Raw genomic sequence first — 128,949 nt, forward strand, 5'->3', positions numbered from 1 at the left:
CCCCCAATAGTTTGCACTGTCTTGGAATCTGGTTACCTGATCTTTTTGAAAATGATGGAGAATGTAGCGCATGTGGACAGCTGTACCCATTATCCTCCATCCTTTATACTTTATCTGTAAATTGTGGGTGGCTTCATTGTAATCATGTAGACTTTTTTCTTTGACGATAGTATGCAACAAACGGGATAAAGGAACAAAAGGTTGTGGCATTCTCCATGATCCTGTTTGCCAAGGCCCATTCACATCCTCTAATCGCCCTCCTGATTTCTTTCTTGTTTTCTCCTACATCCCCCATAAATGTCAATGGATTCTTTTGATACCAAATGCCAATGCCTGATATACTTATTTGCGATCAAACCTTTAATATTGTTTGTTAACCAAAGTTCCCTAATCACACAGAGAGTGGTGAATCTCTGGAATTCTCTCCCGCAGAAGGTAGTTGAGGCCAGTTCATTGGCTATATTTAAGAGGGAGTTACTGTAGATGTGGCCCTTGTGGCTAAAGGGATCAGGGGGTATGGAGAGAAGGCAGGTACAGGATACTGAGTTGGATGATCAGCCATGATCATATTGAATGGCGGTGCAGGCTCGAAGGGCCGAATGGCCTACTCCTGCACCTATTTTCTATGTTTCTATGTTTCTATACCATCTTTGCTTCTTATCCTTACAGGGACATGGTGACTCCGAATTCTTACTATCTTGCCTTTGAACACCATCCACTTATCAGGTAGAAACAAGGAACTGCAGATGCTGGTTGACAAAGATAAGGCACAAAGTGCTGAAATAACTCAGCGGGTCAAGCAGCATCCCTGGAGAACATGGGTAGGTGACGTTTTGGGTCGGGACGCTTCTTCAGTCTGAAGAAGTGTCTCGATCCGAAACTTCACCTATCCTTGTTCTCCAGGGATGCTGCCTGACACGCTGAGTTAGTTATACTTTGTGTCTTTTTTTTACCCACTTATCAGGTGTTGTTTTTCACTCTTGCAGCAGATCCTTATCTCAATCTTCAGGTTCTGCTGGATCTTATCCTTCACCCAATTTAAGACGTTAACTTTAGGACCAATCTTAACTTTCTCCACGACCACCCTGAAACCTACCGTACTATGATCACTGTTTCCAAAGGGTCTCTTACAGTCCACTTACTTTGGTTTTCAATCTAACTTGTTCTAATTGAATGACAGTGGACAAAAGCAATCGAACGGACTCATGCTGTCCTGTCCCTGTACATAGTGAGCAGAATATGCACATCTCTAAATATAACACACAAACCTCTGGAAGTAGCAGAGTTTTATCAAGAGAATTTCTAAAGGGAGGCCATAGATTTGTTACAGTAGCCTCAGTAGCAGTTCAGCAAATTACATCTTTAAACCTTAATTAAAAATCTCATGAAATGCATCTTTAAACTTCTTTGTTACACCCTTGTGAGAATTTTTTGATCAACTCATTTTTGTTATGTAAATTGCCTTCATACTTTTTTGGCACATTCTGATTGCTGCAGTTAATTGGATGGTCATTGTTAATTGGGTAAATGAATATATCTGAAAAGATACCGTTGCTGAATCCAGTTATAGGACATGTCTGTGAAGGTCAAGTGTGTGAAGATGGTTCCGAGACTTGGGGACATTATGAACTGTACACATTGAATCTGATTCATCAGTATTGCTGGCAACGGGCTGCATGATACAGTGTTGACTCTACCTAAGTAATCGTTTCCAGGAGTTAGTTAGCTGAATCTCAGAGGGACCATGCTAAAGCAAATTGAGCCCAAAATCAAATAGTGTGGGTGCTAAATATCGACAGGACAAAACCAAACAAAAAAAGGAGATCATGTGGTGAGTGTCAAATGAAACCTGCTGAACAATGATTAAAACTAATCCAAAGTAATCCATATGTAAAAGCTGGCCAAGGCTTATTTAAACAATTTAGTGATTGTCTTTGTGAGTAGAGTATTTGTAGGCAGGGTACAGTCATGCTGTAACATGCTCTGAGATATGGCTTAAAATACATCCTTGGAACTAGGCATTGCCCTTCAGGGTCTGTACTCTGTACGGGATTAAAAGTATGAGGACAAACTTGGTTCTAATGGTTTCTGCCATGTGCAGTTGCTCTAAAACAGCGATAGATGTTCAGACATGTTTGAAGTCCATTCTGATCAAGCTGAACTTGACCTAATAAAGAACTTGAAAGGCTTGAATGTAACCCCAATGGTACCAGTTAGATTAGGGAAGTTCCTGTGTGTGCCTTGCGCTAGCGAGTCACGAGTCTCATTTTATATTACTGGTTGCAATCTTTACATTTGTTATTATGAGTATTGAGGGCTTGCTATGATGCTGAAGGGTGACACACAGATGAGGTTAAATTATGACCCATTTATAAATGGCCTTCAGCTTTATTTCATTGAGGATGACTCCTCCAGTATCCTGGGCAATATTTATCTCTCCATTTCCAAAACAAATTTAGTGCACTTTTAATGTGATTCTACATTAAAGAAACCAAACTCGAATTAGGTGACCACCTCGCATAACATCTCTGTTCAGTCTACAGGGGTGACCTGTCATTTTAACTCTCCACCTGCTCCCACTGTGAACTTCATCTTGGGTCTCCTACACCATTCCAACGGAACAAGAGGAACAGCACTTCAACTTCCCACTGGGTTGTTTACAGCCTTGGGGACACAGTAGATATCGGATGGCAGCCTTCCTAAATTGTTCAGAACTGGTCAGTTGAAAGTCATCAACCTGCATTTTTAGACAAAAATGCTGGAGAAACTCAGCGGGTGAGGCAGCATCTATGGAGCCAAGGAAATTGGCAACGTTTCAGGTCAAAGTCTGAAGAAGGGGATCGACCCGGAACGTTGCCTATTTCCTTCGCTCCATAGATGCTGCCTCACCCGCTGAGTTTCTCCAGCATTTTTGTCTACCTTCGATTTTCCAGCATCTGCAGTTCCTTCTTAAACAACCTGCATTTTAAAATCAGTTTATCTCTCTCCCCAGATGCTGCCTGACCTGCAGGGTATTAGCAACATTCTGTTTTAATTCAGATTCCCAGTTGTATTCTGTATCTCATGGTTCCAGCATTGTTTCACTCGCTCCTCTGTGTTCATCTCCTTTTATTTACACACCCTACTGTTGGATTATCTGTTATTAATGACTAATGAGCCTTTCCAGCCCTTTCTCAGCTGGCTCCAACATCATCTGTCTCAGCTCTTCTTCTTCTTATCGAGTCCACACACAAGATTAGAAGTTGTTCAGCCAGAGCTGAACACACGTCTTGGCATCTGCCCAATGGTGTCTGTCTTGCGCTTCTTGTGCTTCTTGTGCGTGGTGGTGGAAAGATTGGTTGAAACAGGGCCGCGACGTGAACGCTCTTTCCTTGGCCCCTGTCTCAGCTGAAGAGTGCAGAGAACATTTTTGAGGGTGTTGCCAGGACCTGAGTGGCTGAGCTATAGGGAGAGGCTAGGATTATATTTCTTAGAGCACAGGAGGATGAGGGGTGATCTTGTAGGGGTGTATAAGATAATAATGGGAATAGATAGGGTGGATGCGCAGTGTATTTTACCCAGAGTAGAGGAATCAAGAACCAGAGGGCTAGGTTTAAGGTGAGAGGGGAAAAAATGTATAAGAACCTGAGGGGCAAATTTTTCACTGAAGGTGGTGGTTATATGGAATGAGCTGCAGAGGAGGTAGTTGAGGCAGGTACTATTACAGCATTTGAAAGACATTTGGACAGATACATGGATAGGAAAGGTTTAGAGGGATGTGGGCCAAATGCAGGCAGATGGGCAACTTGGTAAACATGGGCAAATTGTGCTGAGGGACCAGTTTCCGTGCTGTGTGACTCTGACTCTATCAGCTATTTTCTCTTCCTCGTCACCATTATAAACATTCACTTTGTTCTTTGCAAATGATAGCATGCTGATTTTCTAATTTTTGCTAATTGTTATGAAAGATAGAAACATAGAAACATAGAAAATAGGTGCAGGAGTAGGCCGTTCGGCCCTTCGAGCCTGCACCGCCATTCAATATGATCATGGCTGATCATCCAACTCAGTATCCTGTACCTGCCTTCTCTCCAAACCCCCTGATCCCTTTAGCCACAAGGGCCACATCTACCTCCCTCTTAAATATAGCCAATGAACTGGCCTCAACTACCTTCTGCGGGAGAGAATTCCACAGATTCACCACTCTCTGTGTGAAAAAAGTTTTTCTCATCTCGGTCCTAAAAGATTTCCCCTTTATCCTTAAACTGTGAACCCTTGTTCTGGACATCGGGAACAATCTTCCTGCATCTAGCCTGTCCAACCCCTTAAGAATTTTGTACGTTTCTATAAGATCCCCCCTCAATCTTCTAAATTCTAGCGAGTACAAACCGAGTCTATCCAGTCTTTCTTCATATGAAAGTCCTGACATCCCAGGAATCAGTCTGGTGAACCTTCTCTGTACTCCCTCTATGGCAAGAATGTCTTTCCTCAGATTAGGGGACCAAAACTGTACGCAATACTCCAGGTGTGGTCTCACCAAGACCCTGTACAACTGCAGTAGAACCTCCCTGCTCCTATACTCAAATCCTTTTGCTATGAATGCTAACATACCATTCGCCTTCTTCACTGCCTGCTGCACCTGCATGCCTACTTTTAATGACTGGTGTACCATGACACCTAGGCCTCATTGCATCTCCCCCTTTCCTAATCGGCCACCATTCAGATAATAATCTACTTTCCTGTTTTTGCCACCAAAGTGGATAACCTCACATTTATCCACATTATACTGCATCTGCCATGCATTTGCCCACTCACCCAGCCTATCCAAGTCACCTTGCAGCCTCCTAGCATCCTCCTCACAGCTAACACTGCCCCCCAGCTTCGTGTCATCCACAAACTTGGAGATATTGCATTCAATTCCCTCGTCCAAATCATTAATATATATCGTGAATAGCTGGGGTCCCAGAACTGAGCCTTGTGGTACCCCACTAGTCACTGCCTGCCATTGTGAAAAGGACCCGTTTACTCCTACTCTTTGCTTCCTGTCTGCCAGCCAGTTCTCTATCCACATCAATACTGAACCCCCAATACCGTATGCTTTAAGTTTGTATACTAATCTCTTATGTGGGACCTTGTCGAAAGCCTTCTGAAAGTCCAGATATAACACATCCACTGGTTCTCCCTTATCCACTCTACTAGTTACATCCTCGAAAAATTCTATAAGATTCGTCAGACATGATTTACCTTTCATAAATCCATGCTGACTTTGTCCAATGATTTCACCACTTTCCAAATGTGCTGCTATCCCATCTTTAATAACTGATTCTAGCAGTTTCCCCACTACCGATGTTAGACTAACTGGTCTGTAATTCCCCGTTTTCTCTCTCCCTCCCTTTTTAAAAAGTGGTGTTACATTAGCTACCCTCCAATCCCCAGGAACTACTCCAGAATCTAAAGAGTTTTGAAAAATTATCACTAATGCATCCACTATTTCTGGGATACTTCCTTAAGTACTCTGGGATGCAGCCTATCTGGCCCTGGGGATTTATCGGCCTTTAATCCATTCAATTTACCTAACACCACTTCCCGGCTAACCTGGATTTCACTCAGTTCCTCCATCTCATTTGACCCCCGGTCCCCTGCTATTTCCGGCAGATTATTTATGTCTTCCTTAGTGAAGACAGAACCAAAGTAGTTATTCAATTGGTCTGCCATGTCCTTGTTCCCCATGATCAATTCACCCGTTTCTGACTGCAAGGGACCTACATTTGTTTTAACTAATCTTTTTCTCTTCACATATCTATAATTTTTCCTTTCCTAATTAAGCCCTTTGTCCTCCTCTGCTGGTCTCTGAATTTCTCCCAGTCCTCTGGTAGGCTGCTTTTTCTGGCTAATTTGTACGCTTCATATTTTGTTTTGATACTATCCCTGATTTCCCTTGTTTTCCACGGGTGCACTACCTTCCCTGATTTATTTTTTTGCCAAACTGGGATGAACAATTGTTGTAGTTCATCCATGCAGTCTTTAAATGCCTTCCATTGCATATCCACCGTCAACCCATTAAGAATCAATCGCCAGTCTATCTTGGCCAATTCACGTCTCATACCCTCAAAGTTACCTTTCTTTAAGTTCAGGACCCTTGTTTCTGAATTAACGATGTCACTCTCCATTCTAATGAAGAACTCAACCATATTATGGTCACTCTTGCCCAAGGGGCCACGCACAACAAGACTGCTAACTAACCCTTCCTCATTACTCAATACCCAGTCTAGAATAGCCTGCTCTCTCGTTGGTTCCTCTACATGTTGGTTTAGAAAACTATCCCGCATACATTCCAAGAAATCCTCTTCCTCAGCACCCTTGCCAATTTGATTCACCCAATCTATATGTAGATTGAAGTCACCCATTATAACTGTTTTACCTTTGTTGCACGCATTTCTAATTTCCTGTTTGATGCCATCCCCAACTCCACTACTACTGTTAGGTGACCTGTAAACAACTCCCACTAGCGTTTTCTGCCCCTTAGTGTTTCGCAGCTCTACCCATATCGATTCCACATCCTCAAAGCTAATGTCCTTCCTTTCTATTGCGTTAATCTGCTCTCCAAACAGCAACGCTACCCCACCTCCTTTCCCTTTCTGTCTATCCCTCCTGAATATTGAATATCCCTGGATGTTGAGCTCCCAGCCTTGGTCACCCTGGAGCCATGTCTCCGTGATCCCAACTATATCATAGTCGTTAATAGCTATCTGCACATTCAACTCATCCACCTTATTACGAATGCTCCTTGCATTGAGACACAAAGCCTTCAGGCTTGTTTTTACAACACTCTTACCCCTTATACTATTATGCTGAAAAGTGGCCCTTTTTTATTTTTGCCCTGGATTTTCCGGCCTGCCACTTTTACTTTTCACCTTGCTACCTATTGCTTCTACCCTCATTTTACACCCCTCTGTCTCTATGCTCACACATTTAAGAAACCCTTTCCCTTTAACTCCATCCTCCACTATCCCATTCGACACCCCACCCCCCCCCCCTTATTCAGTTTAAAACCACCCGTGTAGCAGTGGCAAACCTGCCTGCCAGAATGCTGGTCCCACACCTGTTAAGATGCAATCCGTCCCTTTTGTACAGTTCCCCCTTACCCCAAAACAGATCCCAGTGATCTAAGAATCTAAATCCCTGCCCCGTGCACCAGTTCCTCAGCCACACGTTCAGGCCCTGTATCTCCCTGTTCCTGCTCTCGCCAGCACGAGGAACTGGAAGCAAACCGGAGATAACAACCCTGGAGGTCCTGCTTTTCAGCATTTTTCCGAGCTCTCTAAAGTCACGCTGCAGAATATTCATCCCCTTCTTTCCGACATCGTTTGTGCCGACATGCACTACCACTTCCGGATGTTCACCTTCGCCCTTGAGGATTTTCTGCACTCTGTCCGTGACATCCTGGATCCTGGCACCAGGAAGGCAGCACACCATCCTCGCATCCCGTCTGTTGCCGCAGAAACCCCTGTCCGTACCTCTCACAATGGAGTCTCCCACTACAATGGCGTTGCCTGCCTTAGGCCTTTTTGGTTCTGGCTCAACAGCCCTATTCGCATCGATGATTTCAAATGATTCTCATCAGTCCAAAGAAGGCTCCTGAACTGAAGCGTCATCTGTCCATTTTCCTCCATAATGTGGCCTGGCCTGCTGAGTTCCTCCAGCAGTTTGGTACATTGACTATAAAGACTCCAGCATCTGCAGTGTCTTGTGTCTCCTTCTCTCTTCCCACAGATGTTGCCTGAACTAAGTTTATCCAGCACATTTTGTTTTTATTTCAAATTTACAGCATCTGCAGTTTATTTTTATTTTTAATTATCTCGTTTATGTTTGTGGGGTTCATCGAATTAGAATGTTGCTGCACTTTGTCCTGTAGAACAATAATTATGCAATCGGTTATTGTCTTTTTTGTCTTTAGAAGGATGAGAGGGATTCTTATAGAAACATGTAAAATTCAAAGGATTGGACAGGCTAGATGCAGGAAAAATGTTCCCGATGATGGGGGAGTCCAGAACCAGGGGTCACAGTTTAAGAATAAGAGGTAGGCCAGTTAGGCCAGAGTGTTGTGAATCTGTGGAATTCTCTTCCACAGAAGGCAGTGGAGGCCAATTCACTGGATGTTTTCAAGAGAGAGTTAGATTTGGCTCTTAGGGCTAAAGGAATCAAGGGATATGGGAAAAAAATCAGGAACGGGGTACTGATTTTAGATGATCAGCCATGATCATATTGAATGGCGGTGCTGGCTCCAAGGGCCGAATGGCCTACTCCTGCACCTATTTTAATATGTTTTTTTGTCTTATGAATATTTTCATGAAATGGTTGAATTAAACCAAATGTGTTACTGTGCACCCAGTGGCCACCTGAATAATAATAAAATGATGCTTATGTTTGCTAACTCCTTACAGACTTCCTCACCCTATTTCTCTGCTCACAAAGACCTCCGTACCCCATTAACCCCTCGGCTGAATTCAGACTGTTTCTTTTATATCTTTATTCTAAACCGCATTTGATGCATTCTGCACAAGGCTCTGGTTCTGAAATCCGTTTGTTTTTGGGAGGTGTCTTTTAACTCTGCTGTGACTGGATGGCTGAGAGCCTGCTTTCTCCAGGAACGTTCTCTCTGTAATTTTTTTTAATCTAATGCTATCTCACCATCTACTGCTGAACACCTCAGTGCCCACACTATTAAGGAGCTAAATGGTCACCCTTTGTCTGACATGACCTTCATTTTATATGTCAGGGCACTCAAAAGTAGTTTTTATCTTCACAAGGACACATTTTCCATTTTTTCGGCCTCTCGCTGTTACAAAGGGCAAAAGTCACAACACATAAAACAGTTTATTTCATCCAATTCACTGCATTTTATTTTCTCCCAGGACTCTTGAAACAATGCACAAAATGTTTTAGTGTGAAACTGCTTACATGTGTTGCAAGAGCTGAGTAACTCGCAGCAGACGCCAGGATAAGTGTGCTGGAGTTGTTTGAGGAAGTAAATCAGTGTACTGCTGAAAGAAAGAATGTTAACGTTTTTGCAGAGAGATCTCCATAAACTCTTTGTTGCAATGCTGCGTAGAAGGCTTGCTGCTGAATTGAAGGAAGTATGGCTGTTCAGCTGGAAATCAGGTTCAAGCTAATATTCATTATTCAGTATTCAGTATTTATTTAATATCATTTTCACTGAGTACTTGCATACACAGAGGAAATGAAAAAACATTACTCGATCAGTTTCCATTCAGTGTAGTTCGTAAAAAAGGGATAAATACATAGAGCTTTAAAAACAAATTAAAATTACCATGTCTAAAAACAGAAAGTAGGCCTAAAATTTACAATAGAATAAAAACAGACATTCCGACCGACAGTGGCTTTACTTTGACAGGTGCCTAGCCCCTCCTCTTTTCCAGCTTTCTTCCTCACCTTGCTGCAATCAGTCTGAAGTACCTCCCGACCTGAAATGTCACCCATCCATGTTCTCCAGAGATGCTGCCTGACCCACCGAGTTACTCCACCACTTTGTGTCTTTCTTTGATATCACCAGCATCTGCAGTTCCTTGTTATTACATTAGTCTTTGTTAGAGTTAGAAGAGTTGATACAGGGAGGCAATGCTTGAAGTTGATTCTATAAAATAACTCCCACTTTATTTTGGTTAAGAGCTTTGAGCTGGTTGTCTGTTTGAAAGTTGTGTGAACAATCAGCTGGCCCTCTTGTGTGTTCTTTAGTAATCCAGTTGGCCAAACTAAATCTGAATCTTTACATGGTGTCTTTGCATCAGGTTATGTTAGATGGGCCGAATGGCCTACTCCTGCACCTATTGTCTATTGTCTATAAAATGGGGGTCAGATGTTGGAAACAGTAGCAATCTTCCATTTGAATTTCTTCTTGGTTAAGAGCCTGCAGCCTACACCAACCCGAAGCCACGCTCTCCAGTGGGGAGGCACCGATTCAGGACTTACCTGGACTTTTTACCTTGTCTGTACATCTGGACGCCCGCAGCGATGGCTGCGGAGGGTTGAGGTCCCGACCACGGGGGAAAATGGAGGAGGACTGGCCAAATGTTGTGCCTTCCACCACAGTGATGAATGCTGTTGTGGATGTTTGTGTTACATTTTTAGTGTATTTTTGTGTGTTCTTTTTCATTGTACCGCTGCTGGCAAATTCATTTCACTTGCACTTTACGTGCAAGTGACGAGTAAAACTGATTGTATTGTATTGATTAAGCCAACTTCAATATAACGGGACAGGTTTCATTTGCTTTTATAGTCCGTCCACATTCCCTATGCATATATTTCAATGTTTGGTCCCTTTGGGAAGTGATTTATCACCATGACATGCTCTTAAAATAGAAAATGAAAATATTCCGAGAATATTACAGAAATGGAGGATATTGGAGCTACAAATAGAATTCTGGAAAAGTGCCACAGGTCAGACGACATCTGTAGAGGCGGTGGGATGGTCCACATTTCAGGTTGAGTACCTGCGTCACTGATTTGAGTGTGTGTGTGTGAGGGGGGGGGGGGGGTTGTAGGTAGATAATATAAATGCAAGGGAGGACTGGCAGGTGTGAGGTGGAACCAGGCAAGGAGAGGATGATGGAGGAGGAGTGGAGTTGGGAGACAGGAGATGGTGGGTGATAGGTTGAAACAGATAAGGTGAGGACAAAAGGTTGCACATGGAGCCAGGTGGTGGGAGTGGAGGGAGGCTGGCAAATGATAGCTGGAGACAGATGAAGCTGTAATGCTGGGATCTTATAAATAACACTGCAAAAAGAAAGGAAGCACTGGAGGTTTAAACTGCATTTATTTAACACTAGAGGCTGTGACAGCACCCGCTCTGATCCCTAGCTGCTGAAACAAGCCAGTGATCGGTCGCATCACTGCCCACGTGTCCTAATGGGGAGGGGCAGAGCCCCCCATGAGCTCCTGGAATTTATTGTCTCTGTAAATAAAACATATCACGTGAGTTCACTCTACTGCGAGTGTCAGTGTGGTCACTGTCAATCCCGGCATTATTCCCGATCAGACTGGTGGAGAATGCAGACAAGACCACACTGGGTGACCACATGAAGGGAGAAGAAATTCAAATGGAAGATTGCTACTGTTTCCAACATCTGACCCCATTTTATAGACAATAGACAATAGGTGCAGGAGTAGGCCATTCGGCCCATGGAGCCGGCACCGCCATTCAATGTGATCATGGCTGATCATCCACAATCAGTACCCCGTTCCTGCCTTCTCCCCATATCCCTTGACTCCGCTATCTTTAAGAGCTCTATCTAACTCTCTCTTGAAAGCATCTAGAGAACCAGCCTGTACCGCCCTCTGCGACAGAGAATTCCACAGACACACAACTCTCTGTGTGAAAAAATATTTCCTCATCTCTATTCTAAATGGCTTACCCCTTATTCTTAAACTGTGGCCCCTGGTTCTGGACTCCCCCCGGGAACATGTTTCCTGCCTCTAGTGGGTCCAAACCCTTAATAATCTTATATGTTTCAATAGATTCCCTCTCATCCTTCTAAATTCCAAAGTATACAAGCCCAGCCGCTCCATTTTATCAACATACGTCAGTCCTGCCATCCCGGGAATAAACCTTGTGAACCTACGCTGCACTCCCTCAATAGCAAGATTGTCCTTCCTCAAATTTGGAGACCAAAACTGCACATAACACTCCAGGTAGACCAAAACTGCACACAATAGCGGAGTATCATTCAGAAGGACTTTGCTTGAAAAGGACATTAAATTACTTTGACGCTGAAAGGTGTCACAGTCTCTGCTGCTGAGCACGTTTACAGCCATTCCTGTTCACTGTAGAACTCTGCACCTTCAGAGGTTTCCAAATATTGTTTTTCCCTTCAGAGATGGTTAACTAACTAACTAAATAATTGCTGCTGGAAATATGAACAGAAAAAGATGATAAACTGACAAAAGTAGAACTCTCTAGTACAGAATTTATTTATCTCGCTCTCAAGTCCCGGGGTTGTCGCGAAGGGGTGGGGGAGGTGGGAATGTGACTGCGCTCCCTCCCTCGGATGCTACTTGGATCTGCATCACTGGTGGACAGGCTGGGAGTGGACAAGCTGCAGCACTATTGGTAACAGCTGGGTCCAATTAGCTTATATTGGGTGGCCCACCTGAAGCTCGTCAGCCTACTCCTTCTAAACCCAGGCATTCCAGCCAGAGGATAGGCGATAAGAGAAGAAGCAGAAGAAAGAGGGGACTGCAAGGGAGAGAAAGCTCAATGCCTCTCTACTAGCCGTGGTTCCCTGTCGCAGATTCTAGGAAGACTGAGCCACTTGGACAAACCCAAGACCACCAGCGCCACCGTGTGGTCAAGACTAAGCTGCTGGGAAGAAGCCCGAGACAGCCAGTGCCTCTGATCTTTGCTCCACCAGGACGTCTCCCTCCTCCAATCCTCCAATCACCGCGCTCTATCCTCAGTCCCACCCCCCTGCTTCTGCCTCTGACGGACAACTCCCTCCTCAAATCATCGCGCTGAATCATCACTCCCCCCCCCCATTGCCTGCTGACGGATGTGTCTCTCTCGATGATCAGTCCCACTCCCACTGTCTCACGGAAAGCGGACATTTCACCAAGTTTTAAAATCCGGATTACAAAAAATGTGGGGGGGGGCGTGTCCCCCCTGCCTCCCCCCCCGGGATTTCCGCCCCTTGGCAAGCCTGAGTCGCCAGTGCGTCTTCATGCCCATGGACAATGAGGAATTGCGCCCACACACAGAGGCAAATACAGCCACCAGGATGACACGGGGGTCGGCAGCAACACCTCATCAAGCCCCAAAACTGAGCCCATAGGATAAGCCTGGGGGCTGCCAGTTCCTTTTCTTGAGGCAAGGGTGAACTGCAGGGAGAAGCCTGAGATCACAGGTGTCACAGTTCATGCACCCTGACAATGAGGGACGGTGCCCCCATGCAATCCTGGACTTTCTTGTCTCTGTAAATAAAGCATATCACGTGAGTTCACCCTACTGTGAGTTTTGGTATGGTCACTGGCAAACCTAGTGTCATCGCCACGCCACAAGGTTTATCAGGTAAGGCAGGGGAACTCGGGGGGCATGGATTGGCTTGGAGGAATGGGATATTATAGCCATAACAGGAACATGGCTGAGACAAGTTCAACGTTCCAGGCTATAGATGCTACAATGTAGTGAATGTAAATCTCTTCATTCTCTTGATGCAGAGATGCAGGCAAGAAAAAAGGGGCAAGGAAGGAGATGGGGCAAGGGAGGTGGCCTTTCTGTATCGGGGAAGGTACAACTAGTGTTCAGAGAGGAAATTCTTGAGGGATCATCCAGTGAGAATCTATATGGGTCAAACTTTGAAACAGGTAAGAAATGATCACTGATGGGGACTGTATTATAGGCCTCCCAATAGTCAGCATGAATTAGAGGAGCAGATGTGTGGAGGGAATGCAGATAGCTGCAAAAATAATAAGGTGGTATTCATGGGAGATTGGCTAGGTCTCCCAAAGTGTAAAGGACTTGGTTGGGATAGAACTTTTTAAATGTATCCAAGAAAGATTCCTTAATCAACATATAGAAGGTCCAACTAGAGAGGACAGAACATTGGACCTCTTCTTTAGGGTAAAAGTCTGAAGGGTGACCTTGTAGAAGTGTTCATGACCATGCAGAGCATGGATAAAGTGAATGCTCACAGTCATTTTCTCAGGATTCTTTAACTCAAGGGCATAGGCTTACAGTGATAGGGGAAAGATTTAAAGGGTCCTAAGGAGCATATTTTTCCCTCAGAGGGTAGATCATGCGCAATGAGCTATAGAAGTGAATACCATTTGGACAGATATATGAATAGGAATGATATAGGGATATGGGCCAAATACAGGCAAAAGCACTTACCATAGTGCGCCAACTAGCTTAGCATGGTCAAGATGGGCTGAAGGACGTGTTTCCGTGTTGTATAGCTCCATGACTATGGTGGAAGATAATGCTGAAAATGTTGTTGGCTCTGGAAGCTGAGGATTGATTTCCTTGTAATGTGTTGAAAGCTGCTTCCCATTAATGAATGTGCAGAGTTCTTTAAGGTGGCAAGTATTGTGGAATCTTTCTAAAACAGGGATTTTCCTCAAATTATGCATATTCTACTGTATGTAAGCATATTTAAATAGGCCGTGCTGAAAGATTTGTAAGAGTGGTGAAAAGTAGTTTTTAACAAACTGTTAGAAAATGTCAGGGAGAAGGTCATTTGTCAGCCAGACTGATGAAATCGCAGTCTGGTATGCATGGACATGCTCAATGATTAGCATGAGAGCCGGATAAAGTCATCATCATCTGCCTGTTGATTTAGCTGCTGTACCCACACAATGAGGTGGAAGAATTTCATTGAATGTTACAGCACATTCAGTCCATTGTGCCAATGCTTGCCCTTTGCTAGACTATTCTGATTAGTCGCACTGCCTCAGCTTTTAAAATTTCTACCTGTGAAATTCTATCCAATTTCCTTTGCTAAGTTAATATTAAATCATGCAATGTAAACAGAAATTTCTGGAGATGCTGAACAAGTCAAGCAGCATTGGTGAAGAGAGACACTAAGTTAATGTTTCAGATCAATGACCTGAAGGCCTGAGGAACTTTAACAAAGCATTTGACAAGGTTCCTCAAGATTCAGAAGATGAAGCTGCATGTAATCCACGGTCTTAATAGCTTGGATTCAGAACTGGCTTACCTATAGATGGCAAGTTCAAGTTCAAGTGAGTTTATTGTCATGTGTCCCTGTATAGGACAATGAAATTCTTGCTTTGCTTCAGCACACAGAACATAGTAGGCATTTACTACAAAACAGATAAGTGTGTCCATATACCATAATATAAATATATACACACATGAATAAATAAACTGATAAAGTGCAAATAACAGAAAATGGGTTATTAATAATCAGAGTTTTGTCCGAGCCAGGTTTAATAGCTTGATGGCTGTGGGGAAGTAGCTATTCCTGAACCTAGTTGTTGCAGTCTTCAGGCTCCTGTACCTTCTACCTGAAGGTAGCAGGGGGATGAGTGTGTGGCCAGGATGGTGTGGGTCTTTGATGATACTGCCAGCCTTTTTGAGGCAGCGACTGCGATAAATCCCCTCGATGGAAGGAAGGTCAGAGCCGATGATGGACTGGGCAGTGTTTATTACTTTTTGTAGTCTTTTCCTCTCCAGGGCGCTCAAATTGCCGAACCAAGCCACGATGCAACCGGTCAGCATGCTCTCTACTGTGCACCTGTAGAAGTTAGAGAGGGTCTTCCTTGACAAACCGACTCTCCGTAATCTTCTCAGGAAGTAGAGGCGCTGATGAGCTTTCATGATAATTGCATTAGTGTTCTCGGACCAGGAAAGATCTTCAGAGATGTGCACACCCAGGAATTTGAAGCTCTTGACCCTTTCAACCATCGACCCGTTGATATAAATGGGGCTGTGGGTCCCCCTCCTCCTCCTTCCAAAGTCCACAATCAGTTCCTTGGTTTTGCTCGTGTTGAGGGCCAGGTTATTGCGCTGGCACCATATGGACAGTTGCTCGATCTCTCTTCTATACTCTGACTCATCTCCATCAGTGATACGTCCCACTACAGTGGTGTCATCAGCGAACTTGATGATGGAGTTCGCACTGTGACTGGCTACGCAGTCATGAGTATAGAGTGAGAACAGCAGGGGGCTGAGCACTGGCAAAGGATATACTGGCAGATGGAGTTTAATCTGAGCAAGTCTGAGGTGCTGGACTTCGGGAGGTCAAATGTAAGTGGAGTGTATACAATTAATGGCAACAATTAAATAAACAATCAAAACTAAGATTAACGTGAGGTTTTCCTGCAATAATTACTTATAAACGGTACTTATAAATATCTTAGAAGACAATTTCCTGAACATAGGCTAAAAATTCTGCTCAACTATTAATGGCGTCCCTTAACAGACAAAGGACAAAGGACATTTATTGTCACATACACCAAATGGTGTAGTGAAATTTGTCTTGCCATGCAGCACACAGATAAAGATTGAACATTAAAGAAATTTAACAATAAACATAAAAACATCCCCCCACAATGGTTCCCACTGTGGGGGAAGGGACAATGTCCAGTCCACATCCCCAGTTCACCCATAGTCGGGCCTATTGTGGCCTCCGCAGTCGCCTCTATGGAGGCCCGATGTTCCAGGCCGTTCTCGCCGGGTGATGTAGCTCCGGCGTCGGGAGAATCCTCACAGCGGCTTGGGACACCTGGAACAGCCGCTTCCGTACAGGAGGCCGCGGCTTCCGAAGCCAACAAGGCTGCGCTGGATGGAGCTTCACAACTGGCGATCTCGGCGAGAGATCCCAGGCTCCCGATGAAAAGTTCAGCGCCGCCGCCCGCGGCTGGCCACTCCACAGACCCGCAGCTCCGCGATGTTTTACTCGGCGGTCTTCAGCTCACTGGAGCTCCAGCGCGGCGACCCGGGCAAGGCATCGCCCGCTCCGCTCCGCGATAGCGCTCCAGCCGAGGTTCTGGGCGGTCCCCTCAGGAAACGCCACTCCTGGCCCGCTGGTAGGCCGTGAGGACGGGTCGACGGTGCAGCCCGGAGAAAAGCTGCCTCTCCGACCAGGTAGGGACCCTGAAAATTAGTTTCTTCCTTCCCCCCTCCTCCACCCCCCACATAAAAAAGGCTAGAACTCCTAAAAAACAAAACACTCAACTAACTAAAATTTTTTTTAAATGATGAAAAACAGACAGCTGCAGACTGGGCAGCCATACCACACAGGACGGCGTCCCCCTAAACAGCATTGGTGTTCAGAGGGATTTTGGGGTCCGGTTAATAGGTCCCTGAATGTAGCACACAAGTGAATAAAGTGGTAATGAAGGAGTATGGTTTGCTTATTGGTTGGTACATTGAGTACAATAGTCAGAAAGCCATGTTGCAGCTTTACAGGATTTTGGCTAGACACATTTGCAGTGCTGGTCGCCCCAGAGTAAGGATGTGGTTCATAGAAACATAGAAAATAGGTGCAGCAGTAAGCCATTCAGCCCTTCGAGCCAGCACTGCCATTCAATATGATCGTGGCTGATCATCCCGAATCCTGCTTTCTCCACATATCCCTTGATTCCGTTAGCCCTAATAGTTACTGTGTATCCAACTCTCTTGAATACATTCAGTAAATTGGCCTGCACTGCCTTCTGTGGAAGAGAATTCAACAGATTCACAACTCTCTGGGTGAAAAGGTTTTTTCTCATCTCAGTCCTAAATGGCCTACCCCTTATTCTTAAACTGTGACCCCTAGTTTTGGACCCGCAACATCAGGAAATGTTTTCCTGCATCTAGTCTGTCCAATCCTTTAAGAATGTTATGTGTTTCTATAAGATCCTCTCTCATCCTTCTAAATTCCAGTGAATACTAGTCGACCCATTCTTTCATCATGTCAGGCCCGCCATCCCGCGAATTAATCTGGTGAACCAAAACTGCACACAATACACCAGGTGCGGTCTCACCAGGTCCCTGTGGATGTATTGGTGATAATATTTCAATGTTCTATAGATTCAGGATCAGTTCCTGTGGATTGGAGGGTAGCAAATGTTATCCCACTTTTTAAGAAAGGCGGGAGAGAGAAAACAGGGAATTATAGACCAGTTCGCCTGACATCAGTGGTGGGGAAGCTGCCGGAGTCAATTATAAAAGATGAAATGGCGGCACATTTGAATAGCAGTAACATGAGTCAGCATGGATTTACGAAGGGGAAATCATGCTTGACTAATCTTCTGGAATTTTTTGAGGATGTAACTAGGAAAATGCACAAGGGAGAGCCAGTGGATGTAATGTACCTGGACTTTCAGAAAACATTTGATCAGGTCCCACATAGGAGATTAGTGGGCAAAATTAGGGCACATGGTATTGGGGGTAGAGTGCTGACATGGATTGAAAATTGGTTGGCAGACAGGAAACAACGAGTAGGGATTAACGGGTCCCTTTCAGAATGGCAGGCAGTGACTAGTGGGGTGCCGCAAGGCTCGGTGCTGGGACTGCAGCTATTTACAATATATATCAATAATTTAGATAAAGGGATTCAAAGTAACATTAGCAAATTTGCTGACGACACAAAGCTGGGTGGCAGTGTGAACTGTGAGGAGGATGCTTTGAGAATGCAGGGTGACTTGGAAAGGTTGGGTGAATGGGCAGATGCATGGCAGATGCAGTCTAATATGGATAAATGTGAGGTTATCCACTTTGGCAGCAAAAACAGGAAGGCAGATGACTATCTAAATGGTGTCAAGTTGGAAAAAGGGGAAGTACAACAGGATCTGGGGGTCCGTGTTCATCAGTCAATGAAAGTAAGCATGCAGGTACAGCAGGCAGTGAAGAAAGCGAATGGCATGGTGACCTTTATAACAAGAGGAGTCGAGTATAGGAGCAAAGAGGTCCTTCTGCAGTTGTACAGGGCCCTAGTGAGATCACACCTGGAGTACTGGGTGCAGTTTTGGTTCCCTAATTTGAGGAAGGACTTTCTTGCTATTGAGGGAGTGCAGCGTAGGTTTACAAGGTTAATTCCCGGGATGGTGGGACTGTCATATGCTGAGAGAATGGAGTGGCTGGGCTTGTATACTCTGGAGTTTAGAAGGATGATAGGGGATCTTATTGAAGCATATAAGATTATTGAGGGTTTGGACATGGTAGAGGCAGGAAACATGTTCCCGATGTTGGGGGAGTCCAGAACTAGGGGACCACAGTTTAAGAATAAGGGGTAAGCAATTTAGAACGGAGACGAGGAAACACTTTTTCACACAGAGAGTTGTGAGTCTTTGGAATTCTCTGCCTCAGAGGGCAGTGGAGGCCGGTTCTCTGGATACTTTCAAGAGAGAGCTAGATAGGGTTCTTAAAGATAGCGGAATCAGGGGATATGGGGAGAAGGCAGGAACGGAGTACTGATTGGGGATGATCAGCCATGATCACATTGAATGGTGGTGCTGGCTCGTAGGGCCGAATGGCCTACTCCTGCACCTATTGTCTGTACAATGCAGTAGGACCTCCTTGGTCCTATACTCAAATCCTCTTGCTATGAAGGCCAACATGCCATTTGCTTTCTTCACTGCCTGCTGTACCTGCATACTTACTTTCAGTGACTGATGTACAAGGACATCCAGGTCTTGTTGCATCTCTCCTTTTCCTAATCTGACACCATTCAGATAATAATCTGCCTTCTTGTTCTTGTGACCAAATTGGATAACCTCACATTTATCCACATTATACTGTATCTGCCATGCATCTGGCCACTCTCCCAACCTATCCAAGTGACCCTGTAACCTCATTGTATGCTTCTCGCAGTTCATACTGCCACCCAGCTTTGTGCTATCTGTAAACTTGGAGATGTTACATTTAAGGTTCAGAAGAGGTTTACCAGGATGCTGGCAGTTTTAGAAGGTTTAAGTTTGTAGCTTCCAGGAGGGGTTGGACACCTCAAATTATTTTCTCTGGATCGGCAGAGATTGAGAGGCAACCTGATAGAAGTTTATTAAATTATGAGAGGTATAGACAGAATCTTTTCCTAAGGTGGAGCGGTCAAATACTAAAGTGTACAGCTATAAGATCAAAAGGGAGAATGTGTAAAGGAGATTCCCACCACAATCAGTCTGAAGTAAGGTCTTGACCTGAAGTATCGCCTATTCATGTTCTCCTGAGATGCTGCCTGACCCACTGAGCTACTCCAGCACTCTGGGTCTTCTCTTGAATTTAGTCATATCGTGGGAGCTTGTTCATGTTTGCAGGTGTCCATAAGAGCTGGACGTTTATAACTTGGGCACGGCCTGTAGTTTCTTTCTCTTGCTCTCCCTCCCTTTTTGAAAGGAGTTGCATTTGTTATTTTCTAATCTATTAGAATCTAGAGAATTTTGGAAAATTAACACCAGTGCATCAAAAATCTTATCCAATCCTGAATATTTCTCCACCCAGCTCCAACAGTTTGCTCAACACCACTGACTGAGTGACTACCAGTTGCAGTCGTCCTGTGATTTTCTGGCACAGCTGGGGAGACTGGGGACCTTATTTTGGAAGTGGTGGGAATGCTTTGTAAATCCAGAATGTGCTCTGAAGTTGTTGTGAATTTTGGAATATTTTTAATTAGACCTTAAAGTAATGCATCCTCTGAAGGCACAGATGAACGTGTTTGTTCTTACCTGTACGTCACCATCAAGAAAACAAAAGTGGTGCTGCTGGGCATAAATGGGATGGAGCTTCAATTTATTCCCCTCAACAACATGTGAACAGCAACAATCTCGATACTGTAACCCATTTGCTGCAAACCATCCATAAAATATTGCAATTATTTCTGTGCAGTATTGTAGACTGGTAACGTCTTTCCATAAATCTTCAGCCGAGGAGTCCACATGACAGAACACATCCTGCAATAATGGAGTGTGGTTTCCGAATGTACGGCCAGCCGGTGCTCATTTTTCAGGGTAATGTGGTTTTTATTAGTATCCAATTTCATTCAGTGCAAGTGTTGCAAGGAAACTGCTGGAGCAGTCCCCTGCCGGCCAGCTGCAGCAAGGTAGTGGAGAACAGTAATGGTGTCTGGTAAAAAGCTCTTCAATATCGCAGTTTCATTATTGCAGTGGGCGCCTTTCCTTTCTTCATTTAGCAGGAAGGCATTCATTTTGTATACCAGTGTACTCCTCACCGTCATCTGTATATTGTTGGGCTGCCTTTGGTTTAGTTCCTTCTCCCCTCTGTCTGTCTCTAGCTTGTTCATTTGTTCTTTCATGTCTCCCCATCTCCCCCAAAGTCCCAGACCCTCTTGTTATTTTTATATTTCTTACACCCGTTGGGGTGCAAGCTGCCCTAGCGAAATATGACATGTGGTTCCTCCAATTTGCACTGGGCCTCACTCTGTCAAACTTTAGTACAATAGACAGAGCAAATAGGAAGATCGCAAATAGGAAGAGTGCTAAATAGTTCTCAGCATCGTGACACAATACAATGTAGTCACGACTGTGGGGCAGCATATTGGTAGAGTTGTTCCCTTACAGCGAAGATAGACACAAAATCCTGGAGTAACTCAGTGGGACAGGCAGCCTAAACCTATCTGATCTCCTGGTTGCTAAACACTAACTCCCCCTCCCATTCTGACCTCTCTGTCCTGGGCCTCCTCCATTGTCAGAGAGAGGCCCAGCGCAAATTGGAGGAACAGCACATATTTTGCTTGGTCAGCTTGCATCTCAGCGGTATCAACATTAACTTCTCGAACTTCAAGTAACCCTTGCTTTCCTTCTCTCTCTATCCCACCCCCTTCTCAGTTCTCGGACCAGTCCTACTGTCTCCAGGTACAGTTTATCTCTGCTTGCTTTGTTGTTACCTTCACCCAGCTAACAATGATCTTTTCTAGATTTTCCTTAATCTCAATTTCCTTTCTCCTGTTTTCACACCTTACACTTCCTTGTCTATGTATCTTCTTCAGGCTGATGTCAGTGGAGAGGAAGGGTCTCCTCCTGAAATGTCACCCAATCCTTCTCTCCAGAGATGCTGCCTGTCCCGCAGTGTTACTCCAGGATTTTGTGTCTATCTTCGCTGTTGGGGAACAACTCTACCACTATGCTGCCCCACAGTCGTGACTACATTGTATTGTGTGACGATGCTGAGAACTATTTTGCACTCTGTATCTTCCCATTTGCTCTGTCTATTGTACATAAGTTTGACTTGTTTGCATACAAAGCAAAGCTTTTCATTGCACCTCAGTCCATGTGACAATGATAAAACTAAACTTAAGCCTAAAACTAAACCTATGTTTTAAGGAGGTTATTCTTGATCCTTAGCAACATTAGGTTTCATTCCTTGCAATGTTGGACAAGGTTATAGTGTTATGCTTTCCAATATGTTCTGTCGAATTTGGATGTTAATTGGGTAACTGTATAATGAGCAGCAGGTTGTCACATATATTCATAAAAGTGAGAGATGACAGCGGTGAGAGCAATATATTTCCTACTACAAATCGGTCGATAACTGCCATTGATTGTGTTGCTGTTATCATATTTATGATCTGTGAAAGTTGATGGAATAACTGAATGACATTGCTTGCGTAACCTGAGGCAGACTCTGGTCTGTAACGATGTTTCAGCCACACTAATTATTATTTGGTAACTCAGGAGAATTGTATAAATAATAGGTTTGGGGTTTTGTTCCAATGTTTCTGCTGCCGATCCTTTGGTCTTCCTGTTTGTCTGAAATTCTGAAAGGTCAGGTTAGCTGTTCCTTATCGCAAGTAACGAGATCCTGATGTTCGGTCAGTCCCTTTAAGTTGGAAGATAATTGGGTGAGACGTGTAGCTTCCCCATCATTTATGTGCTCCGTTGTAAAGGGGGTGCACCACCTGGGCTGACCAACTCAGCTAAGATCCCACCTGGGCTCCAGAGAGAGCAATACCTCTAATTACAGCTGAAACATCGGGTTTGTTGCCTTTTTTTCCCCAAATGGCCATCTGGGAGAATAACAAAATTAATGAGTAGTGGAATAAATTATTTTCACAGCCTCGGAATATCCCAGAGCATTTCACAGACACTGAAATACATTGTGGGCTGTGGACAATGTTGAAAGGAAAACACTGTGCTCATTTTGTACAAACCACACTGAGAAAATGAGCTTCTTGTTGTTTGAGGAATGTTGGTCAGGTCATCGAGGAGGATTTCATTGCTCTATGAATAATGCAGGAGTCAGCGATAACCTCTGGGGAGGTCCAGGGGATAACTGGGCCTTCGCTCTACCGAAGCCGCGCTGACCATCAAGCTCCTATTTACAATGCCCCCCCCTGTTCTTTCCACATTCCTCTCATTTCCCCCAAGATCCCACCTCTCACCTACACATTAGGGGCAATTTATGGCAGCCAATTAACTCTCCTACACCCTGTCTTTGGGACATTGTTGGTGTTTTCAGTCGTATCATCGAGCGCAGGTGATTGTAGCTGTGTCAGAATGCTGGAGCTGGACTTCCAGCAGAAGGCTGAACTGGGGACTGCATCGGAGCAAACTACTAGGCCTGGGGCTGCTGGTGGTCCAATCCAGTTCATTGTCATATGCGCAGGTACGGTGAAGTACAGGTGCAATGCTAATCTTCTTGGCAGCAGCATCATAGGCACACTGATTTTGGCCATTGGTGATTTGACCTGTCCTGGGCCCTACACATGGGTGCAATCATAAAGTAGCCATGCCAGCACCTCTTCTTTCTTGGAAGATTCAGCTAATACCTAATACTCTACAAACTATGATTGTAAAATGTATCCTGACTGCATCATTATCTGGTACGGCAATTCGAATGCACAAGAATGCATGAAGCTGCAGAGAGTTTTGGACTCGGCCTAGTCTATCAAGGCCACAGGCCTCCCCACCATTGAAAGCATCTATGTGAGGTGCTGCCACAAAAAATTGTCATATATCGTCAATGATCCCCATCATTGGGGTCATGTCCTCTTCCCTTTGGTACCATATGACAGGAGGTAAAGAAGCCTGAAGTTCCACACTGCCAGGTTCAGGATAACTTTCCTAAAGCTATTGGGTTCTTGAACCAACATGAACAATCTTAATCCTACCTTCTCATAGAAACATAGATGGAACACTATGGACCACCTCTGCTCTACTGTGGATTTGTATTTTTTTTTTCTAATTATGATTTTGCACTAATATCTTGTTTTTTTGCACAATCTTCTTTCTTAAAGAAATGTTACGAATAATTGATGTATCATTTGTATTTGTGTGTTTGCCTGAATCTATGCGTCTAATGCTGTTGTGAGTAAGGTTTCTCATTGTACCTGTACCTCACCGTATTTGTGCAAAGAACAATAAACATGACTTGACTTAATTTTACAGGTATGGAGATTTCCTGACTGCAATTTTGTCGCAGCTCACTTTGTTTCTTTTTAATTACATAAGTAATGTTAAACTCTGTATGCGTTGCAGTGTTAAGTGGATAATTGACAATGCCTACAAAACACAATAAAGCTCGGGCACCAATTTGATAACTTTACTTAAATTTGTGTCATAAGCAATTGTTTTCTTTGATAGAGGCAACTATTCTCAATAGACATGAGCAGTTTGCATTAATTATGTACAAGTAGCACCAGGAAATGTTGGCTCCAACCGCACCCCATTCAAGCTGCTTTCTTTCCGTCTCACATGTTATACAAAACTCCCCCAACCTCATGTACACGGACTTAAGTCATTTAGGAAACAGGGCCATTGGTCACACGTACTGATGGCTGCTTTTTCCATTGCAGTTACAGCAGTTGGAATTCACATACTGATGCTGAATGTTTGTAAAGGTCTGATTTTTCTTCAGTTCCACCACAGGAGGAGCATCGATCATTTCTGACAGAATGGCTTGTGAAGTGTAGGCAGTTGTGAGCTGCTGACTACCAAGCTCTCCATTCAACAAGGTAGGGCCACAGCAGCTCAATCGATGTTGTTTTAAATTGTTATCATATTTTTCTATTAAAATCTGCAATCACCAAATACAGACTTTACTTTATGGGCTTTAGATTTTGTTCTGGTTGGAACCATGACAGGTGAACTTATTGCAGGATAATCCCATTTTTTTAACCCTTCAACAGATTGAAAAATATAAGAGGGGACTAATATGTCAGGGGATAATCTTTCTTATTTCTAAAATATTTATTTTGAACCATCATGTTAATCTGACACTAAAAGCCCATGGGCAAAGATGTGAGTGCAAATCATGAAAATGGCTTATTTTCTGTGTAACTCGTAAAGTAAGCAAAACATTTTTCTTAAACATTGCACCTTACAACTTTTCCCATGGTCTCTCATAACCTCCAGGATAGAAGAGTCCTGTCTGAAACGTAACCTCGTGAGAAATGTTCACCAGAAATGCTGCCTAACCTGCTGAGTAACTCCAGCACTTTGTATCCGTTTTTTAAATTTATATCCAATCTTTGTGCTTCAACCTCATTGTCCTGGTTCTTCCATTCCATTGTTGGACCGGGCTGAGGGCACTTGTGCCTTTTCAAACCAGAATTCATATGGTTGTTGAACTATTGGTTTATTATACAAAACTTTCACCCTTTCTCAAATTGTAGGAATCCTGATGCTAACACTCCCAACATTGTAAATAAATCCCATATCTACATATATATTTAATAATTTATATAGTTTTTGCTCTGCACGACAATTTCTAGCAACTTTAAATTCATCTTTCTGTAATGAAATCAATGCCAAAGACGTAACTTGTGGAAGCATAGTCCTAAAAACCAAGTTGGAATAATATTAAAAATGTATCTGTATTATGATACACGACACATGTGGCGTAGCAGTAGAGTTGCTGCTTTCCTCCCACACTGCAAAGGTGTACAGGTTTGTAGGTGAATTAGCTTTGGTAAAAATTGTAAATAGCCCCTGGTGTGTAGGATAATGTTAATATACGGACTGATTGCTGGTTGGCTCGGTGGGAGGAAGGGCCTGTTTCCCACTGTATCTCTAAAGTAATGCTTTCTGTTCCAAAAATCTAACCCCAACTGCTCCTAACTCTGACTATGCATTTTTCTACCCACCTTCCTTTCCACCAAAGCATAACTCTGTTCGTTCTTTAATATTAGATCTGTGTTTTGTTTTCATTATTGCTCCAAATTTAAGAAAAAAAATACTCTAGAGATATTTAAATAGTCAGTAACCAAGAATATTATGTAGCAATTAACAGTGACATTGATGAATTGTCTATTTGGAATTATCAGAAACAATTTGTTTGTCATGTTTTTAAGTGAGAATCATAATCAGCATGTCAAAAATATATAATTTCCATGAAAAGATTCTATAAAAGGTACAAGACATGACTGAGAGATCAGAAACCCTAAACCCAAAGTGCTTATAAAATGTTATATTGGCTTTGTTGTTGATCCATTAATTGTGTGTGAATATACTCTTGCAATTTCTTCTTTCATGTATGTCCTAGATATACTGGAGGCACTTTCCCCTCAGCAATGGAACGTCGATTAGGGTGTACAAAACTGCAAAACCAGGTCTCATTAACACCCATGTAAGGCATCGTTAACCAGATATTTTTCCGGCTTGAAATGGGTTTCCAGTGTTTTCCTCTTTTCTTTACAACTCATTCGGTTTGTGATTTGATAAATGAACCTGGTAACTGCAGGCATGAAACAAGTCAAATTGATTTTGTCAGTCTGCTTAAGAGAAGTACCTCGCCATTCGCACTGTTACCTTTTTAATCGAAGTAATTGTTCTTCTGATTCTGTCTGCTCATGCAGGTTTTAAAGTTTGGAGGCAGTTAATTCAGAAGATCAGAGGGGTTGGGGGTTGGTTGGAGAGGTGGAATTGATGATAATGTGGGGAGAATGGGCTGGGGGGAAAATCCATTGGAATGTGCTCTGAGCTGCTACAGACTCATTGGGTTGAATGACCTCATTCTATGTTATAAGGAAATATTGGTTGCTCTGTCTTTGATATCAGTTATTCATTTGATAGAGAAACTCAAAGCTTTGTCTCATTTGCAGGGTTAAATTCGGTTACGCTTGATTTCCAAAAGAGGGCCAATTTATCATCCTTGAAGCAAGTGAATAGTTTAGTTGGTTGATTAATTCTGATGTAAAATCCATTTGGGGCAGGTAACAAGGGATTGGGTTGGTGATAGTCAATTTCGATCAACCTCTATTAAGAAAACTTGACACAGCTGATACTGGCCACTCTTCAGAGCAAGACGAAAGTTCAAGGAAGGAGCTGTTTAGTGCAGTCTACCGGGTAATACACACATACACTTATTCTTCAGACAGGAGGCATAGTTTGTAATTATACTATGCATTTAAATGATGCAAATTTTAGATATTCTCATTTTATTTTAAATATAAACTATGCCCAGCGAGTCAGAGAGCTTCTGTAGGGAGAAACACTGTTAACAATTTATGATATTACACTGCTCCTTAGTACGGGCTTAGCTGAAAGTGTTACTTAGCCAATTCATTAATTTATACTTATTTACGTTAGTCCTATTTTACTTTAGCCACTTTGGACAGTTTGAATTACACCTTGTGTTGTGACCTGACATAGAATGAGCCCATATAAATTAAGACATCATGTGCTCAGAAGCAAGTACCATTGATATAATATCCTTTGTCTGAATGGCAGAGATTAATAATTACATCTAATGTGATTTTTGCTAAGGGTTGCAAACTGTAAAGCAATGTAAAATGGATAGTGAATTTAGGAGTTTAGTACCTTGAGGTTACATGATGGGTTGATTGAGGGACTACAGCTACATGAAATGAACCAATTTTGCTAAGAGTGATGTGTAGGAAAGAACTGCAGATGCTGGTTTAAATCAAAGATAGACACAAAATGCTGGAGTAATGTAGTGGGACAGGCAGCATCTCTGGAGAGAAGGAATGGGTGACGTTTCGGGTCAAGACCCTTCTTCAGACTGAAGATTCTCCTAGGACAAGAAATGTTATTGCCTACCATCGTAATGTTTATCTGCACTTTGCAATTACATTTTATTAGAAAGCAGATCAGGTATTTGGAGATGCAGAGACTGCGGATGCTGGAATCTTCAATAAAAAAATAAAGTGCTGGACAAATTTAGAATCCTTTCAGAAGATACACACAAAAAGCTGGAGTAACTCAGCAGGACAGGCAGCATCTCTGGAGAGAAGGAATGGGTGACGTTTCAAGTCGAGACCCTTCTTCAGACTGGTTAGGGATAAGGGAAATGAGTGATATAGATGATGATGTGGAAAGATAAAGAACAATGAATGAAAGATATGCAAAAAAGTAACGATGATGAAGGAAACAGGCCATTGTAAGCTGTTTGTTGGGTGAAAATGAGAAGCAAGTGTGACTTGGGTGGGAATGGGATAGAGAGAGAGAGGGAATGCCGGGGCTACCTGAAGTGAGAGAAATCAATATTCATACCACTGGGCTGTAAGCTGCCCAAGCGAAATATGAGATGCAGTTCCTCCAATTTGCATTTAGCCTCACTCTGACAATGGAGGAGACCGAGGACCGAAAGGTCTGTGCAGTGGCGGACTGGCCAGGGTGTCAACTTGCCCGATGGCAAGTGGGCCCCTAATGAAGTGGGCCCCCTATATCAAGTGGGCCCCTGATGAAGTGGGCCCCCTTTGTATCCTGGCAACCAATATTTTTAGACCCAGTCCGCTACTGGGTCTGTGTAAGAATGGGAAGGAGAATTAAAGTGTCCAGCAACCGGGAGATCAGGTTGATTCAGGCAGGCTGTGCGAAGGTGTTCCGCGAAATGATCGGCCAGTCTGCGTTTGGTCTCGCTGATGTATAAGAGTCCACATCTTGAACAAGGGATGAGGTTGGAGGAGGTGCAAGTGAACCTCTGCCTAACCTGAGATGACTAGAATCCTTTCTATCCTTAGGCTCCTCCTTTGCCAGTGAGACCGCATGAAAACTGCTGGGCAGCCTACAACTCAATGGTATGAACATTGATTCCTCTAATTTAAATAAAATCCCCTCTACACCCCCCCCCCCCCCCTCCCAGTGCGCACACATTGCTCCCACCCCTCTGTGATCATGTTCATGCCTCCTCCGCCTTCTGCTCATCTACCATCCCTTCCAACACTGAGTTTCCCATTTCCCTTTTATTCACCCCTCCACTCATTTCGCTCCCTCTGATTTTACATTTCACACCTCTTATCTGACTCTTTATGTTCCCTATATTCCTTATCTGACCCCTTTGTTTCTCCACCATTTGTCACTATCTCCAGCCATCTGCCAATTACCCCACTTTCTTGTATCCACCTACCACTTTCCAGGCTTTGTCCCACCCTCACCTCCCTCCTCTACTCCATCAGTCTGAACTGGTGTGTATACTTTCAGAGACACCCGGATATATGCAGATTTGCCCATCCAGGAACAAGAATTTTTTGGCTGGAACATCTGCACAATAAGAGTATGGGATGGGTGGCCTGTGAATGGTGTGGGCTAGTTGGGCATGAACAAGCACCCTCAATAGACAAAACCAGTGTCAGCCAGACATCGAGGTGTAAAGCCGATAAGCCTGCAGCTGGGAACTACATATGGGCAGGTTTTCCTCGCTCTGCACTTAACCCACACTACAAGTCTCATTCTCCCGCCACCTGAACTGATTTTTGCGATCCCTCCCCCTCCAATTCTCCCCTTTCTCAATCCTCTCAATGGGGTTAGGTTAGGTAAGGGGGAGGTGCAGCGAGACCTGGGCGTCCTTGTACACCAGTCACTGAAAGTTGGCTTACAGGTACAGCAGGCAATGAAGAAAGCTAATGGAATGTTGGCCTTCATAACAAGAGGATTTCAGTATAGGAGTAAAGAGGTTCTTCTGCAGTTGTATTGGGCTCTGGTGAGACCACATCTGGAGTATTGTGTAGTTTTGGTCTCCTAATTTGAGGAAGGACATCTTTGTGATTGAGGCAGTGCAGAGTAGGTTCACAGGATTGATCCCTGGGATGGCGGGACTGTCTTATGAGGAAAGATTGAAAAGACTAGGCTTGTATTCACTGGAGTTTAGAAGGATGAGGGGGTTTCTTATCGAAACATATAAAATTATAAAAGGACTGGACAAGCTAGATGCAGGAAAAATGTTCCCAATGTTGGGCGAGTCCAGAACCAGGGGCCACAGTCTTAGAATAAAGGGTAGGTCATTTAAGACTGAGGTGAGAAAAAACTTTTTCACCCAGAGAGTTGTGAATTTATGGAATTCCCTGCCACAGAGGGCAGTGGAGGCCAATTCACTGGATGGATTTAAGAGAGAGTTAGATAGAGCTCTAGGGGCTAGTGGAGTCAAGGGATATGGGGAGAAGGCAGGCACGGGTTATTGATGGGGGACGATCAGCCATGATCACAATGAATGGCGGTGCTGGCTCGAAGGGCCGAATGGCCTCCTCCTGCACCTAATTTCTATGTTTCCTCATGGTCCTGATTTTCCCCACCCTGTGCCAAGATTCTGAGACTGCCGACTGCCACTAAACCACCTCCCCCCCCCCCCCCCCCGCCACTCTCCACTGAGACCCTTGTGACGTTCGACTGGTCGCTCCTCAACAAACTTGGTCCTGGACATCGGTATTAAAAACATGCATCATCCCAGCATGTCGCTGCTCTCTCTGCACTTACCAAGGTAAGTTTGGTGAGATATTCCTCCTTATAGATTTGTCCTGCCATTGATTAAGGACACAGAAATACTTTCCATGGTGATCACAGACCAATAATTGTGTTGCAGAAGGGAAATCAATGGTTGACTGTCCCTTTCCTGGAACTGGCTACTTCTGAAACTTGCCCGAATCTTATCTGCTGTTTGTGTTTGTGTATCAACATCTCCACACTTTAATTTGGATTGTACTGAAATCTCCAGTTTCATGGTACTCCCCCGCATATATGTCACTGCTTTGATCTATTTCAATACGAGATCTAACTAGGTCTCTCTTCCTGTAAGTGTGCAAATGCAGTCGGTACGGCTCGTATTTAAATGGGAGGGCAGCAGGAGAAGATAAGTTTGTGACATGCGATATATTTCAACTGTTAAAATGTACAAGCATAGATTCAGATTCAGATTCAACTTTAAGTGTCATTGTCAGTGTACAATACAGAGACAATGAAATGCAGTTAGCAGATATGCAGATAGCGACATAGATATGAGCAATAAATACATCTATTTACATGCATACAGTCATAGTGTTTTCCTGGTGGGAGGAGTGTCCGGGGGGGGGGGTGTGATTGGCAGTCACCGAGGTATATTGTTGAGTAGTGTGACATCCGCAGGGAAGAAGCTGTTCCTGAACCTGCTAGTCCGGCAACGGAGAGAACTGTAGGGCCTCCCGGATGGTAGGAGGGCAAACAGTCTATGGTTGGGGTGAGAGCAGTCCTTGGCGATGCTGAGCGCCCTTCGCAGACAACGCTTGCTTTGGACAGACTCAATGGAGGGGAGTGAGGAACCGGTGATGCGTTGGGCAATTTTCACCACCCTCTGCAGTGCTTTCCGGTCGGAGACAGAGCAGTTGCCATACCATACTGTGATACAGTTGGTAAGGATGCTCTCGATGGTGCAGCGGTAGAAGTTCACCAGAATCTGGGGAGACAGATGGACCTTCTTCAGTCTCCTCAGGAAGAAGAGACGCTGGTGAGCCTTCTTGACGAGAGTTGAGGTATTGTGGGTCCAAGAGAGGTCATCGGAGATGTTGACCCCCAGGAACCTGAAGCTGGAAACACGTTCCACCTCCGTCCCGTTAATGTGGGTGGGGGTGTGCGTGCCGCCCCTAGACTTCCTGAAGTCTACAATGAGCTCCTTGGTCTTCTTGGAGTTAAGGGCCAGGTTGTTGTCAGCGCACCATGCTGCTAGGAGCTGGACCTCCTCCCTATAGGCCGACTCATCGTTGTTGCTGATGAGGCCAATCACCGTTATATCATCTGCATACTTGATGATGGTGTTAGTACCATGTACAGGTGTGCAGTCGTAGGTGAAGAGGGAGTAGAGGAGGGTGCTCAGCACACAGCCCTGTGGAACGCTGGTGTTCAGGGTGAGGGTTGAAGAGGTGTGCTTGTCTAACCTAACAGACTGGGGTCTGTTGGTTAGAAAGTCGAATATCCAGTTGCAGAGGGAGGGGTCGATGCCCAGGTCACCGAGTTTGGTGATCAGTTTAGAGGGTATAATGGTGTTGAATGCTGAGCTGTAATCGATGAACAGCATTCTTACGTAAGTGTCTCTGTTGTCGAGGTGGGAGAGGGCGGAGTGAAGTGCCGTTGAAATGGCATCCTCCATACTCCTGTTCTTGCGGTAGGCAAACTGATAGGGATCCAGTGTAGGGGGTAGGCAGCCTTTGAGGTGTGCCAGGATCAGCCTCTCGAAGCACTTGGTGATGATGGGAGTAAGTGCAACTGGGCGGAAGTCGTTGAGGCTTGCCGCAGTGGAGTGTTTTGGCACCGGCACGATGGAGGTGGTTTTAAGGCACGTGGGGACAACTGCTTGGGCAAGTGACAGGTTGAAGATGTCAGTGCAGACGTCTGTCAGCTGCGCAGCACAGGCCATGAGGACGCGCCCGGGGATGCCGTCAGGGCCAGCAGCTTTACGTGCATTAGTCCTACTCAGTGTCACGTACACGTTGTAGGGGATGAGTGTGAGGGGCTGGTGATCGGCAGGGAGCACAGCCTTGATGGCCATCTCTAGATTGTCCCTGTCGAAGCAGCCATCGAAGTGGTTAAGCTCCTCAAGGAAGGAGGCGTCACTGGATGTGGGGGTGGTGTTGGTGGGTCTATAGTCCGTGATGGCCTGGATGCCTTGCCACATGCGTCGGGGGTCGGAGATGTTGTTGAAGTGCTCCTCAATCCTAAGCTTATGGCAGTGCTTGGCCTTCTTGATGCCCCTCTTCAGGTTAGCCCTGGATGAACTGTAGGCTCGGGCATCGCCTGTCCTGAATGCGGTGTCCCGTGCTTTCAGCAGTAGCCTGACCTCGCTGTTCATCCATGGCTTCTGATTCGGGAATATGGTCACCCGTTTGAGGGAGGTGACACTATTGATGGTGGAGTTTATAAAGTCCAGAACAGAGGATGTATAGGAATCAATGTCCGTGTGGGAGTCAAGGGTGGCCTGGGCTGCAAACGCCTTCCAGTCAGTGTCTCCAAAACACTGCTGAAGTGTGGAGTCCGCCTCCTCTGACTAGTCTAATGAAATTAACGCTTGCTTAGTTTTTAAGGAAATCATAATTTTATAATTTTCTGAAATATTCTGGCAATTACACATGGTGAACAATTACGTGTTTATGCAGACAGATATCTTTTATGGATGTGCCAGTCACGTATCCTCAGCGGGTAGAATGTAAAATTATACAGCAGCCTTCTGTTCCGAGAGCCCCATCCTTTTGAAAGGCTGCCACCTGGTGTCTCAGGTGCTCAGTAACAGGCAATTCAAAGTTCTCATGAGTGGAGACACAAGAGGCTGCAGATACTAAAATCCAGAGCAATGAACAGTGTGCTGGAGGAACAAGTCTGTATCATAATCATAATCATAATATTCATACTTTATTAGCCAAGTATGTTTTGCAACATACGAGGAATTTGATTTGCCATAGTCATACCAATAAAAAGCAACAGAACACACAAAATACATTTTAACATGAACATCCACCAGTGACTCATCCACATTCCTCACTAAGATGGATGCGAAAAAAAATACTACAATCTGAATGAAGGGTCCTGATCCGAAACATCACTTGTTAATTTTCTTCCATTGGTACTGCTTGACCTGCTGAGTTCTTCAAGACGTTTATTTGTGTCACATGAATGAAAATAGCATTGTTTGATTGCAGATCTTCCCTTCTTCAACAAAACTCGATTGTGCCTGTGATAACCACTGAATGCATTTGTCGTGTCCTTGATAGATGGCAGAACAGAACTAGGAGGGTGAACGCTCGGAGAATGTCTGGATCTAATGGTGTACCTAGTCGCATTTTCAAAACCTGCACGCATCAACTGGCTGGCATTTTTGCGGACATCTTCAACCTCTCATTACTGAGGTTTGAGGTTCCCACCTGCTTTAAAAGGACAACATTAATAGCCCAAGAAGTGTAAGGTGACAAGCCTCAATGACTACCAACCGGTGGCACTAATGTCCGTGGTCAGGAATTGCTTTTAGAGATTGGTTGTTGCGCATGTCGACTCCTACCTGAACAAGAACCTGAACCTACTACAATTTGCCTACTGCCACAATACATCCATGGAAGATGCAATCTCGCTGGCTTTCCACTATGCATTGGACTGTGGAAGTGGCTTCTGACAGAGGAAGGGTTAGCCATATATGGTTATATGAGGTTATATTTCTGCAGAACAAGCATTTCAGTTTTTTCTACTTATGACGCATATTATAATCTTATAGTCTGAATTCTCTCTCAATGTTTATATTGTAGAGGAGACATCCATGAAGCTGTGCTTGTTATATCGCTTATGTTATTGGAAAGGGAACATGAACAGTTTGTTAGTTTTGTTACTGAAAGCAAAGGTTAGTGCGTTTTGCTGGCTTTGCCATTTAATAGGAGAAGGTGGCAGCTTCTTAGTTTCAGCTGAATCCATTTTGTAAGTTTAAATCTTTTTTTTAACTTCCACAGGACCATTTGGACAATATAAACATATACTGTAGGTCAGGTTTTTGTTCTCATACTACCGCTCGGCATTGAACACCATCATCTCCTCCAAACTGGTTACCAAGCTCAGAAAACTGGGTCTGTGCACATCCCTCTGCAATTGGATCCATGACTTCCTCATCAACGGAACACAATCAGTACGAACTGACAGCGACACTTATTCCTCGGTAACCATCAGCATAGGAGCACCTCAAGGCTGTGTGGTCAGCCCCATGCTCAACTCACTATGTACTTACGACTCTGCAGCCGGACACAGTTCCAACATCAACTTTAAATTTGCAGACAACAACACCGTTGTTGAACAAATTACGGATGATGATGAGTCAGAGTATCAGAGGGAGATCGATTGTCTGACTGAATGGTGCCAAAACAATAACTTTGCCCTTAATGTCAATAATGTCAATGGTTGGGGGGAGGGACTCAAATTGGGAAAGCTAGCAGTCAGTGTGTGAGGCAGGAGGCAGAGAATGGTAGCACTCTGACCCAAATTGTAGGGGAGAAAGAAGAAAAAGACAATAAACAGAGAATAAGAGAGGGTGGGTTTCTTAAATGTATTTATTTTAATGCTAGGAGCATTGTAAGAAAGGTGGATGAACTTAGAGCCTGGATTGACACCTGGAAGTATGATGTTGTGGCGATCAGTGAAACATGGTTGCAAGAGGGCTGTGATTGGAAACTAAATATTCCAGGATTTCGTTGCTTCAGGTGTGATCGAATTGGAGTGGCAAGAGGTGGAGGTGTTGCATTGCTTATCAGGGAAGATATTACAGCAGTGCTTTGGCAGGATAGATTAGAGGGCTCGTCTAGGGAGGCTATTTGGGTGGAACTGAGAAATGGGAAAGGGGTAGCAACACTTATAGGGGTGTATTATAGACTGCCAAATGGGGAGCGAGAATTGGAAGAGCAAATATGTAAGGAGATTGCAGATATTAGTAGTAAGCACAAGGTAGTGATTGTGGGAGATTTCAATTTTCCACACATAGACTGGGAAACACATTCTGTAAATGGGCTGGATGGGTTGGAGTTTGTAAAATGTGTGCAGGATAGTTTTTTGCAGTAATACATAGAAGTACCTACTAGAGAAGTGCTGGACCTCCTGTTAGGAAATGAGACGGGTCAGGTGGCAGAGGTATGCGTTGGGGAACTGTTCGGGACCAGTGATCACAATACCATTAGTTTCAATATAATTATGGAGAGGGTCAGAACTGGACCTAGGGTTGAGATTTTTGATTGGAGAAAGGCTAACTTTGAGGAGATGCGAAAGGATTTAAAAGGAGTAAATTGGGACAGTTTTATGGGAAAGATGTGGAAGAGAAATGGAGGACATTTAAAGGTGAAATTTTAAGAGTACAGAATCTTTATGTCCCTGTTCGGTTGAAAGGAAATAGTAAAAATTGGAAAGAGCCATGGTTTTCAAGGGAAATTGGACACTTGGTTTGGAAAAAGAGAGAGATCTACAATAATTATAGGCAGCATGGAGTAAATGAGGTGCTTGAGGAGTATAAAGAATGTAAAAAGAATCTTAAGAAAGAAATTAGAAAAGCTAAAAGAAGATATGAGGTTGCTTTGGCAAGTAAGGTGAAAGTAAATCCAAAGGGTTTCTACAGATATATTAATAGCAAAAGGATAACAAGGGATAAAATTGGTCCATTAGAGAGTCAGAGTGGACAGCTATCTGCAGAGCCAAAAGAGACGGGGGAGATATTGAACAATTTATTTTCTTCGGTATTCACCAAGGAGAAGGATATTGAATTATGTGAGGTGAGGGAAACAAGTAGAGTAGCTATGGAAACTATGAGATTCAAAGAAGAGGAAGTACTGACACTTTTGAGAAATATAAAAGTGGATAAGTCTCCAGGTCCGGACAGGATATTCCCTAGGACATTGAGGGAAGTTAGTGTAGAAATAGCAGGGGCTATGACAGAAATATTTCAAATGTCATTAGAAACGGGAATAGTGCCGGAGGATTGGCGTACTGCGCATGTTGTTCCATTGTTTAAAAAGGGGTCTAAGAGTAAACCTAGCAATTATAGACCTGTTAATTTGACGTCAGTGGTGGGCAAATTAATGGAAAGGATACTTAGAGATAATATATATAAGCATCTGTATAAACAGGGTTTGATTAGGAACAGTCAACATGGATTTGTGCCTGGAAGGTCATGTTTGACTAATCTTCTTGAATTTTTTGAAGAGGTTACTCGGGAAATTGATGAGGGTAAAGCAGTGGATGTTGTATATATGGACTTCAGTAAGGCCTTTGACAAGGTTCCTCACGGAAGGTTGGTTAAGAAGGTTCAATTGTTGGGTATTAATGGTGGAGTAGCAAGATGGATTCAACAGTGGCTGAATGGGAGATGCCAGAGAGTAATGGTGGATGGTTGTTTGTCAGGTTGGGGGTCAGTGACTAGTGGGGTGCCACAGGGATCTGTGTTGGGTCCACTGTTGTTTGTCATGTACATCAATGATCTGGATGATGGTGTGGTAAATTGGATTAGTAAGTATGCAATTGATACTAAGATAGGTGGGGTTGTGGATAATGAAGTAGATTTTCAAAGTCTACAGAGATTTATGCCAGTTGGAAGAGTGGGCTGAAAGATGGCAGATGGAGTTTAATGCTGATAAGTGTGAGGTGCTACATCTTGGCAGGACAAATCAAAATAGGACGTACATGGTAAATGGTAGGGAATTGAAGAATGCAGGTGAACAGAGGGATCTGGGAATAACTGTGCACAGTTCCCTCAAAGTGGAATCTCATGTAGATAGGGTGGTAAAGAAAGCTTTTGGTGTGCTGGCCTTTATAAATCAGAGCATTGAGTATAGAAGTTGGGATGTAATGTTAAAATTGTACAAGGCATTGGTGAGGCCAATTCTGGAGTATGGTGTACAATTTTGGTCACCTAATTATAGGAAGGATGTCAACAAAATAGAGAGAGTACAGATGAGATTTACTAGAATGTTGCCTGGGTTTCAGCAACTAAGTTACAGAGAAAGGTTGAACAAGTTAGGGCTATATTCTTTGTAGCGCAGAAGGTTAAGGGGGGACTTGATAGAGGTCTTTAAAATGATGAGAGGGATAGACAGAGTTGGCGTGGATAAGCTTTTCCCACTGAGAGTAGGGAAGATTCAAACAAGGGGACATGACTTGAGAATTAAGGGACAGAAGTTTAGGGGTAACATGAGGGGGAACTTCTTTACTCAGAGAGTGGTGGCTGTGTGGAATGAGCTTCCAGTGAAGGTGGTGGAGGCAGGTTCGTTTTTATCATTTAAAAATAAATTGGATAGTTATATGGACGGGAAAGGAATGGAGGGTTATGGTCTGAGCGCAGGTATATGGGACTAGGGGAGAATACGTGTTCGGCACGGACTAGAAGGGTCGAGATGGCCTGTTTCCGTGCTGTAATTGTTATAAAACCAAGGGCTGATTGTTGTCTTTTGAAGAGGACTGATGATCCTCAAACCTGTCTTCATTGACAGGTTGGTGGTAAAGTGTCAAAAGCTTTAAATTCCTGGGCGTGCATATCTCTGAAGATCTGTCCTGGACCCAGCACATTGATGCAATCATAAAAAAAAGTCCATCAATGCCTCTACTTCCATAGAAGATCGAGGAGATTTGTTATGTTAACGAATACTCTCTTGAACTTCTACAGGTGTACAGTAGAGAGCATATTGACTCGTTGCATCACAACTGGTTCGGCAACTTGAACGCCCAGGAACAAAAAAGATTGCAAAAAGTGAACACTTCCCAGTCCATCACCTGTACTGACCTCACCACCATCAAAGGGATCTATAGGAGGCTGCCTCAAAAGGGCAGCCAGCTTCATCACAGGCTTGCACCACCCAAGCAAGATCTTCATTTCATTACTGTAATTGGGAAGAAGGCATAGGAGCCCGTAAAACTTTAATGTCCAAGTTCAGGAGCAGCTTCTTCCCAACACCCATCAGGCGCTACTAAATTGAGCTCCAAGTAAATTCCAACCAACAGACTACTTAGATTGGGGACTTGGGGCAGTTTTTGTCTTTGCACTATATTGTTTGTTTTTATACATTGAACTTTTTGTTGTTTATAATGGTGTCTACTGAGTACAATGTTTACATATTTGTTGTGCTGCTGCAACTAAGAATTTCATTGTTCCGTTTTAGTACATATGACAATAAAAACTCTTGACTCTTCAGCCTCTCTCTCTTGACAGATGTCTAACCAACCTGACCATAGAGGAGTAAATAAGTGTTGTGATGATGTTGCTTTCAATCTCTGGTGAAGATTAACCCCAGTCCAGATCCAGAACAATGCTTCCACAGGTAAGATAGTTTGAACCGTGCCTCCTGACCTGGTTTGATTTGGAATGGTTAAGAGAGAGGTGCTGGGGGTTAGGGTGATTGGGAAGAATAGTGATGGGGAGGGGCATCAAGTTTGCTCAAGTTTCATAAAACATGGGGGCAGAAGCAAACTATCTTGTCCCTTGGAACTCAGGTGGACCCCATTGTTACCTACCCTTTCTTCCTTGTACTCTAGTACTAATTCAATTAATCCTCCTCATAGTTTTACTCTGTGTCAGGGCCTCACCTGCCAACTCTACAAATCATCAAACTGTGCTGCCTCTGTATACCTACTCAGTTGACTGCTGTCAGATCCCTCCTGCTTGTTCCATGCAATGGAAGTGCTTTAGAACACCCATGGTGTCTTTAATAATATTCCTATAAGTTCCACTCAATGAGTGCAATGTTCTAGTTTGGAACATCGAGGCCTGTCTTGGATTGATATTGTTGTCCAACAGTCTGAATTGAGTTTTCTTCTGTGGGTTAAATACAGATGGGCTTTTACCTGGATAATGAGTTTCCTGAGTGACTGTACTTGTGCCATAATACAGTGTAAATTGTATCTTTGGCAAATGGTTGGAAGACACGCAGGTCAGCTGCCATTTGAGTCATGGTATATGCAGTCTTTGAGCAACTTTGAAACCAATGTTGTGTTTGCAATAATTGGTGGATTTCAGAACAAGCTTTTAAATTAACAAATAAGTATTTTAGTACAGGTGACCCCTGCAATACTGCCGTTCTGGTTGCAGAATTCAGTCACTGCCCAATTGAATCATGACCCAAAAATGTTATGATGTGGAATAAAATTTGCTTTAGTGGTAAAATAGTTAATTTCATGTTTACTGACCTATGCATAGATAATGTGCCTCTGCATTACGGGAAATTGATATGGCCTTTTCTATACGAGGCAACCTCGTAATATGCAGTGATGCTAACATTGTACATTGTGCAAACAGTTCAAATTATGCTTCATCGGCAAGAAAATAATCTAGCAGTCAACCTGAAAGCAAGATCCCTTATGTAAAACTGTTAGTGGGAGGGGAATCCTTCTTTGTTTGACACCACATTTAACTCAGGCGAGTTGATTGTCACAGTCGGCCTGCTGATTGTGGACAAACCACAACCAGACACCATCTGGTGCTCATAACAGGAAGTGCAGGCATGGTCACCTCTAATCCCATGACACTCCACAGGCAAAAAAAACACTAAAGGTGGATGCGATTTCACCCGTTTGATTTTGGGTCAAGGATTGGAAACATATCATTGTGCGTTGCCGAACCATTTCACGGAACAAAGTACGTGCACATCTTTGGCTGATTACAGCATTTTTGTTTGGTCAATTACATAGGTTTTGGGTTCAGTTTCAATATGGGACTTGGTTATCCACCCACCATTCATCTGACTTCAACAATGCACCCTATACTTTTTGTCTATTGCTTATCTAGCTAACTCTTGAATGCACCAACTTGCTTTAAACACCAGCTGTGGTAGCCACTTCCACCTACTGTGTACATTATATCCAGCCCACATTGATCAATAACGGATCACTTCTGCCTCCTCTCCTGAGAAAGCAACCACAGTTTCTTCAATTTTTCCCAAGACATATACATGCACAACTCGAAACTGAATCAAGGATGATTATATGACAAGGATTAGAATATTGCATATGCCATGGAGACACAAGAGACTGCAGCCAATGGAATCTGGAGCAACAAATAATCTGCTGGAGGAACTGTGGGTCCTGACCCACTGAAGGGTCATGAACTGAAACATCTTACATCCATTTCCCGCATGCTGCTCGACCCACTGAGTTCCTCCAGCATTCATCATAGTTGGCCAATTCTGAAGTGGAGGTTGGCATGTTTGTCTATGGTTTCTTGCTGAGTACTCTGAGAATTCTGTTGCAATTGGCAAACCACAATTAGGATGCAGAACTGAAATGATTAGATTGTGCAGGTTTTTATTACAAAAATAATATAGAAACAGGTTTATATATGCTAGATCTGCATTAAACTCAAGCAAGAGTCGTGACATGCTGTCTGCAAACTGCTCATTGTATTGAGAAATTTTATGCTTTTTGTGGATTGGAATTGTTTCTGGGAAAGCTACAGTTCTTGATGTGAACTTTGGCAAGGAGCTGTATGGAAAGCTGTGACCAGATGTGATAAATAAGCAAGAATAGAAATACCAGGTAGAGATGTATTAGAAGAAAATAAGCGAATGAGAGGTCACCAAAATACATTTTAGTATTAGATATGTAATTGACGGTTAAAGCAACACAGTGCAAAGTGAATACTGGCATTTTAGACGCGAGCTCAAAATGTATACACTCTAACACCGCATTTCAATACTGTTTGTATTTACAATATAAAACTTAACATAATGCTTACCCTTATGCATTGCAACCTCAGGCTATGTCAACGGTGACTGGGAACATTTAAAATGTTCCAATACAAATTAGTACAATCCATCTAAATTATAGGTATGAGGGGGCAGGTTTAAAGGAGATGCGTAGGGCATTTTATTTCCCCCAGTGTGGTGAATGGGGCAAAGCCTGGTAAATGATAGGTGAATACAGGTGAGGGGCAGGGAAGTGATTGGCAATTAATGTCTGAGCAGCTGAATTCCTCCAGCATTTTTTGTATTTTCCATCTAAAATAAAACACTAATCAAGGTACTGTAAATTTTATATTCTACAATACAAAGTGGTATATAATATCCTATGAGTTATAGAATGAAAGGATAAAATACTTCACACACTTCACAATTTTACAGGCCAGGTTTTCCCGTTGAGCAGAATTATTCAGAGCTGAATTACAATTCTTTCTGGCATTTGTGTATCTTTTGATCAAACTGTTTGAAGATACCCTTCCTCTATAAGCAAGGCATTAGCTAACTGGCACTGAAACAGCTCATTTCTTCACCTTCTCAATTCAGAATATTAACAACCTATGCTGGCAATGTTTGAAATTAAAAAGAATGACAAGAGCATAAAATGGAATCCATTTTGGATCGGACTAGAAAGGAATTCATGGGGAAATATCTTCCAGCAAATGTGATGCACTCAAAATTGAACAATGGGAACTGTGTTCACCTTGGGACAATGTTGATTAATCAAATATTTACATGTTGTTGATCAATGAATTGTTAAAAATAATTTGGCATAGACTGGTGGGCTCTGATAAACTGAGAGCGGGTATAAGGAGTTTGTATTTCATTCGAAAATGCAGGTGTTTCTTACCAAATTAAATTAGTAGCTACACTCAGGAGGTGATATTGGGGATCTGAATGTAGCCAAGTAAAACATCCCTTTTGTGTCTTTACAATTTACTTGTAAACCATGATTGTAAAAAGTTGCAATAAATACTGAGATGGAATTGGAAAAGAAAGTATTTTCTTACAGAAAAAGTTTACAATGACAGTAATTAATGTTCTATTGCGATTAACACTTTTCCATGACTTGCCGCAAGATCCTAAAAGATGAAGCAACAAACTGCCTCTACATCTGTGAGGAATTTCACTGAACTACAGGAGAAGTACTGATGAAGTTCACTCTTCACAAACTCTCCTGCTTACTTGGTGAATGATTAAAGGCAATGGTCCAACCATCCAGTAGGAACTGCTGAGAGAATACAGCCCAGTTGCTTCCAGGGGAACTGTGCCATTGAGAGTTTGTTTCACAGTACCAAAAATCAGCATGAAAATGATGTGTAAGGCTTCTTGTAAACAATGTGCTCTCATAGCCATCTGGATAATGTAGATGAGTTGAGATAATGCTGTAGCATTGCAACACTGCGCCGTTCAGTATACGATCTTCCAATGTGTTGGCTGTTCACATTCATTTTCGTGGTCACCGCAGAGCCTGTGGTAAGTAGTTTTTGGGTCAAAGCCAATAATCTCCCGCTCCTCATGGATACGGAATGAAAAGGTCGACACTGAGGTTCCAATGAAAAATCTGCACAACATCAAATCAGATGGTGGGGAAGAGGGAGTGGGGAGAAGAGGCAGTTAGGCACAAGGAGAACATACAAACTCCACACAAACAGCACCTGTAGTCAGGAATGAACCCGGTTCTCTGGCTTTGTAAGGCAGCAGCTCTACTACTACGCCACTGTGCCATCCTACTCTTCTTCCCTTTCTCAAGCTCCATGTCCATCTTCTGGGATAGAGCCACTAATTTGTTTGGCAAACCCACACCCATGCACAACTTCAGGTAAATTGCTATAATTTCCCATTATCACATGATGCTCCTTCGAGTACTCGTGCTCCTTACACATAATCTGTTTTATCTTTTGTCTTAAATCTCACATGTCCCCAATGGTGGACCCAAAATGCTGACTGGTTTCTCTTTCCACAGATGCTACTTGACTGGCTTGGTTCCTCCAGCATTTATGTTTTTGTTAACTCTAGTCATCCCTGCTCCTACCTTGCATGAGCGCAGATCCATTGGTCAATGATGGCGACGCCTCCGTCTTTATATAATTGAAGCTCCTCTTGGGTTGGTTCAAATTGAATTATCTTTGAGAGAAAGCTTTTCAGCTCCTTCAAGTCTAAAAAAAAGATTTTACATTTTGTTATGGCAGCTCTAAAATAAAAATCTGGTATTCACACTACCTGTTCCAATTGGAGCGAGTCCATTCCTGACATCTCAAATTTATTTCATTTTTAATCAAATTTAGCCTCTACATACATAGTTGTTACCCTTGTTACATTATTATCTGTCTTCACAGCTTTGTAAATGTTGCGAAATTGCATCATCCAATTGAACAGTTGCAAATTGTATTTTGTTTAAAACGTATCATGTCAACTGTATAAGACTTTGACCAAACTGAGCTCCTAGTCTTAAGTAAACCCTTGGATCAATAGCAACTAGTCTTGACTTTAACTGTCTCTTGGTCATTTCACAACAACAACGAAAAACATCAGCCCACACTTAAAAAAAAAGAAGATTTATAGAGACAGACACAGAAGCTCCTAGGAGCCTGTGTACATACACGTAATAATCACCAACATTAATGGAATCTTGGCCTTTATACTCAAGTGACTGGAATACAAAATTATGGTATAAGAAAATAAATGGAGTATTTTGGGTATTGCATCTCAGGAAGGATAGAAAAGTGAATCCATCAGGTTGTATAAACTAAATATATATATCTCTTAAATATAGTAGAAAAACCTTCTGCGAGTTATGGACACAAGACACTTATGGTATAAATCAATCACAATTGACTAAACGTTTAGCAATGCCATTATTAGTGTTCTCATGCAGCATGAAGGAGGAATAGAGCTCTCCGATCAGGGAGATTCTGGCAGCTGCTGACCAGACTGGATGGCAGTAAGATTATATTACCATCCTCGGCAGCATCTGTGGCTACAAACACTTTCTCCAATTTCAGCTCTTTCATCAGGCTTTGAATCTTCATGGCTGTGCCCTTGATGCTTGGGACATCCTTTCTGTGGCCCCAGATGAAGTCTTTCCTTCTCAGATGCACGGCCAAATACGGGCCTCCTTTGGCTGTGCCTAATTTCACCTGTGGCAAAGGGATAAAAAAAAGTTTCAGGTCGATATGGTAAGGCATATCCCAGCATTCATTATTGTGAATGACAGTAGATTCTTGTCCTCAAAAACATGATGCATGATAAAGATATGCATTATATAATGGCTTTCACAACCAGATTCCAGAACAGCTTCTTCCCTGCTGTTGTCAAACTCTTGAATGGATTTCATAAACTAATTGCCAATCTCCTAATCTAACTTGCCGCAGCTCTTGCACTTTTTAAAATCTGCATTTTCTCTTTAACTGTAATCCTATATTTTGCACTTTCCTTTCTCTTTTTACACCACCAGTTGGAATTGTGTACAATTTGATTGCAGAGTTGTATGTTATCAGTAACTTGGATAGCAAGCAAAACAGATTTTCACTATCTTGACAAATGTAGGAGTATAGAAGTTGGGAGGTTATGTTACAGTTGTACAAGACATTGGCGAGGCCACATTTGGAGTATTGTGTTCAGTTTTAGTTCCTATTACAGGAAAACTGGAAAGGGTACTGCGAAGATTTATGAGGATGTTGCCAGGACTCGAGGGCCTGAGCTATAGAGATGGATTGAGCAGGCTAGGACTTTATTCCTTGGTGTGCAGGAGGGTGATCTTATAGAATGATAAGAGGAATAATAATAATAATAATAATAATACATTTTATTTTTGGGCGCCTTTCAAATCTCAAGGACACCTTACAAAGATTAACAGAAGAGAAAAAAACATATAGTCGGAGAAAAATAAATAATAAGGACATCATCAATACACAAATTAAAGATAGAAATCGCTCCAGACACAAAATCAAAAAATCACAATGTGAAGAGAGAGCAGCGGCAGCTAAAGCGCGCCAGCGTCCACTCTCCCTTCCAACAGCCATCTTGGACACAGACTAACAAAGTAACTTACACACAGAAAAATCATCCCACCACAATGGATACCACTGTGGGGGAAGGCACAATGTCCAGTCCCCAACCCCAGTTCTCCCAAAAGTCAGGCCTATTGAGGCCACCGCTGTTGCCTCTACAGAGGCCCGATGTTCCTGGCCGTTCTGGCCGGGTGGTGTTGCCCCGGCGTCGGGAGAGTCCTCACAGCGGCTGGGCCACCTGGAACGGCCGCTTCCTAGCAGGGGATTGTCGGCTTCCGAAGCCGACAACGACACACCGGGTTGGAGCTCCCAGGCTCCCGATGTTAATGTCGGCGCCGCCCGCTCCACAGACCCGCAGCTGATCACGGCGGTCCAGCTCACCGGAGCTCCAGCGCGGCGACCCAGGCAAGGCATCGCCCGCTCCGCTCCGCGATAGCGCTCCAGCGCTATGCCGCCAACGAAGCTGAGGTGCTGGGCGGTCCCCGCCAGGAAACGGCGCTCCACGCCCGCTGGTAGGCCACAAGGACGGGTCGACGGGCAGCCCGGAGAAAAAGCTGCCTCACCGACCAGGTAGGGATCTAGAAGTAAGATTACCTCCTTCCCCCCACATTAATAAGTCCATTTCTCCGAACAAACGAAGAACAAGACTAACTAACAACTGAAAAAAAAAAATGAATTAAACGGACGGCTGCTGGTTAGCAGCCGTTCCCCAAGATGGCTCCTCTTCAGGAATAGATTGGGTAAATGCACAGAATCTTAGAGGACATAGCTTTAAGGTGTGTGGGGGGGGGGAGCAAAATGGGGAAATATGAGCAAAAATATAATGTAAGAAATAGTGCAAAGACCCACATGTGTAAATTAAATAAAGTACAAGATCATACCTCACTCTAATCCTGTTCACAACTTACCTTCATTTTGGTCCAATCTTCATTGTAAATGGTGTTGTCCAATTCATCTGTTGAGTTTAGGTACTTTGCCCTGAATTCATCCCCAACTACACGTAGATGCTTGGCAAACACCATGCTTCTCCGAGCCTGTGAATGGCAGGAAAAACAGAACTTAGATTTGTGAAGCTCTTTTCACAAGCTTAAAAAGAGCCAAACCACATCTCAGCCAATAGTCTCCTTCTCAGGAGTGGTCACAGTTGAAATACAAGACACCATGGCAACCATTTTGTTCAATAGGGAGTGTTCCCTGGAGAGTGTTGTAGAGCAGAGGGATCTAGGAGTACAGGTACATGGTTTCCTGAAAGTGGTGTCATAGGTAGATAGGGCAGTAAATGCGGCTTTTGGTATATTGGTCTTCATCAGGATATTGAGTATAAAAGTTGGGAGGTTATGTTACCATTGTACAAGATGTTGGTGAGGCCACATTTTGAGTACTGTGCCCAGTTTTGGTCATCCTGCTATAGAAAGGATGTTATGAAGCTAGAAAGAGTGCAGAGAAGATGTACGAGGATACAGCCAGGACTCGAGAACTTGATCTATAGGAAAAGGTTGGATAAGCTAGGGCTTTATTATTTGTTCAGGAGGGAGATCTTGTAGAGGTGTATAAAAACATGAATGGAATAGATAGGATGAATGCACAAAGTGACAGTGTTCTGAAGAAAGTCTTCACAGAGGTCTGAAGGATCCGAACTCGAAACGTCACCTCTCCATGTTTTCCAGAGATGCTGCCTGACCCGCAAAGTTACTTCGGCACTTTGTGTCGTTTTGTGTAAACCAGTATGTGCAGTTCCTTGTTTTTAGATTTTGAATGTACACAAAAATGTGTAGGTGAATCAGGCCATCGGTTTAAGGTGAGAGGGGAAGGATTTAATAGGAATCCAAGGGGCAACTTTTTCCACTCAGAAGGTGGTGGGTATATGGAACAAGCTGCCAGAGGAGATAACTCAGGCAGGGATTATACAGTATTTAAAATACATTTGGACAGGTACATGGATAAGAAAGATTTATGGGGATAAGGGCCAAACATGGGCAAATGGGTCTAGCATAGATGGGGCATCTTGGATGAGTTGGGCTGAAGGGGCTGTATGACGCTATCTGACAATGGGGAACAATTGGAAGGGAGCAGTACAACCTACTTGATCACTCAAAAATATATTTAAAACATTACTCGTGGATTTCTGATAGAAAGAAAAATGTGGAGACACACAAGAACAAAATATTCAACATTTGAGGAGTGGTGGCAGCTTGTTGGGCAAGAAGGATGGATCACATACTTCAAGGAATTATCTAGAAACAACAACAATATTTTTACACATCTTTAAAGCAGTAAAAAAAATCCCAAGACCATTTATATGACTGTGCAGGACAAAGTTATAGACTGAAGGACAGATTAGGAGAGATGAATGGGGACATTTTAAATAATGCATTGAAAAAGAAAAGCAAAGTGTGGGTTAGGGAGCAGATTTAGTTGTACAGATTGATGTGTCTAATGCTACTGGTGAGATTGGGGAGTGATATTTGAGGGTGCAGATGGAAATTGTTAGTGAACATGCATTAGTGTTATACATATTTTCCAAGATTTAAGAGTTTTAGGTGATAGAGGTTTTCTAATCGAGAAATTCTACGGTTGAAGTTAAATCACTGAACATATATAGTACTCACATCCCAGTAACTTTTCCCTGCGTAATGGTCATGAAGGAGGTTCTCTGCTCTATCTAACATTACAGACCTGGAATACAATCAGAAACCTTTTCAGGCTTCCTTGAACAACAAAACATCTAACTTTATACTTAGATGACCCACTTCTAAGTCATCCAACCCCAAATATAACAGAGGTCACAAATAATACGTATAAATTAAAAAAAATAAACTGGAATTCAGATAGCACCTTTCATACCTCAGGCATCCCAAAATCTTGCAGCCAATAGAATTCTCCTGAATTATGGTCCATGCTGCATTATAGAAGTTGTGGCAAACAATATACACAGCAAGATCCCACAAACAGCACCAAAATAAAATGCCCAGTTCATTTGTTGCTAGATGACAAGGGGCAAATGCAAGACAAAAAACAAGACGACAAAAAGAGCATCTTTGAATAATGCCAAAAGATCTTTAACTTCTAATGAAGAACGAGGACCGAGCCTCCATTTAACTCTGCGGAGGAAAACATCTCCCACATTATAACACTGGAGTATCAGAAGAGATGCTGTGTCCATACAGTGGATATTTAAGTCCCTTTTTATCATTTGCTCGAACATGCATGTTGCTCGAACATGAAAGAAAATCCCAATTGCAAACTATTTTAACTCCTCTTCCGATTCTGACCTTTCAGTCCTTAGCCCCTTCCTGTGCCAGAGTGAGGCCATACATAAATTGGAAGAACAGCACCTCATATTACACTTGTGGAGTTTAAAACCAAATGGTATGAACATTGTATTCGCAAATTTCAAGTAATAACCCCCTTCTCTTTCCATTGCCCCTCACCCCGAGGGCGTATGTTCCTCCCACTTTCTCCCATCCCATAATTTTGTTCCTTTCTGCTTCTTCGTACACTCATTTCCCGTCCCCGTCCGATATTTCTTTCATTCTCCCATTTCCCCTCTCCATGTCCCCTTACACCCATAACCTTCCCTCCAGTTTTACATTTCACTCCTCCTTTTTGCTTATCCAACACCCTTTTGTCTCCTGTCTAAGTCTAGCCTATGCCACCTATTCCACCATCTGCCAATCACCGTACCTCACCTGTATTCACCTATCACTTGTCAGGCATTGCCCTGACACCCCCCCCCCCCCCCCCTTTTTCCTGCTTTCTTCCCCTTTCTTCAGTCTGAAGAAGTGGCCTGACCCAAAACAATGTCTATCCATTTCCCTCCACGGATGCTGCCTGATCAGCCGATTTCCTCCAACACTTTATTAGTTCCAAATAAATGCCAGAGTTCTTGCATATAAAACAGAGATGACTAACGTGTATGTGTATCAAGTACCAAAGGTAGCAAATATACTTTGGCATTTTACAGCAAGGAGAATAGAGTATCAGAGTTAAGATGTTTTTGTAACTATTCATGCAACTTTTCAGAACTGGTGTATACTATGTTTGGTCTCCATTCCTGAAGATGGATATGTTTATCTTAAAAGGAAGAGCGAAAACTCCCTTAAGAATCTAATGGCAGGAAAAACCCATGTGATTGAGCCTGCTGCACCACTGAATAAGATCATGGCTAATCTGCCTGCCAGAATGCTGGTCCCCCACCTGTCAAAAGGGACGGATTGCATCTTAACAGGTGTGGGACCAGCATTCTGGCAGGCAGGTTTGCGACTGCTACATGGGTGGTTTTAAACTGAATAAGGGGGGTGGGGTGTCAAATGGGATAGTCGAGGATGGAGTTAAAGGGAAAGGGTTTCTTAAATGCGTGAGCGAAGAAACAGAAGGGTGTAAAATGAGGGTAGAAGCAATAGGTAGCAAGGTGAAAAGTAAAAGTGGCAGGCAGACAAATCCAGGGCAAAAATCAAAAAAGGGCCACTTTTCAACATAATTGTATAAGGGGTAAGAGTGTTGTAAAAACAAGCCTGAAGGCTTTGTGTCTCAATGCAAGGAGCATTCGTAATAAGGTGGATGAGTCGAATGTGCAGATAGCTATTAATGACTATGATATAGTTGGGATCATGGAGACATGGCTCCAGGGTGACCAAGGCTGGAAGCTGAACATCCAGGGATATTCAATATTCAGGAGGGATAGACAGAAAGGAAAAGGAGGTGGGGTGACGTTGCTTAGTTAGAGAGGAGATTAACGCAATAGAAAGGAAGGACATTAGCTTGGAGGATGTGGAATCGATATGGGTAGAGCTGTGAAATACTAAGGGACAGAAAACGCTAGTGGGAGTTGTGTACAGGCCACCTAACAGTAGTAGTGGAGTTGGGGATGGCATCAAACAGGAAATTAGAAATGCGTGCAACAAAGGTAAAACAGTTAAAATGGGTGACTTCAATCTACATATAGATTGGGTGAATCAATTGGCAAGGGTGCTGAGGAAGAGGATTTCTTGGAATGTATGCGGGATAGTTTTCTAAACCAACATGTAGCGGAACCAACGAGAGAGCAGGTTATTCTAGACTGGGTATTGAGTAATGAGGAAGGGTTAGTTAGCAGTCTTGTTGTACGTGGCCCCTTGGGCAAGAGTGACCATAATATGGTTGAGTTCTTCATTAGGATGGAGAGTGACATTATAAATTCATAAACAAGGGTCCTGAACTTAAAGAAAGGTAACTTTGAGGGTATGAGACGTGAATTGACCAAGATAGACTGGCAATTGATTCTTAAAGGGTTGACGGTGGATATGCAATGGAAGGCATTTAAAGACTGCATGGATGAACTACAACAATTGTTCATCCCAGTTTGGCAAAAGAATAAATCAAGGAAGGTAGTGCATCCGTGGATAACAAGGGAAATCAGAGATAGTATCAAAACAAATAATGAAGCATACAAATTAACCAGAAAAAGCAGCCTACCAGAGGACTGGGAGAAATTCAGTCCAGCAGAGGAGGACAAAGGGCTTAATTAGGAAAGGGAAAATAGATTATGAAAGAAAACTGGCAGGGAACATAAAATCTGACTGCAAACGTTTTTATAGATATGTGAAGAGAAAAAGATTAGTTAAAACAAATGTAGGTGCCTTGCAGTCAGAAACAGGTGAATTGATCATGGGGAACAACGACATGGCAGACCAATTGAATAACTACTTTGGTTCTGTCTTCACTAAGGAAGACATAAATAATCTGCCGACAATAGCAGGGGACTGGGGTCAAATGAGATGGAGGAACTGAGTGAAATCCAGGTTAGCCGGGAAGTGGTGTTAGGTAAATTGAATGGATTAAAGGCCGATAAATCCCCAGGGCCAGATAGGCTGCATCCCAGAGTACTTAAGGAAGTAGTCCCAGAAATAGTGGATGCATTAGTGATAATTTTTCAAAATTCTTTAGATTCTGGAGTAGTTCCTGAGAATTGGAGGGTAGCTAATGTAACCCCACTTTTTAAAAAGGGAGAGAGAAAACGGGGAATTACAGACCAGTTAGTCTAACATCGGTAGTGGGGAAACTGCTAGAATCAGTTATTAAAGATGGGATAGCAGCACTTTTGGAAAGTGGTGAAATCATTGGACAAAGTCAGCAAGGTAAATCATGTCTGACGAATCTTATAGAATTTTTCAGGGGATGCAACTAGTACAGTGGATAAGGGAGAACCAGTGGATGTGTTATATCTGGACTTTCAGAAGGCTTTCGACAAGGTCCCACATAAGAGATTAGTATACAAACTTAAAGCACACGGTATTGGGGGTTCAGTATTGATGTGGATAGAGAACTGGCTGACAGACAGGAAGCAAAGAGTAGGAGTAAACGGGTCCTTTTCACAATGGCAGGCAGTGACTAGTGGGGTACCGCAAGGCTCAGTGCTGGAACCCCAGCTATTTACAATATATATTCATGATTTGGACGAGGGAATTGAATGCAACATCTCCAAGTTTGCGGATGACACGAAGCTGGGGGGCAGTGTTAGCTGTGAGGAGGATGCTTGGTGGCTGCAAGGTGACTTGGATAGGCTGGGTGAGTGGGCAAATGCATGGCAGATGCAGTATAATGTGGATAAATGTGAGGTTATCCACTTTGGTGGCAAAAACAGGAAAGTAGACTATTATCTGAATGGTGGCCGATTAGGAAAAGGGGAGATGCAACGAGACCTGGGTGTCATGGTACACCAGTCATTAAAAGTAGGCATGCAGGTGCAGCAGGCAGTGAAGAAAACGAATGGTATGTTAGCATTCATAACAAAAGGATTTGAGTATAGGAGCAGGGAGGTTCTACTGCAGTTGTACAGGGTCTTGGTGAGACCACACCTGGAGTATTGCGTACAGTTTTGGTCTCCTAATCTGAGGAAATACATTCTTGCCATAGAGGGAGTAGAGAGAAGGTTCACCAGACTGATTCCTGGGATGTCAGGACTTTCATATGAAGAAAGACTGGATAGACTCGGCTTATACTTGCTAGAATTTAGAAGATTGAGGGGGAATCTTATAGAAACTTACAAAATTCTTAAGGGGTTGGACAGGCTAGATGCAGGAAGATTGTTCCCGATGTTGGGGAAGTCCAGAACAAGGGGTCACAGTTTAAGGATAAGGGGGAAATCTTTTAGGACCGAGATGAGGAAAACATTTTTCACACAGAGAGTGGTGAATCTCTGGAATTCTCTGCAACAGAAGGTAGTTGAGGCCAGTTCATTGGCTATATTTAAGAGGGAGTTAGATGTGGCCCTTGTGGCTAAAGGGATCAGGGCGTATGGAGAGAAGGCAGGTACAGGATACTGAGTTGGATGATCAGCCATGATCATATTGAATGGCGGTGCAGGCTCGAAGGGCCGAATGGCCTACTCCTGCACCTATTTTCTATGTTTCTATGTCTATGTTTCTAATTGGAATTTGCTCTTGGCTTCACTGTCCCATATCCTTCAACTCTCCTCTCGACCAAAAGTTTCAGACTTCAAATTATCAAAGGAAGTGATATTGTTTAGCAGGCAATTTACTTGGTTATCCTACTCTGTAATGTCCCTGTGGCGATTTGTCAATTTTATTGCATTGTCCAGAGTTGCCAAGTTTTGTCAGAGCATTTCAGTATTCTACTACCTAAAAATCAGTATTATGCTGAGGAAATCAGTATTTGTATGCGGTGCCATTTTGCTGAAAAAAGTGTTATTTTTTATGTGCGGTCATATCCATGTAAGAGTATAAGAATGCATAACTTTGTTACCAATTGACATGTACGCACCTTACTTGACAGTGCAATAATTGTCATCTCTTTGTATACTGCTGTTTGAACGGCTGCTTCCTGCTTTTAACACCAGATGATGATGTCAAAGCCATTTTGGAAGCCTCCCTCTCCCTCCCTCGCTCTCTTTCCCTCCCTCCCACCCTCCCCTCCCTCCCACCCTCTCCTCCCTCTCTCCCTCCACCTCCCTCTTTCCCTCCACCTCCCTCTTTCCCTCCCTCCCTCTCTTCTTCCCTCTCGCCTTCCTTTTTTTTCTCCCTCCCTCCCTCTCTCTTATTCCCTCCCTCCCACTCCCTCTCCTCCTTCTTCTCCCTCTCTCTCTCCCCTAACAGTCTATAACCCATAGTGCTGTGGCCATAGCGCTATGTGTAAAGGCAATAGCGTTTCAGCTGGGAGCGCCATTTTTGGAACCCAGAGCACTGTTCGTTTAAATTCCCACACGTTAAACTGACAGCGCTGTTTAAACCTGGAGCGGGACAGGCAGATCAAAGTTTACAAAAATAATCATCCAGATCTTGAAATTTAAAATACTAATAGATTTAATCTGCTATAATTTTTTAGAGGTACAGTATGACTTTTTATATCCTTGCATTTTTAAGCAGCAAGATGAAACAGGAAGTCGGGTTGATTTTTAAAAATTCGTATTTTACAAAGCAAATCCATACATCCGTATTCTGATCGCATTTCCGCACAAAATACAGAAAATTTGTACTAATTGGCAGCTCTGAATGTCCAACAAAATTTACAAATCATCATAGCACAAGTATAAAAAGATATTTTGGACTTTCTATGTTCAGGTCACTCACTCACTGTGCTGTGGTGTTTTTCAGAAGAACTGGCACTATGATGGATGCTGAACCTTGCACGGACACACAGGCGACACTGAGGCCTCTTGTCTCCTTGTAACCCCAAAACCAACCTCTGTTATAAAAAAAATAAATAGCAGAGTTAGTAACATGCTAACTTCATCTCCTTACAATGGGGCAATCATACTTCCTACATAATAACATGCCTCATCTCACAAGGCTCCCATTCCTTTTCCCCAGTGATGCTGCCTGTCCCACTGAGTTACTCCAGCAATTTGTTTATCTCAATGGATTTAAATCTCAATTACATTTGCATATAAAATTATGAGAAGTATACTTAGGGTAGATAGTAAAGAGTCTGTTTCACATGGTAAGAGTGCGTAAGACTAAAGGGCATAGGATTAAGGTGAGAGGGAGAATTTTTAGAGAGGAAATTATTATCAGAGTTTCGTTGGTAACTGAAATAAGCTGCCAGGGGAGGTGGTGGAGGCAGAAACAGTAACAACAATTCAGAGGCATCCAGACGTTACTTGATAGGCAGGGCCTAAATGGATATGGAATTCGTGCAGGCAAATGAGATTAGTATAGCAAGGCATGATGGCCATCATAGATATGGAGGCCAAAGGGCCTGTTTCTATGTGGTATCACTCTATGACTAACTTCTGCGCTGTGTGACTATCGGTCCTACCAAGGAAAGCTTCCATGACCTACCAGGAAGTCTCCACATTTACTATATTACAAGAAGTTTAAACATGAGTTACAAATAAGCCAAGCAAATACCTATAAAATCCTTGTTTGTCATTCACATATGCATGATCCTCCATGCAAAGTCGCTCATCCACCTTTTCCTCCCAATGGCCCTCTGTCCAACCTTCTGCATATCCTTGCAGAACATAGATTTGCTGTATGAATGGCCCACCAGATTCTGAGAACAGAGATTGATTAGTAGAGATCCAATTTTTAAGTGAAAACATTTGAACCTTTGCATATCATTGCAACAAGAAAATATTGCAGGAGATTTGAGGTTGCTTTGGCAAGTAAGGTAAAAGTAAATCCGAAGGGTTTCTACCGCTATATTAATAGCAAAAGGATAACGAGGGATAAAATTGGTCCATTAGAGAGTCAGAGTGGCCAACTATCTGCAGAGCCAAAAGAGATGGGGGAGATATTGAACAGTTTCTTTTCTTCGGTATTCACCAAGGAGAAGGATATTGAATTATGTGAGGTAAGGGAAACAAGTAGAGTAGCTATGGAAACTATGAGGATCAAAGAAGAGGAAGTACTGACACTTTTGAGAAATATAAAAGTGGATAAGTCTCCGGGTCCGGACAGGATATTCCCTAGGACATTGAGGGAAGTTAGTGTAGAAATAGCAGGGGCTATGGCAGAAATATTTCAAATGTCATTAGTAACGGGAATAGTGCCGGAGGATTGGCGTACTGCGCATGTTGTTCCATTGTTTAAAAATGGTTCTAAGAGTAAACCTAGCAATTATAGACCTATTAGTTTGACGTCAGTGGTGGGCAAATTAATGGAAAGAATACTTAGAGATAATATATATAAGCATCTGGATAAACAGGGTCTGATTAGGAACAGTCAACATGGATTTGTGCCTGGAAGGTCATGTTTAACTAATCTTCTTGAATTTTTTGAAGATGTTACTCGGGAAATTGATGAGGGTAAAGCAGTGGATGTTGTGTATATGGACTTCAGTAAGGCCTTTGACAAGGTTCCTCATGGAAGGTTGGTTAAGAAGGTTCAATGGTTGGGTATTAATGGTGGAGTAGCAAGATGGATTCAACAGTGGCTGAATGGGAGATGCCAGAGAGTAATGGTGGATGGTTGTTTGTCAGGTTGGAGGCCAGTGACGAGTGGGGTGCCACAGGGATCTGTGTTGGGTCCACTGTTGTTTGTCATGTACATCAATGATCTGGACGATGGTGTGGTAAATTGGATTAGTAAGTATGCAGATGATACTAAGATAGGTGGGGTTGCGGGTAATGAAGAAGAGTTTCAAAGTCTACAGAGAGATTTATGCCAGTTGGAAGAGTGGGCTGAAAGATGGCAGATGGAGTTTAATGCTGATAAGTGTGAGGTTCTACATCTTGGCAGGACAAATCAAAATAGGACGTACATGGTAAATGGTAGGGAATTGAAGAATGTAGGTGAACAGAGGGATCTGGGAATAACTGTGCACAGTTCCATGAAAGTGGAATCTCATGTAGATAGGGTGGTAAAGAAAGCTTTTGGTGTGCTGGCCTTTATAAATCAGAGCATTGAGTATAGAAGTTGGGATGTAATGTTAAAATTGTACAAGGCATTGGTGAGGCCAATTCTGGAGTATGGTGTACAATTTTGGTCGCCTAATTATAGGAAGGATGTCAACAAAATAGAGAGAGTACAGAGGAGATTTACTAGAATGTTGCCTGGGTTTCAGCAACTAAGTTACAGAGAAAGGTTGAACAAGTTAGGACTTTATTCTTTGGAGCGCAGAAGGTTAAGGGGGGACTTGATAGAGGTTTTTAAAATGATGAGAGGGATAGACAGAGTTGACGTGGAAAAGCTTTTCCCACTGAGAGTAGGGAAGATTCAAACAAGGGGACATGACTTGAGAATTAAGGGACTGAAGTTTAGGGGTAACATGAGGGGGAACTTCTTTACTCAGAGAGTGGTAGCTGTGTGGAATGAGCTTCCAGTGAAGGTGGTGGAGGCAGGTTCGTTTTTATCATTTAAAAATAAATTGGATAGTTATATGGATGGGAAAGGAATGGAGGGTTATGGTCTGAGCGCAGGTATATGGGACTAGGGGAGATTATGTGTTCGGCACGGACTAGAGGGGTCGAGATGGCCTGTTTCCGTGCTGTAATTGTTATATGGTTATATTTGACAGTAACAAAAATGACCTAATCCTATTTCCTCTGTTCTATCTATACGAATATAGAAGTTGGGAGGTCATGTTGCAGTTGTATAAGATGTTGGCGAGGCCACATTTAAAGTATTGTGTTGAAGACAAATGTAGGTCCCTTACAATCAGAGACAGGTGAATTTATAATGGGAAACAAGAAAATGGCAGAACATTAAAACGAGTACTTTGGTTCTGTCTTCACTAAGGAAGCCACAAACAATCTCCCAGAAATACTAGGGTACCGAGGATCTAGCGGGCAGGAGGAACTGAAGGGAATCCACATTAGTTAGGAAATGGTCTTAGGTAAACTGTTGGGACTGAAAGCAGATAAATCCCCAGGGCCTGATGGTCTGCATCCCAGAGTGCCTAAGGAGGTGGCCCCAGAAATCGTGGATGCATTGGTGATAATTTTCCAATGTTCTCTCAATCTGGATCAGTTCCTGTGGACTGGAGGGTAACTCCACTTTTTAAGAAAGGAGGGAGAGAGAAAACGGGGAATTATAGGCCAGTTAGCCTTACATCGGTAGTGGGAAAGATGCTTAAGTCGATTATTACAGATGTTATAGCAGCGCATTTGGAAAGCAGTGACAGGGTCGATCAAAGTCAGCAAGGATTTATGAAGGGAAAATCATGCTTGACTAATCTTTTAGAATTTTTTGAGGATGTAACAAGTAGAATGGATAAGGGAGAGCCAATGGATGTGGTGTATCTGGACTTTCAAAAAGCCTTTGACAAGGTCCCGTACAAGAGATTAGTGTGCAAAAGCATAGCACATGGCATTGGGGGTAGGGTATTGACATGGATAGAGAACTGGTTGGCAGACAGAAAGCAAAGAGTAGGAATTAACGGGTCATTTTTAGAATGCCAGGCAGTGACTAGTGGGGTGCCACAAGGCTTGGTGCTGGGAGCCCAGTTATTTACAATATATATTAATGATTTAGACAAGGGAATTAAAATGTGACATCTCCAGGTTTGCAGATAACACCAAGCTGAGTGGCAGTGTGAGCTGCGATGAGAATGCAATGAGGCTGCAGGGTGACTTGGATCAGTCGGGTGAGTGGGCAGATAATAAGTGTGAGGTATCCACTTTGGTGGCAAGAACAGGAAGGCAGATTATTATCTGAATGGTGTCATATTAGGAAAAGGGTGGATGCAATGCGACCTGGGTGTGCTTGTACTGAAAGTAAGCATGCAGTCGGCAGTGAAGAAAGCTAATGGGATATTGGCCTTCATTGCGAGAGGATTTGAGTTTAGGAGCAAGGAGGTCCTTGTATTGCAGTTGTACAGGGCCCTGGTGAGACCGCACCTGGAGTATTGTGTGCAATTTTGGTCTCCTAATTTGAGCAAGGACATTATTGCTATTGATGGAGTGCAGCGTAGGTTCACCAGGTTAATTCCCGGGTTGGCGGGAGTGACATATGATGAAAGGATGGGTCGACTGGGCTTGTATACACTTGAATTTAGAAGGATGAGGGGATCTTATAGAAACATATAAAATTCTTAAGGGATTGGACAGGCTAGATGCAGGAAAAATGTTCCCGATGTTGGGGGAGTCCAGAACCAGGGGTTACAGTTTAAGAATAAGGGGTAGGCCATTTTGGGCTGGGATGAGGAAAAACCTTTTCACCCAGAGAGCTGTGAATCTGTGGAATTCTCTGCCACAGAAGGAAGTGGAGGCCAATTCACTGGATGTTTTCAAGAGAGAGTTAGATTTAGCTCTTAGGACTAAAGGAATCAAGGGATATGGGGAAAAAGCAGGTAAGGGGTACTGATTTTAGATGATCAGCCATGATCATATTGAATGGGATGATCATTAATGATTTAGACGACCTTACATTACAAAGAAGTCCTTGCTCCTAAACTCAAATCCTCTTGCAATGAAGGCCAACATCCCATTAGCTCAATAGCAATGGCTCAAAGGGCTAAATGGCCTACTCCTGCGCCTATATTTCTATGTGTTCAGTTCTGGACACCATGTTATAGGCAAGATGTTGTCAAGCTTGAAAGGGTACAGAGAGGATTTAGGAGGATGTTGCCAGGACGAGAGTCTGAGCTATATGCAGAGTTTGAGTAGGCTGGGACTCTATTCCTTCGAGCGCAGGAGAATGAGGGTGATCTTATAGAGGTATATAAGATCATGAGAGGAATAGAACGGGTAGATGCACAGAGTCTCTTGCCCAGAGTTAGTGAATCGAGGACCAGAGGACATAGGTTTAAGGTGAAGGGGAATAAGAATCTGAGGGGTAACTTTTTCACACAAGGCTGGTGGATGTATGGAACAAGCAGCCAGAGGAGGTTGTTGAGGCAGGGACTCTCCCAACATTTAAGAAGCAGTTAGACAGGTACATGGATAGGACAGGTTTGGAGGGATATGGACCAAATGCTTACAGGTGAGACTTGTGTAGCTGGGACATGATGGTCGGTGTGGGCAAATTGGGCTGAAGGGCCTGTTTCCACATTGTATGACTCTATTCAAACAATTTCTTTAATTTTCAAATGATACCAAATTATACCAATATTCTATGCTGAGGTGGAATTAATCAAATTACGAAATATTATTAGATTTAGAGAATGAGCAAATAATTGGCAAATAAACTTTTGCACATGTGCTATTCTATTTTGGCAAGGAAAGGAGATGATTGGAAAAATAATTACAAAGAAAGAATAAGTGGGCAGGATGAAAAGGGTGCACAAATAAATAAGGCACAAATTTGGTTAGGCCATACTTGGGAGAACTGTGTACAATTTTGATTACCATATTATAAAAAGGATTTTGAGGCATCAGAGTAGATAAGACAACGATTTTTAAATATGGATTTAGAGCTGCGAGTTTTAACTCAGACAGGAAAGGATTAAGAGAAAAATTGACAACTGAAGTCTAATCTTAGAAATGTTTCGATAGAAGATCGTGCTTGGTACACCATAATTAAGACTGAATCTGAAAGATATCACAAAATAAAACTTTAAAACCCAAAAATGGATTAGGAAGCGCTCATTAAAATAAAATTGTTTCTTGTTTATGTCTGAACTAAACTAACAGGCAGCTAAAATTTCCAGAGGCACATTAAGATTACTGTTACCTGCAATGAACTCCTCATATTCGATAACGGGGATGTTCTTGTTTAGGTTAGACACGTCAAAGAATGCAGACCAGGGAATGCGAACTTGTTCAAGATCTTTGCTTTGCCAATGGTAGAGACGTCCCCAGGGAGGTAAGACAAGTACCCAAGCTTCATTCTTTAGCAGACTTTTCATCAAAGACGCCATGCGTAGATAGACATCCCGCCTAAGATTAAATCCTTCAGGCGGATTCACATCATATAACAAATACCTAATAACACAACACATTAATAGAACATGCTGCACTCCAATCTTGGTTGTCCATGCTGCTTCCATGAGATTGGCTATCAGGATTTATAAACAATTAAATTGACATAAATAACTTATTTCACTTTGGGACATAACATCAAGGTCCTCTCTGCTACTCGGATGGATAGAAAACATAGAACATAAAACAGTGCAGCATAGGAACAGGCTCTTCGGTTCACAATGTCTGTGCATGATTACAAGTTAAACTAATCCTCTCTGCCTGCACGTGATTAATATCCCTCCATTCCTTGCACATCTGTGCGTATTTAAAAGCATCTTGAACACCACTATCAAATTTGCTTCCACCACCACCACACTGGCACCATGTTCAAGACCTTATAATCCTCAGTGTAAATAAAACCTGCCCCGCACATATTCTTTAAACTTTCCCCCTCATCTTAAATCTATGGGCTCTAGTTTAGGCATTTCCACCCTGAAAAAAAGTTCTGATAATTTACCCTAACTGAGCCCTTCATAATTTTATACACTTCTATCAGGTCACCCCTCAGCTTCTGACACTCGGAGAAAACAATACGTTTGTCCAATCTCTCCTTATTATCTCCTTAAAAGATCCCATGGCATTATTTTGAAGGTGAGTTCTCCCATTACTGTGTAATCTACTGCTCTAACAGATATTCTGATCATGATCACATTGCTTTTTGTGAGACAATCTTGTGGGCAAATTGGTTGCTGCATTTACTTTGTCACAAGCTGTGACCAAACCTCATGAATTCTTCATTGTCTGCAAAACGGGCATCCAAGATAGTGGGAGATGCTACACAAGTCTAAGGTTGTTAGAGATGTAGTGGCCATTTGGCCTGTTTTGCATGTCATTGATAATGGCATGTGCCTTTAAATTTTAGACTGCCACCGGAGAAAACCCACATGGTCACAGGGAGAACGTGAAAACTCCACACAGTCAACACCCAAGGTTAGAATCGAACCGGGGTCTCTGGCGCTGTGAGGCAGCAGCTCTACCACTACACCGCCCTGCACAGCTCTTATTATTTATTTTTACTATTTTCCTTTCCAATACTACAATTGGTATTACTGATGTATCTGAGAGAGGGACTGGTGGTCCTTAGAGAGAGCAGATCCCAGAGGGCTTGGAGCATTAATTTGCAAGGTTGGGCATCTACTAAATTATCACAGCAAAAGCTGGTATGGTCTGAAATTCCAACATAAAATCTTGGTCATCATGATCACACTGATGGATTTAGTTATTTCACTTCAATTTTGTGGTTTAAACATGGAGGCTGTCAAAACCAACTAAATGGCACAAGACTCATAAGAACTGGACACAAAACTGATTTTTTTTTTTTGTTGCAAATGTAGGTGATCGTGAAGCATAACCAAAGGAAAAGGTTGGTGCATCTTAGAGAAAGAAAGTACGTAGAGGGGTTTGAGGATGGAATTTGGAAGGTGGGGGAAATTTGGGGTTTGAAAAGGAATAAACCCAGGCAGTAAACCGGAGGGGGAGGGAGAGAATGGAGACGATGGTCGGAACTAAGTGAAAAGGAAACGATATCTCCGAGTTGCCCGGCATTGCTTCAACGTTCAAGCAGTAAGAAGTTGCAGCTGGGTCTGGGTGGGCCCCTCTCCTCCTTTACCTGCGCTGCTGGGCTGCAGTCACAACCGCGGGGGCTGACTGCCCGGTGTCGAAGGCTCCTCCATTCTCCGCCAGTTGACCATGGCTGAGCGGCACTGAGGCCAGTAAACAAACGAGCCAGAGCCAGAGCCCGTCATGCAAGAGCACCGCCACCATGGCGATGGGTGAGAACCTTTGGTGAGAACCTCAGCCGTGCACCGCTGATCATCTTCCCCAGGCCCTCGGCCGGAAGTGGCTGGCCGCGGTGTGTCGGTATAATCGGTCCCCCATCCCTCTGTGGCGCAGTAACGGACTGGCAGTCGGTGATGGCGGGAACGGCGCTGAAGCGGTTGATGGCTGAGTACAAGCGTGAGTGATGGAGAAGGGAGGGAATGGATAGTGAGTGAGGAAGTGACTCGGACCACCTCCTTGTAAAGGTCGGAGTGGAGGCGAGTCTTTGGTAGTTTGTGGGCCTGATCTCGGTCCCCGGCCCTGTGGTTCAGGTCCTTGCACCACCACCGCCCCATGTTATCCCACCCCCAATGCCCCTCCCCCCTTTTCTTTCTTTCTCTCTGTCACTCTCCTTTCCGTCTTTCTTTCTCTCTGTCACTCTCCTTTCGTTCTCTCCTCTCCTCCACAAGCCACAAGTCAGCTATAAAAACCTGACGCTGGAAGTGTTTTGAATCCCTGGTGATCCAGATAACTGAATCATTGGCTACGGAGTTGGTCCTTGTGATGAAAAGTGTGTTTTAAATCAATGGTCAACGTGTTTGAGAGCTGGAAGACAGAATTGTATTTAGACTCATAAAGCCGCACAGCACAAGAAATAAGCCCTTCAGCCCAGCTTCCCCATGCCGTCCTAGGTGCCCCATCTTCGCTGCAGTCTCACCTGCCGCATTTGGCCCATGTCCCTCTAAACCTCTCCTATCCATGTACCTGTCTGAATTACTTTTAAATAAATGTTGTTTTAGTTTCTATCTTAACGACCTCCTGGCAGCTCATCCCATACACTCACGATCTCCCGTGGAAAAAGTTGCCCCTCAGATTCCTATTAAATCATTCCTTTCTCACCTCAAACCTATGTCCCCTTGTTGATTCCCCTACAATGGGTAAAATACTCTGTATCTAGCCTATCTATTCCCCTCATGATTTCATATACCTCTATAAGGTCACCTCTCATCCTCCTGTGCTGCAAATAATACAGTCCTAGCCTGCCCAACCTCTCCCTATAGCTCTGGCCCTCAAGACCTGGCAACATCCTTGTAAATCCCTGCTCTCTTTCCAACTTCACAACATCTTTCCTATAGAAGAGTGACAAAATCTGAACACAATACTCCAACTGTGGCTTCACCAGCACCTTGTACAGCTGTAACATAACATCCCAACTTGAACTGATTAACCCCCCAATGTGTCAAAAGTCTTCATAATCACTTCTGTACCTGTGATTTCTACAGTGCCTATGGGTCTCAAGTAGGTGTGTACTCTCTGGTCACCAAGTTTACCTGTGGGACATGTATCTGCTGGCTTGAGCCAACACATTCTCTCGGGGAATCAAGTAGCACTTGTTGCTGCACCAGTTTTAAGATGGATGATGAGACTAGCGTGAGACCTGAAGTTTGACAAGTTAGGCAGATGGTGCCTGAATGGATGGGCAAGTGAGTATTTTTGTCAGGTGATGTTTCTAATGGGCTTCCATGTATTTCCAACTCCTGGTTGTGAGGTTTTCAATGCCATCCTAAGTGCAATGTTTGCATTTGTGGGCTAGGAATTCCCAAGTGTCGGAAGGGATGTTATCTTTTTTTTAAGGAAGCTTTGAGAGCTTCCTTGGATCTTTTCCTTTGTGTCTGGTATTCGCTCCCCTTGACATAGCTTGAAATAATGCCTATCTCAGGAGTCTGGTGATGGGTTTATGAACAACGTGTCCTGTACTACAGAGCTCAATGATTTGTGCTGTGGATGGCAGTCTTGAAGACACTGCTGGTGGATTTGGAGGATTTTGTGGAGGCAATGTTGATGATGTCTCTCCAATGCCTTAAGGTGCCTGCAATAAGACTCCCAAGTCTCATAACCTTACATGATGTCAGGGATCATGGCTGTCTTCGAAGTCTTGATTTCAACTGCCCTTTTATTCATTGTCCTGACCCAGGATGCCACCAATCCATATTCTCCAGATATGCTGCCTGACTTCAACACTTTTTTTTTGTCCTTTTACACAGCCATAGACTGTTCTCAGTGAAGGTGATAGTGAATTCCATGAATCTGTATTTGATGGAAGATGGCTCCCAAGATGTGGGAAGTTGGTTACTGTAAGCCTTTATTTTTTTGTGGTCAGTGTAGGTCAGCAGAAGATCTTTATTTTGCAGATGTTGAGTGCAAGGCTCATCCTTTTGTGGGTTTAGTGAGCAAGTTGACAACAGAATGAGCTTTGACTCCGATCGTCTGCAAATATATCTGTCTGCTTCTTTCACCTTGTTCCGTTAACATTCGAGTGGAAGTAATGTGGATTGAAGAGTCTCCCCTTAGTCCTTTCAGATCAGTTATGTGCCAGCAGAAAACTTATTTGAGGTGAGGAGTCGGATTATGTTGGAAAACAAGATTTGGAAAAATGTGTTAAGACATTGGTGCAACCTTGACTGACACCAATATGTACCAAGATTCTCTGTTATCATTCCATTGGTGAGAATTGCAACAGGCATGCCAAATTTCTGTGGCTAGCCAAATTTGAGGAACTTGTTCCTCAATTGAGGGAATTAAAAGCTTTAATAAGATTGAAAAAAAGACTATATGTAGTTGGTGCTGCATCCTACATCTCTGAAGTTGTTGCATGATGAAAATCATGTTTGTTGTGATTTAAGGCACAGCTTGAAGGAGGCAGTTGTGAAGGATCCTGAAGATGACCCCAGATCAGACAGTAAGGTGATTTCTCTCTAGTTACTATCGTATTATTACTGTCAAACTTCTCCTTTCTCGAAGATGGTCATGAATATGGTCCTTTGGCATGTATTTCTCTCAGATGCGAACAAAGAATTTGTGACTCAAGCACCTCGCCATCCACTTTGAGAATTTCAGCAGTCACACCATCTTTTCTCCAGGCCTTGTTTGGCAAGGCTGGATTGAATAAGTTGCTGTAAGATGGAGCCAGGGGTGTTCATGTCAATGACATTATCCAAATGATCTGATTTAGCGTAATGACTGTTGTGGGTGGGATTGTTGATGGTAGTATATATTTCTGGTTATAATGAATACAGACAGAATATATTGTAAGAAAGAACTGCACATGCTGGTTAAGATAGACACAAAATTCTGGAGTAACTCAGCGGGGCAGCCAGCATCTCTTGGAGAGAAGGAATGGGAGACCTTTCGGGTCGAGACCCTTCTTCAGACTGATTGAATTGAATTGAATTGAATTGAATCCTTTATTTGTCATTCAGACCTTTCGGTCTGAACGAAATGCTGTTGCCTGCAGCCATACATGTAATAATAACAACACACAATAAACACAAATTAACATCCACCACAGTGAGTTCACCAAACACCTCCGCACTGTGATGGAGGCAAAAGTCTTAGAGTTACTGTCTCTTCCCTCCTCTTCTCCCTCTGCGCCGAGGCGATACCCCACCGGGCGATGGTAAGTCAGTCCCGCGGTTCAAGCTCCGCGGCCCGGGGGTGGTCGAAGCTGCCGCCCTCCAGTCCAGCGGATGCAGCTGTTGCAACGGGTGCTCCGGAAAACAGGCATCAACCTGTGACCTGCGAGCTCCCGCCATTGTCATCCACTGGCCCGCGGCCGAGCCCCGGATCCAGGTCGCCGCCGCCAGAACGCCGCCTCAGCCACCGGAGCACCGTCTCCGCCCCGCACCGGGCCGCCCACACGGCAACGGCAACGTCTCAGCCCCACGGGAGCATCTTCCAGCCTGGGAGCCGGTCCGCCCTCACCGGAGCGCCTTCCAGCCGCTAGCCAGGCCACCCACACGGCAGCGTCTCAGCCCCGCACCGGGATGCCCCCACGGGAGAGCCTTCCAGCCGGTAGCCGTGCCGCCCGCACGGGAGTGTCTCAGCCCCGCGCCGTCCGCCCTCACCGGAGCGCCGAGTCATGCCGCTGCCCGAATGCCGCCACAGCTCGAAGACGGCCAGCCTCGCGTTGGTGAGTCCTGGCTGGTTCCACCTCCGGACCCTCGAGGTCGGTCGCAGGTTGGAGGCCGCCAGCTCCGCCATTAGGCCTCAGCGCAGACGGGGGAAGAGAAGGGGGATACGACAAAAAAGTCGCATTCCCCCGAAGGAAGAGACAGAAAGCCCTGTTTCACCCTCCCCCCACACACATAACACCACCTAATAACCAAAAAAATTACTAAACTAGACAAAAAAAACAACACAAAAAAGTAAAAACGGACAGACTGCAGGCGAGCCGCAGCCGTATCACAGCGCCGCCACTTCCGGATGTCAGGAGAGTAGGTGGTACAGAGATAAAATGTCAGACAGTAAGACTGGTCGGAGAACTGGGAAGGGGAGGGGATGGAGAGAGAGGGAAAGCAAGGGCTACTTGAAGTTAGAGAAGTCAATGTTCATACCGCTGGGGTGTAAGCTACCCATGCGAAATATGAGGTGCTGTTCCTCCAATTTTCGCTGGGCCTCACTCTGCCAATGGAGGAGGTCCAGGACAGAAAGGTCAGTGTGGGAATGGGAGGGGGAGTTAAAGTGTTGAGCAACCGGGAGATCAGGTAGGTTTAGGCGGAATGAGCAGAGGTGTTCAGCGAAACAATCGCCGAGCCTGCGCTTGGTCTCAAAGGTCAAAGGTTCAAAGGTTGATTTATTGTCACATACACCTAGATGTAGTGAAATTCCTTTTGCCAATGCAGCACATAAGATATATAGGAGTCCACACCCGGAACAGCTGATACTATTAATGAAGTTGGAGGAGGTGCAAGTGAACCTCTGCCTCACCTGAAAAGACTGTCGAGGTCCTTGGACGGAGTCGAGTGGGGAGGTATAGGGACAGGTGTTGCATCTCCTGCGGTTGCAGGGGAAAGTACCTGGGGAAGGGGTGGTTTAGGTGGGAAGGGACGAGTTGACCAGGTAGTTGTGGAGCGAACGGTTTTTGGATGGGAAGGGGCGAGTTGACCAGGGAGTTGCGGAGGGAACGGTTTTTGGGTGGGAATGGACGAGTTATACAACCAGAATATAATTGGGAGAGCTTTCTTTGTGGTAGTAATCATCAATCAAATTATGCATAGTTTATAGAGAAGTTCTCAAAATTGCAAAACGGCCAGTCTTGCTGTTTGTGGAACAAAATGGAAATGTGCAAGACGTATGGAAATAGAATATAGCAGAAAAAGATCATAGAAAGTCCAGGGATGGAAGTAAAAAGATTTGGAAAGCAGAATAAGTGTAAGTAAAAATAGAATTAAAGAATATGCCCAAAAAAAGGTAACAAAGAAATGAATAAATGTATAATATTCGAAAAGGGGATTGATGCAGACATGGTAGTTAAGGAGGATGTGTGAAATATTGGATTAGATAAACATGGTGATGGTGAGGGAGAAACATTAAGGGGTTTAGCAGGTTTGAAAAGAGATTGCAGAGCTTGTAAGTATTCATAAATATTCTGAGGGTCACTGTAAGTAATCGTTTGGAAAGGCTCACTAGGAATGGCCATTGTAGCATTCTAAAAAAAAATATTGTCTAAAGGGCTTGTCTCACAGGCATGTGACTCCATGCAGCAAACGCTACCTAACGTGGTCGCTTGAGCCGTATGGCCTCGCGGGGCCAGTCCCACTTCGATCGCTGGAGCCGTATGGAGTTGTGCGGAGCTGGTCCCGACACCGCGCGGAGCTCCGAAAAACTGACCGTGTTCAAAAATTCCGTGCGGCAACGGCCTGCCGGCCTGCAGTCGCCTCAACGCCGTACGCACCACCTCGACGGGCATACGCAGCGTCTGGACGCCGTACGTCACACACGAACTTCCCGCGGACTTCGCTCGAACTTCACGTCACTCACTCGACCTCCGCGCGGCCCCCGCTTCTGGTTTGGTCGCGCTTGCCGCATGCAGTTTGCATGCTCGTGGGACTGGCCCTTAACTCATGATTTGATTATTTTGAAGTGTGTCCTTGGCCAGTTGATGTAGTCGCTATGCAAATAGTTTGACAAGACTCAGGCTGTTAAATAACAATTCTGAAAGCCCTTGAGATTCAGAGGGAAATAGCAAATTGAGTCCAAAATTGGTTTAATGCAGGAAGGATAATAATCAACAGTGGTATTATTACTTGGATGCCGAATCCTTGTTCAATGTTTCGTCCCTTTTTTTTGGGAACGTGAATGATTTAGATAACAGAACACATGGTTAATATTAGAGAGATAGAAAAAAGTGTGATTCGTAGTTATAGACTAAATTGATTGATTGAAAGATACAGTGTGGAAACGGGGTCCTTCGGTCCACTGAAACCACGTCTACCATTGATCACCTGTTCAAGCTAATTATAGCCTTTCTGTTCTGGGCCTCGTCCATTGTCAGCGTGAGGCCAAACGTAAATTGGAGGAACAGCACCTCATATTTTGCTTGGGTGGCTTACAACCCAGTGGTATGAATATTGATGTCTATAACTTTAAGTAACCCTTGCATCCACTCCCTCTCCTCCACCCCAGCCGTCGTACTAGTTTTACTGTCATCCTGTTGAGGTCCACTGGTTATCACCTATTCCAAAGCCAACGATGGACCATTGAGGGCTCCACATGTCTCTGATTACTGTTGCTTTTTGCATATCTTCCATTCATTTGTCCTAAGTATCATCTATTTATCCCCTTCCCCTTTCCCCTCTCAGTCTGAAGAAGGGTCTCGACTTGAAACGCCACCTACTCTCCAAAGATGCCGCCTGACCTACTGAGTTACTCCAACTTTTTGTGTCTGTCTTTGGTTTAAACTAGCATCTGCAGTTCCTCCCTACACACTAAGGAGAAGGTGCTTGGGACATTGAAGGGTCTGAAGGTAGATAAGTCATCTGGATCAGATGGGCTAAACCCCAGGGTTCAGATATAGGTCGTTTTAAAGACTGGAGGATTTGGTAGTGATCTTTCAAGAATCTCTAGAGTCATGAGAGGTCCCAAAGGACTGGAAAATTGCAAATATTATTCCACTGTTTAAGAAGGGTGCAAGGCAAAAGAAGGGGAAAACTATCGGCCGGCTCGCCTGACTTCAGTGGTTGGTGAGATTTTAGAGTCCATTATTAAGGATGAGGTTTCCGAGTGCTTAGAAGCGTGTAATAAAATAGCCCAAATCAGCATGGTTTTGTGAAGGGGAGATCAAATCTCCTGGAATTCTTTGAGGAAGTGAATAGCAGGATAGACAAAGGAGAGTCATTGGATGTTGCTCACTTGGATTTTCTGAAAGCCTTTTGGGTGCACATGTGAGGCTGCTAAAATAAGATGAGAGCCCATGGTATTAGAGGGAAGATACTAGCATGGATAGAAGATTGGGTAAATGACAGAAGGCAACGAGTGGGAAGAAAGGGGCATTTTCTGGTTGGCTTCTGGTTCCACACGGTTGGTGTTTGGTCCGATATTTTGAACGTTGTATATTAATGATTTCGATAATGCAAGTGATGACTGTGACCAAGTTTGCGGTGATATGAAGATAGGTGGAGCGGTAGGTAGTGTAGTGGGAACAGGGAGCCTGCAGAAGGACTTGGACAGGTTGGGAGAGAGGTCAAATAAGTAGCAAATGGAATACAGCATAGTAAAGTGTGAGGTCATGCACTTTGGTAGCAAGAATAAAATGCATAGACTATTTTCTAAATGGGGAGAAGATTCAAATGGGGAAAAAGTGGAGGTGCAAAGAGATTTGGGAGTACTGATGCAGAATTTCAGCAAATGCAACATTGGCATTCATTTCGAGAGGACTAGAATATTAAAGCAAGGAAGTAATGGTGAGTGTTTAATGGGGCACTGGTCAGACTGCATTTGGAGTATTGTGAGCAGCTTTGGGCTCCATCTCTGAGGAGGGAAGTGCTGGCATTGGAAGGGGTCCAGAGGAGGTTTATGAGAATGATCCTGAGGATGATTGGATTAACTCCAGTTTAAATTCCATTTAGAACATTTTGGAGGACCAAGAAACCAAGAACCAAGAACGTATGATGAACATTTGATGGCTCTGGGTTTGTACTCGCTGGAGTTTAGAAGAATTAGGGGAGATCTCATTGAAACTTATCAATAATGAAAAGCCTAAATAGAGTGGACTTGAAAAGGATGTTTCCATTAGTGGGAGAGTCTAGGACCAGAGGGCGCAGCTCAGAATAAAAGGACGTACCTTTAGAAAGGAGATGAGGAGGAATTTCTTTAGCCAAAGGTTGGTGAATCTGTGGAATTCATTGCCACAGAAGGCTGTTAGGGCAAGTCTTTGGGTATTTTTAAAGTGGAGATTGAGTTCTTGATTAGTTGGGTGTCAGAGGTTATGGGGAAAAGACAGGAGAATGGGGTTATGAGAGAGAGATAGATCAGCCATGATTGAATGGTGGAGTAGATTTGATGGGCAGAATGGCCTAATTCTACTCCTATCACATGATCTTATACTTTCCAACAATTTTCCTACCTCGTATGTCAAGCTTACTGGTCTATAGATCCCAGGTTTTCTTTGCAGCCCTTCTTAAATAGAGGCACAACATTAGCTACCTACCAGTCTTCCAACCCCTCACCAGTGTCTAACGATGATTCAAATATCTCAGCCAGAACTCTTCCAACCTCTCGACTAGCTTCCTCTAGTGCGTGAAAATATCTGATCAGACCCAGGAGATTTATCTAACCTCATGACCTCGTTACCAATGGGAACAGCTTCTCTTTTTAACCACAGCTTACATCTTTTATAATTTTTGTGGTAAGGGCTTTCTATCACCAGAGGGCGCTACTGTACTTGTGTTGTCTTGGGAGCTTATCAGGTCAGACTTGCTATTAAAACAAATCATCTTTGTTTTTCATTTTTTAACAGTCAGGTTTCATCAGTAAAATTGGAAAAACCCAGTATAAGACCACACCTGGGTTATTAATGCCCAATGATGGACACCGCTACATATGAACAAGTTTGCATAATATTATCATATACTTATTAAAAGTCTGATCTTGTTAGTATGTAAATATGTGTGTGTATATGTGATTGTCTTTACATCTTCACAAAAACACGACGCGGTAACGATTACATTTTTACATATTCCGATTGACATTTTTCTGGTTGAGGCCGGGAGCACCTTATCTGAACATTTCATGCTTTATTTCTCGACTTATTCTCGACTTTCCCTTGCAACTGCAGGAAATGCTACACTTGTCGCTTTACCTCCCCCCTTGACTCCATTCAAGGACCCAAGCAGTCTTTACAGGTGCGGCAAAGGTTCACCTGCACCTCCTCCAACCTCATCTATTGTAGCCGCTGCTTTAGGTGTCAGCTGCCCCAATGGCTCAGCACTTCAACTCCCCCTCCCATTCCGAATCTGACCTTTCTGTCCTGGGCCTCCTCCATGGCCAGAGTGAGGCCCACCGTAAATTGGAGGAGCAGCACCACACATTTCGCTTGGGCAGTTTACGCCCCAGCGGTATGAACATTGACCTCCAATTTCAGATAGTCCCTGCTTTCTCCTCCACTTCCCAGCTCTCCCTCAGCCCACTGTCTCCGCCTCTTCCTTTCTTATTCCCTCCCCCCCCGCACCCTCACATCAGTTTGAAGAAGGGTCTCGACCCGAAACGTAGTCTATTTCCTTTGCTCCACAGATGCTGCCTCACCCGCTGAGTTTCTCCAGCATTTTTGTCTACCCATTCACACAAGTTCTGTTATCTAACTTTCCTCACCCACTCCCTACACATTAGGAGCAATTTTACAGAGACAAGTTAACCTACAAAGCCAATGGGTCTTTGGGATGTGGGAGGAAACCCACATGCTTGCAGGGAGAATGTGAAAATTCAACACAGACATTGCTTGATGGCAGGATCGAACACAGATCTCTGGCCTGTGAGGCAGCAAGTGCACCAGCTGTGCCATTATATTTTATTTTCCAACACACAAAAAATTATACGTTGATAACTGGCGGATTTGCAATCAGCGGCCGCTATCGCCCTGATAACGTCCGCTATCGCCCTGATAACGGCCGCTGCTTGTAAATCCACCAACGGCGCTTTCAAAACAACCCCTCTCGCACGCCGAGGTCGGGAGGAGGGAGGGAGAGAGAGAGAGGGAGGTCTCCTTCCGCCGTCTGAAGCAGCTGCACCAAAGATCCTATAAGTATAGGATCTTTGAGCTGCACCACTCGGCCCCGCACCTTCCTGTAGGCTGGCGGAGGAGGGGAGGCGGTGGCGAGGAGATCCAAACCGCCACCCCCTTTGGCGGCGGTACTTTGGCGTTGGACAGGGATGGCCAAGGTAGCGGGTGATGTCCAGATTTTTTTATTTTTAAATTAGAAGCAATGTACAATCGTATAAACCATGGCATTTAACATAATACATTTCGTGTACCACTTCTTGTTTTAAATTTAACAATATAAAAATAATAGACGCAAGAAAAGAAGAAAAAAGAAGAGATTAAAGAAAGTAGTGATGTGTAGGCCCCAGAAGTTGTCAATTGGTAATTTGTGGATCGATAGAGAGAAAGAGCCCATAGATATGTAGAAAAAAAAGAAGACCAGAAAGGAAGAGTAAAAAAAAGAAATAGAAAAAAAGGGGGGAAGAGAAGGAAAAGAAGAAAAAGTGTGTGTGTGTTTGGAAATGCTAAAGCTGTGTTGCCTAATTAAAGTTGACTTGCCTAATCAAAGTTGCCTTGCCTTCTATATAATTAAAAATCTAATCTTGACCACTTCCTGTTTGCGCTTTATATTGATTTTAGAAAAAACGCTACCATATACAGCTGTGATTTTTGGCCATCTTACTCCGGTGCCGAGGATTTTTCCCATCGATGAAAAATAAGAGTTATTAGTATTTTAATAAAATGTTGAGATTCTCTCTCCTGTCAATCACGCCATGAAGGCCATGCCCCTTCTGGTGGGAGGGGGAGAGGGACTATAAAACCCAGAAGTGTGGGCTCAGTCTCTGCAAGATGGAGGAAGGGAGAGGTCACGACTCGCTGTCTTTAGTGGCCTTGCACCCTGCTTGAAATGGTATGAAACTGCACTTGAATTTGGTGGCCTTTTACCCTGCTTGAAATGTTAAGAAAATGCACTTGAATTTGGTGGCCTGGCACCCTGCTTGAAATGGAATTTCAAGGAATAGCCGTGAGTCAACTGCCAGCCCACCAGCCGTGACTGAGTGAGCTGCCAGCACAATAAGCTTGAGTGACTGAGCCGCCAGCCCAAGAATCCATTCGGCCACAATGCCCATACTAGCCTTCTGGAAACTAGTCCGTTCAGCCCACAACACCAATACTAGCGCTACAGAAAGCCCCCCCCTGCCCACTGGCCACCAATATTGGAATTGGTGGAGAGGTGGAATATTGCGTTGGGGGACCAGCCCTCCCGTGTGATGCTGGGACCCAATGGATCCCACTTAGTCTAGTATATAACTAAAAGTCTGATGTTGACCACTTCCTGGTGTTCTGAGGAATTGGATTCTTTTAAGTCAATCTTTAGTTTAATAAAACTCAATACAAGCACTTGTTACAACTTAATAATTCTATTACAGTGCTGCAGAGTTCTTAGTATTCGCCACACAGAGCCAGCAGCTCCGGGGTGCAAGTTCTAAGAACTAACTAACGGTCCAGAAATGCAAAGATTATATAATCATTAAGCATCTGTTAAACTGAGTTATTTTGTCAATCTAAAGTCAACTTGACTCAAACGCTTGTAGCTGTTGAAATCGATTCTTTATTCAGCTGAGACTAGTCTCTGAACCTTCCAACACAGAGCTGATGCTCTGGGGTGGGTCCAGAGAAGAGTAACTTTGATAGAACTCATGGCATTTATATAGGTATTAGACATTTCAGATACAGAGGGCATGACAAGCTAGTAACCAATCATCTGAGTCCTTCTGGTGATTTACAACATCAGTCACATGATTCCTCTTCCCTGGCCTCATCTTACAACCTTTGTTTGCCTGTGGTATATCTCTGCTTAGAATTATTTTATTTCAACACAGCAAAACCCCAGTAGGCTCAATTATCAAAGACCACTCCTCAAAATATAAGATACATGTAATACAATGATCACACAAGTCATACACACTTTCCATACCAAGAAGAAAGATATTTCTATAAATCTAAACAAAGTCTAATGTTTACAGTCCTACTAAGACAATACATTTCATAAATTGTTTCACTACAATTTTATACAGTTTACAATACTATTACCTATGTATTTAAAACATTAATTATTTAAGTTTGCCGAATTTACAGTTTCTAAGTTCAAAACCCATACACATCTCCCAACCAAGCGTACATGGGTCGTAAATCTGTCAACTAAATAAGTGTTTGGTGCAAGGATACAACTTCAGACCATTACATCCGAATTACATCTGCTTCTTCGACTTTCTATAATATAGGACATAGGAAGGTCACATATCCATCAATCTAATTCTCTTCCTCTCCAAGCAACTACTCCCCTTCACACTCATCCTATCCCTTATCCTAAACTCATTATAATTTAACATAGCCAAGGCTAACTACAGAGTCTATTATATTTCAGCCTTGAAGTCGGTCTCGATCTCAGCATAACCCTCACAGCTCAAGAATGTGCCATAGAGAAAGAGCAGATGACCTCTGGCCTAAGGAGAGGCCCCTATTCAGCTATCCATTCTTCAACACAAAGTCATATCAAATACAATTTCCTCCAGTGTTATAATTGCCTCAAAGCAATAAACTAAGCTATACAGGTTCAGATTCAGGTTTCTATGTTTTGATTCATCTGTTCGCTCTGTGTTGCTTCCCTGCACTTCATTTCTCCAGGACACATGTGCTTCTGAAAACCCCAAGCTTTTCTTTTGCAAATTACCTGGCTTATAAAAAAAGTCACTATCCGAGCGGTTCTATTATATAATATTTCCTCATTCCCCCACTCTGGTCATTCCATGATCACTAATAGGATAATAACACAGGCAGAGATTCATCAGCATTGGCTTATTAGTCATCCAAGTTTATTCCTAACCTCGAGATGCTTTATAGCCCCCAAAACCTGGTCCACGTAGGTCGGCAGGCTGGCTTGTTGACATCAATGCTGTTCCCTACTTCTATGCTGTGCTTCACACCCTAGCCCTTAGGGTGCTCAGCTATTCTGGGTTCCATACCTCTGGTCTATCCATTTTATTCATTCTAATACATTCGTCTTCTAACAATTCTTTCTCAACCTGCGCATTTACCATCCTTTCAACTTCCTCATTGTTCAACATTGGAATGTCTTCTTATTCTAGATGTTGCAATAATATCTTCTCACCAGTTTCCACATTACCCAAGGCTGTCATTAGTCTAGCAATAATACATTTAACAATAGCAATTCCCACGAACAAACACAAAACCACTATTGCTGAATATATGGCCATACTAATGATCCAATTATATTATCCCCCAAATCCACCGGTCTCCTCATTCAATGCCCTCCTTCATCCCATCGAGCACGGTAATAATGTCATTTTGATGTTGGTGATGTTACTAGTTCTGTCCTGAATTCGCATCATATATCTGTCTTTCACAATAGTACATGTCCCTCCCTCGGGCCACAGATAGTATAAGGCATATCTATCCTTTAAAAAGAACAGACACATTTCTGATAGTACACCGCATAAGTCTTGTCTTCACAACCCGGGTAAGAATGCCCATTATCACGAGGTAGTGGCAAACAGTTGATGACAGTTTCGACCAGAACTGACTTCTCACCTTGACACCTTACTAACCGTTCAGTCCTCCCACACTCTGTAGACACTGCTAATAGGCTACTAACTGATTTCATAGCAAGGTAAAACAATTTGTCCGTTACCAAATAGTTCATTATGGGCTTGTATAAACATGTTAGAGTCTGTTTCTTCCAATGCCCATTTTTCCCATGTTTTTTCTCGTGTTCTTTCTCCTGTAAACAAGGGTAGACCTCTGTTCAAAAGGGAACTGCAGATGCTGGAATATCGAAGGTACACAAAATTGCTGGGGAAACTCAGCGGGTGCAGCAGCATCTATGGAGCGAAGGAAATAGGCGACGTTTCGGGCCGAAACCCTTCTTCAGACTGATGGGGGGTGGGGGGGGGAAAGAAAGAAGGAAAAGGGGAGGAGGAGGAGGAGCCCGAGGGCGGGCGGATGGGAGGGTGGGAGGAGACAGCTAGAGGGTTAAGGAAGGGGAGGAGACAGCAAGGGCTAGCCAAATTGGGAGAATTCAATGTTAATGCCATAAGGACGCAAGGTCCCCAGACGGAATATGAGGTGCAAAGGGTAGACCTCTAATGCTTCTCGATAGTATAGTCCATCATACAAATGTTCCTTTGCCGAGTTGTCTTCTAAAGAATTCCGTCTGCAGAAAAAGTCAAATTTGCACTCCTGAAACCAACAGGGTAATTCCCACAGGTGTTGGTTATCTAAGTCTGCCTGCCAATCGGGCTGACGCAGTATCCCATTGCAATAGTCAATCTTGGTGACGTTCCAGGATCCAAAGACATCTGGGTCATTGCACTGTACTACATTTATTTTGCAGAGGTGAAAGACTGCTTGTTTGTCCCGGGACACATCGTCAAATTTTTCCTTCATTTCCCTCCATCTGTAGTAGCATCAAGATGCATAACAGGATGAATCGATTCATTTTAATTTATCTGGAATATGCAAAGGCGCACAAAAAGCTCATTTCTTACTTAATTAGCTTAAACAACTATTCACTCAATTTAAACGTCGTTTAGTCAGTCAGTCCAGTAATCAGTCGCATATTCTTAACCATATAGCAAAATAAGGATTCAAAACTAAACTTATTAAGATTCAAACTAAACTTATTAAGATTCAAAACTAAACTTATAAGGATACAACTAAACTTATAAGAATACGAATTCAATTAAACTTATAAGGATACAACTCCCAAGGAAAGCAGAAATGTAAAAACTAATAAAAATTACTCTTCTCCCCCCTTTTGATTGGGCTCCCCAATCAATTTGCAGTGGTGCAGATGAACCCATGCAGCACGACCCTCGACCTTGGCAGCGGGCGGAGTGGTGAGGATGACCTGGAAGGGACCATCCCAATGTGGGTCCAAGTGCTTACGCGTCCAGTTCCTGACCAGCACATAGCAACATGGCTCAATATTAGATGGAACTTTGACTGCTGACTCCTCACCATATGCAGTCCTGACCTGTGAATGAGAAGTTTGCAAAGCGCGGGTTAAAGTTAATACACAGGATGTCATTTCCTCAGTCATCTGGTGGAAATGGACCACTGCGGGGGCATGGTCATTCCACGGCGTCCATAAAGGTCGACCATATATGATTTCCGCAGGCGTTATTCGTGCCATACCAGAAGGTGTAGTGCGTATCTGAAAAAGAGCTACAGGAAGCAGTTTTAACCATGCTAAGCCAGTCTGTGCCATTAATTTTGCTAATTTGGTTTTCAAAGTCTGATTTGCCCATTCTACCAATCCGGTGGCCTGAGGTCGATACGCACAATGGAGCTGTTGACGTATCTGTAATTTTTGGCACATTTATTTGTTTATAGCAGCAATAAAATGAGGACCATTATCTGAACTTAAACGCGCAGGAACACCGAATCGCGGTATGATTTTGCGTAACAATATTTTTACAATGGTAGAGGCCTTATTGTCAGTGGTCGGGCATGCTTCAATCCATGACTTTTGGGTGTTGCTGATAGGTGGCAAGCAATATTTGTGCTACAAAAGTGGCAGGTATTGACCACCTCCAGCAAGAATAAGCCTAACATTCTCTACCTCTATTAGAAAAGCAAAAGAAATTGTAGATGCTTGAAATCTGACTTTTAAACAAAGTTCTGGAACCATTCAACAGGCCAAGCAACATCTGTGGAGAGAGTGTTAATGTTTTGTGATGATGAAGTTTTGAAGAATGTAAAGATCCCGTCAGGGGAACGTGAAGTTAAGGGTTGCTGCTTCTTGTGGTTTGGGAGGATGCTAATGAAATATGTTAAAGTCAAAATCAACCCATTACAGCTCTCACGAGCTGAGGACATCCAAAAAGGCGTTACACCTGAAGGTATCCTTGAGTTGAACTGGAAACTTTCCCCATAGACATTCCTTCTCCATCCAATGTGACAAATTAAAAACTTTCATAAGAAATTGAATCAGAGTGGTTATTATGCAAGTAAATAGTGCCACTCAATGTTGTGAATGAAATAAGTATGTCGTTGCATATACAAGTTCAGTCACTGTCTCCTCCTTTGGTATTGTGTAGCAGTTTTGAAGACCTGTGAATCTGTTTGTAATCCATCTATGTTTCTTTGCAGAATTAACACTAAATCCTCCAGAAGGAATTGTTGCAGGTAAGCAATGCCACATGGTACAACTTCCAATAACTCACTCCACATTTCATTGGTCTGCAAATTGTATTTTAAAATCAATTAACTGTCAAGAGAAATGTATGCTGGGCATCGCAGAGATTATAGATGCATACTGTTATCACGTTGAACTCGGTGCTTTGAATAGTAGCAAAATATTGTAAAATCCTCACATAATTATGGATCTTCTCTGTCAATTGAAATGAGTATTTTGTATCACGTTGTTAAATATTAATATTATTTTGTATGTAATGGCCGGTTCTCACGGTGCGACCTGACGCAAGATGTCACCAGAGTGAAGTGGTCGTGATCCAGCACGAGTTCCGCACGATATAACGGGGGGTAGATAAAGAGTTCCCACGGTACTCGGCAATTCTGTCATTTGTGCGAGTGACTTGTCCGTCTCCCGATCTTTCCCGTTAATCGTGAATGAACATCGTGGACTGTAGTGTAGTTAATCACGTGGCACAAATGATGTCACTTTTTTTCACACACTAAATAAATATCCTCCGTTCGTAGAATTGGCTCATTTGCAGACATGCCTATACAAAGTTGGTTCGAGTACAGGCTGGTTGTTATTTTCATTGACGCGCTGTATGCATTAGCGCAACGTGCATCGAAAACGCTTGCGTGAAGGCAGAAGGGTGAGATTAATTAAAAAGAGAATTAAGAGGAAGTCTCACTGGGTTAAGCCCATGTTTCAACGGAGACCTCAATTTGGACAATATGAGCAACTGCTTAATGTGCTGTGCGGAGGATAAAAGTGCATTCAAAAACTTTGTCAGAATTTCACCCGAGCTCTTTAATGAGTTAAAGAATAATTTGGGACCTCTGCTGAAGAAGACTGACACTGTAATGAGAAAGGCACTGGAACCAGGGTTGCGCATAGCAATCACCCTCCGCTACTTGGCCTCAGGCGATTCTTATAAAAGTCTATCTTACAACTTTCTTGTCGCCACCAACAGCATCTGTGGTATTGTCCGAGAAACCTGTGAGGCGATCATCCAATTTTATTCAGCTGAAGTGATGGAATGCCCCAGTACACCAGATGCGTGGAAGAGAGTTGCACTGGGGTTTGAAAACAGGTGGAACTTTGCTCACACATGTGGTGGTTGATTATAACTACAACCTCCTGTATGTGGATGTGGGCACACCTGGAAGTGTTGGTGATGGCCGGATTTGGAAAGAAACCTGGCTTGGAAAGAAAATGGAAGGTGGAACAGCAGGCATGCCTGATCCAGAACCTCTGTCAGGAGAAGACAGCCCGGACATCCCATATGCGATGGTTGCTGATGAAGCCTTTGCACTACGGCCCTGGATTATGAAGCCATATCCACAGAGGAATCTAACTAGGGAACAGAGGATCTTCAATTACAGGCTGTCAAGGGCCAGGAGGGTAGTAGAAAATTCGTTTGGCATCTTGGCAAACAGATTTAGATGCTTGCTCAAGACAATGGAGCAGAGGCCCAAGAATGTGGAGAGTATAGTATATGCAGCATGTGTTCTGCACAACCTGATCCGAATGAGAGGTGCAGCTGCTGGATCAGCAACATCCATCCAGGACGGTGACATAGTGGACAGTGACACAGGGGAAGTAACACTAGGTGCTTGGAGAAGTGGTGCAAACAAGTTGAAAATGGTCTACAGCGTTTGAAAGGTAACTCGGGCACATCCAGTGTGAAAGAGCAAAGAGACCATCTCTGCGCTTACTACAATTCACAATTGGGGAGTGTGCCGTGGCAGGACAGCTATATTGATGGGTAGCCGACCACAGGAACACTACTGCATGTTATAAGCTGACTTCCTAGTGTTGTCCTCTGAAAAGTGCTTCCTATAAGATGTTCGTCCGCAAAACCTGCCGTTTAGAACATTGCATTGTCCCTTTAAATGCCTGAGTTCACGCTTGTAGCGGAGGTTGATGGATATAATGTGTTTTAAATAATCTCGGGTGCCTCATTTGTTGTATTTCGTGTTTGCGAGGCCCTTTTACAGACAAATGTTTTGTGTGATGCATCTCCTCTCAATATGTGACAGAATTCGTCTTCTTATATTGTCAAATAGAAATAAAGACTTTGTATCACATTTACCGTGCTGATTGTCTTATTTCATTTTCTACCAAGAGGTGAAGAACACGTTTAAATAGCTGAACATTTCAGGGTCCTCGATGGACACATGGTCCGTTGGCGATATTGAGACCACCTTTTTTACTCACCTTGTGTCCCCTCTGTCAAGCTTCCGGGTTTACCGTTCGCAGGAGTTCCCACGGTACCCGCAAGAGTCATTACGGATATCGCACGGATATCGCACTGGCATCTGCGTTCATACAATGTTGCAACGCTCACCAAAAAATGCTCAAGTCACTCTTGGAGAAATTCAAAAATGTTTGAATTTTCTCCCGACCTTACAAAGTTACACGACTACCTGCCGTTAGCGCCACGGAGGTCCTCGGTGGTCCACGAATGCCGTACTGTTATCGCAGGAGGTTCCCACGATGTTAAACTCTTGTTAAGTCTTGCGTCAGGTCGCATCGTGAGAAAGCCCTTTTAATGTTTGTACTTGAACAACCCAATATTTAATGTTTGCCTAGATGTTATGAAACTTTGAAAAAAAACATCCTTTGAACACTGAATCATTTGATTTGTCTTATTGCAAAAGGGAAGGCAGTACTGGAGAAGGTGGAAATGAAATTAGAATTGAATGAAATAAAACAACCAGGTCTCTTCTTTAGCGAAGTGAAGTCTTTATAAAAATCATTTAAAATTGTGAGTGGGAGTGGATGATGAGTTCCATCTACCCATCATGTCCCTCCCCATCTAGTTCACCCACCACCTACTAACCTTTATCGAACCTCAATTCGTACTGATAATCTTTCCTCTTCGCACTCTGTCCTGATGCAGAGTCTTGAATAGAAATGTTCCTCCTCAAATGCTGATGGAGCCACTAAATTCTTCTAGTATGTTATTTGTTGTTCATTAAATTATTAAAAGGTTTGGAAAGGTTGACAAATAGAAAATGGTTTCACCTGTGTTAGGTGAATTCAAGCCCAATGCACTAAATAAATAAGTGGGATAAAGGGAAAACTGTTTAGGAAATGATGAGAATGTAGAACAAGATATTTTTTAACATTTATTTTTAGGATCTGGGTGTTGCTGGTAATGGCAGCATTTATTGCCCATTCCCACTATCTGCGTGCAATTTGGTGGTGAGGCTCATGCTTGACCTGCTGCAGTCTAAAGAAGATAATACATAATAGGTGCAGGAGTAGGCCGTTTGGCCCTTCAAGCCAGCGCGGCCATTCAATGTGATCATGGCTAATCATCCACTATCAGAACCCCGTTCCTGCCTTCTCCCCATATCCCCTGACACCACTATCTTTAAGAGCTTTAACTCTCTCTTGAAAGCATCCAGAGAACCGTCCTCCATCGCTCTCTGAGGCAGAGAATTCCACAGACTCACAACTCTGTGTGAAAAAAGTATTTCCTCATCTCCGTTCTAAATGGCTCACTCCTTATTCTTAAACTGTGGCCCTGATAATATCAGGCATTTTGGGTGCTTGACAAAATGGAGGATTTCTGCTTCTGTAAAACCTGCTTGTCATCTTTTGCAAAAGCTGCAAAGACCATGAGGATCATGGGTCCAGAGAGTCTGTGGTCTGGGAAGGGGTTGAATAGAGGTTGACGTCCAGATGGCCTTTAATTGTTAATATGTATGAGATTTTGAAGAAGGAGCTAGGTCCTGTTGCAAATGCATGCTTGGGATTGGTTGGGGAAATGATGGGTTACAATAATGTTGCAGAGTCTTCCCACCACTAATTATGGTCGGTCCAGGAGAGGGGCCTCACCCAAGATGTTTACTTTACCTGGGAGAATGTTTCTTTACCTAACAGAATTGTTTCCCCCTAAGTGATTTGTGTTGAAACTATGTTATGTGATATTTCATGATTGTGTTAGAGAACTGTCAATCGATGTATTCTGCAGCCCTTAGCGATAATTGGCATGTTGCCCCCCCCCCCCCCCCCCCATGTATTTTCTCGCCAAGGGTCTGTAAAGATATAAAAGAGTGGGGAGCATATTGGGGTGTGCCGATCTTCTGGGGTATGTGTTCTATTTGCGCGAGGCTGTTGGGCTTGAGAAAGTAGAGACAAGGATCAGACCCACGTTATTGGATTAGGTATTGTATTGGTATTGTATAATAAAAGAGTTGGATTTCCAGTGCTCTTATTCGGTGTTTGACTGAACCAGACTAAGAGGGGTAAGTTTAGGATCTGAATTACACTGGGGGCTCCGGGATCTCAATGGATTGCCAACATCAATTTGCGGTCAGGGAGTCGTGTCGGATGGAGGAGGAGAAATCGGCGCCACGGTGCAACTTTCGCATCGGTTTTCCCCGCTCCACTGATCTGATGACGAATCGGTCATTTGCGTGCTTGTGTTTGGATTCCCGACGAGATCGATAGAACATTAGTAGTCTGGCTAGCACTGAGGGCGAGAGTTTGAGTCCCCGCCTGGGGGGGGTTTAAGGCCTGGAGGGTCGGAGTTGGGCTCAAAAGGCTCTTCTCTAGTGGGTTAAAGGCCCCACACCATTGGTAAGGTGACAGCTGTTGCAATCGGGATACCACTGAAACTGGCCCAAGGTTTGAGGCCCCACTCAGACTGGGATATAAATTGCTAGATATCCTCAAAGACAGGACTGAGAAGGTCAGTACTAAGAGGGGAAGTACTGAATAGTTTAAAATAGTGTGATTTACTTTAGAATTGTACTAATCGAATGCTTATATTTTATATTGCAGTGTGACTATGTATCATAGTCTTTAACTATATTTTTTCTTGTTTGAGTGTGATTTTGCGGGTGTGTTGCAACCTTATTTGCTTTTGTTTGGATTCAAGTGTTTTAAGTGCAGGAGATTTGCTGCAGTGTGTTTGATTGTTCCGTTGATAAGGTGGTCCCCACCTTGAGCTGAGAGTGTTTGCCATTTTAATTTACCATTTTAAAAGCTTGTGTGATCTCTGTGATTTCTGTGTGAGATTTGCGTGAAAGATTCTTGGGTACCCGGTTGAAAGGAGATAGATTGTGTGAGAGACTTGTTAGGTGTTAGAAATTTGTGCCCTTATCTTGTGAGAGACTTACTAATGCGTTGGAAAAATGTTGTCATTGTTTTGTGAGCGAACTTGTTAAGTCTTAGGAATTTGGTGATTGAAGTGTGAATAGCTTCAGCTATTGTTTCCATTGTAAGTAACAATGGGAAAGCAGATTGATACAGCAACAACCCAGAAAGTCCATTACAAATGGTTTGCAGTAAATTCCCTAAAGAGGCAGAGAGATTGAAGCATTTCTCTGGAGTTTTGAATAAGAAATTAGGAGATGAGTTGTGGCCCGAGGGAGGGGTTGGAACCCTGGAGGGCGTAAGATATATTGAGAAGATTATTTGGCAATTTAGTCAAAGTGAGACCGCAAAGGAACATTGGGCTGTGTAGACAACATTATGAAGGATTAAGAGAATGTAAAGAGGCTGCAAGGATTGCGAACTGACAGGAGGCAGCTTTGAAACTTGGAATAGAATTAAAAGATGATAAAGGGAATAAACCTCTGGATACCTTGATAAAGGAATATGGATGTGCTTATAAAGAACATAGGGAACGGGACACTAAGAGGACTCCTGAAGTAAAAGTGGCACTTGTAAAATTAGAGTTGAGGGATTTGTTGGTAGGCTTTGGTTTGGAAGGGGGAAGACGAGGAATATTTGGAAGATTGGGAGAGTTCCTCTTGCGCTCCCTATATGTCACCTCCACCTCCAGCACCTTATGTACCTCACGGACCTCCTGTGCCTACAGCACCACCCACACCCACTGCTGATAGTAATCCTGCTCCCCAGACAGCAGCACCAGCACAGAGTTCCTTGACCCCAACAGCTACAGCACCAACAGGTATTCCAGTAGCGCTCAGTACTAGGAGCAAGACAAAGAAAATAGCACCCATATTTTGAGAAAAAGAGCGATCACCAGAACTAGTATACAAATCTAAATTTAGGAGAATAAGACAATCATCCAGAGAAAAAATACATGTTATTAAAAAGTACTGCCTTCCCCCTAGTGATGAGGATGATACATCGGAGGGTGAAGTAGTTTCTGGGGACATTGAGTTTGAGTCCGACATAGGATAAATTATGCAGGCTGAGCAACTATCTCGCCGTCAGTTCCCAGTTAGGGAGATGCCTAACCCAGCCTTTAATCCGACTAATGCAGTTGGTGCCAACAATCCTCGAACTATTGATGTGTACTCCCCATGGAAACCAAATGAAATGATGGCTGTACTGAGGAAAATACCTGACAGAAAGAAATCACCTGCTTCCTTTGTGGATTATCTCCCGACCGCTATGCGTGTGTATCATGCGGATTCAAGAGATTTGTGGGCTGTAATACAACAGATCATAACTCCTACAGAGCATACCAGGTTCCTAGCCACTTTAGGACACCCAACTCACGAGGCACTGGCTAATTTAATCGCCAATAACAATGCAAGAGAAAATGCAGTTTTAACTGCGCTTGCCACTACCCTCCAAAAGCCAATAGAAATCGCTAGGATTCTGGATGTAAGACCAAAGAAAGGAGAGGGAGAAGATGAGTTTCTAGAAAGATACTCGGAACTGTATATGGATCAGTCGGAGATTAAAATTTTCGGAATGGGGTAAATTCTCCCCAATATTGTGCAATTTTGTTAAATTGTCTGCCAACTAATGTATCAGAAGCAATCAAGAAAAACAACATGGATTGGTCAGAGAATAGTGCAAGTCAAATGGCCCGTGCAGTTAGGTATCACCAGCAAGTCGTCAAAAACTGAATACATAATGAAAAAGGAAGCGGCAACATCTAATTTAGACTAATGGAATAGTCCTCAGACAAGAGCAAGGCATGATGCACCAGATTGGGCAAGGGCGCCAGAACCGGATTATCCAGGTTACCCTGATGAACCACCTCCATTAGAACCAATTTCCCCAAGACACCACTGGAAAGGGAATAGAGTAATGTTATACTTGCGGCGGACAAGGTCACTGGAGTAGGGGGAGTGCCCGACATGAAAACGACAGGAAGGAGGGGGCCAACTGAGAGAGCAGAGAGGGGACTGCCAATGAAATCAGGGACAGAGAAGACAAACACCCTTCTCTCAAACTAATCCATTCTCACGGTCCTCATTAGTGAGCATGTCTAGATTTTAGGGACAAATTTGCCAGCATCCTATTCCTGGGCCAATCGAAGTAGTGTACCAAGACAAAGCAGTAAAACATACAGTCGTAGTAACCACTGAAAATGGTGCAAGAAAAGGGACACCGTAAAATACCCCAGAACCATGGAAGAATAACAGCCAGCCCCATGTTTCCCTGAAACCACATTTTAGAGTCAGCAAAGTAGTAAAGCAGGATGGTTGCTTTAACTGTGGTCAGTGAGGCTTTTGGTGCAGGGAATGCCCGTCGTGGAGACAAAGAAGGAACTATTACAGAAGCAAAGTGGAGGCTAACAGAGAAACTAAGGGGAGAAAATCACTGCTGCTAAGATGATTCGTTAAAATGGAATGTGAATATTTTGCCACGGGTAACAGGACAAGAAGGAACTGCAGACTACGTTAAAATACCCCTAGATTTATGGAAACGAGCTTCAGAGGTTGCTCCACGCATAACGAGGAAGGTGAATTTTCCAGCAAGTGCGAAGGACTTGGGAGGAATGGTAAAGAAAGCAATTGATCTGGCAGATCCGAATATATATGAAGAACAGAGCTTGTCTAACCAATGTACTGTTGAGTTTTATCAGACCCCGAGGACAGTTGTTGCCCAGCTACGCCAGCATCTGGGGTGTGAGGTATGTGGACCCGCAAGTGTGGGCAGAAGACGCAACTCAGGTAGGATGTGTTCGCATTGATCTCATCCAGGTCGCTCTCAGGAAAGGGGTAACACTGCCTTCGATACAGCAGTACCTATTGAAACAACAGGCAATTCCGAGTACAGACCAGCTGATTTGGAGATTGCTGGAACAAGACATCTTAGTAAAGTGCCAATCTATTTGCAACACATTAATCCTTGCAGTGCCCAAGGCAGGGAAAGAGGGCCAGTACAGACTGGTTCAGGACTTAAGATCTGTCAGTGCAGTGGTGGAACCGCTCCATGCCTTGGTGCCAAACCCGGCTCATATTTTAGCTTTGATTCCAGCGGAAGCGAAGATTTTTTCAATTGTAGACCTGCAGCATGCCTTCTTCTCGTTACCTCTGCACCAAAACAGCCAGTATTTATTTGCCTTTACTTACAGGGGCAACAATATACGTGGACAAGACTACCTCGGGGATTCATTAATTCACCTACCTTGTTTTCTCGATGTCTTCAAGGACAGTTAAGCACCTTAAGTTTTAAAAGAAAATCCACTCTCGTTCAATATGTGGACAGATGTCAGAGCAATCGTGAGGATACTACTCAATTATTGAATCATTTGGCAACCTTAGGATATGTGGTCTCTCAGTCGAAAGTATTAATGGCTCAACAAAAAGTAACATTTCGTGATAATTTCGGACACGGAATAAAATCTAGAGAGTAGTAGACTTGAAACAATTTGTGAATTTCCTGTACCAAAAGAGGCGAAACAGATGAGACAGTGGCTCGGCATGGTAAACTAATACCGACCATGGATCCCTAATATTGCACAAGACACCAAGGAATTGACTCGTTATACCAGCCTAGAGGGCGAATTTCAGTTGTCCAAAGAAGCTCAGAAGCTTTCGAGAATTTAAAGATATCTTTAATGCAGGCCCCAACACTAGGAAAGCCACTCTTTGAAAGACCCTTCCAACTTTACTGTTCCATCCTTTCCGAGTGTTCAACTGCAGTCCTCACCCAAAAACATGGTGATAAGCACAGACCAGTGGCTTATTATTTTTCAAAGCTTGACCCAGTAGAGAGAGGACACCCAAAATGCACCCAGATATTAACAGCAATCTATAATAGTCTACAGTCTGCTGCAAACCTGACCTTACAGCAGGAGATAGTAGTGTACAGTTCCCATTCGGTGGCAGCCTTGTAGGGACAACTGCAAACTCAGCATCTGACAATGGCTCGACAAAACAAATATGAAATGTATCTATTGAATAATCCAAACCTCTAATTCAGACACTGTACAACTATTAATCCGGCATCTTTCCTCATTTCACCACCAGAGGAACGGTCAGAATCAGGACATGACTGTTTGTTCGTAATACAAGAAGAGACTTCTGTAAGGGACAATCTAAAGGACGCTCCTATAGCAGACCCTGATATGACACTATACGTAGATGGAAGTGCATCCATTGGGCCCCAGGGAGAGAGACTTTCTGGGTACGCTATTGTAGACCAGGATGGGAACAGTGTATCGGCAGCTGCCTTTGAGTCACCCTTTTCAACCCAACAGGCTGAGCTGTTCACATTAATCAGAGCATGTATTGTTGGAAGAGATCTGAAAGTAAACATATATACAGAGTCTGGATATGCATTCAGGGTGGTACATGACTGGACAACTGTGGAATAGAGGATTCCTAACCTCAGCAGGAACTCAAATATCTCACAAGCAATTGGTGACTGATTTATTACAGCCTCTGCTGCTACCTAGGCAAATTTCAGTAATGAAGTGTAGCGCTCACACAAAGGGTCAGACCCCGATAGACATAGGGAATCGTTGTGCTGACCAAGCAACAAAGGAGGTATCCCGGGAACACAAGGTGGTAGTGCTAAAAATGATGAGGCAGATAAGTCTCCCTCGAAAAAGCCAATGCCAACCATCCAGGAAATTATTCAGTTGCAGGAAGAAGCTCCTGAAGGAGATATACGATTATGGAAATGGCTTGTATGTACAATAGGTTGCATGTTAGGATTGTGGGTCACTCCGGCAGGGCAGACATGTATGCCAGATCCTCTTGCAGTTTGGGTTGTGTATTGTAAGCATTTTGCGACTCACTGTGGTGCGAGAGCAATTGGTGGTGCCCTATCGGCTACTTGGTGGCATCCAAGATTACAAACCTTGGCCCAGAATGTGAGTAGCTGCTGTATTATTTGTCAGAAATATAATCCTGGGAAAGGAGTGGGTTGTGAGGATGGAAGAACACCTTTGCCTATGGGTCCCTTTGACAATGGTCCTCATTTCATTGGGCAAATTAACCAAGAATTCTGCGAACAGCTGGGCATCCAGTAACAACTGCACTGTGCTTATCGACCCCAGGCTGCTGGACTTGTCGAAAGGGCAAATCAGACCCTGAAAACTAAATTAGCTAAATTAAAGGCGAAGGAATTAGTTGGATCAAATTACTCCCTATAGCTTTGTTTCAGATGCGCGTCGGCCTGCACGGAAATCGAGACTAGGCCCAGCTGAAATTATTTATGGACGCCCCTTAAGAACCCCGTGGAACCAAAATACCCCAAAAGTTGTCAATTTCCATCACATGACTACGGAGAAGACCAATTACGTTCTGACCTTGACTCGGGCACTAAGTGGTTTGCATTCTAGGGTGCAAGCAGCATATAGTGAATTACTTCCTTTGGTTTCTTCCATTAAGGTCAAGCCTGGTGATTTTGTGATAGTGAAGAATTGGGTAAGGAAACGTTTGGAGGCTCGATGGCAGGGACCTTACCAGGTTCTCCTGAAGATCCCAACTGTTGTTAATGTAGAAGGAAGGAATGCGTGGGTCCATCTTCACCATTGCAAGCGCATTGGTGGAAGAGTTTGAGCTGCTAACTTGTTTTCTTCCAGGAATTTCTTAGGAAAAGGAACATCTTACCCATCGAGAGTCAAGAGTACATCAAGCTGACATGATGGACAAAGAGGATTCATGCCCATGCAAACTCGTGAGATGGAGACTCGTCAGTCAGGAATCATGAAACTATGCCCATGAAAACTCGGGAAGTTACTTAGAGTTCTGACAATTACATCGCCATCATTGTTAAATTGTATAACAAGAACCGTTGTCATCTTCCTTTGTTGTCATATATGATAAAAGAGGGGAATATCGGGCATTTTGGGTGCTTGACAAAATGGAGGATTTCTGCTTCTGTAACACCTGCTTGTCATCTTTTGCAAAAGCTGTAAAGACCACGAGGATCATGGCTCCATAGAGTCTGTGGCCTGGGAAGGCGTTGAATAGAGGTTGATGTCCAGATGGCCTTTAATTGTTAATATGTATGAGATTTTGCCAAAGGAGCTAGGTCCTGTTGCAAATGCATGATTGGGATTGGTTGGGGAAATGATGGGTTACAATAATGTTGCAGCGTCTTCCCACTGCTAATTATGATTGGTCCAGGAGAGGGGCCTCACCCAAGATGTTTACTTTACCTGGGATAATGTGTCTTTACCTAACAGAATTGTTTCCCCCTAAGTGCTTTGTGTTGAAACTATGTTATGTGATAATTTATGATTGGGTTAGGGAACTGTCATTCAATGTATTCTGCAGCCCTTATTGATAATTGGCTTGTAGGTGTTGCCCCCCCCCATATATTTTCGCGCCATGGGTCTGTAAAGGTGTAAATGAGTGGGGAGCATATTGGGGTGTGCCGATCTTCTGGGGTATGTGTTCTATTTGCGCGAGGCTGTTGGGCTCGAGTAATTAGAGACGAGGATCAACCCGCTGCATTGGATTAGGTATTGTATTGGTATTGTGTATTAAAAGATTGGGATTTCCAGTGCTCATATTCGGTGTTTGACTGAACCAGACTAAGGGGGGCAAGTTCAGGACCGGAATTACAGCCCCTGGTTCTGGACCCTCCCAGCATCGGGAACATGTTTCCTGCCTCTAGCGTGTCCAAATCTTATATGTTTCAATATGGTCCACTCTTATCCATCTAAATTCCAGAGTATACAAGCCCAGCCGCTCCATTCAATCAACATATGACATTCTAAACATATGTCCCTCCATCGCAGGAATTAACCTTGTAAACCTAGGCTGCACTCCCTCAATAGCAAAAATGTCCTTCCTCAAATTTGGAGACCAAAACTGCACTCAATACTCCAGGTGTGGTCTCACTAGGGCCCTGTACAACTGCAGAAGGACCTCTTTGCTCCTATACTCAACTCCTCTTGTTATGAAGGCCAACATGCCATTCGCTTTCTTCACTGCCTGCTGTACCTGCATTCTTACTTTCAATGACTGATGAACAAGGACCCCCCAGATCCCGTTGTACTTAGCCTTTTCCCAACTTGACACCATTTAGATAATAATCTGCCTTCCTGTTTTTGCCACCAAAGTTCAAGTTCAAGTTCAAGTGAGTTTATTGTCATGTGTCCCTGTATAGGACAATGAAATTCTTGCTTTGCTTAAGCACACAGAAAATAGTAGGCATTTACTACAAAGTGGATAACCTCACATTTATCCACATTAAACTGCATCTGCCATGCATCTGCCCACTCACCCAATCTGTCCAAGTCACCCTGCATCCTCATAGCAACCTCCTCACAGTTCACACTGCCACCCAGCTTTGTGTCATCTGCAAATTTGCTAATTTTACTTTTAATCCCTTAATCTAAATCATTAATATATATTGTAAATAGCTGCAGTCCCAGCACCGAGCCTTGCGGTACCCCACTAGTCACTGCCTGCCATTCTGAAAGGGACCCGTTAATCCCTACTCTTTATTCCCATGTGCTGCAGGGTAGGGCGATCCCAGATCTAGGCACGGCAATTATGTTCCTCTGAGAACATTCTACAGAGTTCAAAGCTCCTACTTCTCTTGCCCACGTTGGTCATAGAGATAATTGGTTTGGGACCTTAAAGACTTTTACCACGGAGGAGGTGGTAACTGCAGATCATTTTGTAGATGTTGCACAAGGCAGCCACTGTCAGTCAGACTGCAGTGTCAAGCCTCTTGCTGCAGGATATCCAGTCCTTGATTTGTTCTTTTAACTGTTGTTTATGCTGCTGTTCCAGTCAAGCATTGATCAATGGTGGCTACCCTGTAGAATAAGCTACATTAATACATTTAAATCGTCTGATCATCTTGTTTACTTCAATTGGAGCAGCCCTTCAATTTTTGCTCTTTATGCTGTTTACAGGTCCAATCAGCGAGGAGAACTTTTTTGAATGGGAGGCCTTAATCATGTAAGGTTAAAAGTTTATAATATGTTTTGCCCTATCTTTGTGTTGCTCTAATTGACTTGGCCTATTTTGTGGATTTCCATTAATGGCATAAGCAGAATCATGATAAGTATGTGTGAACAATATAGAGCTCCTTTGATGCCTTTCAGGAACTACTTGGCTTACAATCAGCAATAGAAAGCCATTGATAGACACAAAAAGCTGAAGTAACTCGGTGAGTCAGATAACGGCCTGTCCCACCAGCATGCGATTGCATGCGTCTAGCGCGATCAAACGTGGTGGCTAGAGGCATACGGCCTCGCGGGGCCGGTCCCACACCCAACCGCGGAGCCGTCTGGAATTGTGCGGGCTTGTCCCGACATCATACTCGCCAATCAGCTGGGCAGGAGGCGGGCCGACTGAATTTGGACGTCGCACGGCGTCGGGCGGTTACGTCATCACGCAACGGCACGCCGGGTGGTGACGTCATCGCGCAATGCCACGCGCTAGGCGTACGCCGTCGAGACACTGCGTACCGCCTCAATGCGGCTGCGGGCTGACAGGCCGTTGCGGCGCAGAATTTTGTTTTTTTTTGGACAGATCTTGTTTTTTTTTAGGTCCTTTAAACTCGGCAGAGGTTTGGAATTAAGTCGTGAAAGTGGGACAGGCTCTTAAGTTTGCTTCTCTGCATTATTAATTAATCGCGTTGGACATTTACCTTCAATAATGTTCATTGGTGCACTTGCATGCAGATGGTTTATTTCTGTTTTGCGCTCACACAATATATTAGTTGTAATAAATCAATTTTAAATTTAGTGCATGTAGGAGATATCTTGGATCATAATGTGGAATGAGGAGCTTTCTTGATTGAATATGTGTACCCTAGGATAAACATGATCCCTATGACTTTTGCTTGATTTGTCCACATATATATGCAAGGATAAACATTTTAGCCAACATAAATTCACAATGGTGCTTTAAAGGGTAATTAAATATTTTTTAATTATTTAAGGAATTTTTCAGGTTAAATAATGTGCTGGAAATATTTAATAGACAGGCAGCATTTGTAAAGAGAGAAACAGTTGTTATTTCTGGATAATGACCTGATATTTGTGTACAGTTTGTGACCCTGAGCTTGCAGTGATTTTTAACAACTTTATCCCACAATCAGACTATATTATCAGATATCAGACAATCAGACAGATTATCAGACAATATATTGTCTGCCCTCCAACAATATATTTAGTCTTGAATTCCACAAATCAGCAATTAATTACATATGGAAGTGCCTCAATTATTTGCAGGATTGAGTGGGAACTTTTAGCAGCACAAACTACCTTTTAATTTTCTTCAATTAACTAAATGGTTTGTGCTACTACAAGTTTCCACCTTATCCAATAAATAATTTATGCAAAATTATGCATAATTACATTTGTTTTTTGTTTTACCTCTTTGCCATAGAACCATTTAGTGATGGAGTGCAGTAACAACCTCACTCTGAGACTTCACTCATGTGCATCTTCCACTCCTTGGAAAAGGAGTGGTGGAAGCAAGACAACAATCCTGAGGGATTGTGCATAAAGAAGACATTGTTCCTATGAAACTCCTTGTAAGCTGAGGAACAGCCTTCATCCTTTGACTCGGCATATTACTGCCTTCAGAGCACAACAGTGATTAAATAATCAGCTTGTGTCCGTTTTCTCGTAATAACTTGTGTGATTTGTATTCACCTATTTACTCCATTTGTTGAGAGCTGGCCTTTACCATCCTTTTGTAACCTGCGTTTATCATTCAATCTTTTGTGGAGATCTTTTTGCACCTTTTGTGGCGATCTTTTTATTCTCTCCAGGGCCTCCTGCTACTTAAACTTGTTTTATCTCAAACTTTTCTCAGTTCTGATGACGTTTATTTTCAGCAACTGCAGTATTTGCAGTAATTACTTTCAATAATCCTATTGAGAAAACAACACAAGCCCACTAAGACATCTTATGTTGAAAATTGGTTCACAAGTCATTGGCCCTGACTATCTTGAGAGCTGGCTGCTGCCCTGCAGTTATCATTCAAACCCCTCTCTTGCTTTGAATGGTATCCCTGGCACAACATTTTGAAAATAATAATCTTAATTGTGTATGACCTTGCTATTCATCACTCACAAAAATGCTTTGGCAGCTGCAGAAGCCATGGAGCAATATTAAACAGCTGTATCTTAAAAAAAATTTGAATTTATGCTTACATTCAACAGTGGTTGTAAATTAAACATTTAAAAAAATATTTTCCAAGAAAAACACATCTACCCACATTTAAGTCAATTGAATTCAATGTTAATTATTCCACAGTTAACATCACTTGGGATATTTGGCCATTGTCCCAATATTTATAAACGCTATAACACAATAAACACGCTATAAACACAATTTAAGAAAAAAATATATACATACAGGTTTAGTTACTTGGATAGAAAAAAATGTTGGTATTTGCTACGCCTTGCAGATTTATCTGCTCTATAAATTTTGTTTTATATAATAGAGAAATGTATGGTTTATAATTAATAGAGGAGGGTTCATATGTATACATTTTATAATTATTAGGGCGGCACTGTGGTGCAGCGCTAGTGTTGCTGCCTTACAGCATCAGAGACCCGGGTTCGATCCTGACTGGGTGCGGTTATTACGGAGTTTGTACATTCCCCTGTGACCGTGTGGATTTTCTCTGGGTGCTTTGGTTTACTCCCACACTCCAAAGATGTACAGTTTTATCGGTTAATTGGCTTTGGTAAAATTGCAAAATGTCCCTTTGTGTGGATAGTGCTTGTTTACGGGGTTATTGTTGGTCGGCATGGACTCGGGCCGAAGGGCCTGTTTCCGCGCTGTATCTCTGAAGTCTAGTATTGGAGGAGAGTTGATATTTATGTGGTTTAACAAATGAGTTTACGGTTTGGTGATGGTGCCAATTTTAGCAAACTCATCCATATGTGACAGATCATGTTTAAAAATTGGTGAAACACCATAATTGGAAATCGACTTGTGCTGTAAGAAAAGTCAGTTTTCTAACCAGCGAAGTGGCTATGGATTGGTTCTAAATGAGTGGACTGTTTGCTGAACATCAGTTATTTATTAAATAAATATGCACCTTGCATGAAATCCATTACATTTCCAAGATATAATATGTTTTCTCAGTGAAATTGGGCATGGTATGAGTCTCTTTGTCGTATGTTACTGAGTTTTAACTGCTGAACAATTGACCATTTAGACGTATTTTAATTTTGTTTGGGTGTGGAAAATCTAAAATAACATTAATGAGATGTGCTGTGAGAACATGCAGCCGCAGGTAATCTGTCAAGTTACTTTTTTGGTGCAGTGTAACATAAGAACAAGAAAAGATTATGTGACTTTTAAGTCTGTGCCAGCCATTTAAGATCATGATTGATTCTCTTCCTCATGCACTTGGCTGCCGGATTTCTACATCCTCTTATTATTGAATAACTGGACAGAACAAGACTATTTGGCCTCTAGAGTTTATGCCTCTGCAAAAACAGTAGCTGGTCTCACCAGGCCTATTTTTTTTTTTTTTATGTTCTAACCCAATTTCCTATTTGCAAACTGGTATAGAAAATGAAACTTTCACCCTGTCAGACATTGCGTTACAGGTGCCAAGTACTCACTCATTTTGAGAGAAGTCTCCACTATTGTCCCTGTACCCAAAAAGACAAGGATTACTGGTCTTACAAACTTCAAGCCTGTCACACTGACCTCTGTAATCATGAAGACCCTTGAAAGACTTGTGCTGGCCCAGCTGAAAAATACACCCTCTGCAGTTTGCCAATAGATCAGTGGATGATGCAGTCAGCCTAGGCCTGCACTTCATCCTCCAGCACCTGGACCACCAGGGGACCTATGCAAGGATTTTGTTTTAGGGTTTTAGCTCTGCATTCAACACCATTGTGCCAGAGCTACTACGCTCCAAACTCTCCCAGTTGACTGTGCCTGAACCCCTCTGTCAGTGGATCACCAACTTCCTGACAGATAGGAAGCAGCATGTGAGGTTGGGAAAGCACATCTCGGGCCCGCAGTCCCTCAGCATAGGAGCACCACAAGGCTGCATACTCTCCACTCTCCTTTACACCCTCTACACCAACGACTGCACCTTCCAGACACATCTGTCAAGCTTCTCAAGTTTGCGGATGACACAACCTTGATTGGACTGATCCAGGATGGGGAGGAATCTACCTACAGACAGGAAGTGACACAGCTGGCGTCCTGGTGCCTTCGTAACAACCTGGAGCTCAATGCTCTTAAGACAGTGGAATTGATAGTAGACTTTAGGAGAGCTCTCCTTCCCCTCCCCCCACTCACCATCAACAACACCACAGTCACATCTGTGGAGTTTTTTAAGTTCCTTGGAACCATAATCTCCAAGGACCTTAAATGGGGGGGCCACCATCGACTCCACAGTCAAAAAGGCCCAACAGAGGATGTACTTCCTGCGGCAGCTGAGGAAACACAATCTGCCAATGATGATCCAATTCTATACTGCCATCGTAGAGTCTGTCCTCGCCTTCTCCATCATGGTCTGATTTGGCTCAGCCACCAAGCACGACATCCGGAGGCTGCAGCGAATCGTTCGATCAGCTGAGAAGGTTGTTGGCTGCAACCCCCCCCCCCCTTTGACGAACTACACTGCCAGGGCCAGGAAGCGAGCGGGTAAGATCATCTGTGACCCCTCTTACCGTGGCCACAAACTCTTTGAAACACTTCCCTCTGGAAGCCGACTCTGGACTGTCAAAGCCGCCACAGCCAGACATAAAAACTGCTTTTTTTCCACGAGCAGTAGCTCTACTCAATAACCAAAAGTCTGTAGCCTCTTGCTCTGGTATTTTATTTCATTCACATGTTTAAACTATAATGTTTTATTCTTAATGTTTTAATGTTTTATTCTTAATTGTTTACTGTATGTCATGCTGTTACTTGCGAGCGGAGCACCAGGGCAAATTCCTTGTATGTGTACATATTTGGCCAATAAACTTATTAATTCATTCATTCAAATAGTGGCACCTTGATGCAGATTTTCATCTAAAAGGCAGCACATTTAGAAATGCACAACTTGCTTCATATTGACATTCTGTTCTCTTATGAAGGTCAAGTTTTTGGCAGGGTAATTGAATCCATAACCTACTGACTCGGTTGAGAGTGCTAACAAAAGAGTCATAGTGACGTGTGATATGCAGCCTGAAAGAAAACTAATAGGATGGAAGGTGATTTTATTTTTATTTTTGAGATCCATGTAAATGTTGTTATCATCATTGTTATTGAATCAGACGCCACCACCGTTTTAGACAGTGCAATGTGGATAATCATACCTCATCATAATATAGTTTCAACAAATCGTTCTTCTGCATCTTCCCTTCAATTGGTATCTTCCAGTGAGTTGACATTTCTCAAACTGGAGGAAAAGCTTTGTTACAAAACCCAAAGAAAGGACATTTGGCCCACTGAGTCCACGCTGACCCATTGAAGGTAATCCCATTTTATTCTTCCCACATTCCCTCAATTTCTCCCCACCTGCAAGATTCCCTAAGTCTTTGGGATGTGGGAGGAAACAAGTGCACCTGGAAAAACACAATCCAGTTGCGAGGAAAGTATTAAACTTGTGAACTCCATGAACCTAGTTCCAGAGGTCAGGATTGAATCTATGTTGCTGGAGCTGAGGCAGTAACTGTGCTGCCCTCAATTCCCTTAAAGTTTTAAGAAAAACACAAAATCCTGGAGTAACTCAGTGGGTCAGGCAGCATCTCTGGAGAACCTTAATAAGTGATGTTTCATGTTTTTTCATGATGTCTTATACTTGTTCTAAGCATTGCAATCTCAAATAATTTATTTCCATTCTTCATTAAATAGAGTTGATGGTCACATAACCCCTTTGAGCACTATGACAGTTTTATTGCATGTGGGATGAACCAGCATTTGGATCTCTAAACTGGATTTGTAATTACAAATGTTAAGCACTTTTTTTCCTCCTCCAGTAAATTCTATTGACCCTGCCATCGTGTTTATTTTATACTAAGGTTTGCCTGTTCAATTACTGTAGTTCAGATTTATTTAATACCATTTTTATAGCTCATCCCATTCCTTGGGGAAATACCAAAAATGTGGAAAATGGCCAATGTGACTCCTTTGTTCAAAGAAAGAAGAAAATAGAAGGTGGGGAATTATAGGTCAGTTTGTTTAACATCTATGGAGAGTAAGTTATTAGAGTCAAAGCTCTATAGGTTCGGTGAAAGGTAGATTGTGTTCGTCAAACTTGTTTAAATTATTTTAAGGACATGGCAGGAGAATTGATAGAGGGGAATTATGGTGCATTAGATTTCCAAAAGTCATAGAAACATATAAAATAGGTGCAGGAGGAGGCCATTCGGCCCTTCGAGCCAGCACCGCCATTCATTGTGATCATCGCTGATCGTTCCCTATCAATAACCCATGCCTGCCTTCTCCCCATATCCCTTGACCCCACTAGCCCCTAGAGCTCTATCTAATTCTCTCTTAAATCCATCCAGTGATTTGGCCTCCACTGCCCTCTGGCAGGGAATTCCATAAATTCACAACTCTCTGGGTGAAAACGTTTTTTCTCACCTCAGTCTTAAATGACCTCCCCTTTATTCTAAGACTGTGGCCCCTGGTTCTGGACTCGCCCAACATTGGGAACATTTTACCTGCATCTAGCTTGTCCAGTCATTTTATAATTTTATATGTTTCTATAAGATCCCCCTCATCCTTCTAAACTCCAGTGAATAAGTCATTTGATAAAGCGCCACATAAGAGGCTGGTGTATAAATTAAGAGTCCAAGGTAATGGAGGAAGACAGATAGCACGGATTGAAAGTTGATTGTCACATAGAAAACATTTGAAATAAATTGCCCCTATCAAGCTGAGTGATGTAACTAGTAAAGTACCCCAGGGGTCAGTTCTTGGCCCTCAATAATTTTCTATTTACATAAATAACCTGGAGGGAATAAAATGTAAGATTTTCAAGTTTGTCGATGACATGGAAGGACTGTGATTCTGGAAAAATGTATAGATTAAGTGATAGTGTGAAAACTTGGCAAATGGAGTTTCATGTATGGAACTGTGAGATTCATGCACATCAGTAAGAGGAATCAAAAGGTAGATGATTATTTCAGTGGCGAGAGACTGCAAGTGAGTGAAATTCAAAAGCATTGTGATATTCTAGTGCATGAACACTGTAACATTATATTCTGCACTCTGGTGTTTTTCTCATTGCACTACGTGTTGTACTTGTTTTTCCCCTGAATCTCAATATATGCGACAAAAATAAACCAATACCAAAGAGAAGCTGGACAAATTGGAACTGACTTCCTTGAGTTTCACAGAATGTGGGGTGATCTTATCTAAACATACCTGATCCTAAGGGGGCCTGGCAGGATAGAGTTTCTCTAGTGGGAGAGTCACGAATAAGGAGACATGACTATAAAGTTAGAGGCTAGTAATTTAAAATTGAGCAGCAAAGAAATTTCTTCTGAGGTAGTGAATTTCTGGAACTCCATGCACCCGAGCATGATGGATCATTGGGACAGATTTAAGGTGGAAACGGTTAAACGTTGGAAAGATCAAGGGATTGATAGTCATGAGGAACTAGCAGAGAAGACGAGCTGCGGCTGCTGTAAATCAGCCATACGTTTATTGAGACCAACTTGAGGGGCCGAGTGGCCTACTATTTTGTATTCGTAAAAAGGAGAAAGAGATACAATGCTGCTGTTTTATGCACTTGGTGAATTGAACCTGTGGAATTCCCCAGCTATCTAGCTCATGTTTATCACTGGCTGAATTGATAACTCCCAATTCTGTTAATACAAACATAAATGGGAGGGGTTATGGTGGATTTGAGATCCCGCGGTGGAGCTCTCAAAATCGGTCACCAGCAAAGGCCGCCAACTCCTCGATGTTAGGCCGCAGTGCGGACGAAGATACGATATGGGAAAAAATCGCATCTCCGTCGAGGTAAGAGATTAGAAAATGTTTCCCCCAGCCCCCCCACCCCCACATAAAACAAGCTAAAGAACACTAAAAACATACATTTAACGAATACTATTAAAACATAAAAAAGGAAAGGACAGACAGACTGTTGGCGAGGCAGCCATTGCTCACTTTTGCCTCAGTCTTAAAGTGCAGTATCTAAATAAATCCATCAGCCTTGGCTTTTCAGTGCAACTCTTTTGCATTGGATTTGTTGCACTGTCTGCCACAATGTGGAGCCTAGATATTAGCTGAGCAATATTGAGTGTTGCATAAAATAGTGGTGGTGGGCAGCCATATGCACAGGAAGAGGAGGTGTAGAAGTGAACAGGAAAATGAATAAAGATAAAGAATTGGGCTGAATCTTCATGGTTTCAGTGGATCGTTCCAAGGTAAGCTGGTATTCAGCAAACCCATTAATAAAAAAAACTGAACATACAGTTGTGCGTATTCACTAAGTCTGTGACTATTTGCATAACAGATGCCACCATTTAGGTCACTATGCTCCTTCACTAGTCCAGCAGAAGAGGCTGGTGAGATGGATAACACAAATAATGGTGGCCAAACATCATGTTAGAATTGTTTTTTCTAGTAAATCTTTGAGTAGCTTAAAGTCCTTGGTATGTTTAAAAGTATATTGCCCAGAGTTTCTGGTCGGTTCTCTGGATGCTTTCAAGAGAGAGTTAGACAGAGCTCTTAAGGATAGCGGATTACTGATTGTGGATGATCAGCCATAATCACATTGAATAGTAGGCCGAATGGCCTACTCCACCTATTGTCTATTGTCCATTGCACAAAAGAATAATTATCGTAATTTGAACTGAAGAGAACTGCTTTCAATTCTAAAGCTTTAAAATTAAAGCTTTTGAATATGTTTTCTGTTGTCTTGGAGTAAAGGGGTTTCTGAAGGGACAAGTTGGAAAGAAATGCAGTTAATGAAGTAGTGTGTTTGGTTCTAAGCACAAAATGGGTTCAAAGGCACTGGTTACGCTTTTTAAATTCAAGGTTCACTTTTTAAGGCAAGCTTAATTTACCTTGGTAGTAACTTGAGATGCTTGAAGCATTTGTTTCTGTGTGAGTGGAAAAGCATTCTGGTAAGAGATGAACTCTGCTTAGACCCATTTAGAATGCTATATTCAATATTGGGTACTGTAACTGAGGAAAGATGTATCAGCCTTGTCGGAAATTCAGTGCAGTTTGACCAGAATTATTATAAAATCTGACAGTTAAATTAGCACTTTGCCTGGATGGCCTAATTGGGATGTTTTGCATGAGCAGGGTAGACGGAAACTTGTCTTGTGGGTGAGTCCAGAACAAGGGGATGTAACCATAGAATAGAGTGGCTTGATTTGGTGTGGCTGGAAACATCTTCACACAAAGTAATGGAAAATGTGAACTTTTCCCAAGATCCGAGTTGTTTCTGAGGTTCATAGAACAATTAGTCATAGAGTGATACAGTGTGGAAACAGGCCCTTCGACCCAACTTGCCCACACCGGCCAGCAATGTCCCAGCTACATTAGTTCCACTTGCCTGTGCTTAGTCCATATCCCTCCAACATGTCCTATCCATGTAGTGGATGTAATTCTGGAAGTGAAGTTGATTGAGTGTTCTTTGGTGGAATGGTACAGCACAAGGCCCTTGATGTAGAAGGCTTTCGACAAGGTCCCACATAAGAGATTAATATACAAACTTAAACATTTTCACAATGGCGGGCAGTGACTAGTGGGGTACCGCAAGGCTCAGTGCTGGGACCCCAGCTATTTACAATATATATTAATGATCTGGATGAGGGAATTGAAGGCAATATCTCCAAGTTTGCGGATGATACTAAGCTGGGGGGCAGTGTTAGCTGTGAGGAGGATGCTAGGAGACTGCAAGGTGACTTGGATAGGCTGGGTGAGTGGGCAAATGTTTGGCAGATGCAGTATAATGTGGATAAATGTGAGGTTATCCATTTTGGTGGCAAAAACAGGAAAGCAGACTATTATCGAAATGGTGGCCGATTAGGAAAAGGGGAGATGCAGCGAGACCTGGGTGTCATGGTACACCAGTCATTGAAAGTAGGCATGCAGGTGCAGCAGGCAGTGAAGAAAGCGAATGGTATGTTAGCTTTCATAGCAAAAGGATTTGAGTATAGGAGCAGGGGGGTTCTACTGCAGTTGTACAGGGTCTTGGTGAGACCACACCTGGAGTATTGCGTACAGTTTTGGTCTCCAAATCTGAGGAAGGACATTATTGCCATAGAGGGAGTGCAGAGAAGGTTCACCAGACTGATTACTGGGATGTCAGGACTGTCTTATGAAGAAAGACTGGATAGACTTGGTTTATACTCTCTAGAATTTAGGAGATTGAGAGGGGATCTTATAGAAACTTACAAAATTCTTAAGGGATTGGACAGGCTAGATGCAGGAAGATTGTTCCCGATGTTGGGGAAGTCCAGGACAAGGGGTCACAGCTTAAGGATAAGGGGGAAATCCTTTAAAACCGAGATGAGAAAAACTTTTTTCACACAGAGAGTGGTAAATCTCTGGAACTCTCTGCCACAGAGGGTAGTTGAGGCCAGTTCATTGGCTATATTTAAGAGGGAGTTAGATGTGGCCCTTGTGGCTAAAGGGATCAGAGGGTATGGAGAGAAGGCAGGTACGGGATACTGAGTTGGATGATCAGCCATGGTCATATTGAATGGCGGTGCAGGCTTGAAGGGCCGAATGGCCTACTCCTGCACCTAATTTCTATGTCTGTGCCAAACTGGATGCCAAGGCCAATTCTTTTCTGCCTGCACATAATCCATATCCCTCTATTCCATGCATATTCTATTGGCATGTTTCAGTTGAAATGAAATGCCACCAAATCGAGGGAAATGCAAATCCATTGATTTTTTTTTAATCATCACATTCTAAATAAATATTGGAGCAGGATTGAGAGGATAAGTGCCCTGTTCAGCTGCATTTGTCTGTACATATGAGTTGGCTCGGAAGTATTTGCATGCTCCACTAAATCAGATGGCAATTTTTTGTTTTTTTAACTGATCAATTGTCCTGGGAAGGAATGTCCAAATTATGTGTTATAGAGGCATTATTAATAAACATCCTGGTGGTAATTAAAATCTCTGCTGCTGCCCTCAAATGATTGGACATTGTTGCATTAAAATCTAATACAAGCTAACATCAAGTCTAATACAAGATAACATCATGGAGGATGATACAAGCTAATTATTGTGGAGGACGTTTTATCACCTTTTCTTACTGATTGCAATCTTTGACTTCAGAAGTGGGGAAATGGCAGAAACTTTGAACTTTTTGTATCTGTCACCATGTTTGTAAACACAATCAAATTCCATTAATAAGAAATTCAGCAGCAGAAATGGGCGAGGATCTTTAAAGCAATCACAAATCTGAAGATGATGGTCTTGTCAGTCTTTCTCCGGTTATTTTGCCTCCAAAGGTCTTAAAATAAATAGCTTTAGAAATTGTAGATTCATTGTATTTTGCGAAAGACCCAGCAGCTTGGAAAATCGTAAACGCGAAATATCTGTAAATTGCTAAAATAGGTCCTATTAGAGTGTTGCTGTAAAATAAATCGTCCCTCTTCAAGAAAGTGGGAGACTAAAGTCAATAAATTATAGACCAAGAATCTAGCCTGATCTTTCATTTGGAAAATCGCTGGAAGCCATTATTAAGGAAGTAGTGGCATAGAATGTGTGATAATTAAAACAAATTACAATTGAAGTTCATTGAAAGTATGAGGGAACTTAGAATCATCGAGCATGGAATTAGCCCTTCTGCCCAGCTTGCCCATGACGACCAAGATGCCCCAACTACTCTTGTTCCATCTGCCTGCATTTGACCCATATCCCCCTCAAACCTTCCTTTACATGTACCTGTCCAAGTGTTTGAACCGGCCCGTTCGCGGGGTTCGGTGAGCCGCAGGACTGATTTACCATCGCCCGGTGGGGTATCGCCTCAGCGCAGAGGGAGAAGAGGAGGGAAGAGACAGTAACCCTAAGATTATTGCCTCCACCACAGTGAGGAGGTGCTTGGAGGATACACTGTGGTGGATGTTAATTTGTGTTTATTGTTGTTTTTTATTGTATGTATGACTGCAGGCACGAAATTTCGTTCAGACCGTAAGGTCTGAATGACAATAAAGGTATTCAATTCAATTCAATTCAATTCAATTAAATGTTGTTTCTGCCTCAACTACCTCCTCCAATAGTTCATTCCATATACCTACAACCCTGTGTGAAAATGTTTCCCCTCAGGTTCACATTAAATCTTTCCCCTCTCATCTTAAACCTAGATCCTCTGGTTCTTGATTCCATATGTGGCATAAAAGACTATGTGCATATAAACTATCTATTCTCCTTATAATCTTATGCACCTCTATTAGATTACTTGTTCGCCTCTCCTCCCTCTCTCCCAAAATTAATTTTACTGTACATGTGCCAATAAAGTTTCATGGTTGGAAGTTGGAAGAGGTTTGGAGGCCATAGAGATCATTAGTGCAATACATGAATGGCAATTACAAATTAAGAAGAAAGTGGACCATGTTCGCTTAAAACAGAAATGGGAGCTTGTAATGGTTGTTAAATCGAATAAGCCCCTGACAGATGGGGTTATTCTTTTATTCCCTTCATGAACTGCAAGGGGATTGAACATGATTTTATTCTATTTAAATATTATCATTGTAGTTGAATATCAGCAGCTTTAAATATGGATATGTTCACTGTGAATGATTCAAATACCATAAATCTGACTTATTTGTTCAATAGGGGCCCGGAGGAAACGTGTTTTGAAGGTGGTGTGTTTCCAGCTATACTAAGTTTCCCACATGATTACCCACTGAGTCCACCAAAAATGCGTTTCACAGGAGAAATGTTTCACCCAAATGGTAAGCAATTGGTATGTGGTCCTGATGGCTTCTGCTTATTAGCTGGAAGAATTTGCTGAACTTTTTCCTTTCACGGTTGTGACGATTTAAATGTGAACATTCATGTATGCTGTGCATTTTGTGAAGAGGTTGCCTTTTATATTTGATCATTGATTTATTGCTACAGTTTACCCAGATGGGAGAGTTTGCATCTCAATTCTACATGCACCAGGTGATGACCCCATGGGATATGAGAGCAGTGCAGAGCGGTGGAGTCCTGTTCAGAGTGTTGAGAAGATTCTCCTCTCTGTTGTCAGCATGCTGGCAGGTAAAACATAAGTGGGTTATGCTGTTGACCAGGATATGAGTGGGCAGCTGGTATTGTTGCCAGATGTTTGCCACCATTTGTCATTTTTAAACTTTTTTCTCTTGTTTTGGATTCCATCTTCTCTCTTTCATGCCCATTATTATAATTTTGCAGTCCCTTGCTTTCCTTTTATCGTTATAAACTACCAGCTATCACCATCTTCCCTTTCCTAAATGCTTGAATATGTTATACTTCTAAGTGTTCACCTGAAATGCTTCTACCTCTATGCCTTTTCCTGGCAACTATTGGGAAATGAACAGGATATTTCACATCCTTGGTCCTATGTGATTCTGAGATGAACGTTGGACCACCTTATCCACCTCTAACGTTGGCTAACTTTCAGCCTGCCTTGGTTTGTATGTTGCTGAAACTTTCATCCTTTGTTACCTTTGACGACAACGACTCTTTCTTGATTGGACTCTTCGTCTATTATCCATCTGCTATCTTGACCAATCATTGTTCACCGTTTGTGTTTCCTAACATACATTGACTCCTATCAAGTGATGTACTGATTTTTAAATTCTCATCTATTTTTGTTTTCAAAACTTCTCCATGTCCTTCAATTGAATTGAATACATTTTATTAGCCAAGTATGTATACATACAAGGAATTTGCTTTGGTGCTTTGCTTGCAAGTAACAACACGATATACAGTATATTTATGATGAGGTATGATTATCCACATTGCATTGTCTAAGACGGTGGTGGCATCTGATTCAATAACAAAGATTATAACAACATTTACAAAGATCTCAAAAAGATAAAGAATATCACGTTCCATCCTATTACTTTTCTTTAGCCAACCCAATCTTTCGGGCTGCATATCGCACGCCACTATGACTCTCTTGGTAGCACTCTCAACTGATGGTTATGGATTCAATTACCCTGCCAAAAACCTGACCCTCATAAGAGAACATAATGGCAATATAAACCAAGTTGTGCATTTCTAGATGTGTTGCCTTTTAGATGAAAATCTGCATCAAGGTGCTACTATTTGACTGAATGAATGAATATGTTTATTGGCCAAGTATGTACACATACAAGGAATTTGCCTTGGTGCTCCGCTCGCAAGTAACAACACGACATACATTAAACAATTAAGAATAAAACATAAAACATTAAAAATAAAACATTATAGTTTAAACATATGAATGAAATTAAATACCAGAGAAAAAGGAGGCTATTATTATTTAGTAGAGCTATTGCTCGTGAGAAAAAAAGCTGTTTTTATGTCTTGCTGTGGCGGCTTTTATCACTCCTTATCCTGCATTCTAGCCCAAACCGTCAAAAATATTGGCACTCCCAATTCTACCTGTTGATCAATCCTGAATATATCATATGTTGATACATCTGCCACAGTAATGATGGTCCAATTCTATACAGCCATTGTAGAGTCTGTCCTCACCTTCTTAATCTTGGTCTGGGTTGGCTCAGCCACCAAGCACGACACTCGAAGGCTGCAGCGAATCGTCCGATCAGCAGAGAAGGTTATTGGCTTCCCTCCATTGACGATCTGTACGCTGCAAGGGCCAGGAAGCAAGTGGGTAAGATCATCTCTGACCCCTCTCACCCTGGCCACAAACTCTTTGAATCACTTTCCTCTGGAAGGCGACACCGGACTGTCAAAGCTGCCACAGCCAGACATAAAAATAGCTTTTTTTTCCACGAGTAGCTCTACTCAATAACCAAAAATAACCTCCATTTGCTCTGGTATTTTATTTAATTCACATGTTTAATCCATAATGTTTTATTATTAATGTTTTATATGTCATTCCTAACTGTCACTGTATGTCATGTTGTCACTTGCGGGCAGAGCACCAAGGCAAATTCCTTGTATGTGAATACTTGGCCAATAAACTTATTCATAAACTTATTCATTCATGTATCATATGTTGACATCTGTGCCCTCAGTCGCTTAGGTCTTAAACTCTCGATTGCCTTCCATAAACACTTTAGTTCTGTACCCTTTTTCTACTTTTCTATGGTGGTGCAGCAGTAGAGTTGCTGCCTTACAGCGCCAGAGACCCGTCTTTGATCCTGTCTTCTGGTGCTGTCAATATGGAGTTTGTACGTCTTCCCTGTGACTGTGTGGGTTTTCTCTGGGTTTCCTCCCACGTTCCAAATCATGCAGGTTTGTAGGTTAATTGGCTTCTGTAAATTACCCCCAGTGTGTCGGATGGAACTAATGTATGGATGATCGGTGGTCGGCCTGGTTTCAGTGGGCCGAAGGACCTGTTTCCACTATGTATATCTTAAACTTTAAAGATGGTCTAAAAACCCAAAATATCTGTCTATCACTAAAAAAGGTCCTTATTGGGTTGGTGGTGCACCTATGAAGTGCCTTGGGACTATTTGCTTAGAGTGCCGGCTGCTTGCACCCCCCCCCCCCCCCCCCCTGCTGCTTATAGCACCGGCTGCCCGCGCCACCTCTGCTTACAGCACTCGCTGCCCGCACCACCCCAGTCTCGCCGCTTACAGCGTCAGCCTGTGTGTCTATAGAAAGACACAAGGTGCTGAAGTTGCTCGGCAGGTCAGGCAGCATCTTTGGAGAACATGGATACGGGATGTTTCTGGTCTGAACCCTTCTTCAGACATTGTAGCAGGGCAGGAAAGAAAGCTGAGAGAGGAGGGGCAGAACAACGCATGTAGCCTCCTTTTGCTCTGGTATTTTATTTAATTCGCGTTTAATCGATAATATTTTATTATTCATGTTTAATGTTTTATGTGTCATTCATGACATACATGTGTCACTATGTCACTATGTCATGTTGTCACTGTGGGCGGAGCACCAAGGTAAATTCCTTGTATGTGAACATACTTGGCCAATAAATGTATTCAGTTCAGTAAGCATGGCTGATAATACAGTGCCCTCCATAATGTTTGGGCCAAAGACCCATCATTTATTTATTTGCCTCTGTACTCCACAATTTGAGATTTGTAATAGACAAAATTACATGTGGTTAAAGTGCACATTGTCAGATTTTATTAAAGGGTATTTTTATACATTTTGGTTTCACCATGTTGAAATTACAGCAGTGTTTATACATAGTCCCCATTTCAGGGCACCATAATGTTTGGGCTTCACAGGCGTTTGTAATTGCTCAGGTGTGTTTAATTGCCTCTTTAAAGCAGGTGTAAGAGAGCTCTCAGCATCTAGTCTTTCCTCCAGTCTTTCCATCCGCTTTGGAAACTTTTATTGCTATTTATCAACATGAGAACCAAAGTTGTGCCAATGAAAGTCAAATAAGTCATTATGAGACTGAGAAACAGGAATAAAACTGTTAGAGACATCAGCCAAACCTTAGGCTTACCAAAATCAACTGTTTGGAACATTATTAAGAAGAAAGAGAGCACTGGTGAGCTTACTAATTGCACAGGAACTGGCAGGCCAACTCCACAGCTGATGTCAGAAGAATTCTCTCTAACATAAAGAAAAATCCCCAAACACCTGTCCGACAGATCAGAAACACTCTTCAGGAGTCAGGTGTGGATTTGTCAATGACCAAATTAACTGCAAAAATAGGATGACCAGGTTACAGTTTGTCAAGAAGCACTTAAAAGAACAACCACAGTTCTGGAAAAAGGTCTTGTGGACAGATGAGACGAAGATTAACATATCAGAGTGATGTGAAGAGCAAAGTATGGAGGAGAGAAAGGAACTGCCCAAGATCCAAAGCATACCACCTCATCTGTGAAAAACAGTGGTGGGGTGTTATGGCCTGGGCACGTATGGCTGCTGAAGGTACTGGCTCACTTATCTTCATTGATGATACAACTATTGATGGTAGTACAGGTGCACAACCTTTTATCCGAAGAACCAAATAACGAAAACCTCCGAATAGCGGACATTTTTTCGGTCCTTGAAGAAAGGTCCTTGAAAACGTTCACCGAGGGCGACCCGCAGAGGTGACAGCGGAACCTCCGGTCGGTCCTCGAAGAAAGGGGAACTAAATCCCCATTCATAAAAGAGAAGGTGAGGGTATATTGCGCGGGAGGTTAATAATTGACAATATGCTGCTGCCTGCCCGCTGAGTTAAAAAGTTCCCACGGTAGACTCACGATACACTGTACGATACACAGTGTATCGTGTGAGTCTTGCGTGGGAACTTTTTAACTCAGCGGGCAGGCAGCAGCAGATTGTCGCTCCCTTCAGTTTCACCCCACCTACACCCCTCTGCTTCCCGGCCATGTGTGTGACCCCTTCCCTCCCCTCTCCAGCTCCCCGCTCATTGCACCGGCGCGGGGGCTTTGCACTGTCTTCACGTCGGCAATGCCAGCAGGTCAGTGCCAGTCACCGGAGACGTCAGGACCAACGGGACACCGACCCCCAGGCCCACTGCAAGCACGGAGATCCCAGAGACCCACAGCCAGCAGCAGCCCAGCCCCGTTCCAACTCCAGAGGAAAACTGCAAACTGGCCGGAGACGTCAGGACCACCAGAAGCCGCTCCCCGATGAGCTGCTACGGCGACAAGTGGCAGTTCGCCCACAGCCCGAGCTGCGCCCCCTCATCGGGACACCGACCCCCAGGCCCACTGCAAGCACGGAGATCCCAGATCAGCAACTCCAGCCCAGCCCCGCTCCAGCTCCAGAGGAACACGCTCCCCGTATGGGCAGAAGCTGATGGTGTGCAAGGTACGTCTTGTTCTTGGGGTCGCGCAGCTCGGGCTGTGGGCGAACTGCCACTTGTCGCCGTAGCGGCCCATCGGGGAGAGGATTCCTCTGGAGTTGGAGGGGGAGGGGGGTATTGTGCTGTTTGATCGCCCCCTACTATCCCAGGGACAGGGAGACAGGACGTTCACCGAGGGCGGCCCGCAGAGGTGATAGTGGAACCTCTGGTCGGTCCTCGAAGAAAGGGGAACTAAATCCCCATTCATAAAAGAGAAGGTGAGGGTACATTGCACGGGAGAGTAGGAATCCCAAGACAAAGTTGAGTGAGCGTTCACCGAGGGTGGCCCGCAGAGGTGACAGCGGAACCTCCGATCGGTCCTGGAGGAAAGGGGAACTTAATCCCCTTCATAAAAGAGAAGTGGAGGGTATATTGCCCGGGAGGGTATATCGCCTACCTGGAAGAAACCGGACATTTTTTCCAGGATGTCGTCTGCACACCAAAGCTCACCAAAGCTCACGTTTGGCGCTAAACATGGCACGCCAAACGCACGTCGCCTCTGCTGCACACGGATATAAGAGTGTGAAAATGTCGCCTTAGGCCGCCTAAGGGCATGTAGCCCCGCTAGGGTGACATGAGTGCGAGAGGTGATTCAATGCTGCGGTCGCATTTACAAATTCAGGAATTCATTCAACACACTGCATTTCATACAAACATTTATTCTGCAAGAAAAAACTACATTGAAGACTCAAACTCGCGACCGAGGAACTGCCGAGATCAAGGCGCAAACTCGCGACCTTGCGGATATGAGCCGAGCACTCTACCACTGAGCCAGCCATTAAAATCTACGCTAAAAAATTTCCATTCCGAAGGCCGACAAATTACGAATTACGAAGAGTGTCTGGTCCCAAGGCTTTCGGATAAAAGGTTGTAGCATAATGAATTCTGAAATGTATAAACACATCCTATCTGCTCAAGTTCAAACAAATGCCTCAAAACTTATTGGCCAGCAGTTCATTCTACAGCAAGACAATGATCCCAAACATACTGCTGAAGCAACAAAGGTGTTTTTCAAAGCTAAAAAAATGGTCAATAAGAGTGGCCAAGTCAGTCACCGAATCTGAACCCAATTGAGCATGCCTTTTATATGCTGAAGAGAAAACTGAAGGGGATTAGCCCCCAAAACAAGCATAAGCTAAAGATGGTTGCAACACAGGCTTGGCAGAGCATCACCAGAGAAGACTCCCAGCAACTGGTGATGTCCATGAATCACAGACTTCAGTCATTGCATGCAAAAAATATGCAACAAAATACTAAACATGAATACTTTAATTTACATGACATTGCTGTGTCCCAAACATTATGGTGCCCTGAAATAACGGAACTATGTATACACACTGCTGTAATTTCTACATGGTGAAACCAAAATGTAGAAAAATGGCCTTTATTAAAATCTGACAATGTGCACTTTAACCACGTCATTTTTTTAATTACAAATCTCAAATTGTAGAGTACAGACACAAATAAAGAAATGATCGGTCTTTGTCCCAAACATTGTGGAGGGCACTGTAGGTGAACACAGGTTATTTGATGGGCAGATTATTGAACAAATGCCAGAGATGATGAGACGGGTGTGAATCCAGCTATTATTTTATTTTTTAATTATATTATAATTGTTATAAATTTTTTTATACTGTGTAGTTTTACTATAATTGTATTCACTATTCACATTCCTTTTGACATTCTTTCCATAGAGCCTAACGATGAAAGTGGGGCCAATGTGGATGCCTCGAAGATGTGGCGAGATGACCGGGTGCAGTTCTGCAAAATTGCCCAGCAAACTGTGCGAAAATCCCTTGGACTGTGATTGGAAAGCGCTTCAAATGTCTGGGGATTGTCGGCGGTATTTAACTGTTCTTTGCACAATGCAGTTTGTTTCTTGCTATTCGTATTCAAGGATAATGTTAAGGATCATCCTGTTTTCTTTGGTGTTAGAACTTATTTGGCCTGCTGTTAAAATTTCACCAGGACTATTGAGTGGCTCCCATTCCTGAAGTGATGTTCTGTTTCCCATTTCGGATGCAAATAGTTTGAACTTGCTTTGAAGGAATAACTGAAGAGGTAAAAAATAACTGCTGCAAAAGACACTTGGTAACATGAGTTTTGTTTCTCCTAAATATTGCTGTAATTGGAAAAGGTTGTATTTCTGTGGGATATCACTGCTTAGTCCCGGGGACAGTGATGAAACTCTGTTTTAGCCATTTGATTAATCTCTGAATGCAGGAACAAGCTGAATTTTGTTCCTCGTGTAGAAAGCCTTCAGCACATTTTCTTTGCCTGTTAAGGTTGCACAGTATGTTGTAGAAATGAGTGCAGCATGGTTTAAAATTTGCAGCAATGTCATTTACCAGGTGATAATTGCATGCACCTGTCCCCATCCAGCATTTGCACAAAAAGTTACAGCATGCTGATGGTTTCTGAGATGGATTTATTCGTAGAGGAAAACTGCGCTAGTGCAAGAAGCTTTTAGACAAAAAAATTAAAGAACACGTAAACAGCAAACGGAAGCAGCAAATATCTGGGGAATGTCCCTTCAAAGCACCAATGCCATTTCAACTACTTTATTTCCCACCAGCAGAGAAATCTGATGATGGAGGTATATTTGCCTTCCATTAGAGATGGGTACTGTGTGTGCATCATGCACGCGTTTTGACATGTTTGGTGAATGTCATGCTCTGGAATGAAAAGACTGCTCTGCTTCATAATCGTAACAAGACCTAGACAATATTCGGGCAAATTATCTTCATGCCACACAAATACCAGGCAATGACCATTTCCAACAGGAGAGGCTCTAACCATCTCGGCTTGATAAGCAGTTGCATTATTGAGCTCTTGCATTTGATATCCTGAAGTTGCTATTGACCAGAAACTCCGCTGGATCAGAACTAAAATCTTCCAACTACACGAGCAGGAGGCGACTTGTATCTGGTAGCAAGCAAATTATTTTCACAATCTTCGAGGCACAAATTGGGGTGAGATGTAATACTCTCTACTCTTGATCTGCCTTTAACACCATAATTCCAACCAAACGCTTGGACCTCAGACTCAGCACCCATTTTGGCAACTGGATCCTTGAATTCTTGACCGATAGACTACAATTAACAAGGACAGATAACAAAACATCCTCTACGATAATTTTCAACACCCCTGCCCCATCAAGCTGTGTTCTCAGCCCCTTTGTATACACTCATGGCTGTGTAGCCTAATACTCCTCAAACTCAACTTTGCAAATGACACCACTATAGTGTGCCTGATCCCAGAAAATGACCAGACAGAGCACAGCAAGGAGAGAGAGAGAGAGAGAGAGAGAGCTTAGTAACTTGGTGTCAATACAGCAATCACTCCCTCAACGTCAGCAAAATGAAAGAGCTGGTCATCGACTTCAGGAAAGGGGGTGGAGTAAACTCCCTGGAGTGGATCGATGGTGCTAAAGTGGAGATGATTGAGAGCGTCAATTTCCGAGCTGTAAATATCACCAACAATTCAAGTACATTGATACTTTGGACAAGAAAGCACACCAATGCCCCTCTTTCCTCAGAAGGCCAAGGATACTCGGCAGGCCTCCAATTATTCTTGCCAATTTCACTAGAAGCATCGTAGAAAGCATTGTAATTGGATGCATCACAGCTTGATATGCAATGGCTGTGCTCAAGACTTCAAAGAATTATAGACTGTTGTGAATCTGCAGCCCTGTTCATCACATAAACAAGCCTCTGTTTTCCCCTCTGTATTCCACCACCCCACCTCCCATAGACTCCAACTATACTTTGTGCTGCCTCTGGAAGGCAGCTAATGTGACCATTTAAACCCGTCATTTTCTCTTCTCCCCTCTCCCATCGGGCAGAAGATACAAAAGCTTGAAAGTGTTTACCACCAGATTCAAGAACAGCTTCTTCCCTGCTTTTTCAGACTCTTGAACTCTTGTATGCTAAGGATGAATTCCCAATCTTCCAATCTACCTCGTTGCAGCTCTTGCACTTTATCAGTACTTTCTCTGCATCTGTACACTGTGTTCTACACTGTTTATTTTTGATTTTGCGCAACCTGATGTATTCATGTATAGTATGATTTACCTGGATAGCATGCAAAGCAAATCTTTTCAGTGTATCTTAATATATGTGACAATAATAACTTGGTACCAATACCAATGCTCTTTTGAGTATGAGTGTTGAAGAAGCATGACATCACCCAGGCTATAGCAGCCCCTTTAATTGGCACCAATCTAAGCATTATTTCCCTTTACCAATTGTACATAGTGACTGCAAATATACAATCTATAAATGCACTCTAGTTACTCTAGATCACTCCAACAGAGTTCTACCAAGGGGGAGCAGGCATATGAGAATACAATCACTGCAGGTTCCGTTCCTAGTTGCCCGCCATTTTCTCTTATAAATATAATGCTGTTCCTTTACTGAGTCACACTCCTGGAAATCCTACACTGACAGGACAATGGGAGTGCTTTCATCAGAGGAATTGCAGCAGTTCAAGAAGACGAATCTCCACTGCCTTCTCACGGGAATTGGGAATGGGTCATTAAATGATGGGTCTTAAATTAAGGCCATATCCTGACTTTTATTAATTGCTTTAATTCTTTTTCCCACTTCTTCCTAGAAGTAACAAAATGCTTGCCTGATTATTTAATAAAGTTATTTCAATGGATAATAGTGAAAATTGCGATTGTACTCAATCTCATTCACTGCAAAGTATGTCCTACTGTCACTTCGTCTACTCCGCAGCAAAGTATATTGTTTTACTTTCTTTTGATGATTCCTTAACATAAATAGCAACAAATTCCAAATATCTTGTATGTTTCATCCACTTACTGTTATGCTGTAGTCATTTAATAGCACAATTCTTTCCAGCAGAGTAGTCTGTTGGTAGAAAGATGGAACAATCGATTTGCATAATACTGTGATTGTGGAGGTGCAAGACTTTAAAAACAAATACAGTAAGTATACCACCACAATGTCTGTTGGAATAGCTTCCAGACAGTGGACTTCAGCGACTGATATGATTGGGACCACTCTACAATCCCCAATCTGACTCCAGCACAAGCTGTACAGAATTACAGGTAATTTATAACATTGAAATTGGCTACTTGTTCTGTATTTGTGTATGTATTTCACATGGGCCTCTGCCATACAGTACTAGCTTTCATAATTCATCACTCTCCATCTCCCTTGTCTTTTGACCAGTCATGAAAATCTATGTATATCTGCTTATCCTCTCAACTTCATAAGAGCAAGATGCTCATTCCTTGGATAAAGGAAATATTTCTATAACAACAGGTGCTTTATGATGTTCTAAAGATGGGCCTCGGACACATTTGATCAGAATGGAAGGAACAATGTTCTGCCCGATTCTCATTTTTTCAACATCTGTGACACAGTGACATCTGTGTCTTTACTGGAGCAAAATATCACAATATTTATTTTGTGTCAGTGCTATTATTTAAAGCTTTCACTCTCTTTGTTCTCAGAGGCCACACGGGCAACACTTACACTTATTTGGCTGAGCAGTTGAAAAATAATGAAACGTGCCAGAGGCTTGCTTTTCCGAAACTGAACTATCAGGCAGTCAGCTTGGGAATTCCAGTGTCCAAAACTAGATTGACCCCAGTTTACAACTCTGATTCAATGGTGCCAATAATTAGAACATTTGGAAGGCAGTAACAGTTGCAGCTTGTATGCGCAGATTCATAACAGTAGATTAGTGAAACAAATCAGCAGCTTTACTGCAATAAAGCTTTTCTTTACACAGAATAATAATTGTAGGATGTTATTGTTAATTAAGATTTAAGGGAGTGCCATATGTTTTTGGATTGTTGATATCTTTTGCTCTCTATATTTACTGTAGTTTATAATGTCACAGAACTATAGTGGTTGAATGAGTGGAACCTATTTATGTTTGGTATACTGTATTCTGAGACTTGTATTCACCTTGAGGTCTATTGAAGAAATTGAGAAAGCATGACTACAAGTCGACTTCTTATAGTTCCAGATAGAAATAATGAGTTCTTCTCTATCCAATTCCAAGTGTTGAGCAGTCCACAATCTATAATTATGTAATTGGTTTAGGTTTTGACAATCCTGTTTCATGAAAAGAAGAAATGGATTGTGATGCTGGCAGATTGCTTCTGATAATGACAATTAGATGATTGGCTATGGGATTCTTGTGTTTCGTTTTGTACTGAAGCTGAGCTAAAATCGGTAATTTTTGAGAAACTTAAATGGTTTGGATGTGTTAGACCAGTCACCATTAGTTAGGAACTCTAAATAGAATATGACAGCCTGAAGGGTTTCCAACAGTTCTTAGGCAGGTCATCTAACTTCCAGACCTAATTTCTACCATTGAATAGACTGACGCTGAGCTGTACTGTATCTCAACTCAAAACACCCATGTATGTTCTATATTCCCCTATCTATCATTAACAAAATCTAACATTATTTTAAAAATGTTGGTCTTGCCTTAAACTTTGTTCATAATGCTCTGCATAATAAATTACATGAAGTATTGTGACAGCTGTAAAGGCATATGAAAGTGAATTTTACAAGGATATTATTGGCACTGGAAATAGAGAGGGAATGAGGGAGGGGGGGTGGTAGTACTACTTAAAATTGATTTTTTTATACCATTGGGTCTAAGCTACTCAAGTGGAATGTGGGGAGTTCCTTCATTTTGCATGTGGTGTAGCCTCACTGCCAATTGAGAAGGCCCAGGACAGAAAGGTCGGTCTGGGGATGCGAAGTGAGGTTAAATTGGTAAGCAACCAGGAGATCCAGCAGGCCTTGGTGGACACAGTGCAATTATTCAGCACAATGTTTGCCGCATCTATGCTTGTTCTTGCTGATGTAAAGGAAACCACATCAGAAAAAAACAATGCAATAGACAAGGTTTGAAGAGACCCATGTGAACCGCTGTTTACTAACATTTAGTAATGGGAACTGATCAGGTCTCTGTTCAAGGAACACTTCTGCCTGGTGGATCTTGAACCTCACCTATAAGAACTTTTCCTATTGACTCGTCCCACTTTAGTTGAGAGATACTGTTTGGAAACGGGCCCTTCGGTCCATTGAGTCCACGCCGACCATTGATCACCTGCACACTAGATCAATGTTATTCCACTTTTGCATCCTACACACTAGAGGCAATTTACAGAAGCCCATTAACCTACAAATCTGCATGTCTTTGAAATGTGGGAGGAAACTGAAGCCCTGGACCAAAACCACGCGGTCAAAGGGAGAGCATGCAAACTCCGCATAGACAGCACCTGTAGTCAGAATTTAATCCAGGTCTCTGTCGTTGAGGCTGCAGCTCTACTGCTGCAGCACTGTACAGCCACTTTCTGAATTTTCTTCAAGTTAAACATGCCATGGGCCCCTCACATAGGCACCAGTTATGAGCGCCTTTCTGCTGGTAACGTTGAACAGTCCTAGTTCCAAACATACGTAGGCATCATCCCCCAACAGCAGGAGTTGTAACACCCCTTCCTACACATCAGTATCTACACACAGGGACCTCAACAGCCCTTCCAGGTGAGACAGAGGTTCACATGCACCTCCCACTGTCTGCTGCATTCAGTGCTTCTCATTTTACAGTGGGGAGACCAAGTGTAGATTAGGCTATTTTGTGGAACATGCGCTCGTTCCATCAAGGCCTGTTGCATTTCCTGGTTTCTGACAATTTTAACTCTCTTCCCCTTCTGATTTTTCTGTCCTGAGCCGCCTCCTTTGTCAGAGTGTTGTCACATGCAAACTGGAAGAACGACAGAAGTGACATATTCCATTTAGGTAGCTTGAACCAAACTCCCTTTTTTTCACGTGACTAATAGGTTGAAGGATGTGCATGCAAACCTCTGTCTCAAGGGCTTTTGAGGTCTCTGAATGGGGAGAGGGAGCAGGTGCATGGATGCTGTTATACCTCCTGTGGTTGCACGGAAAAGGAGGGATGAAGGAAACACTGAACTGCAGAGAAACTACTCTGCGGAAAGCAGAAAGGGATGGGGAGGGGAAGATACTGTATGTCTGATGGATCACTTTGAAGCCAACATTTTAATTCCCATTTCTATACTGACTGACTGTCCTCTGCCTCCTCCACTGGGTGCAAGCTAGAAGAACAGCACCTCCTATTGAGGTGAATGCTTCAAATTCTGGTTTAAACCACCCATCGGTCACACTTTTCCCTGTTATTATTTTAAAATTAAGTTCACTGTAGAAACTGGTTTGGTAAAAGCCAGCTGACAGCAAATACAAGGCAAATATACCGTAATTTCCCAAATTCCTCAAAGAATAAGTAAGGGCTCTTCCACGATCTGAAGACTGAGGTACAGCCAAGGAAAAACAATGACTTAAGGTTATGTGTAGGAATGAACTACAAATGCTGCTTACACTGAAGATAGAATCAAAATGTTGTAATAACTCAGCGGGACGTGCAGCATCTCTGGAGAGAAGGAATGGGTGACTTTTCGGGTCGGGACCCTTCAGATTAAGTCGGGGAAAGGGAGACACAGAGATGGAAGGGTAAGGTGTGAAAACGCAGATCAAAGGGGATGATCAAGGAAATGTAGAACGTCACCCATTCCTTCTCTCCAGCCTGTCCTGCTGAGGCACTCCAGCATTTTGTGCCTATCTTCAATGACTTAAGGTTGGTGGTTCAACAACTCAATGATAGTCATTGTGGCTGTAGACTATTCAGTACTTTCAAGGTCATCTGGTCCCACCTTAGAGAACAGAGGTGTGGTCGTCTGGAGCAGAGTGGTGGGCAGCTCTCCTAAACTGACTTTGCTTTTGAAGTTAGCACTGAGTGAACAACCTTTTTGAGTCTACCTAAGTGCCGCTCATGACTGACAAGGCGATTTTCCAATGCACAGTGTGTATATATATATATATATATTAAAAAAGCTTCAATAGGAGAAAATTCAAAAAATCCTAAAGTATAAAATGTGGCAGATAAAGCTTCAGTCACAAATCCATAGTCTCATTCTCTACCTTTGAAAAGGGGGTGATACACCTAAACGTCGACTGTCTATTTCCCTCTACAGATGCTGCCTGATCCACTGACTTTTTTCAGTTGTTCTCCTTTTATTTACATGGGGGCCTCTGAGGAACTGGCATTGTGACTGTCTTCAAGAATGTTGAACTCAAGAGATCTCCTGGCTGCCGGGAATCTTTGCCACATGAGCTGAGGGAGCATATCTTTGCTTTTTCACTATGGCTTTTGTATCCATCAGTTGGGAAGGTCAATGGAAGCCCATCCTCGAATTTGGCTGCCCACAGAAACTCATTTCCCTTTTGCATATGGCATCATGGTGTAACCATCTTGTCTATAACTTAGTTGATCTTGGTGAAGACCTGGTCAAACGAGGTGGCAAAACTTGCCCTAACACTTTTCTCACAACAATGTTGCTTCTTATCTCCAATAAACTTCCCACAGGCATGGAGAGTATCTACAAAACTACTGAAAAAATGTTCAGCCTACAACAACTACACTGCAGAACCAAGTTCACCTCACCCTTCGACGTTTCGAGTTGAGACTTCGTCAGGACTGTAGTCTAGATGAGGAGCCTTGACTAAAAATGCCACTGTCCATTTCCTACAATTGCTGTTTGAACAGCTGAATTCATCCAACTGCTCTCTTTTTTACGACACATTCCAGCATCTGCAGTCTTTTACGCCTCATCTGAAGCTGCAGTTTGCAGATATTGTGTGTATGCTGGCAGAGTAATACATTATTCATTCACTAAAGAGCAGGTGAGATGGTGGGCTTCACGCTCAACCCTGAAAATGTGGATCAATTTCCACATCATGGAGCACTCTATTGATGCAGATGGCTGCCAGAGATGTCGTTCATGGTGCAACGGGCAGTGGTGATCCATACCTTCCTTATACGTCTGGAATGTAGACTACCTATGGTGGGCAACTCAAGGCACTGGAAAATTACCAGCAATCAAATCTGCTTGCAAAATGCTCCGTAATTCAGGGTAGGATAGGAAAACCAACAGTGTTCTTTCTCCGACCAATATCCCCAGCATTGAGGAGCAAGTTACACTAGCATACAATACCTTTTTGATTTTGACAAGCAATAATGACTCTTCATTGTGATTCGTGTATTCTCCTTTGGGTGAGACTAGAAAAGTTTTTTCCTGGAATAGAGCACAATACATTGAGCCTGACTGTTATCTTGTTGAAATCTGGTGCCTCAAGCACAATTTACTTTCATCCCAAGAACATTATTGGTTTAATGATGTGCTGATACTTTAGATCTTATTTGTTGATATGTTGCACAATTACTACATTTGCATTTTTGATACATAAATAATACTATATTGAAACTTCAGTGGTTATTGAATTGTTTTTCTCTGCGCCATTTATTTTTTGACAAATGATATTAATCTTGCATTCGGAGGGAATGGGGTTTGGGTGACGTCTGCAAAACAACCTAGATTGTGCCATAGCTATAGTGTGCATGGATATGAGGCATCTCCATGCAATTTATTCCTCTAACAGTTGCATGCAGAAAGCAGACCATGCTGAGTCGGTGTTGGAAAGCAGAACACCTCTGTACGGCTTGCCCCAAGCACTTGTAAATCTGTAAGGGCAATAAGCAGGGGAACTGGCAGCAGTGCTCCAGAAATAACTCCTTCCCTACCCCTACTGAGGCTCCAGCTGAGGGTGAGACAAGGAAAGTCTGACCACCTCAAGCTGCCAAGCACCAACTGACTGCTTCTGGCTTCTTCCCAGAAGATGAATTCAATGGAAATGGAGGCTGTAGAGGAACAAACAGGCGGCGAATAAGAATAAATCACAAAAAGCACCACCCAAAAGCCATGGAGTCTTGTATAACAAGATAAGCAGGGGAAAAGAGATAACAGATGGCATCTGTTTCTTGTCTGAAGATGGAGCCTTCCCAGCAAGTCAATGTCACAGGCAGAGAAAAATTTGGAATGGGGGGGGGATCAGAGTGTATTTCTGTGCCCCAACAATAGTGTCTAGTGGTCATGGTAATGGTTCCATGATCCATCAATATGCTTCGAGAGAGACAAGGGGGGCATGAGCAATGACCGGTTACATCTCCAGCCTGGTTACTCTGTCATAGGCAGACAATGTCTTCATAACTGAAGGCATAGAGGTTGCTGATGTGTAATTCCTCATGTAATGTTCAGGTACACTCCACTCTGGATCATCAATGCGTATTGCCCTATCCCTGGGGAAGGATGTGGAAACCAGCAGAACTTCAAGTTATATAAGAAGGTCAAAGAATAAACACAAAAATTGAACTGCACAACCAACCCTCCAACAATAATTGAACATGAGCATTTTTAAGAACGATCTACAAGCCATTACGAAAGAGGCTAATCTGGGAACTAGCATATGTGTTAAATGACCCTTTGTTATGCATCTATCAATGAATCAAAACTGTTTCAGTGACACAATGTGAAGGCTTCGAGGAAAGCATTCTGTGGTTGTTGATAGAATATGTTAGTAATACAACCAAGAGCTATCAGTGGTGCATGATTGTCTTCAATAGAAGGAAATCCTTAATGTGTGCCACTGTTTTTGCCATTAAGTGGCAAAGAGTATTTTGAAAGGCAGCCTTGTGGTCTAGCTTCCTTTCTATAGGGTCACAAAAAGGGTGTATTTGAAGGCTTAAACACACTTATCTTTAAATGCACATTTTACCACAGCCATAGAAAAACATAAGGGCTCTAATGTTCACATGGATAAAGGAAGTAATTGAAGCTCTTTCTTTCCCACCTCCCATACACCTTAAAGAACCCTGATACCCTCTTCCGAGACCTTGATGTCATTTAAAGACATAATAAGATATGATTCTTCAGAGTTGCATGCCCCATCTGTCATCTTTACGAGATTAAATAGCATAATATTCCCTACACTGAAATAAAGGATACCTGACACTTCAATGTGATAGTTGATACCTGCACCTGCAATATATCTGTATTCACCACGCTATCATTAGCCAAAATCTGGGGAGAGATTAAACTCTGAGATGTACTGAATCACTCAATCTCCACCCTGTTTCCTAGGAGATTCAAGGCCTTTTGGGAGAGAAGGATTCATATTTTTAATCAACTTTTACATAAACACATGACAGAAGCAGTTTAATCAATGGAGGTACACAAATTGAGCATATCATTCAAAGGTAACATTCACTCAAAGAAAACAGGAAAAGACAAACATTATTTTATGCCAAGAGCACATAAAACAAATGAATGATTAATGCACTTGCTAAATCAAGTCAAGTCAAGTTTATTCGTCACATACACATACGACATGTGCAGTGAAATGAAAAGTGGCAATGCTCGCGGACTTTGAGCAAAAAGACAAACAAACAAACAACCAAACAAACTACAAACAGAATGTAACAGAATCACATGTTCTTTTTCATATTAAATATTGTGGGCGGAAGGAAAAAGGGGAAAAAAACGATTTAAAAAAAAAAACAGTAGAGTGGTACAGTAAAGTTAGTCCCTGGTGAGATAGGAGTTTACAATCCTAATGGCCTCTGGGAAGAAGCTTCTTCTCAACCTCTCCGTTCTCACAGCATGGCAACGGAGGCGTTTGCCTGACCGTAGCAGCTTGAACAGTCCGTTGCAGGGGTGGAAGGGGTCTCCCATGATTTTATTGGCTCTGGAGTTGCACCTCCTGATGTATAGTTCCTGCAGGGGGGCGAGTGAAGTTCCCATAGTGCGTTCGGCCGAACGCACTACTCTCTGCAGAGCCTTCTTGTCCTGGGCAGAGCAATTCCCAAACCAGATTGTAATATTTCCGGACAAGATGCTTTCCACAGTCGCTGAGTAGAAGCACTGGAGGATCCTCTGAGACACTCTGAATTTCCTCAATTGCCTGAGGTGGTAAAGGCGCTGCCTTGCCTTACTCACCAGTGCTGCGGCGTGTGATGTCCATGTCATATCCTCAGAGATGTGGACTCCCAGGTATTTAAAGCAGCTCACCCTATCCACAGTATCCCCATTTATCCTCAATGGTGTGTACGTCCTCGGATGATGTGCCCTCCTAAAGTCAACGATCAGCTCTTTAGTTTTTTTAATGTTCAAGAGGAGGCTGTTGTCCTGACACCAGAGTGCCAGATCAGCCGCCACCTCCTGGTAGGCATTCTCATCGTTGTCTGAGATCAGGCCCACCACCACAGTGTCATCAGCAAACTTGATTATTGAGTTGGAGCTGAACCTAGCCACACAGTCATGTGTGTACAGGGAGTACAATAGGGGGCTGAGGACGCAACCCTGGGGCGATCCTGTGCTCAGGGTGAGGGACTTTGATGTATTCCCTCCCATTTTGACTACCTGGGGCCTGGTGGTGAGAAAGTCCAGGGTCCAGGGCACACAGAGGGGTGTTGAGCCCTAATTCCAGTAGCTTCTCGGCCAGTCTGGTGAGGTCCATAAACCCTTGAGTTTTTCATGTCATTCTATGTAGTGCTTTTGTACAGTTCTGGTCGCCCTGCCTACTTGTGTTGCCACCTTCAGTGGGCAATGAGCTCAGACTCCAGATCCCTCTGCACATCAGTGGAGTGGGCGAGGAACAGGAAAGCAGGACTAAATTCCTCAACCAAGAGCCAAGAATATCTGGTTTCTTAATTGTTTGCATTATTAACATTATTCAAGTGAGTTGCTGTTTGAACTGCAGTCATTAGCACAATGCCACATGTTTTATGGTAGTTGGATAGAGAATGCATGTAACAGCAGAGTTTCTGGCTAATGCAGGATTAGGGAGGAGTGCTCTGCATCTCTGGAGGAACAGGGATCTTTCTGAGGTGGCTTCAGAATGACGTATCTGTTGATGAACAGCATTATGGAACCCAGGAAAGGACCTGTCGCTTATCTGCTTAAGCATTGAATCTGAGGTAGAAACAAGGAACTCCAGATGCTAGTTTTCAAAAAAAGACACAAAGTGCTGGAGTAACAGCAAGTTAGGCAGCATCTCTGGGGAACATGGATGGGAAGGTTTTGGGTCAAGTCTCTTCCTTAGACTGAAAGCATTGAATTACGCCGGTCATCACTAATTTTCACCCCCTTTCCCCTTCTGGTTCCGTCCACTTACCACATATTTCACCCACCGTATCCCCTCCACTCTGCCCTTCATCTCCCCCTAATGGCAGACTTCCTTACTTAACGGATTCCAGCACTGGTAGGCTTTGTGGCCCTGTTTATCGTCCCACAATCTTTGCTTCCACCATCCTCCCCACGACCTCACCTGACTTCAATGCCTTTTTTCCTTTGTCTGCTTTCAATTATCACCCACCTGCCTCTGTTTCCCAACTCCTGCCTGGATGTTCTCTGCTCTATAGCACAGAACACCCAAGGGGAGAGCCAGCCCCTGCTTACAAACCGACCAGCCAGTCCTTACCATAGACTCAATGGACACACGGAGAATCCTGTCTAAGGTCAACCCGTGGAAAGCAGTCGGACCCGACAACATCCCAGGACGTGTGCTCAAGGAATGTGCTGAGGAGTTAGCAGATGTGCTAACAGACATCTTTAACATCTCCCTTAGTCAAGCCATTGTCCCCACATGCCTCAAAACTTCCACGATAATCCCCATAGCGAAGAAACCAGTGGTTGCCTGCCTAAATGACTACCGCCCTGTCGCCCTGACCCCAATAATAATGAAGTGTTTTGAACGCCTGGTGAAACCCCACATTACTGCCAGCCTCCCCTCATCATTAGACCCCCTCCAGTTTGCCTATCGCCCCAACCGTTCTACAGAGGATGCCATCTCTACCACGCTGCACACAGTACTCACGCATCTGGAAAACAAAAACACATACGCCAGAATCCTGTACATTGTCTTCAACTCAGCGTTTAACACCATCATCCCACAGAGACTTGTGGAGAAACTAACCCTGCTGGGCCTCAACACCACCCTGTGTCACTGGATCTTGGACTTTCTGACAGAGACCGCAGTCAGTCCGTGTTGGCAAGAACACTTCAGGCTCGATCACGCTGAGCACCGGCTCCCCTCAAGGCTGTGTGCTCAGCCCGCTGTTGTTCACATTGCTCACACATGACTGTGCTGCCAGATTCAGGGACAATAAGATCATAAAATTCGCAGATGACACAACAGTGGTGGGACTCATCAGCGGAGATGACGAATCAATGTACAGGGAGGGAGTACTAGTGGACTGGTGCGGCAAAAATAATCTAGAATTAAATGTCGACAAAACGAAGGAGATGGTTGTCGACTTCAGGAGGGCGCAGCCAAAGCATACACCCCTCAACATCAGTGGCACCACAGTGGAGAGCATAAAGTTCCTCGGTGTGCAAATTACAGACGGCCTCAAGTGGTCCAGGAACACCACTGGGACCGTCAAACGGGCCCATCAGCGACTGCACTTCCTGAGGAAACTAAAACAGGCCTCACTCCCCACCAACATCCTCAGGACTTTCTACAGAGGTATGGTGGAGTCTGTACTCACGTACTGCATAAATACATGGTATTCCACCTGCAACTGCTCGGACAGGAAGGCTCTGCAGAAGGTAGTGAGGGGAGCAGAGAGGATCATTGGCGTCTCCCTACCCTCGGTACAAGAACTGTTCCAGAGCCGCTGTCTGAAAAAAGCTCAGAGAATTGCTAAGGACAAACTGCACCCCCTCCACATACACCTGGATCTCCTGCCATCAGGCAAGAGATATCGAAGCATCAAAGCCCGGACTACAAGACTGCTAAACAGCTTCCTACCACAGGCTGTGAGGCTGCTAAACAGTCACTCTGTACTCACAGTCACTTGATTCTGCGGCTGGCACGGACACTTTAATAACTGGCACTGGCCACTTTAATAACTGGCACTGGCCACTCAAATCAGCTGCCCCGGACATTTTATGATTGGTTTATTGTATTTTAACGTTGTGTTTTACCTGCTTTTAACTATTTATACTGTTCCATCAGGGACTGGATTGTTTTTAGTGTTATTATGTGTGAAATGTTTTAAATTTCATGTGCGATGCTCCGCTATTTCCTGGGAAACTTCTTTTCATTTTGCACTGTACAACTGTTGCTTGCAAGATGACAATAAAGGTTGATTGATTGATTGATTGATTGAAATAGGCCGTTCAGCCCATCGAGTCTGTGCTGACCATCAACCGTACATTTAATCTCATCCTATTTTGCTTTTATCTCCCCACATTCCCATCAACTTACCCCAAACTCTACCACTCGCCTACACACTCGGGTTAATTTACAGCATTCAGTTGGCCTGCTGACTCCTACGTCTTTGGGATATAGAAGGAAACAGGAGCAGCTGAGGAAAATGCACGCAACCACAAAAACATTCAAACTTCACTGGAGATCAGGAGTTCAGCGCTGGAGATCAGGATTGAACCCAGGTTTCTGATGGTGTGAGGTAGCAACTCTACCAGCTGCACCACTCTGCTCCCTTTTTTAGTGCGTACATTTTGTTCCAGTACATTTAGCTCTACTGTGGCCACTGTGCACCTTTGTTTTTCGATATTTTAAGAGTTCCTGAACAGATCACCATACTGCCTGAGGGGCTTGCCTGGGCATAGGTGCACTGCAGCGATACTGAATGCTTTTGACCAATTAGGCTTCAATATCCTCAACCATTTTTGGCACAATGGAGTTGCCTGGTGAGTACAATCTGCGGTAGTTATTTGCATTTTTAATTTATGGCCAGCATGAAAGACCATGATTGTGATCTGCCCCACTTACATTGTGTGAGGAACTGTGATATTCTTAGTAGCCTCACTAATCACTGGTCTCCCCATGTTTAAACAATCTGAGGCCGTGTCTGTGTTCGTCCGCAGTAGATGGCCATTGACTTTCATTGTAGTTTCTGGTTCCCTGCTGATTCCTGTTGTGTCATTGCCTTTTTTTTAAGTCTGGACCTCTTTGGTCCTATACTCAACTCCTCTTGTTATGAATGCCACCATGCCATTTGCTTTCTTCACTGCCTGCTGTACCTGCATGTTTACTTTCAGTGACTAATGAACAAGGACCCACAGATCCTGTTGTACTTCCCCTTTTCCCAATTTGACACCATTTGGATAATAATCTACCTTCCTGGTTTTGCCACCAGTGGATAACCTCACATTTATCCACATTAAATTGCATCTTCCATGCATCTGCCCACTCACCCAGCTTGTCCAAGTCACCCTGCATCCTCATAGCATCCTCCTCACAGTTCACACTGCCACCCAGCTTTGTGTCATCTGCAAATTTGCTAATGTTACCTTTAATCCCTTCATCTAAATCATTAATATATACTAGACCAACTAGGACCCGTCGGGTACCTGTCACATGGGAGGCCTGGTCCCCCAACGCAATATTACACAACTCACCCATAGCGACTACGGGAGGCAAGGAGAGATTTAGAGAGATATAGACCAAGTGGGACCCGTTGAGCCCCGTCCCCCAATGCGGGGTGGTTGGGGGGTGTGGCGTCTGCGCTCACCCCTGAGACAGGTGCCCCCTGGCATCAATCACCCCGCACAAGGAAAATTATGGAATTTATGGAGGCAATCAATCGTCCCCACGTTGGGGGGCGGGGGCGGGGATGGGAGGGAGCGGGGGTTGGGGGTGTGGAGGGGGGGCGGGGGTCAAATCAAATATTTTATTGTCATATGTCCCAGATAGGACAATTAAATTCTTGCTTGCTTGGCTGTAGGGAAGAAGCTGTTCCTGAACCTGGACATTACAGTTTTCAGGCTCCTGTACCTTCTTCCCGATGGCAATGGTGAAAGGAATGTGTGGCCAGGATGGTGTGGATCTTTGATGATGTTGGGTGCCTTTTTGAGGCAGCCGGGGGGGGGGGGATGTGTGTGAATAACCCGGGTGGGGGGGGGGTGTTGCCGGCCTTTTGAGGCAGCGGGGGGGGGGGGAAGGGGGCCGGGGGGTGTGAATAACCCGGGGGGAAGGGGGCGGGGGGTGGGGTGTTGGCCAAGTTTTTGAACTCAGCTTGCCGCTTCTCTGCGCTGCCTGTGGGCCTGGGGCCGCAGCCAGCATGGAGAAGAAGCAGCAACCCCAGCTCAACTCCCGCCGGGCCAACCGACAGGCTCACACCAGCGGCCCCAGGCCCACAGCGAGCGCGGAGAAGAAGTGGCAACCCGAGCTCAACTCCTGACAGGCCCGGACCCCACCGCCATTGCCGCGATGCCTCACCGCTGCAGTCTCAATGCCTCCTTGATGGCCGCGTAAAAACCCGGCCGGGGTGTCGCGGGTAGAAGGCCGAGTCGGAAAAACCATAATGTTAATTTAAATGCGGCCCTCGCCCTGACATCACTCGAAGCTCGTGGAATATTCTGTGTTTGAAACGGGCGCCCACCTCATTGTGACGTGATCAGCCGAAGCTTAAAGGGCAGTTTTGTCTTTTTTTATTTTAATCAGCAATAAGTCTGAACTGAAACTGACTGAAGAAGGGTCTCAACCCGAAACGTCACCCATTCCTTCTCTCCAGAGACGCTGCCTGTCCCGCTGAGTTACTCCAGCATTTTGTGTCTACCTTCGATTTAAACCAACATCTGCAGTTCTTTCCTAAACCATTCAGTACATTGTGTTTCTGTCAGCTTTATGTAAAATCATTCAGTCCCCTTCCATTTTCTTTACATGTAGCCCTGCAAATCTTTTCTATTAAGAACTTATTCCCTTCCGAAAGTCTCAATTGCATCTGCTTCTCGTCAAGTCGAGTTTATTGTCACATGCACAAGTATGGTGAGGTACAGGTGCAGCAGTATCATAGGCACAACACACAAAAACACAAATCATACATAAATTACACACAATTTCTACAAGATAGTGAAAGAAAGACTGCAAAAACAGGACATTGGTGCAAAATACAATTAGAAAACAAGTTCATAGAAGTGCGAGAGATGGTCTGTAGGATTAGGGTTGGGCAGATTGGTTCAGGAAACTGATGTTTATAGGAAACAGCTGCTGGTAGCAGTGAAAAGAGGGCATGACTGAGATGGTGATCGATGCTGCCATCTTGAGGCAACATTGCACATAGATGCTTTTGATGATGGTGTGCACTGGGCCCATGATGGACTGGGCTGAATCCTCCAGTCTGCAGCTTCTTGTGTTGGTGTGCGTTGGAATTGTTGTATCAGGTGATGATGCAACCAGTCAGGAAAAACCCTTTCAGGCATGTATTCCAGATCATAACTATGTTAAAACAAAAATGTTCATGTCTCCATTGGTTCCGTTTCGATACATTTTCAATCTCTGGTTCTTGAACTTTCCTTCAAGGGAAACGATTTATCACATAATTGGTTCAGCATCTCCATGATCTTGAGCACTTGGGTAAAATTTCTTTTTAGCCCTCCTGCTTGTGGTTTATCTCAGTAACTGTAGTCCCTCTTCCCTGTAAATCCCTTCAGCACCCACTTGGAGGCTTTCACATCCTTCCTAAAGGACCACATCTGTTTTGGGGAACAATGCTCGAATTGTAATTAAACTAATATTTCAATAGTGACTCCTGGCGCTTATATTCTCTGCTTTTATTTTTGATGCCCAGGATCACATATGTTTTTTTCAAATGCTATGTCAATTGTTATGTCACCATATTTTATACAGATGTAAATTGTTTCTGCAGCTCTACAACAGCATGTATTAGGTTATTGTCTCTCCACATTGTTCCTACAAAATCACATTGCACTTGAACTTCGTCTACACAAGTCTGTCCATCACCCTGTCTGAAGTCTAATACTGTTGTACTATTGCGGGAATTGTAGTGAAGTAGCTGGTATTTTATTATTCCAGTAACCACTGTAATATTGAGCAATTAACCCTGCACAGATTTTGTCTAAGTTGTGTTTTTATGTCTCTCAGCAAATGTTACTAATTGAAACCATGTTTTTCTCCAGTTTCATTTAAAAACTTGTAATTTATTGCGTGTATGTTTTTTTTTATGGCTTAGCATGAGTGGTTAAAATAAAACTCAGCTCTTTTTGATTTGCTCTGAATTGAATCATGCTAAATCTGTGCGTAAGTGATTTTCGGGATTTTTCTCAAATTTCCTTTACAAACTCTGCATGGACCTTATCCTTTGGATGACTATTGATTTTGATCTTGTACAGCTTGTCCCACTTAGTCAACTGATATTTTGTGCAAAGCAGTGGAATGTTGGTGTAGACTACTGACTAAATCAAAGCGGGTGTACTAAAATCAAAGCTACTGAGGCCAGCGATACATAGAATAAATGATTGATGACTCAAGGAACTGCAGATGCTAACATTTTGATGAAAACACAAAGTGTTGGATTAACT

At 43.3% G+C, this 128,949-nt stretch overlaps 2 protein-coding genes across 4 annotated transcripts; one reads left to right on the top strand and one right to left on the bottom strand.

The window, feature by feature from the left end:
* Nucleotides 1-40,375: 40,375 nt before the first annotated feature.
* Nucleotides 40,376-71,505, bottom strand: pofut2 (protein O-fucosyltransferase 2). Of its 2 annotated transcripts, XM_033024441.1 has the most exons (10): nucleotides 71,501-71,505; nucleotides 61,288-61,458; nucleotides 59,389-59,639; nucleotides 54,184-54,328; nucleotides 53,408-53,518; nucleotides 47,446-47,512; nucleotides 45,745-45,870; nucleotides 43,783-43,963; nucleotides 42,859-42,982; nucleotides 40,376-42,387 (listed from the first exon to the last, which is right to left on the bottom strand). In XM_033024441.1, exons 2-10 carry the CDS (start codon nucleotides 61,440-61,442, stop codon nucleotides 42,234-42,236), a joined length of 1,314 nt encoding a protein of 437 aa, XP_032880332.1. In that variant the 5' UTR covers nucleotides 61,443-61,458; nucleotides 71,501-71,505; the 3' UTR covers nucleotides 40,376-42,233. The 2 variants fall into 2 exon arrangements, with proteins under 2 accessions (XP_032880332.1, XP_032880331.1); XM_033024440.1 differs by lacking the exon at nucleotides 71,501-71,505 and having other exon boundaries at nucleotides 61,288-61,531.
* On the top strand, nucleotides 61,531-113,496 carry ube2g2 (ubiquitin conjugating enzyme E2 G2). Of its 2 annotated transcripts, XM_033024442.1 has the most exons (6): nucleotides 61,531-61,634; nucleotides 77,647-77,682; nucleotides 90,744-90,789; nucleotides 103,565-103,683; nucleotides 103,850-103,990; nucleotides 110,390-113,496. In XM_033024442.1, the coding sequence occupies exons 1-6, from the start codon at nucleotides 61,592-61,594 to the stop codon at nucleotides 110,500-110,502; spliced, it is 498 nt and encodes a 165-aa protein (XP_032880333.1). In that variant the 5' UTR covers nucleotides 61,531-61,591; the 3' UTR covers nucleotides 110,503-113,496. The 2 variants fall into 2 exon arrangements, with proteins under 2 accessions (XP_032880333.1, XP_032880334.1); XM_033024443.1 differs by lacking the exon at nucleotides 90,744-90,789 and having other exon boundaries at nucleotides 61,580-61,634.
* The last annotated feature ends 15,453 nt before the right edge of the window (nucleotides 113,497-128,949 follow it).

This window comes from Amblyraja radiata, chromosome 7 (genome assembly GCF_010909765.2).
Source record: "Amblyraja radiata isolate CabotCenter1 chromosome 7, sAmbRad1.1.pri, whole genome shotgun sequence".
NCBI classification, from domain to species: Eukaryota; Metazoa; Chordata; class Chondrichthyes; order Rajiformes; family Rajidae; genus Amblyraja; species Amblyraja radiata.

What these genes read in the sequence shown, in the direction of transcription:
- pofut2 (XM_033024441.1), bottom strand. Translation starts at nt 61,442, where the DNA reads ATGGTGGCGGTGCTCTTGCATGACGGGCTCTGGCTCTGGCTCGTTTGT. An exon ending in CAGGGAAAAGTTACTGGGAT is followed by an intron (nt 45,871 to 47,445) that starts GTGAGTACTATA and finishes TGCCATTCACAG; the next exon opens with GCTCGGAGAAGCATGGTGTT. An exon ending in CACAGATGCTGCCGAGGATG is followed by an intron (nt 42,983 to 43,782) that starts GTAATATAATCT and finishes TCTTTTTTTTAG; the next exon opens with ACTTGAAGGAGCTGAAAAGC.
- ube2g2 (XM_033024442.1), top strand. Translation starts at nt 61,592, where the DNA reads ATGGCGGGAACGGCGCTGAAGCGGTTGATGGCTGAGTACAAGC. An exon ending in TCCAGAAGGAATTGTTGCAG is followed by an intron (nt 77,683 to 90,743) that starts GTAAGCAATGCC and finishes TGCTGTTTACAG; the next exon opens with GTCCAATCAGCGAGGAGAAC. An exon ending in GAATGGGAGGCCTTAATCAT is followed by an intron (nt 90,790 to 103,564) that starts GTAAGGTTAAAA and finishes TTTGTTCAATAG; the next exon opens with GGGCCCGGAGGAAACGTGTT.